We start from the raw sequence: 144,179 nt of genomic DNA on the forward strand, positions 1-144,179 counted from the left end.
TTGACCATGGGACGATCTAGACATCCAGTGGTAGGGTATGAACCGTGGCTAAGGGCCATAGGCCAACCAAGATCCATACCATTCCACAAAACCTGAACAACACATGCTGTCAAATGAAGGAGTCGAAGGGGGGTGCAGGGCTGTTCTTGCATTTTAATTGAAAACCGATTCACCGTGGACCAAGCCACCAAAAGGGTGACTTAGTCACGTCTTAGACATGCTAGGGAAGTGATCTAACCATGGCTATAGGCCCTTAGGGCAGCCAAGATCAGATCCTTTCCTATGACAGCAGAAACTGAAATTTCGAAGCACAAAATGGCAGTGGAGGAAAGCTGCTGTCATTTCGGGTTTCATCATGCATGGGGCTGGTTTGAATGGACCAACATGGTCCTAATGCATCCTATTACGTGTCTAGATGTAGCCTGGTGAGCCTGGAGTCGAGCCAACCACCTGAATGCACAAAAACAAGCAAAACCGTGAACTGCACAAGGAAGGACCGAAATCTGCATGCACTTTTGTTTTTGAAATTTCATGGTGTGTTTCGGTTTTTGCAATAAATGATGATCATGTGATGTTAAATAAATGATAATAGGACTTGATTGAGGTTTGAAAGAAATAAATACATGCCTTGGATTTTTCGTTTGAAAGAAAAACGAAAAGAATAACGATACGGCGCGGACGAGTGGAACGCTTTCTTATCTTGCTACTTGCTCGATTTTTCTCTCTTGTTCTAGGCTATGAGGGTCACGATTTTTAATCTGAAATGGCTGCTGTTTTCGGTGATGGAGGAGGGGATTAAGTGGTTAGGGGAGTGAGTGGGAGATCCACTAATAAAGGGATACCAAGTCTACCTTTCTTTTCAAATTTGAAATGTTGTTTGCTATCAAAAATTTTGGATGGATAATTTAATGGGTGTGGCCGATTTCTCTAGCTAGACTAGGTTAGGATAATGCTTGTTAATTAATTAAATGGTGCTCCCAAAAATCAAAGAATGATATCAAAGATTTTTCTTGGGGATATTAGAGGTGCATATGGACGATTTTAAGGTCTAGGTGCAAAGGGAGAATTGGTTTAATTAAATCTTGGTAGTGATTTAAAAGTTGGGGAGGATAAATCTATCTAGAATATTTAAGGGGATAAATAAAGAATGAGTTGAAATAAAAATCACAATTAAATCTTTAAAAAAAACAACATGGCCGATTTTTTTTTATAGCTAGGTGGGGTGGGATCTTGCTCCATTAATTATCATAGAAGATTTGTTGTGATATAATTATCTCCCAATAAAAATGGATAGGAAGACTATTAATTAAATGGGTTGTCAACTAAACTTTTAAATTGAATTATAGGGGCCGAAAATTATAATAAAGAGGAGGGAAAATATTTATTGAATATTGTATTTTAACTCTTTAGTGTTTTATCTACTCATTAAATATTTAAAAGAATTAAGGAATTAATTATTGAACTCTATTTACTACTTATCTCCACTTGTTTAAATAATTCCTTAAACCTTCTTTTACAATAAATTTACTTATTAATTATCTTAAATAAATTTTAGGAAATGTTTTCTTAGCATTAAATTTTTATCTCTTTACTCCAACTCCGGTCCGGCCTCACTTAATGAACTGAAAAGAATAAAATTTAAACTACTGAATAAAATACTTAGCTTCAAAGAATGCATTTAAATACTCATGCAATGAAGTCAATTTAATAAAAAAAAATTAAAATTATGCATGGCTTATACGCAGTCTAATTACGGGTTCTACAACTCTCCCCCCCTTAAAAGAAATTTCGTCCTCGAAATTAGAACTCACTGAATAACTCGGGGTACCGACTTCTCATTTCTGGCTCAGACTCCCACGTAGCTTCTTCCTCTGAATGGTTGAGCCATTTGACTTTGACTCGCTTAACCAACTTGTTCCGCAGCTTCTTCTCCTGTCTGTCTAAGATCTGCACTGGTCTCTCCTAATAAGACAGGTTCGGGGTAAGCTGCAACGGCTCAAAGTTCAGCACATGCGAAGAATTCGCCATGTACTTTCTCATCATGGAGACGTGGAACACATCGTGTACTCCGGCCAGATTCGACGAAAGAGCAACACGATAAGCTAGCTTCCCAACTCTGTCCAGGATCTCAAACGGTCCAATAAATCTCGGACTGAGCTTCCCTTTCTTCCCAAATCTCATGACACCCTTCATAGGTGCCGTGCCACCTTCACGAAAACATGGTCGCCGACTGCGCACTCTAGATCTCTCCTCCTCTGATCTGCATAACTCTTCTGTCGACTCTGAGCAGTCCTCATCTTATCGCGGATCTGGGCTACTACATCAACAGTCTGCTGAATAATCTCTGGACCCAATTCTGCTCTCTCTCCTACTTCATCCCAATGAACAGGAGATCTACACTTGCGGCCATACAGAGCTTCATACGGAGCCATACCAATAGACGACTGGAAGCTGTTGTTATACGTGAACTCCACCAATGGCAACTTCGACTCCCAACTCCCTGAGAAGTCAATCACACAAGCACGGAGAAGATCCTCTAAAATCTGAATAACTCGTTCTGACTGACCATCTGTCTGAGGATGGAAAGCTGTGCTAAACAGCAACTTCGTACCCATAGTCGAATGCAAACTCTTCCAAAAAGAGGAAGTGAATCTGGGGTCTCTGTCAGATACTATCGAAACGGGAATACCATGGAGTCGGACTATCTCCCGGATGTACAACTCCGCATACTGAATCATGGTGAAAGTCGTCTTAATAGGCAAGAAGTGCGCTGATTTGGTAAGACGATCTACAATCACCCAGATGGCATTTGATCCTCTGACTGACTTCGGCAAACCGGTCACGAAGTCCATGGTAACATTCTCCCACTTCCACTCGGGAATGGGAAGAGGCTTGAGCAACCCTGCTGGTCTCTGATGCTCTGCTTTCACTAACTGACAAGTCAGACACTCAGATACAAAACGTCTGATGTCTTTCTTCATCCCTGGCCACAAATACAATAGCTGCAGATCCTTGTACATCTTCGTACTCCCAGGGTGAATGGAGTACGGCGACATATGGGCCTCTGATAAGATGTCTGCTCGGATAGAATCACTGCTAGGAACCCATATCCTGTCTCGGTATCTCACAATACCGTCGCTGACTGTATACAAGACACTGCCCTTGGCTTCATCCCTCTTCTTCCACTGTGCCAATTGCTCATCTGCAGACTGACCATTGAGAATACGGTCAAGAAGAGAGGACTGAATGGTCAAGGTAGATAGACGGGGAACTCTACCTTGATGATATGACTCTAGATTAAACCTCTGCATCTCAAGCTGAAGAGGTCTCTGAATCGTCAAATGAGCCATTACTGCGACTTTTCTGCTCAATGCATCTGTAACTACATTAGCTTTACCCGGGTGGTCGCTAATGTCACAGTCGTAATCCTTCACAAGCTCCAACCAACGCCTCTGACGCATGTTCAGCTCCTTCTGCGTAAAGAAATACTTGAGGCTCTTATGGTCGGTAAAGATCTGGCACTTCTCTCCATACAGATAATGCCTCCAAATCTTCAAGGCAAAAACTACTGCGGCCAACTCTAGATCGTGGGTGGGGTAGTTCTTCTCGTGGATTTTCAACTGTCGAGAAGCATACGCTATCACTTTCCCATGCTGCATCAATACTGCGCCTAAACCGAGCTTCGAAGCATCGGTATAAAGGACAAACTCACCGGGCCCTGACGGCATGGCCAACACTGGTGCTGAGATAAGAGCTTGCTTCAAGGTATCGAAGCTCTTCTGACACTCCTCGCTCCACACGAATTTAGCATTCTTCTTGGTCAAAGATGTGAGTGTAACGTCAATAGAGGAGAATCCCTTAATGAACTTCCTGTAATATCCTGCTAACCCAAGAAAACTGTGGACCTCTGATGCATTCTGCGGCACAACCCAATCTCTGACTGCGGCAACTTTCGCTGGGTCTACCTCAATACCACTGCTAGAAACAATGTGGCCTAAGAACGCCATCTTCTCTAACCAGAATTCGCACTTACTGAACTTTGCGAATAATTTGTGCTTCTGCAAGGTCTGTAAAACTGTGGTCAAATGCCTGCTGTGCTCCTCTTGACTCTTGGAGTAGACGAGAATTTCGTCTATGAACACTATCACAAACTGGTCAAGATACGGCTGAAATACGCGATTCAAGAGATCCATGAAGATCGCTGGCGCATTCGTCAGACCGAACGGCATCACAAGGAACTCGTAGTGACCATACCGAGTCCTGAAAGCAGTCTTGGAAACATCAGCATCTCTCACCCTTAACTGGTGATAACCGGAGCGCAGATCAATCTTGGAGAAAATCGAAGCTCCCTGTAACTGGTCAAACAGATCCTCAATCCTCGGAAGTGGGTATTTGTTCTTCACTGTAACCCTGTTCAACTCCCGGTAGTCAATGCATAGTCTCAAAGTGCCATCCTTCTTCTTAACAAACAAGACTGGCGCGCCCCAAGGTGAAAAACTAGGGCGAATGAACTCCTTGTCAAGAAGTTCCTGAATCTGCTTCTTAAGCTCTGCCATCTCTGTCGGTGCAAGTCGGTACGGTGCTTTTGAGATCGGAGCCGTACCTGGCATAAGCTCAATGGAAAATTCCACCTCTCTCTCGGGTGGCATACCAGAGACGTCTTCAGGAAAAACGTCTAAGAAATCTCTGACAATCGGAACATTTGAGGCTGACTGGCTGGGTGCCTCGGGGACAGATAAAAAGGTTGCTAGAAATGCCCGACACCCTCTATGCATGAGCTTCCTAGCCTGAACATAAGGAATAATACGCGGTAGAGGAAAGTACTTGTCTGGTTCAAATAAGAACTGCTCCATTCCTGGCGGTCGAACAAGAACAGATCTCCGCTGTAAGTCTATCAACACTCTGTTCCGCAATAGCCAGTCCATCCCTAGGATGATGTCAAATTCTGGCATCGGTACCACGATAAGATCCGCATACAGAAGATTTCCATGCAGCTCAAGGTCTATATCTCTGATCACATTAGTAGCTGCCATCTCCTCGCCTGACGGCAACACTACTGAAAAGGCTGTGTCTAGCCCAATGGTCTTGATCTTAAGAAAGTTCGCAAAGACCTCCGAAATAAACGAGTGAGTGGCCCCTGAATCTATCAAGGCCTGGGTAGCGGAACCAGATATAAAAATTCTTCCTGAAAGATCGGAACTCTAAGTGGAATCCAATAGCTACAAAAATTAAACTTATAGACATGCAAAGATCAAAGTTCTTCTAGCTTAAATTCCCAAAATAATATTGAGTAGAGCATGCAATCCTATATCAGTTTCTAAGTTCAAGATCTTAATTCTGGTTCCCAAAACACGGAAATTCAAATAATAACTTAAAGCTTAAAGGTACCTGTCAACAACATAGTCACCGGGTTTGTTTCTGCGGCATGGAGAGCAAAAACTCTGCCTTGGGTAGGCAGATTCCTCTGAGGGCACTGCAGCAACATGTGGTCAGGACTGCCACACTTAAAACACTTTCCAGAACCAGACATACATTCTCCAGGATGGCGGCGTGAGCACCTGGGACAGACTGGGTGCTCAAAGGTCCTCGGGGCTGGGCGTCCCCGCTGCTGCTGCTGCTGTTGCTGGCCTCTGTTTCTGGGCTGCCCATGAAAAGGCCTCTTGTTTTGCTGTTGATGCTGATGAGGAGGAGGGCGGTGTGGTACCTGGGCTGGGCGCTTGCCTTGGCGATCCCTCTCGATATCCCGCAGATCCTGCTCTGCGGCTAGGGCTTTGGAGACCGCGACCTCGTAAGTAGTAGGGTCAGACACCCTAACATCACGGCGCAAGATCGGCCGTAGACCCACCAGGAAGTGCATCATCTTAGCTCTGGCATCATTTGCTATCAGGGGCACAAAGTGACAGCCCCTCTCGAACTTACGGATGAACTCCGTAACCGTCATATCACCCTGTCTCAAGCTCATGAACTCGGTAGTCAACCTGGTGCGCACTTCCTCAGCAAAATATTTGGAGTAGAAAACCTCCGTGAAGCGTGTCCAAGTCAGTGTAGCCAAGTTCAGGGCTACTGCTGCTCCTTCCCACCATAAGCGGGCATCTCCACTGAATAAGTAGGTGGCACATCGGACTCTATCTGCATCTCCAAGCTCCATGAACTCGAAGATAACCTCGAGGGATTTGATCCATCCCTCGGCAATCATGGGGTCAGACGTCCCAGAAAACTCCTTCGGACGCATCTTCATAAACCTCTCATAGACAGCCTCGGGCCCTGTCGGCCTGGCTGCGGCTGCAGCATTGTTCCCTGCAAACTGTGCAAAGAACCTAGTCATCCCAGCTAGCATCTGGGCATTCATGTCAGGTGGAGGTGGAGGAGGTGGAGGTCCGAATCCCCCCTGTCCTTGATCCTCACCGTCTTCATGACGGCGCTCATCATTACCTCTCGGGCGTCCAACCTGGCGTCTAGGAGGCATACTGTTCCATACATAACCCATACGTAACTAACATGCATAATTCCATAATTTATTCTAAATAAATACTGAAATACTGAAAAGATTTGATCGTAAAACATTTCATGGAAACATGCTGGCAAAGTAATTCATGCTTTAAATAAAATGCTGAAATGTAAAACTTACAGACCGAAGACGTGGCTTCGTGAGCTTCTCGTGGTCAGTAGTAGTGCAACCCTTTACAAGATCATAGGCTCTGATACCAACTGTGAAGGCCTATGAATCCTTGCTTGAAAATTTGCGGAAAAATTAAAAATTTTCTTTTTAAATAATCAAAATGCCTCATTCATAAATAAACCGATAAACAAAGTTTTATATTCAAAATGGCAGCGGAAGAAAATATTTGTATGCGAAATAACAATTTAAGAATATCCCACAACTGATAAAAATTGTTTGAGAAATAAAATAATAAATGCTGAACTGAGGTCCTCGGGTGCCACTACTGCTGACCCAAGCTGGCTCACTGGTCCCCGCCCTCGGCCCTGACCTCATCAGTACCTACAACAATCAAGTCTAGTGAGCCTAAAGACTCAGCATGCATATATCGTAGGTAACGAGTAAATACTAGTAAAATTTTGCATGGGATAAAATATCATGTCATGGGGCATACTGAAAATAACCTGTACTGAGCAATTATAATACGTGCATGACTGAATTAAAATCGTAGTAAAAATGTTGCTCCTTGGAGCCCTGTACTGAAATAACTGGTAATAATTTTCTGTTGAGATTATGGTCTACGCATGTGGCCCCTGCACTGAACTGAACTGATCGGTAACTGGCTACCGGGGGAGTATCAAACTGAACTGAACTGACCGGTCACTGGCGACCGGGTGGTACCAAACTGAACTGATCGGTCACTGGCGACCGAGTAAATAGTGCTCCCAAAATAGTGAATTGACCACAAGCAATATCGCATAAATCTCAAAATAAGTATTTTCTATTTTCATGCACGTAATATAATTAAATTGCATAATGAAATATCCTGTATTATTTTACCAACTGGATTGGATCGTTCCCAGGCTCGCTGCAACCTAAATATGCCATGAAAAATATGCAATAGCTTCTACTTGACCAACTATGCAATTTAAGTTAAAAAAAATGCGACAATGACGCTCGACGACTTCGTATTTAATCATGACTCCGAGCCAACCCGAACCAACACTGAACCAACGTATAGTCATGATTAAAATACACTTAAAATTATGAATTTATGCTCCTAAAATGGTGAGGGCCGAAATCTAGGTGAATGGAGGCCAAAACATGAAACGCTCTTTCGAGAGTCAATTTGGCACATCGCACCGTAAATTCTCGTACGACCTCAAAAATGATCCGAATCACGAACGGCCAAAAACGTGGCCTTCCTAACTCGATGAGGCACTGTCCAGTCCAAGGCCATAGGCTAAAAGCCAACCAAGAACTCAAACGAGCCTCCGAACCGACACAGCAAGTTGCTGTCAAATTCCAGCAGCAGCAACTTCGCTTGCATCGCGTCGTTTGCGAGACTTTTGGCCATTGGGGCTTGAACCACCGACCAGAGCCTCTCCACAACATCCCAAGGAATGATTTGAACCATGGCTAAGGGCCCTAGGCCAGCCACCATTCGAATTATTCCAGCAACATCAGAAAAGTTCCACCCGATAGCACCCTTGCGCGCGTGAGGGGTGTTTTGCTTTGTTCGTTGTCTCGTGTCGTTCCAGTGGCCATTTCATTGACCATGGCACGACCTAGACATCTTGGGGTATGGTATGAACCGTGGCTAAGGGCCATAGGCCAACCAAGATCCATCCCATACCATCAAAAACCGAGGGACACATGCAGAATTAAAAAGGGGCGAAGGGGCTGTTCTTGCTTTGTGTTTAAAAACCGATGCACCATGGACCAAGCCACCAAAAGGGCGACTTAGTCACGTCTTAGACATGCTAGGGAAGTGATCTAACCATGGCTATAGGCCCTTAGGGCAGCCAAGATCAGATCTTTTCCTATGACAGCAGAAACTGAAATTTCGAAGCACACAATGGCAGTGGAGGAAAGCTGCTGTCATTTCGGGTTTCATCATGCATGGGGCTGGTTTGAATGGACCAACATGGTCCTAATGCATCCTATTACGTGTCTAGATGTAGCCTGGTGAGCCTGGAGTCGAGCCAACCACCTGAATGCACAAAAACAAGCAAAACCGTGAACTGCACAAGGAAGGACCGAAATCTGCATGCACTTTTGTTTTTGAAATTTCATGGTGTGTTTCGGTTTTTGCAATAAATGATGATCATGTGATGTTAAATAAATGATAATAGGACTTGATTGAGGTTTGAAAGAAATAAATACATGCCTTGGATTTTTCGTTTGAAAGAAAAACGAAAAGAAGAACGATACGGCGCGGACGAGTGGAACGCTTTCTTATCTTGCTACTTGCTCGATTTTTCTCTCTTGTTCTAGGCTATGAGGGTCACGATTTTTAATCTGAAATGGCTGCTGTTTTCGGTGATGGAGGAGGGGATTAAGTGGTTAGGGGAGTGAGTGGGAGATCCACTAATAAAGGGATACCAAGTCTACCTTTCTTTTCAAATTTGAAATGTTGTTTGCTATCAAAAATTTTGGATGGATAATTTAATGGGTGTGGCCGATTTCTCTAGCTAGACTAGGTTAGGATAATGCTTGTTAATTAATTAAATGGTGCTCCCAAAAATCAAAGAATGATATCAAAGATTTTTCTTGGGGATATTAGAGGTGCATATGGACGATTTTAAGGTCTAGGTGCAAAGGGAGAATTGGTTTAATTAAATCTTGGTAGTGATTTAAAAGTTGGGGAGGATAAATCTATCTAGAATATTTAAGGGGATAAATAAAGAATGAGTTGAAATAAAAATCACAATTAAATCTTTAAAAAAAAACAACATGGCCGTTTTTTATCTAGCTAGGTGGGGTGGGATCTTGCTCCATTAATTATCATAGAAGATTTGTTGTGATATAATTATCTCCCAATAAAAATGGATAGGAAAACTTTTAATTAAATGGGTTGTCAACTAAACTTTTAAATTAAATTATAGGGGCCGAAAATTATAATAAAAGAGGAGGGAAAATATTTATTGAATATTGTATTTTAACTCTTTAGTGTTTTATCTACTCATTAAATATTTAAAAGAATTAAGGAATTAATTATTGAACTCTATTTACTACTTATCTCCACTTATTTAAATAATTCCTTAAACCTTCTTTTACAATAAATTTACTTATTAATTATCTTAAATAAATTTTAGGAAATGTTTTCTTAGCATTAAATTTTTATCTCTTTACTCCAACTCCGGTCCGGCCTCACTTAATGAACTGAAAAGAATAAAATTTAAACTACTGAATAAAATACTTAGCTTCAAAGAATGCATTTAAATACTCATGCAATGAAGTCAATTTAATAAAAAAAAATAGAATTATGCATGGCTTATACGCAGTCTAATTACGGGTTCTACAATTAAAATGTTATTTAATTAAATTAACACTTGAATTAATTTAATTATTTGGACTCTACTAGGTCCACTAGTGTTTAATTAATACAAGTGTTGAATTAATTAAATACTAGTGGACCTAGTAGAGTCAAAATAATTAAATTAATTCAAGTGTTAAATTAATTAAATAACATTGGGCCTTGTAGAGCCCAATTAGAAATAATTATTAAACTAGTGGGCTTGAGTAAAATCAAGTAAAGTTTAATTGGGCTCAAATATGTTTAAGACATTTAAATAAAAGTCCATGGGTCTTGTAATTGTTACAAGCCCAAGTAGAAAGCATGCAAGGGAGGTGAAGAGTTGGGACAACTTTTTGAGTAAAAGGACTGCATGCCTTTGCAACTTTTAACACAACTTTTTCATACACCAAGAAAAATCATCCTTCTCTCCTCCTCCAAGGCTTGGCCAAAATTCTCCTACTTTTCTCTCAAAAATTTTGTTCTTCAAATTGTTGATGAAACACACACTTCTCAAAGAAAAATCCTCTTATTTTTCTAGTGCAAAATAAGAGGGGTTCTAGCTTGCAAGTGGTGGGCTTAATATTTGAGCAAGGTGTGCTCAAAGGCAAGCTTGAAGATTTGTCATCCTTTCAAGAGCCAAGTTGTTTACAACTTGGTTGGAGCCATAACATCAATCTTTAAGATTGATAGGTAAAATTTCCTTTAAACACCCTATGTATGACATATTGTGTTTTGTATTTGCTAAACATCTTAGTAGAGGTGTTCGATTTTCTTCTTGAAAATAAATTTTTGAACTTCCGTTGCGCATTTGAACACCTAAAATCGATCACCTTTCAAGTGGTATCAGAGCTAAGGATACTATTTTGTGTAGCATTTACATAATATTATATTGAGTTCAATTTCTAACCGTATGAGATGGATTTTTTCAACAAAATCGAGGCCGGTTTTTGGGGAAATTTCGGGCAGCATGTTGCTTTCCATTTCGGGCAGCTCGGGCTGCCCGAGGGGCTGCCCATTTCGGGCAGCGCCCCCTTAAAAAAAAAAAAATTTGTTGGCCGGAATCTGACGACGGCGATGACGACTAGGGTTTCCAAAAGTGTTTTGGATTATCAAAGTATCATGGGCCTTGATGTTGTTGGGCCATTAGATGGCTAACATATTTGTGAATTTTAAATGAGCCAAAATGTTTTTGGTGAAAAATGTGTTTTTTGGCCCTTAAGTTTATAATTACAAAAGTTGCAAATATTTTCTAATGAAATAAATAATTGAAGTTGGACTTTAATTATTTATAGTAAATTGTGATTTACAAGAAATTCGGTTATAAATAAATTAATTAGAAAGTAGACAAAGGTGTTTGTATACTTTGTTAATTTAGTTTATAATCGTGGCAGTTAGTGATTGGATCAAGATATATAATATTGGATCAATTAATTATTGTGATAATTAATTGATGGTGTATGATATGTGATATTATGCATGAAGGATGATCAAAAGCCTAAGCCCAATTTGCTAGGTGTATGCTAGGATATTTTGTATTGAATGATTGTAATAATTATCAAATTTAAAGTGGGCTTGCTTTATGGCCCGTTCCCACCCTTATGAGATGTATCCCTATTTGCCATGGATATTTATTTGTAAATATTAGTATAGTGGAAGATCGAGATTGGAAGATGGTGGCCTTGATGATTATGAAGATCGAAGACATGTAAATATTGGAAGCTAATGTAATAGTTGCATTTGCATCTCATGCATTTCCCTAGGATTGGACCTAGGCCCGTGTTTAGCTCACACGGGCCATTAGTATTGGGGCGATTAATCATCCTTGTTTTTTGTTTATAATATATGCATGATATGTTATAAATAATGAGTATGTGCGTTATTATTATGATAATAACAAAGTTGCATGAATCCGGCAAACATACGATCAAACATGGCGAGCTTTTAAAATAAAATTAATGATGAGACCTTTCAAAATTAAAAACCCTCATTTTGAATAAGATTCAAAATTAATATCAAGCCCGAAAAGGAGAATTATAAATTTGTTTATAATTTCCTTGTCTTCCATCGACAATGGGTGCATGATGAACGCTACCCGTNAATTATGATTGGCTGATATTATTCGGGATTATAATTCGCTAATTGGACCTTACGTACCTACTGAGGAAAGGAGTTTCCCGTTTTCACTAGAGGGTAGTGAAAATGTCAAAACAGTGGGAACAAAAATTTATAAAGTAAAAGTCCATACTTTATATCTTACTAAATATTTTAAAATAGTCATTAACATTTATCTATTTTACTTTTCAGTACAAATTTTTGACAATGTCTTCGATTCGCAATCCGCTATCTGCAATACTCGAAAAGCACGTATTAACCGGACCTAATTACCTCACTTGGCTAAGAAACTTGAAAATCGTCTTAAACTCGGAAAGGATTGCATATACACTGACTGAGTCGCCCCCCTGTTGAGGCTATGACTGGCTGCACTCCTGAGGAATTGCAGACCTACAAAGATTGGTGTGACCATGACTTGAAGGCCAAGTGTTATATGCAGGCTTCTATGAACGATGAGCTGCAGAGACGTTTTGAGGATGCAAAGAATGCTGCTGACATTCATTTGCATCTCAAGGAGCTCTTTGGAGAGCAAACACGTCCTCTCAGGCATGCTACCGTCAAGGAGCTGATCAGTTTGCGCATGCGAGATAGGGCCTCGGTCCATGAGCATGGCCTAAAGATGCTTGGGCTCGTGGACAAGCTCGTTGGCATGGATTTGATGTTGCCTTCGGAGATGACCACCGACGTGTTGCTCTTATCGCTGCCTAGCTCATTTGATCTTTTTGTGGTGAATTACAATATGAATAAGATGGAGCCGACCCTTGAGGAGTTGGTGAACATGCTTGTGACCTTTGAGTCCACCATCAAGAAAGAGAAGTCGGTTCTTTATGTGGGCTCTTCATCTGGTACGAAGACTGGTCCACCTGGGAAGGGAAAGAAGCGTTCTTTCCTACGTCCCAAGAAGAACGTGCCCTTGAAGAGGTAGACTCCGAGTCTCGCTGTGGTAGCCACACCAGTGAAGGCTGACAAGACTGTTGACATCTGTCATCACTGCAAGAAGCCCGGACATTGGAGGCGTAACTGCAGGGAATATCTTGCCCAGAAGAGTTCTAGAAATGGTATGTTCTATATTGAAGTAAACATTTCAATTAACTCTACTTCTTGGGTATTGGATACCGGCTGTGGCTCACATCTCTATAATGATTTGCAAGTGATGGGAAGAAGTAGGAGGCTTAGGGAAGGTGAGACCTTCTTGAGATGGGCAATGGAGCAAGAATTGCTGCCAAGGCCATAGGAGATGTTTGTTTGCTTTTGAACAATGATTTTAAGTTTATTTTGAGAGATGTTTTTTTTGTACCAGATTTGGTGAAAAACATTATTTCCATTTCTATGCTAGATAAAGATGAATATTCTTGTTTATTTTGCAAAGGTGTTTGCAACATTTACAAGAATGAATGTTTAATTGGTACTGGAGAACTTGAAAACGATCTCTACACCTTAAAATTGAAAGATATTCCACTAAATAATGTCCAAGCAATAACAACAACAAGCAAGAGAAAACAAGATACTCTAAATTCGGCACAATTATGGCATGCTCGATCAGGACATATTTCTCTAAGAAGGATGAACAAGTTAGTGGGAGTGGGCATGTTTGATATGTCTGATATTAATGCTCACACGACTTGTGAATCATGTCTGAAAGGAAAGATGACCAAAATTCCCTTTAAGGGCCATGTGGAGCGAGACAAAGGGTTATTGGATTTGATCCATACCGATGTGTGCGGTCCGCTTAGCATCACCACTAAGCATGGACATTCCTACTTCATCACCTTTACCGATGACTTTTCGAGGTATGGGTATGTGTATTTGATGAAATACAAGTCTGAAGCATTTGAAAAGTTCAAAGAATTCAGAAGTGAAGTAGAGAAGCAGTTGGGACGAAGCATCAAGTTACTTCGATCGGATCGAGGTGGTGAGTACTTGAGTGCCGAGTTCCAAGAGTATCTAAGAGAGAATGGGATTCTCTCGCAGTGGACTCCGCCCGCTACACCGCAGTTGAATGGTGTTTCGGAGCGTCGTAACCGGACTTTGATGGACATGGTTCGGTCTATGATGGGGTTCACGGAGTTGCCGCCATCCTTTTGGGGATATGCGCTTGAGACTGCGGCACTGTTGTTGAACAATGTCCATTCAAAGGCAGTTGATAAGACTCCAAATGAGATATGGATGGGTAAACCTCTCAAATATTCTTATCTTAGAATATGGGGGTGCCCTGCTTATGTGAAGCAGGTAGTGGGAGATAAATTGGATAGTAGATCTATTTTATGTTACTTTGTGGGATATCCAAAGAATTATGTTGGATATTATTTCTATCATCCCCAAGAAACAAAGGTGTTTGTGTCTAGGAATGCAACCTTTTTGGAAAAGGAATTTCTATTGGATAGAAAGGGGGAGATGATAGAACTCAAAGAGGTTCGAGAGACACCCACAATTGTAGAACCCACACCCGAAGAGCCAAGAGAGGAGATACAAGCTTCTAAAAGATCCGAGAGAGTCTCGAGACCACCTATGAGGTATGGTCTGTTTCTTGAAGAGGGCCATGATTAGCCTATCCATGGATGTGATCCAAGGACCTTCAAGGAATTATCTGATGCCGATTCATCCAAGTGGCTTGAGGCTATGGAATCTGAGATGAATTCCATGCATTCGAACCAAGTGTGGAATCTCGTGGATCCACCTGAGGGAATTGTTCTCATAGGGTGTAAATGGATTTACAAGAGGAAACTTGGGGCGGATGAGAAGGTATTGACCTTCAAAGCGCGATTGGTGGCAAAAAGATATACTCAAAGACAAGGAGTTGACTTTGAAGAAACCTTTTCTCCAGTTGCAATGTTCAAGTCGATAAGGATATTGCTAGTCATAGCTGCATGGTATGACTATGAGATATGGCAGATGGATGTCAAGACAGCCTTTCTTAATGGAGATATTAAGGAAGAGATTTACATGTCTCAACCTGAAGGGTTTAAATCTATCGGAAGTGAGTATATGGTATGCAAACTTCAAAGATCTATTTATGGTCTAAAGCAGGCATCTAGGAGTTGGAACCTCAGATTCGATAGTACAATCAAAGAGTTTGGTTTTACTAAGAATCCTGAGAAACCCTGTGTGTATAAGAAGGTCAGTGGGACTGCTGTGACATTCCTGGTGCTTTATGTTGATGACATTCTACTCATTGGGAATGATGTAGGAATGTTGCAATCAACTAAAATATGGTTAGCAAGTAAGTTCTCGATGCAGGACTTGGGTGAAGCATCTTTTGTATTGGGAATACAGATCTATAGAGATAGATAAAAAAGATTGCTTGGTCTCACCCAGTCCACATACATTGATACCATCGTGAAGCGGTTCTCGATGGATGAGTCCAAGAGAGGACATCTACCAATGTGTCATGGCGTGTCCCTATCCAAGTCTATGTCTCCCAAGACTAATGCAGAGATAGCGGCGATGACAAGCATTCCTTATGCATCTGCGATTGGTAGCATCATGTATGAGATGACATCTACACGTCCTGACGTGGCTTTTGCACTAAGTGTAGTGAGTAGATATCAATCGAACCATGGTCTTCCACACTGGAAAGCTGTGAAAGACATCCTCAAGTATTTGAGAAGGACCAATAAGTTTTTCTTGGTCTATGGGGCTGGAAAACTTAAATTGGAAGGCTATATCGACTCTAGCTTCCAAAGCGATATCGATGACTCGAAGTCAACCTCTGGGTTCGTATTCATGCTCAATGGTGTTGCTGTCTCTTGGAAGAGTTCCAAGCAAGACAGTACTACGGATTCCACCACAGAGGTCGAATACATTGCTGCATATGATGCAGCAAAGGAGGCTGTTTGGATAAGAATTTTCGTCCAAGAGTTGGGCGTCATTCTTAATGGAGTTGCTCCTGTCCCGGTGTTTTGTGACAACACGGGAGACATAGCTCAAGCAAAGGAGCCAAGGTCTCATCAGAAATCCAAACACGTATTGAGAAAGTACCACATCCTCCGAAAGATTGTGCAAAGAGGAGAAGTGTCGATCGACAAAGTCGGCTCCACAGATAATATTGCTGATCCGCTAACTAAGCCTTTACCTGGACCATTATTTGCGAAGCATCGCGAATCGATGGGTTTGAAGCATATGGGTAGTTGGCTCTAGTGCAAGTGGGAGATTGTTAGAGTAGGTACCCGTCGAGCCAAGTGTTGGCCGAGGGTTCATATTGAAACTCTATGTATAAACAATCTTTATTTTAATAATATTTGAAAATATTGTTTTGGGATTTCTTTATCTGTATACTCATGCTAGTTGCATAGATAAAGTCCTTGAATATACAAATAGTAGAAAGAATATGAGATGCTCATATGATGAGTATCCTGAAACTCATATTTGGAATGCTGTATATTCTAAACAGTTCCTAATCGATTCAGCAGCCGCTAAGAAGGATATATGCCGCTCTAGTTTGAGACTAGTATATGCTATGTGAGTACCATGTTTCATTGGTAGGGGACATTGTGATGTCCGAGCATGCAGATAGGTGCTCCTGGTAGAGTGCACTGAACAACACTCCATAAAGGACTTTCCAAGTGGTTCTCACTTATCGAGTGGAAACGTCCTAGTTTATGGTTGTACACCATTAGTCCTTATGACCCGGGACAACATTGAGACTCTATGTGCTAGCATTACACTTTGACTTGTTTACCGACTCTCATGGAGTCATCAAGTGGCAAGGTTGGGTATTTTGGCGAAACATATAGGATTCGATGCATTGTAGTCGGGGATTCACCACTTGCCTTCGGGTATGGATATCCTATGTGTATGTAGTATGAAATCTCTGTTCAGAGTATGGTGGTAATTATGAAAGGGGTTTCTTAGATTACACTATCGATGCAACTACAACATGACACATAGTATCGATTCATTGACAACTCTCGATATACCAATGGTTGTCGAATCGGTCGGGATATATGAGTTGAAGGGACCGTACTATACTCTAACCATAATAGAATGGTTCTTGCAGGCACTATCATTTGATATCTAGGGAATCATGTAAACGATGCTGCTAGGCGTTTAACATGATTGGTTGGGTACTATCAGACTTGAGTTCTGACGTTCTTATTATCAAGGAGTTGATAATTAAGAATGGAGCAATTGCGGTATGCTCGTATAAGGACATGTTTAGTCTTAATCACATGGAGATGTGAACCCACGGCTAGTTGTATCAGTGAACCATTGAGGACCACACAAGTACTAGCTTTCTAGATCCCGTTGAGAAGTCAAATAGTTCAATGTGTTGAACGGCATATAAATGAGTTTATAAGCGTAAGGAAAAATAGAAGTATGACTTCTATGAGAGAATGTAACTTTTAATTTATGAATGTGTTCCTAAAATTAAAAGTTGGCCAAATAAATAATGTATTTGAAAATTGTGATTTTCATAAACACTATTATGGACTAAATTAAATTAATTCAAGTGTTGAATTAATTAAACACTAGTGGACCTAGTAGAGTCCAAATAAATAAATTAATTCAATTGTTGAATTAATTAAATAACATTGGGCCTTGTAGAGCCCAATTAGAAATAATTATTAAACTAGTGGGCTTGAGTAAAATCAAGTAAAGTTTAATTGGGCTCAAATATGTTTGAGACATTTAAATAAAAGTCCATGGACCTTGTAATTGTTACAAGCCCAAGTAGAAAGAATGCAAGGAAGGTGAAGAGTTGGGGCAACTTTTTGAGTAAAAGGCATGCATGCCTTTGCAACTTTTAACACAACTTTTTCATACACCAAGAAAAATCATCCTTCTCTCCTCTTCCAAGGCTTGGCCGAAATTCTCCTACTTTTCTCTCAAAAAATTTTGTTCTTCAAATTGTTGAGGAAACACACACTTCTCAAAGAAAAATCCTCTTATTTTTCTAGTGCAAAATAAGAGGGGTTCTAGCTTGCAAGTGGTGGGCTTAATATTTGAGCAAGGTGTGCTCAAAGGGAAGCTTGAAGATTTGTCATCCTTTCAAGAGCCAAGTTGTTTACAACTTGGTTGGAGCTATAACATCAATCTTTAAGATCGATAGGTAAAATTTCCTTTAAACACCCTATGTATGACATATTGTGTTTTGTATTTGCTAAACATCTTAGTAGAGGTGTTCGATTTTCTTCTTGAAAATAAATTTTTGAACTTCTGTTGCGCATTTGAACACCTAAAATCGATCCCCTTTCAAAGCTAACAATATGAAATGCAAGAGAATGCTTGAAAGAGAAAAGATTTTCATGTACTTGAAATGAGGAAATGAACCCCACTATTTATAAGTTTCAAAATGCACACCAAGAGTCATGCAAGATTAATTAACTCAATTAATCTTCCCATTAACTCAAGAATATGAAGAGCCAAAACTCTTCAACGTAACTAGCTCAAGAATGTGGAAAGTCAAAAGACACTCCACAATAATGAGCCATAACCAACTCAAGAATGTGGAGAGCCAAAAGGCACTTCCACATTCATGAGATATAATTTTTATTCAAATTTCCAACAATCCCCCACATGAATGAAAATGATACAAATCTTGGTGACAAAGTTTTACAATTGAATCCTGTGTGTTACCTTTTGAACCTTCCCTTATGAAATATATTTGCTTTACTAGCTGACCAGTAGACATGTTGTCCTTGAACTGTTCTGCCGCTTATGTAAATTAAGATATACTTCACACAAGACTCTCCCTGATACTATTCAGTTCTCATGATCGTGTTCCTTTTGGCCATGAACACACGCCTGATTCTGCGAGAGGGTCTAGAATTGAACCCTGCAATTCCTTCGAAGCGGCCCCACTTCTCTCTCACATAGGTGATTCTATATTTCTTCTCATCAGAATCATTAAAAGCCGTAAGCTTATCCTCAACATTCACTGTTTTATAATAGGAATGGACTAGGGATAACCCCCATAGTGATTCTCCAAATTAGTGCGATTAGGTTGTCCCATTGAACCTAGTTCTTGGGATCTCCAGTCAGCGTAGGTTGGGTTTTCCTTCGCACCAATTTATTCTATAAGCTTGAACCCCGTTCCCTTTGACGATTTCGCAACTAACTCTCTGTTTAACCCCTTGGTCAACGGATCCGCTATATTATCTTTGACTTTACATAGTCAACAGAGATAACTCCAGTTGAGAGTAGTTATCAATGGTATTATGTCTACGGCGTATATGCCTAGACTTACTATTATACATATTATTTTATGCCCTTCCAATCGCAGATTGGCTATCACAATGTATACATATAGCCGACACTGGTTTTTCCCATCTTGGAACATCTTCTAAGAAGTGACGCAGCCATTCAGCCTCTTCAGCACACTTGTCAATGGCTATAAACTCAGATTCCATCGTGGATCTGGCTATTACAGTTTGTTTAGAATATCTTCACGCAATTGCTGCACCTCCTAAAGTGAATACAAATCCACTTGTAGATTTTGAGTCTTTCATATCAGATATCTAATTTGCATCGCTGTATCATTCAATAACAGCAGGATATTATGTATAGTGCAACCCATGATCACGAGTGTACGTTAAGTATCTTAGCAATCTGATAATTGCTTTCCAGTGTTCAACTCCTGGATTACTCGTGAATGTACTCAATTTGCTTACTGCATAGGCTATGTCTGGTCTTGTACAACTCATTAAGTACATCAGACTTCCAATGATTCGAGAGTATTCTAATTGACATACTTTCACCTCGATTTTTTGATAGATGCTGACTGGTATCTATCGGGGTTCTAGCCAATACAGAGTCATCATTATTGAATTTCTCAAGTATTTTGTCAACATATTGTGAATGACTTAGGACTAGCCCTTCTGATGTTCTATGGATTTTAATTCCAAGGATTACATCGGTTAAGCCCAAATCTTTCATGTCAAATTTTGAGTTCAATAACTTCTTGGTGGATTTGATCATCTTATCAATACTACCAATGATAAGTATGTCATCTACGTAAAGACATAAAATGGCATATCCATTTTCAGTGTTTTTTATGTATACACATTTGTCACATTCAGTGAATTTAAATCCACTTTCCATCATGGCTTTATCAAATTTTTCGTGCAATTGCTTTGGTGCTTTTTTTAAGCCATATAGAGACTTCACCAGTTTACAAATCTTATTTTCTTGTCCAGTAGCAGAAAATCCTCAGGTTGTTCCATGTAAATTTCCTCTTCTAAATCTCCATTTAGAAAAGCTGTCTTTACGTCCATTTGGTGTACTTCAAGATTCCGCACGGCGGCAATCGCAAGTATCACACGAATAGAGGTTATTCTCGGTACAGGAGAATATGTGTCAAAGTAATCAAGCCCTTCACGTTGATGGTAACATTTGATTACCAATCTGGATGTATACTTATCTATGGTTCCATCTGATTTCATTTTCCTTTTGAAAACCCATTTACAGCCTAGTGGTTTGCTTCCCGGAGGAAGATTTACTAACTCCCACGTATGGTTTTGTAAAATGGATTTCATTTCAGAATTGATAGCGTCTTTCCATAGAGGTCCCTCAGATGAACTCATTGCTTTCTTGAAGCTTTGAGGTTCACTTTCCATCATGAAAGTGATGAAATCCGGACCAAATGATTTCTCAGTCCTCGCTCTCTTGCTACGTCTAGGTTCAATATCTTGATCGAGCTTTTGTTCTTTATCAATTGTCTCATATAATCTTTTGGATGAACCTGGCTCTTCCTTAGATTTGTATGGAAACATGTGTTCAAAGAATGAAGCATTTCTTGATTCCATTATCGTATTCTTGTGAATATCAGGTATTTGAGATTCATGTACAAGAAAACGATATGCGCTACTGTTTCGAGCATATCCAATGAAAATGCAATCAACAGTTTTGGGTCATATCTTTACTTTCTTTGGAGTGGGTACTGCTACTTTGGCAAGGCACTCCCACACTCGCCAGTATTGGTAGGAAGGACTTCTACTTTTCCATAACTCATATGGACTTTTATCTTGCTTCTTTCTGGGCACCTTATTTAAAAGGTAATTTGCTGTTAGAACAGCTTCCTCCAACATGTTCTGTGGTAAACCAGAACTTAATAACAACGCATTCATTATTTCTTTTAAGGTACGATTCTTTCTCTCTGCAATACCATTTTGCTGAGGATAATAAGGTGCAGTTCTTTCGTGTTTGATACCGTGTTGAGCACAAAACTCAGCAAATGGTGATTCATATTCACCTCCACAATCACTTCTTAGCACCTTAATTTTCTTGCTAAGTTGATTTTCAACTTCACTCTTATATTGGACAAATTTGTCAATAGCTTCATCCTTACTTTTGAGGAGATACACGTAACAAAATTTTGTGCTATCATCAACAAAAGTAATGAAGTATTTTTTTCCACCACGAGTTTGTACACCTTTTAAATCACATATATCACTGTGAATTAGATCAAGTGGTTCACTATTTTTTTCAATAGTTCGAAAAGATTATCTCGTTAGTTTTGCCTCAACACAAGTTTCACATTTGAGTTGTTTATCAATTTGGAATGCAGGAATGCTTTTCATGTTAATTAATCTACGAATTGTATCATAATTAACGTGTCCAAGTCTACTATGCCATAAACAAGAAGACTCAAGCAAGTAAGCAAAAGTATTAACTTTATTCGTTACGGGCTTAATAACCATTACATTTAGTTTGAACAAACCATTACAAACATAACATTTGCCAACAAACATTCCACTATTTGACAAAGCCACCTTATCTGACTCGAACACAATGCGGAAACCATACTTATTAAGAAGCGACCCGGACACCAAGTTCTTGCGGATGTCAGGTACATACACCACATTGTTCAACGTCAGTTCTTTTCCAGATGTCATCTTTAGGACAACTTTTCCTTGACCCTTGATTTCAGAAGTGGCGGAATTTCTCATGAATAGCTTTTCCCCATTCATAGATTCATCAAGAGTAGCAAACATCTCCTTGTCGGAGCAAATATGGCGAGTGGCACCAATGTCGATCCACCACTCCCTTGGGTTAGAACCCACCAGGTTAACCTCTGATATTACAGCACAGAGATTCATGTTCGAAACCTCCTGAGCAATGTTCTCTACCACATTCGCCTCTCGGTTTCTCTTCGGCTTCTTACACTCAGAGGCCTTGTGAACCATACCATCACAGTTGTAGCATTTCCCAGAAAACTTTTTCTTCGAAATGCCTCCTTTGAGTCCCAGGTTCAACTTTTTGGAGAAGGAAAAGGTTCTTTTTTTCGAGCTTTGACCATGCTCGACAACATTTGCTTTAGCAGCAGTAGGAGAAAACAATCGTCTTTCCGAACTCTGGTTGTCTTCCTCGATGCGAAGTCGAACAATGAGCTCTTCAACATTCATCTCCTTGCGCTTGTGCTTCAAATAATTTTTGAAGTCCTTCCAAGATGGTGGTAGCTTCTCAACAATAGCAGCCACTTGGAATGATTCGCTCAAAGTCATCCCCTCACCGTGAATCTCGTGAAGAATCACTTGGAGTTCTTGAACTTGGCTGATAACCGGCTTTGAATCCACCATTTTAAAGTCCAGAAAGCGGCCAACAAGAAATTTCTTGGCCCCGGCATCGTCGGTTTTGTACTTTCTGTCAAGGGATTCCCACAGCTCTTTAGCCGTTTTCTTTTCGCAAAACACGTTGTAGAGCGAATCGGCCAATCCGTTTAGTACATAGTTTCGGCATAAGAAATCAGAATGATTCCATGCCTCCACCGCACTAACAGATTCAACATCTCCCTCACCCTCTGTGAGTTTAGGAGCATCCTCAGACAAGAATCTGGCCAGGTTCAGCATCGTCAAGTAGAACAGCATCTTCTGCTGCCACCTTTTGAAGTCCACACTAGTGAACTTTTCAGGCTTTTCACCGTGACTGGCTGGGACAGCAACCGCAGCAGCACGTGGGGTAACATGAGGGACAACTTGAGCCACAGTAGGGACAACATAACCAGTTTCCCTTTGCACGCTGGTTTCAATAGCCATGTCTGAAACAAACCACGTAATGAGTAATCTGTTTTAAGTTTGTTAGAAAAATTGCTAACAATAATAGCGTAGAAACGAACTTGCAGAGATAAAGCAATAACCGAAACAAGTGTGGTGTTTACAGTATGACTATCGAGTAAAAAAAATCAAAACCAAACCGAGGCCTGTAGCATGTACAGTTTCCTTAAAACAGATTCGTCCTCTCCTGTATGTGCTTCGAGGATCGTTTTGGACGTCTGTTTCCCAGGATACAACGGAACAACCAGCAGTGACTTAGCACGAGACACTACTACGGCGAACTGAAAACGTACCTTTACTTTATCACCGAGATTTAATGGAGTCCAAATGAAAAGCTAACAATATGAAATGCCAGAGAATGCTTGAAAGAGAAAAGATTTTCATGTACTTGAAATGAAGAAATGAACCCCACTATTTATAAGCTCCAAAATGCACATCAAGAGTCATGCAAGATTAATTAACTCAATTAATCTTCCCATTAACTTAAGAATATGAAGAGCCAAAACTATTCAACTAACTCAAGAATGCGGAAAGTCAAAAGACACTCCACAATAATGAGCCATAACCAACTCAAGAATGTGGAGAGCCAAAAGGCACTCCCACATTCATGAGATATAATTTTTATTCAAATTTCCAACAATTCTCTGTCAACTTTGATTTGTGATGATATATAGTTTCTCTAAAAATCTACTCGCTAATAGATTTGCGAAACTAAGTTAATAGCACGTACACTGCTTATTTAGAGTAGAGCCAACAGCAGCCGGCCGTTAGCCATAATTTGGATATCACTAGCTTAAATAGCATCACAATTTCTCACGCGAGCAGCTAATGATTTAGTAAGTTTTGTGAAAGTTGTAATATTTGCGCTCGAATTGATGGATTTAATTTGAAATGAGATATTTGATTTAATTTGTGGAATGATTTGAGAAAAATATATCAAATGACCTAAGATTTGAGATTAGCCATAATTATTAATATTGAAAATATATAATTTGATATGCAGTAGATTTCAAATTTAGTCAATTTTGTTCATCAAAGAAAGTCAAAAAATTTGAAATAAATAGAGTTGAAATTCATCTCAAATCTATCGATTCAAACACAACTTTCTGGAATTCTGACCTAATTTTTTTCTCCGCTTTTTTTCATTCTTCTTTTTATGATGACAAAACTTCTAAGCAAAAACCTTATAACAACGAACAAATATGTGCTTTAAAGTGTACATAATATCGTATTTTATTTTATATGTTACATTTGAAGTGTTTATCTCCTATGATGTGAAATTTTAGCCTTTAGATAATCAACATCTGATGTCAACTTCCAATATTGAAATATAAAAGACCTACATAATCCAGTGATATCGAGATATAGAAGGAATTATGCCTAGATCAATCCCCAACGCTTTTGTTTAATTATTTTATTCCAAAAATAACTCTCTCACATAAAATTGATATATAGGTTCCCTTATACGTATGATATCAGAGTTGATGAGTACCAGATAATACCAGATAGACAAAGTGCAACGCATGGGAGAGATGCCTCTTGATATAGGACAAATTGTTACATGAACACAATTTATAAATCGATGTGTTGTCATATCGAGAAGGTCACATTTCCACAGAATCAGATGATTATAATGCCCATGTTCCAAATATATATTGTTGTAGGAATGATTTTTCTAGGTTTATATAACTATACAATGATTTTTTGGGTAGTAATTCGGATGATTTATATCACAAAGAGGGAACAAATATAAATAGTTGCTGGAGATATTCATCATATAAAGCGTGCTGTTTGTTCGCCCATAACGCTGAGTCGCACATAACCCAATTCCTCATCTTGAAAGGCCTAAAGAAAAGCCTGAAACGTGAAAAAAAAATATTTAGAGAGAGTAGGTTTATCCTGCCCATCACTAGGAGGGCAACCATGGGTGTCCGCTCACGTGGCAGGTGAGTTAGAAGTCCTGTTAGATTTTTTTCGATACTCGAGAAAATGTTCACGTGAACATCTTAAAAATATTTGAGGCAACTATAGAATTTATTTTATTTATATATCCATGTATGCTACATAGATAAAATCCTTAAATATACTATGGTACCATGAGATCTATCTTGCAACGTAAATCATGAAATTCATTAAGACGTGTGCTGTATATTCTAAATTTGTTCATAGTCAATTCAGTCACATAAAATAAGTATAAAGGACGTTCGAGCTCGTGAATAACATCTACGATGTTAATGCCACGTTTCGTTGGTATAGACATAGAGATGTCCAAGCATACAGATGTGTGATCATATGATGATTGTAGTGAACAAACCTTCATCGGACTTTCCAAATGGTTACCACTTATCGAGTAGATTAAGTATGCGGTTATGGTTTTACTTTGTTAATCATTTGACCTGGGACAACATGAATGTTCTACATACTAGCACTGAACTTTGATCCGTTTATCAACTCCACAAAGGTCATCATGTGACAAGATTGAGTGTAGTTTCGACATACATAGGAGTCGATGCATTGTAGTTAGGGATTCACCTCTCACTTACGGGTGGTGTGGATATCTTATATGATTTTATGAGTTAATAGTACAAGAAATCTCTGGTGAGAGTATGAGTTGTGCTTTAAGGAAAATGTTTTCTTAGTTGCACATATGATGTTACTATGATTACTCAAAGATGCATCACATTGTTATCGAATTCATTTGCAACTCTCGAAACATCAATGGTTGTAGATTCAATCGTGATATATTTGTTGAAGAGGTCGTACTCTACGCTAACCATAACCTACTGGTTCTTGCAGGCACTATCAGTGACACCTAGGGGATTATGAGGTGATGCTACTAGATACTCTTATCGTGATATGATGAGTGCAATCAGACTTAAGTTCTGACATTCTTGATCAAAGGGGTTGATGAAAAAATGAAGCTAATTAAGTTAAGCTCGAATAACGACAAATTTCTTGAGTCATATAAAATTGTGAACCCATGACTAGCTGTATCCTTGAACAATTGAGGATTATACAAGTATTGAACTTTGTGTTATTGTTCAGATATTCAAATTCAAGGTGTTGAATTTGATGATTAAGTTTGACGGGATCAAACATATTACTTATAAAGAATATATAAGTGTATTCTATATTTTGAAGTTGTTTAAGTTGACATAACTGTTAATTAAGTGAGGATAGTACAACTGGCTAAATTAGTGAAGGAGTTCCAAAATAGACAGTTGAAAAATTTTCATTTTTCATTAGAACAAGTTTTTTACTCCCGTCACATCAACGACGTCTGATCATCGATTAGAAATATAATGAATCCACAATCCTAAAATTTTTAATTAGTAAATATGAAAAATCTAAGAAAAGGTTTATCAGTAGTCAAATTTTTCAAGAAATATTCTAGAAAGTTCTAGAATTAATCAATTAAATAATGATTATTTAATTATTTAATTATATCATGTGTTGTCAAAAATTGAAAATATAATATAAGAATTTTGACAGTGGTAAATCACCTAGAGGATTTTAGAATAGTTGAGAAACTATATATATATATATATATATGAATTTTTGACAGGTGGTAAATCACCTGGTCAACACCATTGCACGTCTGCTTCTGCACCGCCGAACGCCATCGTGCGTTGTCGGAATGTTGCCGCCTTTCGACGGTTCGTCTCAACTTGAAATTTCGTATTGATATGTATTACGATATAAACAAGAGACACTTATTTTAATCTTGGACTTGATACGGAGGATTGAAGAACATATTAAATTCAATAGATCGTTCATATGTGATTTACAAAAAAGAGTATCTCCGCTAATCTCAGAATAATTTGGTGTCTAGCATTTAGAACGCAAAGATAAATAATCATAAACATCTTATGTATGGAATTGAATCATACGACACCTAATCAAGTTTTGATTGCCAAAACTGAAAGTTATTTGAAAAAATTTAAACTTCCATTGTATATTGGCTGCAAGAAAATAGTACTCTAACAGTAGTATCAAAGCATAAATTCTCCTTCATATCTTTCGTTGTTGTTTATTATTTGAATAATATTGTGCTATCAGATACTAACCATTTAAGAAATTCTAGAAATCGCAAGCCATCAAAATCAGATTTTAAACAAAAGGGAAAAATTTAAACTCGCAACTACACGCGAAGGAAAATATTTTTCAGTTCGCGCCTGCCAAGAATAGTTGTTTGCCCGGCTTCCTGCGGGCCGTAGCTACAAATCTAAGCAACGAGGTATGCCTAGAATTATTTTAAATAAATTATCGTTTTATCATATTTCGGGCACGGCAAAGCAGTGTACTGCCTTTCTCAATTCAAGGGCTTCCTGCTGGCGACTTCTCAAGAAGTTCGGGTACCGGGCGGCGCACAGGCAGGGTGCCGGAGATTGTCTCAGGTTGCCCTAGCCACGGGCTTGAATGTTTTGGTCCCAAGTGCAGTTTTACGATTTTTTTAAAAATTATGCGCTAAATTGATATTGTATGAAAATTTGACTAATTTATTATTGACTAATTTCAATAATAAATATGTATCGGAATTATGTACCGAACAAATTATAAATTTCATGAGTAATTGATATCAGACCCATATATGTTCTCTCCTCTAATGTGTGAGGCCATGAATAAGGAATTAGAAATGTTCATAATATATATTGATGTCATAAGTTCACAAAGTTTCAGTTCTTCGAAAATACAGATTTCAGAAATACATAAATGCTGGCCGATTTTAAAACATATATCTCGAGTTAAAATAAAAAGTCCACTTACTTGGTTGTTCTTGAATAAGAAAAACATGTAAAATGATTGAATCGAAAATGATTAGAACATTACTTGAATTTGAACAACATTTGCACATAACTTCGTCTTGAAAACCTTGAAAATTGGAAGGAAAGTTTCCCTTTCTTGTTTTTGCTATGGCTAAAAAATTTGGAGTCTTTTGTGATTGATAATGTGTTATTTTCTTTAAACTCAAAACATTATTTATAGCCTCCAAAGAAGTAAGCCGAAAGGTCCTAATTATGGCCCTCTTTAATCGTCATAATTCTCTTTTATTTAGATGTTACAACTATTAGCATTTCAGCTTAATGAAATCCCTTCCTTTCCTTTTTATTTTTGAGTTCATGGCTTGTTAATGACATATAATGTGTGATAATATCTGGTGTAATGTCCCTTAATTTCATTGTATATTGTTAATAATTTTCAGATCTTCCCATTTGTGGTTTGGGCTTTATTGACTATTATGTTAAAAAAAATTATTTTAATAATATTTTTCGGTTTTATCCAATTTAAACTTTACGTTATATGTATGCATATGCAAGTTGTATAGATAATGTTATTGAATATACTTTAGTATCATCAGGTCTATCTTGCAACATAGATCATGAAATTCATTGATATGTGTACTATATATTCCAAATTCGTTCAAAGTCGAATCAACAATATAAAATAAAGATAAAAGTCGTTCGAGCTCGTTACTAGCACTGTACTTTGATAAATTTACCGACAATATGGGGGTCAACAGGTGGAAATGTTTGGTTTGTAGTCGAGGATTCACCTCATCTATGGGTTTGAATATCCTATTTGATCTAATTAATTAATAATGCAAGGAATCTCTGGCCAGAATATGAGTTGTGCTTCAATAAATTTTTTTTCTTAATTGCACACACGATGCCACTATGATTACTCAAAGATATATTACATCGTTATCAAATTTATTTGCAACTCTCAATACAACAATGATGCTAGTAGACGCTTTTACCATGTTCTGATGTGTGTAATCATACTTGAGTTCTGACGTTCTTGATCAAGAGGTTAATTAAAAGAATAAGCCTAATTAGGGTAAGCTTTAATAAAGACAAATGTTGTCCTGAATCACATGAAGCTGTAAACTCATGACTAGCTGTGTCTCTAAACTATTGAGGGCCACACAAGTATTGAATTTGTGCTCTAATTGAGATGATCAAATTCAAGGAATTGATTTTGATGATTTTAAAGGTTTATTAATGTGATTAAAAATGATTTAAATTTTCTAAAAATGTTAGAGTTTAAACTAATTTACAAGACGAACTCAATTTTATCCGGGAAGTCGGTTTTGGGCAAATAAAGGACTTTTAAAATATCAAAAGCATTATTTTTGAAAACTAAATTTTAAAAACTTTTATTTTTCAATTAAATAACGGTTATTGGGCTCAATTTAACTAAATTGAGTAGACCCAATTGTCCCTGCACTTGAAGGTTCAAAACCTAAGCCCATTAATCTATAAAAATACAAACCTAGGGTTCTTTGAAGCTTGAACCAGCCAAAAACTTCACACAACACACCTTCATATTTTCAAAAAATTCAAGGAGGAAAAAGCTAGAGTTCTTCGTCGTCGTTCGTCTTTTTTCGTGCCTATCACCGACGATCGATTATTCGAGCATTCTAAAACGCAAAGGCACGTTTTCTAAACTCTATGACACAACATTCAAATCATAATATGCATGTTTAAATTGTTTATGCATGAAAAATATTTACGCTCGATGGGTTACGAATTTACGCTTATATGCAAAGTTTGATTGGTTTTACATGTATTTGAAAAACGTTATGAATCCTAAGGACACGCTGCCATTAGGACATGTTCCAGGGATTGAAAAGAGCCGTTAAGGCGATAAAAATAGGGCTGGAACGTTGCACGATCAAAGGAGAAGCGACTAGGGTTGTCTAACAAGCAGCACTTGATGGCTCGGCTTGGGGAGAGCTCGTGCGATACATGGCTCGGCCAGGCTGGGCTGGGGCATGGTGAGGGTCATGGTGAGGGGTCAGGTAGAGTCCTAGGATGGTCCAGCGAGGGTTAGGAAGGGCTGGGCTCGGCGGTGGCTTGCGCAAAGAGTCCCACGCTAAGTAGGACTCTTGTGCACACAAGATGAGAGGCCCGCGACTCTTGTTCTGTTGCAGGGCTCGTGAAGTTGGTTTGAGGGCTTGGGCTGGTCTGGGACGAGGCTGATCATGGTCCAGGGTCAGTGAGGGGCATTGCTGGTCGATGGTTAAGGGGTTGGTTGATTCCTAATCTAACCAGGAGTCCTAGTGAACTTAGGAGACTTGCGCACCAATCGGGCTTAGGGGAAAGAGGCTTTTCGATCGGGCCAGGGTTTGTTCCATGGGCTGGGCTCAGTCAGTAGGGTTCCTAGATTAGTTGACTCGGGTTTCGCTCGAGGTGGCTCAGGCGTGGCTCGAGTAAATTGTGAGATGGCTTGGTGTTTTCAAATAAGGGTCATATTTCGAAAATTAAGGGGGAACGTTCGAACCATTGGTCCACGGGGGTGGCTCATGATTTGAAAATGTAGTTTAGGTAATAAAAATGTTATGTTTAAAATTTGGGATCAAAATATTCAAGTTTGAATTTAATCGGGATTAAAACGCTTAACGAACAAGTAATTAAATAATTAAATCGAAAGTTTCGAATTTAAACGAAATAAAAATATTAAAAATTAAATTTAGGCTTAAATAATTATTTGGGATGGTTTAGAGTTAATTAAAGTAAGAAAAAGTAAAAATCGAGAAATTTTACGTCTAGGATCAAAACGGTTATTTTACACTTGTGTAGTACGAAAATGCTTGGCAGCGTCCCGAAGGATCATAACGCATGATAAATGAGATAAAATGATGAATTTGACGAAAATATGATATTTTATTATTTATAGTAAAGCGGTGCAATTTTTACTGTTAAAATGCTATTTTTGGAAAGTCATGATATTGTATGCTTTAAAAAGAAAAGGAAAAATATTTTGAGGGATGTGAATTGACTGTGACAAAGGATAGAGGATAAGTGAAGGATCCGTTTTAAGAAAGAACGATGAACTTACAATTTTATGGGAATGTCGTGCGGGAAAAGGCCCTAGAGGGAGCCTGACGTTCGTAGTTCCATGACGGTGCCTAGTGCCCGTCCCCATGCATATGTAGAGCTGAAGACTGATCATTTGAACAGAGAAAAAAAGACTAATCACTTTTAAGGATCAAATTTCACATAAAAGGATAAATGATACAATGCTTTACGATTTTACGATTTTATGATATATAATTCATTTATGCTTAAAAGTTATTTTGAATAAAAGTATGATTTTAGTGCATGTGCTTGTATATGTATTATTTGATACTCATGTTTAGAACGTGCTGAGTCATTAGACTCACTAGGTTTGAATGCTGTAGGTGGTGATATTGAGGGAGGCGCTGACGCTTGAGTGGATCAAGTGCAGCAGTACACTCTCGAGAGACTTTATTTTCCACATTAGCTTGATAGTTAAAAAATTTGAAGATTTTTGCTAAGAATTTATTAGAGATTTTATGCTTTATTTTATTTTGAAGTTCATTTTGATCATATTAAATGTAGAAGTTGAATTTTTATAATTGATGATTTTAGGGATTTTGTGCACTTGAGAGTTTAATTGTTAAAATTATTTTGGTTCATGGAAATGTTAAGTTACTTTAAATTGTTGGTTTTCGAATTTATGGGGAAAAAAATTTAGTAGAATTTCAAAACAAAAAGTGAGGGTCGTTTCAAAATCACGTCTATGCAAGTTAAAAAATGTGCACATATATATACACACCCATAGGGAGAATCTTTTACTCCCTTTTATTTGTCATGTGCCAAAAAAGTCTCTTGATAGATAGACTGATTTCGACGCCTTTGGTCTCAGATTTTAATTGATTGTCAAATACTAATTTGTTTTCTTAGAGAAAATAAAAGAAACCAGAACTGTTTGGCGTCCTAAATAACAATGACAAGAACGTAATGATCTCAGTTAGAGAAATACCTAATATTTAGGGACATTAGGCTGGGAGCTGATGTATATACTTTTTAAAGGCTCGAAACCAAATTCGTCTTAAATTCATAAATCAAGATATCTTTTTAACATATTATTATAAGAAAAAGGGACCAAAATTATAATTATCTCGTACATACACGCGTACAAGGAAAAAATAAAACAATTTGCTAAAAATATTAAATTAAATATTGTGACTCGTGAGCTGAAATTAATGTTATAATCCCAATTATTTGTGATCAAAACAGTTTTGATATATCGAGTAGGTCTCTTGTGAGACGTTCTCATGAATCTTTATATGTAAGACATGTCAATCCTATCGATATTCACAATAAAAAATAATACTATTAGCATAAAAAGTAATAATTTTTTCATGGATGACTCAAATAAGAGATTCGACCCACGAAATTGATCCGTGAGACCGTCTCACAGGAGTTTTTGTGTTCATATATCTTTAGTTAGTTTTTAGCAATAAATTAATAGCGAGAAGTAAAAATATTTAAAATTTATAAGTTAACTTTCCCCCCTTTTTCTGTTAGTTTTCGAAGGTAAACTAATGTTGGGACAGTCGGGAGCATTAATTTTTTTTCAAAAAAAAAAAAAACAAACAAACAAACAAACGGTTTGATCGATGTTATTTTTCAAAATTTTCCCCAAAAAGCATATAAATTTCATAATTCAGGATAATTTTCTGGGGAGAACAAATTAAGGAGGAGGAAAATGGCCTTGGCCTCAAACAATATTTTTTTAAACCGATAATTTTGAGGTAGTATCGAGTTTATATGACAGAAAACGACTTAACAAAATTTCAACATTAAAAAAATAAATCTGGAAACAATATGGAAATAGCAGAAGATTCCTTTATACGCGGCGGGTGGTGGATGGCTTTTGAATGAAAACAATTTTTGATGTCTGAAATCTGAACTAAATACCCACTATTGATGGACTAAATACACCCTTTCAACTTTCTCCTTTTCCAATTCAAACCATTTTCTTCTATTGTTGAATGTTAAGTGTCGTTTAATTATTGGTTAAATATTATAATTTTTTTGATATATGTAAATAAAACTGACTTAATACAAATATTTTAGATTTGGAAAAAAATTACAAAATGTCTACATACAAAAATTCTCGTAAGACCGTCAAATGGGTTAAATTTATGATATGGATTTCCGATCCGACTCGACCCATGAAAAATATTACCTTTATGTTAAAATTATTATATTTCATTACAAATATATCAATTTTTGTTAGTTACATATGTTATTGGAAATATTGTGCAAAATATGGTAATTTATGAAATATATTACTTTTTATGTCTAACATATTATTTTTCACTACAAAAGTATCATTTCATAAGTTATTTATAAATAAATATTGGGTAATATAAGCTGATTTGAGTGAAAAATATTATTTTTTATGTCAAAAACATTACTTTTCACTGTAGGTATATGTAGATCGAATATCTTATTTATAATAGGGGCTTTTTAGATATGAAAATTTGTAGAATGAGTTTATGGTATTTTTGAATAGGGGAAAAAACATAGTAGCGTGACGATGGAGTGTACAGTCTAATCTAATTAATAAAAGGAGTTGTCAAGATTGAATGCTAGTTTCTTATTTTTTTATATTATTTGTTTATTATTTATATACAACATATATATAGTTTCCCGAAATTGACCACTCAAACAAATCGTGAATAATACTCATGATGAGCACTCACTGCAATGCATGGCTTCAAATTTCCAACTCAAAATGCAAGAGATTATTCACGTTCTTCTGGGTAGGGCAAACCCGATCGAAAACAAGTAATCGCGGTCGTCACGCCGATACGGAGATTGAAACAAGATCATCTGCTCTACTTTGTGCACCATTTCATGTTACACAAATACATATTCTAATTATACACTCGCTAAAAATCGAAGAATAATGGAAAAATATGCCAACATCATACATTTGTGTAGCATAAAATATTATTAAAAAAAAAGTTGGAGGAAAAGATTTTCATTATGCCAGTATTTTTTTACCAATGTACAAAATGTCAAGAATCTGGGAAATATTTAGTTGCACTTTCTCTTTTGGTGTGCCAGTAGTGGACAAGTTTATTCGAGGAATATACCATTCTATTCATGGCATGAGTAGTGAATATGGCTCATCTTTAACTTGTTAGTGCTAATTAGCAATCATTCTAACATTGACTCAATTTTATTTTTTATTTTAGGTTGAATGGTTTTGTCAAATTAAGTCAACTTAAATATGGCTAAGGAAGAACATCAATTTGTCTCCACTATCAAAACTTGTGATCATACACATTCATAGCCATAGCACATAGAATTTGAATGTTCTTTATATTAGGATAATAATGATTTTTTTTTTTTTTTGAAGATATTGATTGTGACGATGATGTTATCAAGCACATTATATGTTAATAGGTGTTGGCCTAATCCTCCAACACATGTTACCTAATAAAAAAAAAGATGTAAAAATAATTAATTTGAAAATAACAAAAATTATCATTTTTAAATAAATATTTCAACTTAGTAAGCATGTATCACGTGCAAAAAAAAAAAATAGTATTTATCAGGATTTTTTTATAACTCGGATTATACATTCACATCATTTGGATTATCTCATATAATATGTATCAAATTGCATGCGTAATATAGTCTAATTAAAATATATAATTATTCGATTAATTAAACTTGCTCATGAGCTCGTGATTCAATGAATTAGTAAAGATAAGCGAGCTTGAGTCGAGAACAACCATAGCTTGATCGATCTGGTTCGATCATGTGGATGGTGATCTGACTCGATCTGCTTACACCCCCGGCTAAGATAGACCATATCCAATGGACATAAATGATGGTAGATCCATTTAGTAATGTGGGACATGAATTCGGTTTGTTTAATTTTGAAAAAAGTGTATATATATATATATATATATAAATATATATAGAAAGTATGTATAAGAATTGAATTGCTTTTATATCTGAATGGAGAAGACACGATTGTTTCTTGTCACTTTCAGTTGCACAAAAATTGAACTAGTAAATTCAATCAACTAGTGGGCAGATTCTAGTCCTTCACGTTGACTGAAAACAAAAATGTACTATATTGTTTTTTTAGAGCTGTTCGAGTAAGTGAAATAGGTGAGCGTAGATAAATATTCAAGGGTTCGATTCCCCATACTAACACTTTTTCGAACGAACATATCATATTGGTTTGTCGAGTGTAGTTTACCTTTCTAACGCAGTATGCATGTTATTGTGTTAGCTCAGAAGTTTACTGATAGACATCGAAAAGTAGCGGTAACGTGTTCTTGCCTCATTTAAAAAAGAGTATATGCACTTTTGGAGATAAAGATTGATACCCCCGATTCGGAGACAGGCTCGGCCCAGTCTCGGTAGCCCACAAGGCCGAACGATCAAGAGCCCATGTGAGGTCTCCTACCGAGTGTTCTAGGTGGTCATCCGGGAGGTCACTTCAGCCGACCTCCACGTGAAAACACTTCGGCCGACCTCCCACTAGGGTCCGAGCCGACCTCCCGCGACGACTTTTTGCATCGATCAGAAGTGTAGTGGCCGACCTCCCGATCCGAGGTCCCATGGACGGCCGAGCTCATACTTGCGAGATCCCTTACTTAGACACTAGCAGACAGGCCACGAGAATCAAGCCCAGAAAGATAAAGCCCATTAAGATTTACCAAATCTGGCAAGATTTAAGCCAAATCTATAAGATATAATCAAATCTTTCGCAAGATTCTGAAGATCTAAATCTACCAAAACAGGATTTTATTGTTCTCCTATAAATACCAGGTTTCGTTCATTATTTATTCATTCAGATATTCACATTCTCTTAGCACACACATTACTCTCTCAATTTTCTATTCTCTGACTTGAGCGTCGGAGGGGCTACGCCGGAACAACCTTCCGGCCCCCTTCTAACGTTCTTGTTTGTGGTTCCAGATTTCGAGAGTCTGATTCGAGCTCCCAAGTGAAGATCCGACCTTCCAGCCTTCGTTCCAAGGTTTGATCTGAGCTCTCTAAGCAAAGATCCGACCTCCCAGTTACTATCATCGATTTTAACAACATCAATTGGCGCCGTCTGTGGGAACATACTGAGAAGACGTAGACATGTGGGGATGAAGAGGTTTAAGAACAGGCCCTAGGGGTGGGCGAGGAGGTCATGGAGGGGGTCAAGGGAGAGGAGTGGCTGATCTTACCCTAGACCAATTGGCCCAGCTGATTAACAGATCCGTGGATGAGGCCCTCCATCGGAATCGGTCCCCATCACCTCCACCGCAACAACCACCTCCTCCTCCTCCTCCTCCTCCTCCTGTGCATCTAGAAGCCATATGGGAAGAAAGCAGAAGGCTTGGCAGGCAAGTGGGAGGCCGACCTCCTATGCTGGACAGGGAGAGCCCGCTCTCTCCAGAAATACTGAATGAGGACCTCTCGCCCAACTTTCGTCAGCTAACAGTTAGAGATTACGACGGAAGTACCGACCCCGAAGAACACTTGGGGAGGTTCAATAACGCTGCCTTGCTCCACAGATACTCAGACGGGGTGAAATGCCGAGTCTTCCTTACCACCCTGGTGGGACCGGCTCAGAGGTGGTTCGTTCTACTGCCGCCGAATTTAGTATTGTCTTCATGAACCAATATGCCACCAGCAAAAGATATTTGAAGACCTCCCTGGGCTTGTTCAATGTGAAACAAAGTGATGCGGACTCATTGAGGGATTTCATCAAACGGTTTAATGACGCAGCCTTGGAGGTCCCAGTCGCAGCCACCGAAACCCTGGTAAATGCCTTCACACAAGGCCTTCGTGGGGGACAGTTCTTTAATTCTATGGTAAAAAGCCCCCCCACAGCTATGATGAGCTCCTTAGCCGAGCTGAGAAATATGTGAACTTTGAGGATGCACAGAGACAAAGACGTACGGACGGCAAGCCGGGAGACAGAGACAAGGGAAAGGAAAAAGTTGAGTTGAGCAGGAAGAGGCCTGCGGAGAGATCAGATGAACGAGGCCGAGTTCCGGGACCTTTCCCGTATGCCCCATTGGCTATGAGTTTGGAAAGAGCCATGGCAATCTGTGAAGAGAGGAGGAAGTTAGAACGTCCAAAACAAGCCGAAAAAGAACCACGTTTACCTCCCTCGGATAAGTTCTGTGGATTCCATCAAGAATACGATCACATTACCAATGACTGCCAGAGACTGGGAGAAGAGGTGCAGAGGATCATGCAGAGGGACCCTCACAGAAGAACCTATTAGCCCGACCAGAAGGAAAGTACCGAGATGACAGGAGAGGTCGAGGACCTCCCTGGGTAAATCAAAGACCACCCAGAGAGGACCGACCCAACCAGGGTGGCCGAGCAGGCCCTCAGCAGCAACAGGGACCTCAAGTCGAACAAATAGCCAATGATCCGACCCGAGGTATAATACACAAGATATCTGGTGGTGCAACCGACAGTGATTCAAGAAGGGCTCGAAAAGCCCACGGTAGGAGGTTGGAGAGCCTGGGAGTAGACCTAGCTCCCAAGTCCGATCTCACCATCAGCTTCGGGCCGGAGGACCTGAAAGGTATTGTGGCACCCCACAACGATTCCTTGCTAGTAACTCTCACCGTCGCCAATTATGATGTGGCGAGAATCTTTGTGGACACCGGAAGCGCAGTGAATATTCTTTTCAAAAAGACCCTTGATCAAATGAAAGTGGAAGGGTTCGAGTACGACCCCATCTCTACGCCTTTATTTGGCTTCACGGGACACGCTGTCCAAACCATTGGACAAATTATGCTCCCCTTATCTTTGGGGACGAGATTGCGCCGTGTTACCAAAATGACATGCTTTACTGTGGTGGACGCCCCTTCCTCTTACAACGGTATATTGGGCCGACTTCCGAGCTGTGAGTTCTACTTATCATCAGAAGTTAAAATATCCTTCGGGGAGCCATGTGGGAGTTGTATGTGGAGATCAGAAGTCCTCACGCCGCTGTTATGTGGATGAGGTAAAGGTTGAATTTAAGAGGTCCCGAACTGAGGTGGGGATGATTGAAACTCAAAAAAGAATGATCCCCAGAAATGAGGCTCAACTCATATCAGAGGAAGAACCAGAGATGGTGGAAATAGGAGCCCAGCAGCACGTTAGGGTGGCGGCCAACCTGGATCCCGAAACAAAGAATGAGTTGTTAGCTTGTTTAAAGGCTAATCCCGACGTGTTCGCCTGGTCTCCTCAAGAGCTTCAGGGGGTCAGCCCGAAAATATGGAACACCGTCTTAATATACTTCCTGAAGCTCGACCAGTTAAACAGAAGAAGAGGCACTTTGGCCCCGAAAAAGACAAGATAATAATGGAACAGGTGGACGAGCTTCTTAGAGCAGGGCACATAAGGGAGGTCTTTTTCCCGACATGGTTGTCAAATGTTGTCCTGGTCCCTAAGAGCTCTGGAAAATGGAGGATGTGTGTCGATTTCAGAGATCTTAACAAAGCTTGCCCAAAAGATTGTTACCCTTTACCGAGGATCGACCAACTGGTCGATTCCACCGCAGGTCACCCATACTTATGTCTAATGGATGCTTATCAGGGATACCATCAGATACCACTAGCGGAGGAAGACCAGGATAAAGTAAGCTTCATCACCTCCGAAGGGACATTCTGTTATGTGGTAATGCCTTTCGGGTTAAAAAAACGCAGGAGCCACTTATCAGAGGCTCATGGTCAAGGTTTTTTCAGCTCAGGTTGGAAGAAATGCGGAGGTCTATGTGGATGATATTCTAATAAAATCCAAGAGTTCCACCGACCTCATAAAAGACCTCTGTGAGACCGTTGCCACCCTGAGAACTTATGGGCTGAAGTTGAACCCCCAGAAGTGCACCTTTGGGGTCAGGAGCAGAAAGTTTCTGTGATATATGGTAATAGAAAGAGGAATCGAAGCCAACCCCGAGAAAGTAAAGGCCATTCAATCTATGTCACCTCCCGGGAATCTCCGGGAGGTCCAGAAGCTTGCCGGGAGAATCGCAGCTTTGTCGAGATTCATTTCAAGAGCAACACATCGAAGTCTGCCTTTCTTCCGTGTTCTCAGGAAAGCTAAGAAGTTTGAGTGGGATGAAGAATGTGTGAAGGACTTCGATGATTTAAAGAAGTACTTGGCTGAGCTCCCCATATTAGCCAAACCAGCTCCAGGAGAACAATTGTATGTTTATCTCTTTGCCACTGAAACGGCTGTGAGCTCAGTTTTAATCAGACAGAGAGGCACCGAACAGAGCCCCGTGTATTACATCGCTCACGCACTCAAAGGAGCGGAGCTCAGATATACAGTGGTAGAAAAACTTGCTCTAGCTCTGATTACCACAGCTCGAAGACTAAGGCCATACTTCCTATCTCACCCCATTATGGTCCTCACTAACAGCCCTCTCGGGAAGATAATGACTCATGCTGACATCTCGGGAAGGCTGGTGAAATGGACCACGGAACTTGGAGAGTATGACATTCAATATGGACCAAGGACCGCAATAAAAGAACAGGTCTTGGCCGATTTTCTCGCTGAAACTATGCATGTCGAGATAGAAGATCTTTGGAAAGTATATGTGGATGGTTCGTCCACCAATGAAGGCAGTGGAGTCGGTGTGTTGTTGATCTCTCCGAAAGAGAATGAACTAAAGTTGGCTGTGAGACTAGACTTCAGGGCATCCAACAATGAGGCAGAGTATGAGGCGGTTTTAGCGGGTCTAAGGGCGGCACGGCAGGTCGGGGCCGCTCGGGTTCACATTTTTTCTGATTCTCAGTTGGTGGCCCATCAAATGAATGGGTCTTATGATATCAAGAATGAAAGACTGATGGAGTATGTAAAAGCAGTGGAGGCGGCCAAAGAACTCTTTACGGAACTTGTGTTTAAGCAAATCCCTAGGGAGGAGAATGAGGGGGCCGACTCCCTTGCCAAAATGGCAAGCTCACTTAACAATTGGAAATCAAGAGACGTGGTAATCCAAGTAGAGCTAAGCCCTTCTCTGTACTATCCATCCCCCGAAGCCGAAGAAAATGACAGGCGCTCTGATTTATTGGATTATATGAAAAATGGGATGCTCCCTGAAGATCCAAAAAAGGCATACAGGATGAAGCGAAGGAACTTTCGGTTTATAGTTGTCAATGGAGATCTATACAAGAGGTCACTCTCACAACCTCTTCTCAAGTGCTTGGGTCCCAAGCAATCTAGCTACGTGCTAAGGGAGATTCATGAAGGCTGTTGTGGGAATCACTTGGGATCTTACTTTCTGGCACGGAAAGCACTTCTGGCCGGTTATTTCTGGTCCACTATGCTAAAAGACGCTCTAGCCATCGTGGTCTCGTGCAACAGTTGCCAACGTCATGCAAAACTCCAACATCAGCCAGCCGCATTAATGAAGAGTATTGTGGCAGCCTGCCCGTTTGACCAATGGGGGATCGACATTGTGGGACCTTTTCCCTCAGCCCCAGCTCAGAAGAAGTTCTTGCTTGTTGCTATTGATTACTTTTCAAAATGGGTCGAGGCTGAGGCTTTAGCCAAGATAACTGAAAATGAGGTACTCAAATTTCTCTGGAAAAACATTGTCTGCAGGTTCGGGGTTCCGAGGAAGCTGATATCTGATAATGGAAGACAATTTCAAGGAAGCCGGATCCAAGCCTGGTGCAAAGAGATGAAGATTCAACAACACTTCACCTCTGTGGCTTATCCTCAATGTAATGGACAAGTGGAGGTCACCAATAGGTCCCTAGTGCAAAGCCTTAAAACCTGACTTGGCAACGCGAAAGGTAATTGGGTGGAGGAGCTCCCCAGTGTGCTTTGGTCATACCGAACTACTCCTAAGATAGGCACGGGGGAGACGCCCTTCAGCCTGGTTTATGGAAATGAGGCAGTGCTTCCGGCGGAGATCGGTGAAGAGACATCCCGAGTGATCTTCTACAACGAACAAAACAATGAGAGGCGAGCAGCGGACTTGGATTTCCTAAAAGAAAAGAGGGAAGCTGCGGCCATAATAATGGAAGCTTACAAAAGACGCATATCCCAATCCTACAATAAGAAAGTGATTCAGAGGAGCTTCCAGGTCGGAGACCTAGTTTGGAAGAAGATTCAAGAAGAAAAGGTCGGAAAGCTAGATCCAAGATGGGAAGGACCGTTCAAAGTGGTGGAGAAGCTCAGCTCGGGTGCTTATTACTTAGAAGACTGGACAAGGAAGAAATTGAAGAGGCCATGTAATGCTTATCACCTCCGCAAATATTATGCTTAGTGTTAGGACTTTAGTTTTTCTCATTGTCATTTACTTTTGTTACAAGGACATCAGGTTTTAATGCTTTATTTTGACATTAATAAAATTATGCATTTTGGTTAGAGATTATTATTGTTGCAGATAAGAGTTTTAACTCTAAGCCAGTTCAGGAGCCCAGAGCTCACCTCATCTAGGTCACGCCAAATTTATAAGGGTTTTCACCCTAAGCCAGTTCAGGAGCCCAGAGCTCACCTCATCTTGGTCACGCCAAGTTTACAAGAGTTTTCACCCTAAGCCAGTTCAGGAGCCCAGAGCTCACCTCATCTTTGTCACGCCAAGTTTACAAGGGTTTTCACCCTAAGCCAGTTCAGGAGCCTAGAGCTCACCTCATCTTGGTCACACCAAGTTTATAAGGATTTTCACCCTAACTCAGTTCAGGAGCCCAGAGCTCACCTCATTTTTATTACGCCAAATTTACAAGGGTTGTCACTTGATCTCAGGTCAGGAGCAAAACTCAGCTCGCACTGATCACGCTGAACAATATGGAGCCGAGCCCCGAGCCGATCTCCCTGAGAATGACCTCCTCGGGTTATCTATCATGTGCTGGGCCGAGCTTCGACCTCTCTCGGAGATGTTACCGAATTATTATTTTGCTAAAGTGCTCAGCCGAGCTCACCTGGCCGAGCCGATCTCTCACCGTGACCTCACCGCGTCATTATTTTTTGTGTTGGGCCGAGCTCCAAGAGCCCAACCTACGATCCCTCAGCGCGACCTCTTTTGGAATTATATTACCAAATTATTACATTAAGTGTTGGGCCGAGCTCAATCGGAGGAGCCGACCTCTTTTGAAATTATATTACCAAATTATTACGTTAAGTGTTGGGCCGAGCTCAATCGGAGGAGCCGACTTCTTTTGGAATTATATTACCAAATTATTACGTTGTGCTGGGCCGAGCTCAATCGGAGGAGCCGACCTCTCTTGGAGTTATATTACCAAATTTTTTTCAAGTGACGGGCCGAGATCACCAAGCCGGGCTGACCCCTCACATCTTGATCCTACTGAGTTATTGTCAAGTGTTGGGCCGAGCTCCAAAAACCCAGCCGACCGATCTCCACGTTGCTTTATGTGATTATTTTATTAAGTGTTGGGCCGGGCTCCCAAAGCTTAGCCGACCTCTCTCAGCTTGACCTTATTTGGTTATCATTTTATTAAATGTTAGACTGAGCTCCAAGAGCCCAGCCGACCTCATCAGGCCATAGTTCCATTCGCGTTTTGCTGACCCAAAAAAAAAAAAAATAATAATATAAGGAAGCTCTCATTAATATGGATCAGTACAGGATAAAAAAAAATTGAATAAAAATACAAATGAGCTGGGGTGGGAGGCCTAACTAATCAAGCTTCGGGAGAGAGGTTATCCACAACCTTTTGAGCATCAAGAAAATCGGCCGAGGCCCCCTCTGGAGGGTAACCGGCCTCCTTGAAAATCGGCCGAGGCGCCGTCAAAACCCACGTTGATATAGCCAAGGGCCCTCTCAGCAACAGTAAGGGAAAACTCTTCTGACTTCAAGAAGACCTCCTTGAACACCTCGGAGCCCTTTTCCAGGTCAACTTGAGCAGCCCTGGCCACCTCCTGAGAAGATCTGGCCTCCTCATAAGACGCCTCAAACCGGACCTCAGCCAACCGCAGTTCATTCTTTAATTTCAAGGCCTTAGCTGCAAAATCCTGGCGCATGTCATCCTCCCTCCTCTTCGAGTTGGCCTTTTCCTTCTCAAAGGCCTCCGTCAGGTCAGCCAATTTCTTACCCAACTCAGCGTTGCTGACCTCAAAAGCCCTGGAATCCTTCGAGGATGGCTTCCGAAAATTGGTGGCCCTGAAAGCCACCTCAGCGTTCAGGAGGGCAGCCTGTACAGAAAATTCAGTCAGGATCAGGGGAGGTATCAGGAAATCACTTGAGGAACATTACCTCGGCGCTGGCAGTCGTGGACCGAGAAATGAGCTCGGACCAGTTGAGATCCTGGAGGAAGCCAGCATCAGCCTCAGAGACAACATCCCGCAGCACGGCCCCTGCTAGAGGAGTGGGCCCTGTCTCTGTTATCCAGAGGTCATCTCGGTACATATCGTAGAGGTTAGACCTGCAGCGGAGGACCCTTGAACGAGGGTCCGGCTTGAACTGACGCAGGGGCACAACATCGATGGGGGGAAGTCCTAACTCCACACTACTGCCGGACTGACCTAGGGGACCAGGGGTGCTAGGAGCTCGGCGCTTTGGGGAAGATGCGCTCCCAGGGGCCTGCAGTGCCTCAGTCATCGCCACCACAGTGACCTCTTCAGCACTGACCTCGATGGCCACAGCTTTGCCTTTGCTCGCAGCATCCGAGCTGGCCTTCTGCTGCTGCTTCCGGGATGCAACGTTTTGTATCAACGCATTCATGACTCTGTTAGCTGAGACAAGAAAAAGAGAGAGCCGTGTTAAAAAAAAAAAACAGAGAAGAGGGGGCCCGAGCCGAGTTCCATACCCTCATGACCCAGGGAGGAGACTTTGGCTAAGCTGAGCCCATAGTAGCACAAGAGGTCCTCGGCTAGAAGGGTTGGGGTATGGAAACGCCGACCCTGGATAGCCCCGAAAGGCTCAAGAAAAGTAGCACTTTTGCGGAAGCCCGGAGGTGGACAAGGGAGCTCGGGGAGAGCAGCCCTCCATTGGGAGCAGATGTCCCACGGGTCCGAGGGTCGGACAAAAAAGAAATGATGTTTCCAAAATTTATTGGAGCTAGGGGACCCCTCGAAGAATTGACAGTTTGGTCAAGCTGATAAGTAGAAGGGACCCTCTTCTACCTCTTGGGGAGGTAAAAATGGGAGAAGGTCAGGGGATCCACTGCGTAACCTAAAGCCTTGAAAAGAACAACAAAATTACACAAAGTGCGAAAGACATTTGGGGTAAACTGGCCGAGGTGAATTTGGTAAAATTAGCTGAGCTGTTGGAAGAAAGAGGGGATCGGGAATCAAAGTCCACCCTCTATCTTGTCTTGGTAAAAGGTATAGTAACCGGGAGGGGGATTCTTAGCTCTCTCCTCAGAATGGGGAAAGATAAACTCATAATCAGCTGGGGCGTGGGAGAGAGCTCGGAGCCGAACCTCGTCTGAGACATCCAACCACGAAGGGTGGAGCTCGTACCAAGGATCAGGCGCCCCAATTAGTTCCTCAGGATGAGTGAAACCGAGCTGGTTCAGAACTGCGCCGTCATCACCAGCTTCAAGGCGGGAGCTGATCCCCAAGTCCTCGGGATGCTCACTTGACCCTGAGATTTCCGCTAGGGGATCATACTGATCCACCTCTTGGAAGACCTCCTTGGAGGTCGGCGAAGAAGAACGATATGGAGAAGTCATGATTAAAAAACTTACGGAAGATCGGGAGAATGAGTAGGAAATTGGGAGAAAGGGAATTCTGGGGGTCGGAGCCGAGGTGAAGAGATGGAAAATTAAAAAAATGATTGAAGGGGGGGCCGGTATTTATAGAGAGACCAGGAGAAGATCGTACCGTTGATTTCAAATGGGTTGAACGACCAAGATCACCTCGAAATACGTGCAACTAGCCGTTGGACTGACAGGTGACAGCGACGTTTCATGATTAGGGCGGGAACCAACAAGGTCAGAAGCATCAAGCCTCAGCCCAGCAGAGGTAATGACTTGGCAAATAATATGGCTATGGACTTCACGTCTCGGCTCAGTTCAAACAGAGCTTTATCAGTTTCGCGCAGCAGGAAACTATGCTTGGCAGGTCAGCTTGCCCGGGAGCTTCGTCTTCCAGTCAAGAACAACGAAAAACTCAACTCAGCTAAAAGCTCACTTCTCAGGTCCGAGGCATTTGTCATCTTAAGCTCAGCACAGTTAACAATCTCTAAGCTATCTGAGATATGGAAGCTCGGTCGGAAGCTTCGCCCATTAGGTCAGAACATATTAGCACCTTGTAACCTCAGATCAATATCGATAGAAGCACCTAAAAGGCCATGGGCCACCAAGAGTTCGGACAACTACGAGCTTCGGGTCTGCAACTTCAGCTCGACTTGAAGGGGGGGACACGTGATACCCCCGATTCGGAGACACGCTCGGCCCAGTCTCGGTAGCCCACAAGGCCCAACGATCAAGAGCCCATGTGAGGTCTCCTACCGCGTGTTCTAGGTGGTCATCCGGGAGGTTACTTCAGCCGACCTCCACGTGAAAACACTTCGGCCGACCTCCCACTAGGGTCCGAGCCAACCTCCCCGTCGACCTCCCGCCACGACTTTTTGCATCGATCAGAAGTGTAGTGGCCGACCTCCCGATCCGAGGTCCCATGGACGGCCGAGCCCATACTTGTGAGATCCCTTACTTAGACACTAGCAGACAGGCCACGAGAATCAAGCCCAGAAAGATAAAGCCCATTAAGATTTACTAAATCTGGCAGGATTTAAGCCAAATCTATAAGATATAATCAAATCTTTCGCAAGATTCTGAAGATCTAAATCTACCAAAACAGGGTTTTATTGTTCTCCTATAAATACCAGGTTTCGTTCATTATTTATTCATTCAGATATTTACATTCTCTTAGCACACACATTACTCTCTCATATTTCTATTCTCTGACTTGAGCGTCGGAGGGGCTACACCGGAACAACCTTCCGGCCCCTTTCTAACGTTCTTGTTTGTGGTTCCAGATTTCGAGAGTCTGATCCGAGCTCCCAAGTGAAGATCCGACCTCCCAGCCTTCGTTCCAAGGTTTGATCCGAGCTCTCTAAGCAAAGATCCGACCTCCCAGTTACCATCACCGATTTTAGCAACATCAAAGATTTTAAAATTGATCGTGTAATAAAGTTGGCGTGTATAGCTTTTTGTTATCAATAATTTGGTTTGTTTTCCACATTTAATGAGATTCTTGCCGAAGTTCTCGATTCTTCAGTAGGAAAATTAGCAATGTCTGGCGCTTGATTATGTCAAAAATAAAAAAAAATGCTACTTGAATGAGGAAGATTTAGGCGACCGCTAGATAGTAGAGTACTCATGGCTGTGTAATGTTCGTTCGTACGTGCCCAAAAAATAAATGTAGTGGATCGTCACTTGCATCACAAAAAAAAGTGTTGGAGGAATCGAAGGGGTATCCGACGTAAATCTTTCGACACTCAAATCACAGTCTACCCGAAAAAGCATGCGAACTTAATGTTAGAGTAGATACCCTGCAAGCCAACTGTTGGCTAGGGATTTTATTGACTCAGTTGTGATAAACAATTCTTATTTTAATATAATTCATTATTTCATGGTTTGTTATTTCTTTATCTGTATACTCATGTGAAAAACATAGATAAAATTGTTTGAGCTCTAGACTAAGCATCTGTGATGTTGTGTACCGCGTTTTTTGGTAACGGCATAGAGATGTCCAAACATGCAGATGGGTAGTCATATGATGATTATACCGAACAACCCTCCCTCGGACTTTCCAAGTGATTATCATTCATCGAGAAGATAAGTCCGTGGTTATGATTGTACACCATTAATCCTTACGACCCGGGACAACACTGAGCCTCTATATGCTAAGGCTGTGCTTTGACTCGTTTACCGGCTCCAGGAGAGTCACCAGGTGGCGAGGTTGGGTACAGTTGCGACACATATAGGAGCCAGTGCATTGTAGTCGAGGATTCACCGCTCACCTACGGGTGTGGATATCATGTGTGATATGATGAAATAATAGTGCATGGAATCTCTGGCTAGAGTATGAGATGTACGTTAGAGAAGGAGTTCTCCAATGGTACATGCGCCGCCACTATTTATATGTATCACATAGTTATCGAATTATTATGCAACCCTCGATGAACCAATGGTTGCAGATTCGATCGGGATATATGAGATGAAAGGACCGTACTGTACGCTAATCATAATCGACTGGTTCTTGCAGGCGCTATCAGTGATACATAGGGAATCATGGGACGATGCTACTAGACGCTCTTACCATGGTTCGATAGGTTTAATCAGAAATATGATTTCTGACATTCTGATGATCAATTGTTGATGCATAGAATGGGGCAAGTTAGGGTAAGCTCGAATAAAGAATTATGTCCTAAATCACAAAGAGTTGTGAACCCATGGCTAGCTATATCCCTGAACCATTGAGGGTCACACAAGCAGTATATCGTTTGTTCCTTTGAGAGAATAAGTTCAAGATGTTGAATCAAGGAGTTGAATTTATGATAAATAAATTTTGGGAAAATGAATTCAAGGAGTTGAATTTATAAAATTTGAAAATTTAATTTATTAAACTCAAAAGTTGAGTTTAGTAAATATTAAATTTTTGGAGGTGATAAATTCAAAGAGTTGAATTTATAATTTAAATAATAAATTCAAATATTGAATTTATAATCGATTTAATTTATTAAGCTCAAAAGTCGAGTTTATTAAATATTAAATTAAAATTGGTAGGAAAAATGTTTAATGGGCTTGTAGGAGTACAAGTCCAACATACTAAATAACTTAATGGACTTTGATTAATTAATTAAACTAGTTAGACTAGCCCAATTAATTAATCAAACCTATTAGTGTTAATTATGATTATTAAGTCATGACTTAATTATAAATAGGAATAAACAAGCCATAACCTAGCCTCCACTTGATACCAATTTTCGAAAATTCCTCCATATTTCCTCTCAATAATTTCGGCCATACCAAGGGTATTTTGGTTTGAGCCGTCTCTCTATATTTGATCTCCTACGCAAAACTTCTTCTAATTTTTCTAGTGCAAATTAGAAGAAGAACAAATCATCTAGTCGTTGAACTGATTAGAAGAATAAAGAAAGGAGTTTTTGAAGATCTTTCGTAGGGATTCATCAAGAGCTAGATCCGTCAATACCAGATTAGTTGGAGCCAAGTGATTTAATCACCAAAAGTATAAAATTCTAACGTCCTATGAATGTTTATTCATAAAATCATACAAGTGCTCAAACAAATATATTTTGATTGTCAAAATAAAATAAAATTTTTAAAACTTCCGCTGCGTTTGGACACAAGAAAACCGAGATCCAACACTTAAAAGAGAGTTTTAGTAGTAAAAGTGAGAGCATGCATACATTTCAAATGTGAGAAAATGAGCTATATTTATAGTTTTCGAAAGGGTCTTCTGGGTTTGGGACTATGTGGGCCTAGATTTAATTTTTGTGTGCTTAGTAACGAACCTTAATAGTAGTCCATTATAAAATACATGAATAGAAAATTGGGTTCTGTATTTAAATCGGTCGGAGTGTTGTGGGTTTAATTCAGTGTTATCAGGAGAGATCCACAAGTTGTGGCCCATTCTTCTCACCAAATATATATTTATGTATAACATGCTACTTCCAATTTTGTGTAGTTTAAATTTAAATATGAAACATCGTTAATCATATTAGAATTTAAACATAATTAAATAAATCGAATTTGTTAAACCTCTTAAATGTGTGCTCAAGCTCGAGCTTTGAGTTTAGAGTAAAGAAGCTTCACAAGCTTAAAATACCGTATTTAGGCCCAAGTGAACTAATTCTTATGTTTTACTTTTACACTTTGTAAATGCTTGGTTTTCATCCACTAATTTGAATTTTTTTTTTTTTTGGTTTTGACTCTTTTTTTCATTCAAAACCAATTGATCTATCAAATATTGCTTATTTTGAACCGATTCTACCTTATATATGTGAAGACCCAAAATCTTGCAATGGGAAGACTTGTATATGTCATAGGAAATTTGAGCTCATTTTGGCACAACATTTTCGAGTTCCATTCAATCATAATCTTGAAAATTTGAATAATCATTTCCCCTCAATATTGACCATTTATCACCATTTTAATGACTGATTTAAACCACAATAAATCAGTCATCAAACTATCTATATTAAGAGCAAAATAATGATAATTAAGAGGAGGTTAATGACCATAAATAAGTGTTTTTAATATGAGGTTAATGGTCATGAATAGATGTCAATAAGAGGAGGTTAATGACTATGAATAATGACATTTAAGGTAAGAAAAATGACAATAAATGGAGAGACCATTCACCTTACCTTTGGAGACCTATAAATAGAGGTTTTGGTTTAGTGTAAAACCACACCAAAAATTCTCCAAAATCACTCATAAGTCTCGACCACTTCAAGCAAAGAGGAGAAGCGGCATTTGGTCATTGTAGTGCTGTCCAAGTGCTGCCTTTTTTCGACCCAAGTTTTACCCAAGTATCAGTTATGTTCGAATCGTACATTTGAACCAATGTAAGTGGGCTTTTGCTATATATAATTCTTCGTAAGTGAGTTTTTGTACATATAAATTTTAGCATATTTGTTCTTTGTAAGTGTGCTTATATATGTGTATATTCGACAAAGTTTTGCACACTTATTTTGTTCGGTAACTGAGCTTTTGCTATATATAATTCTTCGTAAGTTCGTTTTTACTATACTTTTATGTACACTTGCACTTCATAAGTTTACTATTTGATATATATTGACATACTTGTTCTTCATAAACATGTCCACGTTTGCACAAAAATAAATTATGTGTGTTTCTTGAAATTCGATCGGCATATGTTATTCCTTCGATTTACTAAATGATATTTAAAAGCATGTTTGAAAAAAATATTTTTGAAGGCACTGTTGTGATTTGAATTTGAAATGGTTAAGAAATTCCGAAATTTGATTTGATTTGATTTGGCATTGATGCGGTGGGATATAATAATCGATATTATGGCATCGCCCTCCTTAGAGAATGTAACTTAGGGAACTGATCAGTTAGCCATATATATATATGGGCGTCTTTTTGTATTTTTTCTTGTTTTTGTTTAGATTTATTTTGATGGGTGTAATATGAGTTTATTCTCGTTGCAAAAGGTATGCAGAAGAATATTGATGTCAGATAAACAATATTCGAAAGAGCACTTTTGGCCCAAAAAAAACCAAAATAAAAAAATCCATGTTACAAGATTAAACCAAACATTGACAAGTTACAAGACTAAGATAAAAAACAGGCCAAGTTACAGGACCAAAATTGCATTTTTCCCTAACTAACATTATAGTAGATCTCTTGTGAGACGGTCTCACGGATTTTTATCCGTGAGACAGGTTAACCATGCCCATATTTATAATAATAAGTAATATTTTTGACATAAAATGTAATAATTTTCATTGGTGATCCACATAGGAGACCATATCACAAAATTGACTTGTGAGACTGTCTCACAAAAGGGTTTTTGTAGAGGCTTCTAAACTCGTCTTTGAAAATTTACGGCAAAAATTGAAAAATTTTATTTTTCATTAATTAAAATGCCTCTTTCATAAATAAACTGATAAAAATAAAGTTTGATGTTCAAAATAGCAGCGGAAGTAAATGTTTGTTTGCAAAATAATAATTTAAAATAATCCAACAACGAGAAAAATGTTTGAGCCTAAAAATAGTAAATGCTAAAAACATGAGGTCCTCGGGTTCCACTACTGCCGACCCAAGCTAGCTCACTGGTCCCCGCCCTCGGTTCCGACATCATCAGTACCTACAACAATCAAGTCTAGTGAGTCTAAAGACTCAGCATGTATATATCGTAAATAACGAGTAATAATAATAAAACCGCATGCAAAGTGAAAATATCATGTCATGAGTAAATGTAATACGTGCATAACTGAACTGAAAATCGCATCATGAATAATTAATATTACGCGCATAACTGAACTGAACTGAACTGAATGTAGTAAGTGAAATGTTTGCTCCGTAGAGCCCTGTCATAAAATAATGTGTAATAATTTTCTGTTGAGATTATGTTATACGCTAGTGGCCCCCTGAACTGCACTGAACTGAACTGAACTGACCGGTAACTGACGACCAGGTGAAATAATGTACATCTGATCAGACTAATGCCACAGTATACTGGGTGCGACCGGTAAGTAGCCACCGGGATGAACTGAACTGAACCGGTAAGTGACCACCGGGTTAAGTAATAATAACAGCGAAGTGGGCCCAAGCAATATCACATAAATCTCAAAAATGAAAAATATGCAAATGATGTCATGAAAAATATGCAAATGATTTACTTGACCAAACTTTGTAATTGAATCCAAAAACGAGACAATTACGCCCACTGACCTAGTATTTAATCATGACTCCGAGCCAACCCGAAACGACATCGAACCAACGTTTAGTCATGATTAAAATACTCTTAAAAAATGATGAAATAATGCTCCTAAATTTACAGTACTCGAAATTTAGTGAATGGAGGCCAAAAACGTGAAACGCTATTTCGAGAGTCACTTTGGTACATTGTACCGTAATTTCTCGTACGACCTCTAAAATGATCCGAATCATGAACAGCCAAAAACATGACCTTCCTAACTTGATGAGGCACTGTCCCGTCCAAGGCCATAGGCTAAAAGCCAACCAAGAACCTGGAACTCGCCTCTGAACCGCTGCACGCTTGCTGTCAAAAATTACAGCAGCTGTGCCTTTGATTTCTTGTGTCGTTTTCAGGACTAACATCCATTGGGGCTTGAACCACAGACCAGAACCTGTTACCAACATCCTAAGGAAAGGTTGGAACCATGGCTAAGGGCCCAAGGCCAGCCACAATGCGAACCACACCCGAAACCAACCGAAAAGTCCACCCGAGAGGCACCCTTGCGTGCGTGGGTATAATGCTTCCTTTGCTGTCCCGTGTCGTTCCAGTGGCCATTTGATTGACCATGGCACGATCTAGACATCAAGAGGTATGGTATGAACCGTGGCTTGTTGCGTATTTTCACTACCGCAAGTGTACGGTGTCAAGTTTTAGTACTGGTTTAAGTACAAATATCGATCCAACGAGGAGTAATTATTTAAAACTGTATATCAAGTACCATAATTGACATAGCTCAACTTTATTTAGAAAATCAAGGAGTGAGTTTAAAATCAATTCAGAGAAAACAATGAATTATGAAGATCTTATGCACACAGTCGAGTTTCAGCGAGTAAAGCAGTCTAGAGATATGATTTCGTCGAGTCTCCCCTATGCTAAATTAAAATTGACTAACAATTAATCAAATTGTATCATGTTTACTAACCAAGAACTCGCAATTTTCCTATTCCCTTTTTTTAAGTGATAAATATAAATGTATTACATTTTACTGATTTTACTATGTCTATTCAAAATCACGTAACACGTAATAAATGCAACCTAGGTTCTTTTCATGGATTCACCAAAATTATACGTCTTTTGCACGTTATAAATATCTGACGATGCAATTCCCCCTGTCCTAATCTCAATCCCCTCTGTCGAGTGTTAGATATCAATTATTTAATCAATCGAATTATGGCCAGTAATTAAAAAGCTTTAAGAACAAGAAATCACAAATAAAAACGATGAATTAATTAACTGAAAATTCAAAACGTCAACAACATAGGTTCGACATCGACTACGTCAATCTCTAGAAGTTAAAATTAATTCATACTCGAATTTAAATCAATACAAAACTTGTTTATGAGCATTAAAAGCATAAAAGTAAAGAACCGAATTAGAAACGTGTTGACGAAAGATGAAAGCGTCTCCGTGTCTGGACTTAGCGTCTTCGATCTCCTTTCTTTGCGTTCCGTCCTCCGTTGGATCCCACTTGTTCGCTCTTTTTTCTCTGTTATGTCGGCTATGTGTTAAAATTTCCGAATGCCCTCTAAACCCACGCTGAAACCTATTTAATTCTGAGAAATCGCGCCGCGCGCATATGCTCGACCAAGACTCGCGCATATGCGCGGGTCCTTCTGTTGTGTTGGGCAGACCTGCTCTCTTGCGCGCACATGCGCGCCCTTGCTCCGCGCATATGCGCGGAGTCTTCTGTTTTGAACGTCAGGAATTTCTTCTCTCGCGCATATGCGCGCCTCGTCCGGCGCATATGCGCGGTGTTCTCTTGCCTTTTCTTGCATATTGCGCGCATATGCGAGCCTCCAACTCGCGCATATGCGCGGGTCTTATTGCTTCCAAAGGTGGGCTCTTGCACAAAATCTTCCTCTCAGCGCCATTTTTTTCGTTCTTTTTCATGCCCATGTGTCGTCTTACCTAGATTCATGCGATCACACCAAAACTAACAAAAACGCATAATTCTGCCCAAGAAAACTAACAATCTAACTGAATTATAAGGATAATTTAAGTGCACAAAATGCACTTATCAAATCCCCCAAAACTTAAAGTTTTGCTAGTCCCGAGCAAAATAAAATAAAACATTAACTAGACTAGACTCAACACATCCTAAAGAAATTAACTGAATGAACAAGAATGTTGGAATAAAAGGATAACCACTAGCCTCAGAGTTTGCAGTCCCCATCATATTTAATCAAACACATGCCACATCACTCACAGCTCACGTGCGTGTGTGTTTTGCTATTCTCGTTTACCCTAACCAAATGCTAAGATAAATTCATAATCTTTTTTATCTCATAAAATTCTGGACTCCTCGACACACATGCAATTAACAAAACCATTGAGGCACACATTCACCTTCACAAATCAACAGGACTTATAGGGTAATTTTTGGCTCACCAAAATAGCAATATGAGGACAATAATTAACTAAACACAGTCCATCATCATGAGATGCGCACATGTACACAATCGAATTCTATGTCTCTTGACGGCATTTTTCAAGTGTCCATAGGCTTAACTTTGGTAACTCTTCTCCACTAGTATATTGGGTACATGTGACTCGGTTAATAGGTCTTTTAAGCTTGTAACGTTAGGCTACGGCTAATGGCTACAAATGAAGATAGAGAATCAATAGTGAGAGAAACAAATCAATTTATTTCTTTAACGCCTATCTCCCATTTCTCATGTTTCACCTCCCCTTGGATTATCACAACATCTTTACCATTGTTTCTTCATTTTCATATCAACACGTCATACTGCTTTATTCTTTATTCACTTGTTCCTTCCTTTTCTTTTTTTTTTCACAAGATTTTCTTATACACGCATCAGGGATAAAAACTTTCGTAGTGATAACAAGATTCGTTTTCTCTCAATTTTCGGTAGGTACTAGTGTATATGCTCAAAATTTGGTAGTTGACGTGGGGGTTCAGAAATGATACGAATGGGGGCTCTTATGTGCCTTGGCACACTCCATTCGATTTTTTTTTATTAAGCTCAAACATGGGAAGCTAGAGTCTATCACGATGTTATGGGTAGGCTTGAAAGGCTCAAACGTTCCAAAAATCGCCTAAATCATCCCTAAGTCGCACACTACCCGTATCTTGCCTCGAAGCGTGCCAAACCAAGTTCTAGACTACTTTCAATTTACCAACCAACAAACACAGATAGATCATGTTTTCGGGTGTTCCAACAAAACAAATCACACATCTCGTTCTCATTTAGGCTCAAAGGGCTAACAATTGACAAATTATTCAAGGAAAAAAAAAACAAGCCCAAAATAATTCAAAGACTGCCTGGATCATTTTTGTGTTAGTGAACACGTAACTCAACACCAAGTAATCACATGTAGGTTTTGGAGTCCATTCATACATTCAAAATCACAAAATCACATGAACACTCTCTTGACATCGGATGTATCAACAATCATAGCAATCGTGAATGAGTGTGCAAACGGTTAAGTAAAAATAGAATGCATTTAGATTCGTAATCAGGGGACAACATGTGTTTCAGGTCACTCTCGTCATTGTTTGGTTATTACCTTGATTCCACGACTCTAAAACAATGTAACAACTAAAAATGGACATAAAGACTAAATTTTTTTTTTTATTTTTATTTTTTGAAATCAACATTAACCACCGCTAAAACATCAAAATTAAAACATCTAAATATCAAACCAAATTACCCCCCAAGCGTAAAGTATGCATTGTCCTCAATGTATAAACAAGAAAGAGTGTGACAATCATACCTCCCACGACGAGCGTCAGTGCTCGCCGTCACCATCGTCATCATCTTCATCCATGTCCTAGGGTGGGGCCTGGTAAGGAGCTCCAGGGTACTGTGGTGGCCATGCTGGTCGCTGGGGAAACATGGGATCCTCGAGACCGATAGGTGGAAACCGCTGAGCAAGCACGGCAGTGAAGTCCATCATGTATCCCATAAAATGGTCGGTGCGGAACTGAAGTGAATCCAGCACCTGGCGCTGCTCAACTAGTGACCTCCGTTGCTGCTGCATCTCGTTTTCTAGCTGTCAAAATCTGTCTCCCCTGCGCTCTCTGCCTGCTGCCGGTGGTGGTGGTGGTGGAAGCTGTGGTTGTGGGGGTTCCTCCTCAGCTGGATACTCGTGGTGAACATAAGAGGTCGCTCCAAAGAAGGCAACTATGGGCGCCTTCGGCTTAAGAACCTGCTCGTCAGATGACCATGTCACACCGGCCTGTCGGCAGAGCACGGTAACAATGTGAGGGCATGGAAGCGCGACTGTGGCTAACCCTGTGCCGGCTCTCATAATCAAACCAAAAATGATTTTCCCCAAGTCAACAGATTTGCCCATCAAAATAGCAAAGACAAGTGCAACTTTGTCTTTGGTTACGTCATGGTAGTGCGAGGATGGGAGAATCCTGGCCAACACAAAGGATGTCCAAGCGCTTGCATTAGGGTCCATGTCTGATTTTTTCAAAGAAATAGGACCGGTCGAGCTCATTTTCCAGGCGGCGCTTTCGGAGCAGACGTTCTGAATGACCTCTGTATAATCAACACCATCTTCGAGAAATGCATTGTATTCGTCTTGGTCAAGGCTAGGCATCTGATAGATCATGTTTATCGTTTGAGAGTCAAAAGATACAAGTTTAACTCTTACCAATACTTTTGACTCGTCGTGGCGTATCCGCATATTAGCATAGAACTCCCGCACAACTGATATCACAGCATCTAGAGGAGGATGGGCAAATTCAACCCATTGCCTTCGTTCCAGTTCATTCACAATCACACCACGTGGAATCGATAAATTAAATCCCCTCTCCGGGATGATGGACCGAGTCATAGAGGTCTCATAAATTTTCTGGGCTTCCTCATTCCAAAATCGGTGCGAATAAAAACTTGCGGAGGAAGAGGCACCCTTCTTCGATTTCTTTTTCGGCGCCATATCAATCAAATACTCAAAGAGCACACCCAACAATAAATTCAACAATTGAAACTCACAGATCACAGATAAGCACACCAACGTGCGTAGCAGATATAATCTCACCCACCAACTACTCCGGTTAGCAATACAATATACAACCCAAGCACAAAATTACCCAGAGCAAAGAGAAATACCCGATGCACAATATCGAAAAATTCCCCAAGTTGCTTGAACCAATTTCGAATAATTCTGAAAATTTTAACGAAATCTGGGGAAAGTCCTTACTTGAGTTAGAAGATGACCGGAACTAGGAGTGTGGTTGGAGCTGCGGTCGACGGCTTGTAGAGAGGAGCGGTGGCCATCGGTTTGTAGAGAGGAGTGGCGGCGGTCTGTGGTTTTCGGTTGGGAGGAGGCTGTGTGATTTTCAGAATGAGGGTTCGCCTCTTTTTTTTTTTTTAAAATCTGGTCGCGCGCATATGCGCATCATAAGCCGGCGCATATGCGCGCAAGTCTCTGCCCAAATTTGTTGCCAATGCATGTTGCGCGCATATGTGCGCCCGAAATGGCGCATGTGCGCCAAGTCCTTTGCCCAAATCTGTTGCCAATGCATGTTGCGCGCATATGCGCGCCCGAAGTGGCGCATGTGCGCCAAGTCCTCTGCCCATCCGAGTGGGGCTGCTTGTCATCTCGCGCATGTGCGCGCATCGAGAGGCGCATATGCACGGAACGTTCTGTCCATCAGTTTTTTGAAATTTTTTTTTATTAATATAATCACCAGCAAACATAAAAACTAAAATTAAAACTTGAACAGAGAAATTTGAAATTAATAACTAAGAAATTAAAATAAGATAATAAAAACAACACGAATGCTAAAAAAATAAATAAATGTGGGTTGCCTCCCACACAGCGCTTGGTTTAACGTCATCAGCCTGAATTTCTCTTGTCTACTTTGGTTCTCCCAGGAGAAGGTTTTCCATGTGCCTCACTTCATTGCCAAAATAATGCTTGACCCTCTGACCATTTACTTTAAATGTTTGACCATTGTTGCACTTCAGTTCAATAGCACCATAGGGATACACTGTTTCCACTGTGAATGGTCCAGACCATCGTGATTTTAACTTACCAGGAAACAACCTCAGTCGAGAATTTAACAATAACACCTGTTGTCCTGGTTCGAAGTCTCGTCGAAGAATCTGCTTGTCGTGCCATCTCTTGGTTTTCTCCTTGTATATCTTTGCATTCTCGTATGCATCATTCCTGAATTCCTCCATCTCATTCAACTGCAACAGTAGTTGCTCACCAGATGCTCCCATATCAAAATTAAGCTTTTTCACAGCACAAAAAGCTCTGTGCTCTAGTTCCAAAGGTAGATGGCAAGCTTTCCCAAAGACCAACCTGTACGGTGACATCCCGATAGGTGTCTTGTATGCAGTCCTGTACGCCCACAGAGCATCATCTAGCTTAATCGCCCAATCCTTCCGGTTTGTCTTCACTGTTTTTTTCTAAAATATGCTTGATCTCTCGGTTGGATATTTCTGCTTGCCCATTAGATTGCGGGTGGTATGCCAGTGTCACCCTGTGCTTCACATCATACTTAGCCAACAGTGAGGTAAAAATTTTGTTACAGAAATGCGTACCTTCATCACTGATTATGGCTCTAGGTGTTCCAAATCTTGTGAAGATGTTTCTGTGGACAAACTTAACAACTACTCGAGCATCATTAGTACTGGTGGCGATCGCTTCCACCCATTTGGACACATAATCAACAGCAAGTAAAATGTAAGATTGACCAAACGAGGATGGGAATGGACCCATAAAGTCAATACCCCAGACATCAAAAAGTTCCACCTCCAAAATGTTTGTTAGTGGTAACTCGTGACTTCTCGAAATATTGCCAACTCTTTGGCATTTATCAAATGACTTGACTAAAGTATAACTGTCTTTAAATAGATTAGGCCAATATAAACCTGACTGTAATACCTTAGATGCCGTTCTAGATGCTCCAAAATGTCCACCGTAGGGTGAGGAATGACACTGTTCAAGAATCGCACCTGCTTCTTCCTCTGCTACGCATCATCGAATTATCTGATCAGCGCATCTCTTGAACAAGAAAGGATCATCCCACAGATAAAACTTTGTATCATGAAGAAATTTCTTCTTTTGGTGATAGGTTAAATCTGATGGTAATTCACCTGCAGCAAGAAAATTAGCTATATCTGCACACCAGGGATGTGTAACAGTTACCTTGAAGAGTTGTTCGTCTGGGAACGACTCGTTGATCACTCCACATTCAGTTCTTTGTTCCAGCTCCAGACGTGACAAGTGATCTGCTACCTGACTTTCACAACCTTTCTTGTCTTTGACCTCAAAGTCAAATTCTTGAAGTAGGAGTATCCATCGTATCAACCTGGGCTTTGCATCCTTTTTGGCAAACAAGTAACGAAGAGCTGCATGCTCAGTAAAAACAGTTACCTTGGTGCCAATGAGATATGTTCTGAACTTATCGAATGCAAACACCACGGCTAGCATCTCTTTCTCAGTAGTTGTGTAATCCTGTTGGGCTGCATTAAGTGTACGACTTGCATAGTAGATGGCCTTGAACATCTTATCTCGTCTTTGTCCCAATGCTGCTCCCACAGCATAGTCACTGGCATCACACATGAGCTCAAATGGCTCCTTCCAGTCAGGCACTATCATGATGGGTGCAGAAACCAGTGCTGTCTATATCCTGTTAAAAGCCTGCAAACAATCATCGTCAAAAATAAATGTAGAATCTTTCTCTAACAAATTACATAAAGGTCTAGTAATTTTAGAGAAATCTTTAATATAACGACGATAGAACCCGGCATGTCTCAAGAAACTTCTGATCCCTTTCACATTCTTCAGCGGTGGGAGATTTTCAATTGCCACAACTTTGGCTCTGTCCACTTCTATTCCTCTAGCCGAAATCTTATGCCCAAGTACAATACCTTCTTGGACCATGAAGTGACATTTTTCCCAATTCAGCACTAAATTCTTCTCCCGACATCTCTGCAAAACAAGCGTCAAATTCTGCAAACAATGATCAAATGATGAACCGAAGACAGATATATCATCCATGAAAACCTCCATTATTTCCTCGACCATGTCAGAGAATATGGCCATCATACACCTCTGAAAAGTGGCAGGTGCGTTGCAAAGACCAAATGGCATGCTCCTGAAGGCAAATGTACCGTAGGGACAAGTGAAGGTAGTCTTCTCTTGATCCTCCGGTGCTATGACAATTTGATTATAACCTGAATAACCATCTAGAAAGCAATAATAATGATAACCACCTACTCTATCAAGCATCTGGTCAGTAAAGGGAAGAGGGAAGTGATCTTTCCTAGTCGCATCATTCAATTTCCTGTAGTCTATACACACTCGCCAACCAGTCACTGGGCGAGTTGAAATCAATTCGTTATTCTCATTTCTCACCACAGTTATACCCCCCTGCTTAGGCACTACTTGTACTGGTGAAACCCAAGAACAGTCAGATATAGCATAAATAACACCAGCATTTAACAATTTTAATACCTCAGCTCTCACAACCTCCTTCATAGCTGGATTAAGCCTCCTCTGATGATCAACATAGGGGGAATAGGAATCCTGCATCAAGATTTTATGCATACAAACGGTAGGGCTAATCCCCTTTATATCAGAAATTGTTCATCCCAAAGCAGATTTAAATTCTCGCAACACCCTCAACAACCTATATTTTTCATCAATAGTAAGAGCAGAAGATATAATTACAGGATAAGATGAACTCTCATCTAGGAATGCATAGCACAAGTGACTCGGTAAATCCTTCAACTCAGGGGACGCTTTTGGTACCTCTTTATTTGCATCTTCACGTAACTCTTCATGTTGAGCATCAATCTTTACTTTAGGCAATGTATTGAAAGCAATTAACTCCTCTCGCACATCCGAGTCCACTTCATCCACTGTAGAAGCTGATTCCAACAAGCATCTCTCTAAAGAGTCTTTCGTCATCCTACTTGCACCAACATGGGATACACATGAATCAATTATATCAATACTATTACAAGTACTTACCTCATTTGGTCCTTTGATGGTGTTGTAGATGTTGAACATGACTTCCTCTCCACCTACTCTCAATGTGAGCTCGCCCTTGTTCACATCAATTAAAGCTTTTCCGGTGGCCAAGAATGGCCTTCCAAAGATAAGGGGTGTCTCCTGGTCTTCTTCCATGTCTAAAATGACAAAATCAGCAGGAAACATGAACTTGTCTACCTTTACCAGCACATCCTCCACTATTCCTCGTGGATATTAAAGTGATCTGTCCGCCAGCTGCAGAGTAATAGTGCTAGGTTTCACCTCACCAATCTCCAAGGTCCTATAAATAGAAAAAGGCATTAAATTAATACTGGCACCTAAATCACATAAAGCTCTATTTACTCTAGAACCACCAATAACACAAGGAATAGTAAAACTCCCTGGATCTTTGAGTTTTTGCGGTAGTTTCCTTTGGAGTATGGCACTGCACTCTTTGGTTAGCTTCACGGTTTCAAATTCTTGAAGTTTCCTCTTCTTGGACATCACATCCTTAATGAACTTAGCATAATTGGGCATTTGCTCCAATGCATCGGCAAATGGGATGTTGATGTGTATTTTCTTGAAGATTTCCAAGAACTTCGCAAACTGATCATCCAACCCATTCTTCTTAAACCTCTGTGGATATGGGAGATTCACCTTTGGCAAAGGTTGCTGTTCACGCACTTTCTTGGGTTCCTCTACTTTCTCTTCTCTAACACTTACACCCTTTCCATCATCTTCCTCAACAAGAGTCTCTACACTCTCTTCAGCCGAGTCTGGGATTCCAATTTTCTTGCCACTCCTCAATGTGACAGCTTTGCATTGCTCCCTAGGATTCACTTCCGTATTGCTGGGAAACTGTCCTCTGTTCTGATCTTTCAAAGCATTGGCCAATTGCCCAATCTGTGTTTCCAAAGATTTCATCGTGGTACCCATATTGCCCATGTGTGTCTCCATGTTATCCAGAGACTTGGTTCTAGCCATTCTTTTCCTAGACTCAGTCACAAACGTCCCAACCAGATCCTCAAAAGATGGCTTTCATTCACCCTGTTGTGTGTTGAACCTCGGCGGAGGGTTCAATACGTTCTTGTTGTTTGCATAGGAGAAATTCTCGTGATTCCTCAAACCTGGATGATATGTATTAGTGGGAGGATTACCTCGATAACCTCCATAGCCACTATTGTTATTGATGTACTGAGCTTCCTCCACAACTGGCTCTTCCTCAGCAGTCACCAATGCTGCATCAGACGTAGATTGGCCTGGCTTGTTCATCGCTGCAATCTGTGCTGTTCGTGCCGAAACCTGTGCAGTAAGTGATGTGATCGGGTCTATGGCATACAATCCAGCAGGTTTCCTTGATCCAGATCTCTCACTTGGCCACTGATGACTGTTAATGGTCATCTGTTCAAGCAGTTCATAAGCCTCATCAAGTGTCTTAGAAAAAATAGTACCTCTGGCGGCTGCATCTACGTTCCCTCTAGTTGGCCCATCCAACCCATTGTAAAATAACTCGATTTGTACCCAATCTGCATATCCATGATTCGGACACTTCCTCAGCAATTCCTTGTATCGCTCCCAAGCTTCATATAACACTTCGAGTTCCCTCTGCCTGAAATTGGTGATCTCTATTTTCAGCTGAGCGGACTTGGCAGGAGGAAAATACTTTGACAAGAATTTCATAACCAAATATGCCCATGTAGTAATACTCCCCAAAGGTAGAGATTGAGCAAACTCCTTGCCTGATCCCTGAGAGAAAACGGAAACAAGCACAATCGAATAATTTCATCAGAAACATAGTTAATTTTTACCGTGTCCGTGATCTCTAGAAAAGTTCTGAGGTGAAGATAGGGATCTACAGTGGCTGCTCCTCCAAATGGGTTCTGTTGAACCATGTTAATGAGTGCGGGCTTTAGCTCGAAGTTGTTAGCAGCAATGGTTCCGCGAGCTATTCCAGAGTAGTGAGCATTAATGACAGGGCGGAAATGTTCTCGGATTGGCACCAGTCTTGGGAGTTCATTTTGATTTTCTCTGTTTTCAGCCATTGCTTTAATTTCCTCTCTCCTTGCCTTCCTTAATCGCCTGGCAGTTCTTTCGATTTCCGGATCAAAAATCAGCAAGTCGGGATTTTGATATTTTCGCATGCACTGCAAAACAGAGAAGATTATAAATTAACAAGATAAATAAATAAAATAAAATCTAAATTAAAGTCAAGACTAATTAGTAACGATATTAATATGAAATTAAATAGTTTACTCCCCGGCAACGGCGCCAAAATCTTGTTGCGTATTTTCACTACCGCAAGTGTACGGTGTCAAGTTTTAGTACTGGTTTAATTACAAATATCGATCCCACAAGGAGTAATTATTTAAAACTGTATATCAAGTATCATAATTGACATAGCTCAACTTTATTTAGAAAATCAAGGAGTGAGTTTAAAATCAATTCAGAGAAAACAATGAATTATGAAAATCTTATGCACACAGTCCAGTTTCAGCGAGTAAAGCAGTCTAGGGATATGATTTCGTCGAGTCTCCCCTATGCTAAATTAAAATTGACTAACAATTAATCAAATTGTATCATGTTTACTAACCAAGAACTCGCAATTTTCCTATTCCCTTTTTCAAGTGATAAATAGAAATGTATTACCTATTACTGATTTTACTATGTCTATTCAAAATCATGTAACACGTAATAAATGCAACCTAGGTTCTTTTCATTGATTCACCAAAATTATACATCTTTTGCTCGTTATAAATATCTGACGATGCAATCACCTCTGTCCTAATCTCAATCCCCTCTGTCGAGTGTTAGATATCAATTATTTACTCAATCGAATTATGGCCAGTCATTCAAAAGCATTAAGAACAAGAAATCACAAATAAACACGATGAATTAATTAACTGAAAATTCAAAACGTCAACAACATAGGTTCGACATCGACTACGTCAATCTCTAGAAGTTAAAATTAATTCATACTCGAATTCAAATCAATACAAAACCTGTTTATGATCATTAAAAGCATAAAAGTAAAGAACTGAATTAGAAACGTGTTGACAAAAGATGAAAGCGCGTCTCTATGTCTGGACTTAGCGTCTTCGATCTCCTTTCTTTGCGTTCCGTCCTCCGTTGGATCCCACTTGTTCGCTCTTTTTTCTCTGTTATGTCGGCTATGTGTTAAAATTTCCGAATGCCCTCTAAACCCATGCCGAAACCTATTTAATTCTGAGAAATTGCGCCTCGCGCATATGCGCGACCAAAACTCGCGCATATGCGCGGGTCCTTCTGTTGTGTTGGTCAGACCTGCTCTCTTCCGCGAACATGCGCGCCCTTGCTCCGCGCATATGCGCGAAGTCTTCTGTTTTTGAACCTCATGAATTTTTCTCTCGCGCATATGCGCGGTGTTCTCTGGCCTTTTCTTGCATATTGCGCGCATATGCGAGCCTCCAACTCGCGCATATGCACGGGTCTTACTGCCTCCAAAGGTGTGCTCTTGCTCAAAATCTTCCTCTCAGCGCCATTTTTTTCGTTCCTTTTCATGCCCATGCGTCGTCTTACCTAGATTCCTGCGATCACACCAAAACTAACAAAAACGCATAATTCTGCCCAAGAAAACTAACAATCTAACTGAATTATAAGGATAATTTAAGTGCACATAATGCACTTATCAGCTATGGGCCCGGGGCCAACCAAGATTCACACCACACCACAAAAATCGAACTACACTTGCTATAAAATGAAGGGCCGATGGAGAGGGGCTTTTCTTGTTTCTTTTGATTTAAAAACCGATTCCACCATGGACCAAGCCTCAAAAGGGCGACTTGGTCACGTCTGAGACATGATAGGGAAGTGTTCCAACAATGGCCATAGGCCCCTAGGGCAGCCAAGATCAAGAACTTTCTCCCTTGACAGCAACCATAAAAATCGAGACTCAATGGGACACATTTAGGGTGTTGCTGTCACATGCGAGTTTCTAGCGTGTGTGGGATTGAACGAATGGACAAACATGGTCCTAACATGTCCTAGTACATGTTTAGATTCAGCCTTGGGAGCCTAGGGTCGAGCCAACACCTGAAACATCCGAAACAAGCCAAACCCGTGAGGTGCACAAGTGAAGAGCCGAAATTCTGCACACTTTTTTTTTCGAAAATTCTTGACATTGTTTCGGTTTTCATGATTCATGCATACATGATGGTTTGTAAAAATTGTAAATACGACTTGATTGAGGAGCAAGGGATGGTATATGCATGCCTGGATATTTTGTTTTTGAAAGGAAAAACAAACGAGCAACGACGCGGCTCGGAGGAGACGGAGTATTCTTCTTTTGTTTCTTGTTTTCTACTCGATTTCCTCCCTAGCACCTCAAGTTTTTTTTTTCTCTCAATATGCTCTGAATTTCGGTGATGATGGTGGGGAGGGAGTCTAGGGAGATAAATGGGAGGTTGCAAGATAAATGGAAGGGAATCAATCTTGCTATCTTTGAATTTGAGAGATAAGGAAATAATATGATATCAAAAAAATTTTTTGAAGGATAATTGAGGGTGCACTTGGTCGATTTTTGGATCTAGTAACAAGGGAGAAAATAGCTTAAATAAATTATTTGGTAGAGATTTAAAAGTGGGGAGAATATCTACCTTGAAAAGATTAAGGGAAAGATAATTAAGAAATAAATTGTCCAACTAAAAATAATCTTTCAAAACTAAAGGAGGGCCGATTTTGAGCTTGCAAAATAAGGGAGAATATTGCTTAATTGTTTAATTATTGAGGATTAAAGTTGAGGGATTTATCTCCCAAAAATTGGATAAGGAAAGGACCAATGAAAGATTAAAAAAAAAAAGAGAGTTGACAAATTAATTAAATCTCATAGGGGTGACAGAAATTTTAAATAAAAATGGAGGGAAAATATTTCTTAAATCTTGTATTTTAATTCTTTAGAGTTTGATTTACCCATTAAATATTTTAGTGAATAAATAAATTAATTAAGGAATACCATTATCTTGCATGCATGGATAATTCTTTAAATTAAATTACTACCATGTTAAGTTACAATTTCTTAAATAAAATAAGCCTAGATTAACTTGTCTCAATTGGTCACATATTTTATTTTAGGCTTTTAATTAAATTATTGAACCTAAAAGAATTTATTTACTACTTATCTCTAATTAATTAATTAATTCCCTAAACTTTCTTTTACAATAAATTAATTTATTATTTATCTTAAATAAATTCTAAGAATGTTTTCCAAATATTAAAATTTATCTCTTTATTCCAACTCCAGTCTGGCCTCTCTTATTTAACTGAAAAGGTAGTAATTAAACTACTGCATGAACTAAATAAATAAATTTAAAGAAAAGAATTTAAATACTCATGCAATAAAATCATTTTAATTTAAATACTAGGAATTATGCATGGCTTATACGTAGTCTAATTTACGGGTTCTACAGTTTTTTTTAAAATAACAATTATACTTAAAAATGATATGAGAGATTGGGTTAGAGTCTCACTTATGTGGGTTATTTAGATAGATCCCACTGTATTAAAAGAATGATATGAGTGATAATAACATGAAATATATGGTTATGGTATTATAAATTATACCATGACACAATCTATTTTTTATTAGAGTAGATGCCCTGTAAGCCAAACGATTGGCTAGGCATACTTAATAGACCGGTTCGAACCGAAACCGACCCGGAATCGGTATGTTAAGCTTGGAACTGGATCTGATAAGGATAAACCGAACCCGAAACCGTGTACAATTCATTGTTTGGTAGGTTGAACTGGTCCAGCATGTTGCAGCCGTTGGGCCAAGGGCTGCAGATTTCAGTAGATGTTGAAAGGCTACTGAAATCTGCATGTTTTAATTTTTTCAGCCGTTGGCCCAAAGGCTGCAGATTTTAGCAGATGTTGAACGGCTACTGAAATCTGCATGTTTTAATTTGGCAATTTGGCCCCCAATTTTGGGAGCATTATTGTAAATATATATTTTTTTACCACCAAAAATCACCTATAAATACATGTTATTTTTTATATTTCACATATCAATTTTCTCTCAACTTTACATTTCTCTACAATCAATATCTTTCTTTGCTATAATTTCTCCAAATATATTCAATAATTTTGTTATAATTTTATCTATAATCAATATTTTTTTATTGTTATTATTTACTATTTCGCAATTTAGTCATATAAATAATTCGAATTTCAATGACATTATCTTCAAACCGTGGTGGTGGTGGAGGCGAATACGCTTCTGACTTTGGTGAACATTTTGGCTACATCCCCGGCTTTGATGAAGTCGAACCTGACCACGAGGATGAAGAAGCCATGGAACTCCCCAACAAAGATGTAGGGACGCCATCGTCACATAATGTCAACGAGCACGATTACAGCCCGTTCAAAGCGAAGCAAAGTTTGGGATCACTTCGATATTGAACAACAAGGTACGAATAACTCTTTTGTCGTATGTAAAATTTGCAAAATGAGATATTCTTACAAAACGGATAGTGGTTCTGGTGGTACCGACACTTTGAAAAAACTTTTAGTTAAAGTACATAAACTTAACCCTGATACGCTACAACCATTCGGTATAGAATCAACACAACAACAAATTAGTCCTTCAAGTGGTAAAGCTTTCACAATTACAAAAGAAATTTCTCAAAAAACCATCGTAAAGTTTGTTACCAAATGTTGTCAACCTCTTATCATAGCTGAACAAGAAGGTTTTGTTGAATTTACTAGTACTATTCAACTTGGTTTTTACAATATTTCTAGGCACACACTTAAAAAATATTGTTTTGATATTTATAAAGAATATAAAGAAACATTAAAATCGCATCTTTCAAATATTTCTTGTAGAGTTAGTTTGAAAACTGATATTTGGACTAATTTAAAATATGAATCTTATCTTGTTGTTACATGTCATTGGATTGACGAAACTTGGATTATGCAAAAAAGAATTTTAGCGCTAGATTATTTAGTATTGTCACACAACGCTTACACTATAGCAAGATATGTTTTAAATGTTGTTAAGATTTATGACATACAAAATAAAATAATGTCGATCAAGTTAGATAATGCGAGTGCCAATACTCTTGAAATTAAATATCTTAAAGATTCACTAAAACCAATTTTAGATAGTAATTTGCTTCATGTTAGATGCGCATGTCATATTATCAATTTATGTGTTAAATGTGCATGTGATGAGCATATGTCTACTGTAATAGAAAAATTCAAATTATGTGAGAAATTATTACGTGTAAGAAGATATAGACGTGACTGAAAAACACTAGTCAAATCAAACGGAATTAAATTTAAAAAATTTCCTCTTCCTGTTGAAACTAGATGAAATTCTTTATATCACTTGCTTCATACTTTATTACGTTTTCAAGATTTAGTTACTCCATATTACAATAATATTGCGGTAAAATATTTAATGTTAACTGACGATGATTGAAATATTTTGAGTAAATGTGTTTCTTTGTTAGAAATTTTTAAAGAAGCAATCGAGAAATTTTCTGGCATTAACTACCATACTTCAACCATGTTTCTACCTTTGCTTTTCAATATGTTCTATAAATTTATTGAATATCGTGATAATTCTGTTATGCGTGATTTTGTTTCAAATATGAAAAACAAAATTTTAAAATATTGTGAAAATATCCTAATTGTGCATGGTTTACCAATATTACTTGATCCTACTCAAAATAAGGAGGATTAGACGTGTTTTTTTGAATATTATGCTAAATTTCTTCGGAAAAATGTTGACGATCAAAAGAAATCAATCATGCATTTCTTCAAGAATTGTTTGATTTGTATGCTAGTGAACAATGTGATGAACCGAGTGTGCAGCCGAAGGAGATGCCGACATATAAAAACAAAAGTGGAGCACTGAACTTCTTTCAAAATTTGAAACGACAAAAGTTCAATGAAAAATCGGTGACAACAACTAGTTACAATGAAATTCAAATTTATCTAAGCCAATATATTGAGACTACAGATAATTTCGATGTTCTTGATTGGTGGAAAGCAAATTCTAAACTTTATCCAGTGTTAGCTGCAATTGCAAGCGATGTCCTACCCATTCAAAGTTTAAGTGTTGCTTCCGAATCAGTATTTTCAGTATGTGGAAGGATCATTGGTGAACAAAGAACAAATTTAAAGCCAGAAACACTTTCCATGCTAACATGCCTACAAGATTGGTTTGCAGCCGAAAAAAAGAATAGGACTGCTTGAGCAATCGATGAAGTTCAAAGCTCAAGTTCCGATGAAGATCCGGAATATTCAAAATATATTTTAATAAATCGTGATGAATTTTAGATTTTCAATTGTAAAATCAATCTTTCAATTATTTTATTTTTATGATTATTAAGTTATGTTTCAACTCAAAATACTAAATAAAAAAATGTTCATTAATAAAAGTAATTATATATTAAAAATAATAATATTCGGACAAGGAACTCGGAACCGGTCCAAACCGAACCGGAACCGGTCTAAAATTCATCGAACCGGTCCAAGATTGGATTGGTTCCAAGATTTATCTAAGAACCGGAACCGAAACCCTAGAACCGATAAGCACCCCTACGATTGACTAAATAATTTATTGATTCAGTTGTAATTGATTGTATTTATTTTAATATAATTTACATTTCATGGTTTCGTTTTACTTTATCTGTATACTTATGCAATCGACATAGATAAAGATCTTGATTATACTTTAATACAAATGAATCGTAATTTGATCTTGAAACTCATTTGTAAACACTGTATATTTTAAATTCATTCTTATTCGATTCAGCAGCCTAAAAACAGGGATAAATGCCACTTGAGCTTGAGACTAGCATCTGTGATATTGTGTACCGTGTTTCATGGTAAGGGCATAGAGATGTCCAATCATGCAGATCGGTAATCATATGATGATTGTACCAAACAACCCTCCATTGGACTTTCCAAGTGGTTATCATTTATCGAGAAGAAAAGTTTGTGGTTATGATTGCACATCATTAGTCCTTACGACTCGGGACAACACTGAAACTCTACATACTAGGATTGTGCTTCGACTCAATTACCAACTCCGCGAGGGTCACAAGGTGGTGATGTTGGGTGCAATTGTGACATGTGTACGAGCCAGTTCATTGTAGTCGAGAATTCATCGCTCACCTATGTGTGTGGATATTCTCTGTAATCTAACGAAATAGTAGTGCATGAAATCTCGAGTCAAAGTGTAAGATGTATTTTAGGGACAAGGGTTCTCTAGTTGTGCATGCGATGACACTATAAATATATCATGAATGTATCACATAGCTATCGAATCCAATATGCACCCGGTTAAAAATGTTATTTCTATTTCTATGCTTGATATGGATGATTATTCTTATGTTTTTGCTAAAGGTATTTACAATATTTACAAGAATGAATGTTTGATAGAAACCGACGAATTAATGAACAATCTCTATAACTTAAAATAAAAGATATTCCATTGAACAATATCCAAACACGTATGAAAACAACAAACAAAAGAAAATTAGATGATCCAAATCCCGCACAAATATGGCGCTCTAGACTAGGTCATATTTCCGAAAGAATGATGCACAAACTAGTAGAAGAATGCATGTTTGACTTTTCAGACATAAATTTTCTACCTACTTGTGAATCCTGTCTGAAAAGAAAAATAACCAAGACTACTTTTAATGGATATGTGGAACGTGCACATGATCTACTGGATCTGATCCACACAGACGTTTGTAGCCCGCTAAGTGTTAGCACAAAATATGAGCAATCCTACTTCATTACGTTTACTGATGATTTTTCGAGATATGTGTATGTCTTTTCATTTGAAAAGTTCAAATAATTCAGATCAGAAGTAGAAAAATAAATAAAAAAGAGTATAAAGACACTTCGATCTGATCAAGTTGCAGAATACTTTAGTACTGAATTCTTTGATTATCTGAAAGAGAATGAAATTCTCTTACAGTAGACTCCACCAGCAACACCATAATTGAATGGTGTTTCTGAACGTCATAATCGAACTTTGATGGACATGGTTTGATCTATGATGAGATTCACTGAATTGCCTACATCGTTTTGCTTATTTGCGCTTGAAACTATGGCATTTTTGTTGAATAATGTCCATACAAAAATATTTGATAAAACACCATATGAGATATGGATGTAAAAAATTCCTAAATATTCTTACTTGAAAATTTCTTACTTGAGAATTTGGAGATATCCTGCTTACGTAAAGTAGAAAGTTAGAGAAAAACTCGATAGTCAATCCATTTTGTGCTACTTTGTAGGATATCCAAAGAATTCTGTTGGATATTATTTCTATCATCCCAAGGAAGAAAAAATATTTGTTTCAAGAAATGTCACATTTCTAGATAAGGAATTTCTATTAGAAAGAAAAGGTGAGATAATAGAATTTGAAAAAATTCAAGATACTCCCTCAATAGTAAAAAGTTGAACCTAATCTCCAATAGTCAGTAGTCGAAGTACACGCACTTAGAAGGTCTGATAGGATTATTAGACCACCTGCTAGATAGATGTTTCTTCATGAACAAAGTCATTATGAGCCTTGTGATGGATGTGATCCAATGAACTTCAAAAAAGCGATATCTAATACCGATTCATCCAAATGGCTTGAAGCCATGCAGTCTGGAATGGACTCTATGTATTCAAACCAAGTCTGAACATTAGTGGATCCTGTGAGGGCCCGTTATCCTAATAACGATTTATTAACTTGCAATCATGATTAATCAGTAAACAGCGGAAAAGTGAGTTAAAATTTTGCGTGTGGGCCTATAAAAATTTCGGCATGACCTTCTCATAAATAGGACATACCAGAAAATCAAATACTCAAAATACACAATATATGCCCTCAATAAACACAACAGCATAAACATGTGCCAGCCAGACACAACCATAACATATACAAACCCAAAATATCATAGAGCCGACAAGCTCGATAATAACATAATACAATCCTCCAAATATATACATACAATATCTGGGAGACAGCAACACCACGCAGTACCTAAATACAACCGAGCTCACTATCAAGGAGCTCTGGTACTTCCTGAGGCTTCCTCTCGAGCACCTGAGGTCGAACCACCTGTACCACCTGTCATGTCCACACACAAAAGACACGACAGCCCCCTTTCGGGGGTCAGAAACCCCAGTACGAGACATCAAAAAACCACGATATATGACATAGAAATGCAATGATGCCATGCATGAATGCAATGCATGTATAGGTGCAAGATATCAGGATATCAGGAATCAAATGATCGATATCAACAATCATACATATATGCTCGAGCTGGTCCACGACTCAGCGGACCGTGCCTGGGATATGGCCCAGCCTCGAAGCCAGCAACTACCTAAGCCGGACCGAATCAAGGTAGCCAAACATCTCCAGAACACCATATCATATCATATATATAACGGATCTCAACCGAAATATAACTGGATCTCAATAACAGATAGGCTCAATATGATATGTTCAGTGGTATTGATGTGTCTAACTAAAATAAAATGTGTGTGAACAAAAGAAATATTTTATTTTATTTTGCACATCAATTACCAACTGATAATATGCGAGTCAGCATATAATATCACATAAATCAACAAATAGCACATAAATCATACACAGGATCATCAGATGCCTCTGTCAGACATCGTGGAAATAACTGATCTCTACGTACCTCAACTAATTTACCGGTAACTTAAATCCTCAAGAAAGTCCTGGAAATGCCAACTCAGACAATTCACCTGAATATTAATTTAAATGGTCTTATTATCATATAAAATTCCACAACCATTTAAATTCAACTATTTAGACATTTTAAATTCCTAAAATTCCAATATTCGATTAAAATGCCTAAAATCAATCATTTCTATTTTATCGTCGCAAAATATTCTTTTTAGCTTTGAAGGACGCTAAACCAATATTTAAGCGACTGCGATAAATTTTAGGTTCACCAGATTATACCTCCAACTCGTACAATTCCGGAACCTACAATAATAACCCAATAATTAATTAGTAATGATACAATATTTGAGTCGAAATTAAATTAAATTCACATAGACAACAATTAGCACCGATACAGCTTGTACGTCCACTAACAGTGACTAAACTCGAGCCTAAACCAAGGTTAACCGGCAACAGGTGGCAAACTCGCCGGAGAAGATGACCGGAAATCACGCACACAATCAGAGCCGACGTGTCGTTCTCGAAAATTTGCAAAAGTGGTATCAAAAGAAAGCTTATGAGATAAGGAACAAAACTCTTCAATCAATTTTTACTTTTGAGAGGCGGAAGACGGCGATTTCCGCGGTGAAACCGGCGGCGTTTTCCGAAGGGTTTGTTGAAAAATGTCGAGAAACGCTTCAATATGGGTACCAAAACGTAGCTCTCGTCGAGAGCTTTCCAACCATATATTTATTTGAATTTTTCGGCGAACGGTGCGGCCACAATCGACGATCAAAGAGGCGGCGGTGGAATGAAGCTTTTTACAGAAAGTTACGGGAAAAGTGTAGGGATTCGTGCATGTTTATGGTGTAGTGTGTGAGAGAGAGTGTATTATAATATATATATATATATATATATATGTGTGTGTGTGTGTTTTTTTATCTTTTATCTTTTCGGGGTTCGAAATTTGACCCGATCTATTTTATTTCAACTCTCGTGTGCTATAAAATTTAAATACGTATTTTAATATCGTCTATGAACCGATATTTTCTAATACATATTTCAACACACGATTTAATTATTTGACTTAATTATTTTAAATTCCTCAATTTAAAATAATTATTCTTAATTATCGCCAAATAACATATAATTAAATCGGGTCATTACATTTCTCCCCCTCTAACAAAAGATTTCGTCCTCGAAATCGAAACACACAACACATCTTATATACAAACTAGTCACACAACTACCACTGATAGTACATAGGAAAGTCAGAGTACATGAAATAATTTGTGACAGTTTCAAACAAGTGAGGCCATTCTTGTTTGATTAAATAAACATCATGTTTATCCAGTTGGTTTGAATGTAAATGAACTGATTTTTCTGTTAATGTGTTGCCTAAACTGCTTGAATGTTAAAAGATGCTAAAACTTCATTAAAACACGTAAATAATTATATTTTGAAGGGGGAGTTTTTAATTCAATTTTTGGGAAGGAATTTTCTTTAAATTTATCCCTCGAACTGAAAAATGTTTTAAACTCGTTTTTAATTTGTTTGTAATTCAGTTCTTGAGGGCGGAGCTTTCTTATCCCTCGAACTGAAAAATTCCTTTTAATTGTTTTAAATTTTTTTGATTCTCACAAAGGGGGAGAATCAGTTATATTTTAAAAAAATTTAATTTTTTTTAAAATTCACTTTAATTGCTCAAGTTTTGTAATCATCAAAAAGGGGGAGATTATTGGAACATTTCATGTTCAAAATCTTGATTTTGATGTTAACAAAACTTGTTATTTTGTTTTTAATGATTTACCTAAGTGCGCAGAAATTCGAACTGATCAGGATTCGAACTGATCAGTTATCAAGCCAAAACTGAAGCTATCGAGACGCAAACTAAAAGCACCAACTGATTGCCCAAACTGAATCAGTTACAACTGATATATCAAATAACAGTTCAACTGTTTGTCCAGCTGACAGGCAGTTCAGCAGAAGACCTTCAGAAGCCCGGCCAGCTAATGAAGAGCTCAACTGATGAAGAGCTCAGCTGACCAGTTCAACTGAAGTAGCGAAATCAGTTCACCTGATGAGCCAACTGATTTCACCAAACCAGTTCAAGATCAGTTCAACTGACCAGTTTAGAACATAAGTTAGGAATCAATCAGTTTGCAGAACACGACAAGCTTATTCAATAGAATCCAGCTGTGCACATTATGGAAAAATCTTGTCCAGTCAAAGGATAATAATGGACGTTACAGCAGAGCTTAAAGCCAAAATGTTTCAGAATGACTATCGGAAAGTACAGTCACATTTCGAGGAACGGATTCAAATTGCAACTAACATATTTGATGAGTCTTGGTGTACGGTCATACATTGCCACTATAAATACAAGATCTAGACCATCAACAAAATAATCAAATAGTGTGGAAATACACACGTGTGCGTAAAAATAAGAGAGAAGAAGAAGGGCACGCTCAACTCATATCTGCTTACAAAAAAAGTCAGCCCAGATTTGAGAGAACACCTTAAAGTGTTAACAGCTCAGTTTAGGAGCATTTTCCTCTCAATGTGTGAAAATACTTTCGTGTTTTATTCATATCAGTTCTCACACACACGTACACACAATCACTCATATATACAGATAGTTAAGCTTATTGAATAGCTGAGTGAGTCTTGCACAAAGACATTAAACTTGTGTATGTAGTTTTTAACACATAGATGTTAAACAAGTGTTGGCTGGAAGATGCTGTCTTCAATTTAGACTAGGAGTTCAGTTAGGCAGTAGGGTAAGTCCTAAGCTGAGTGGGTTTGTACAAGATGTTGTATAAATCAAAGTCTTCTATTGTATCCTATCCAAGGTGGTAGAAGGGGTGACGTAGGAGTAGTTGAAACTGATTTGATAAATTCAAGCAGTTATCAGTTCAGTTCTCACCATAACTGAACTGATATATGCAAGAACTGATTCCCCTTATTTCAGTTAATCAGTTTACACAAGTTAGATTTCTTTCAAATTAGTCAGCTTTCTTAACGAATGATTACTTCGAGTATTATCCACTTGGTTTAACACCAACTCGATTTAATTCATCGGTGTTTATATTCTTAGAACATGAGCTATTGAAGGTCATGGAGAATATTGTGTTTGAAGCACCTTCGCAGGTGCCCGAACCGATCCTTCAGTAATTATCTATTTGTTATCCCAAAAGTTAGCGTAATTTCCCTATCCTGGAAATGTTAGTCCTTAACTTATTGTAATCAAGATAACTTAAGATTCTACATATCCCAATTTAAGTGTTTAGCATTCCTAAAATCCAAACTTAATATTCACGAAGTAAATCCTTGACCCAAAAATTATATTTCCTATATTGGAACTCAAAAATTTATACATGAGGCTTCAGTTCCATCTATTACCATAAATCTCATAGTCCACAGAACCTAGCATTCATAAAATCATTATTATTTGCCTAATAAAACTTACGACATAATCCAATGCATATTTCCAATTGGTCCTAAAATAAATGTCTCCTAGTAACAACTATACTCTTAATCACCACTTAAAACTTAGATTCCTAATTTCATAATCTCAAAAGAAATAACTATTTCATGACACTACAAGTTTTTTCTTAATAACTTTAAACATTTTCCCAAATGAATTCATCCTTATAAGTTTTAGTGACAAAGTTCAAAGACATATTCAAATCTTATAAATCATAGCAATTGCAGTGTCAAGCAAAAAAAAAATTCTTTTTTTTTTGCTACCAAAAATTGAAATTTTTTCTTTTAACTTACTTCCCACATTTCGCAGTTATCTCGTATAGACCGCAAATAATATTTTTCTCAAATCCTATAAACGGAAGCTTACAAAATTATACGAACTCTGATATTCTTAGTTTGTATTCCTCTATAATCCACTATGATACCCAAAAATTATTAATTTGGCGAATCTTACTTTTTCATCGAAATCGCTAATACAAATATTCCTCGTTCCACTCAGGACATCCTCATACTTACATACCTGTCTAATTTCCTTAATCACAATTCCTTATGTAGCCCTTAATTGGTAATTTACTTGCTGACTACATTCAAATGGACCCTTTTTATCCTTCAGAAAATTGCAACCTAAATCCCAGAGTTCTCGGATTATTCCATTAAACCTAAATTATCGCATTTCAGTCCCCTCAAACTATTGAATTTAATGCAAAATGGCTCCCATAGCTTTCAAAAATTGCTAAAATGACCACATAATTCTCCTAAAATTTGCAATCAAGATCCAAATATTCTCGAATTCTCTTATGTAGCCCCCAAATTTTTGCATTTTAGCCCTCCAAGTTTTTGGATTCCCAAAACTAAGCCCCTATATTTCCGAATTGTAGCAAAATCACCCTAAGTATTTCCGAAAACTTGCAATTAAGTCCCTCAAATTATTATAATTCAGTCCCTAAGTTCATGATTCCCAAAAATTCAACCCACAACATCAATTTCGAAATTCTCTTCCTACCCAATGTAGAATTTGAAACAAGCAATCCTAACTCACCAAGTTCAATTTGCCTCAACTTAATCTCAGGTAGTGCCAAATTCGAGAGACAACAACCAAATTCTACTCACGTCTTAGAAGCATAACTGTACACACCGTCCAAACCACGTAACCCACATGCATTTAAAAATTTAAAATTAGACCTCAACCTCCAAATTTCTATAGCATAAAAGCATTAAAATAAAATAAAATTTGACATCAATTCTCCTAATTTGTGTATCATAAAAGCATTTAAAATTTCAGCATATAAAATTTTAAAGTAGTAAAAACTCACAGGCTTGAGGCATGACTTCTCGAGCTTCTCGAAGTGGCAGTAACACATCCATTTCGGGATCCTTGGCTCTGATACCAATTGAAACGTCCACTACTTTTAAACTTTAAAATCTTACTATTTTTTTTCTTCATTATAAAATTCGAAACCTTTAATTAAAAACCACACAAATTTTCAAAAATCGTAAACGCACAAAAATTCCATAAATCGTCAACCACCAAAATCATACGTAAACATTTAAAAATAATCCAAAATTGAACTTCAAAATAAAGCATAAATCTCTAAAAAGAAAATCTTCAAAATCTTTTCGTAAAACTTTTAAATGCTAAATTAGTGCAGAAAATAAATGTCAATCGGGAGTGTACTGCCGGACCCGATCCACTCAAGCATCAGCGCCTCCCTCAAAATCATCATCGCGTGCAACCATCCAAACCTAGTGAGTCTAATAACTCAGTACGTTCTAACCATACGTAACAAATAATACATATACATGCACATGCAGCTTTAAAATAAATATTTTCAATAAAATAAGCTGGAGTAAAATCTTGTAATCATATATCATTAAATCATAAAGCTTTCCATCATCATATATCATTTTGGGTGAAATTTGATCCTTGAAAGTGACTAGCTGTATCCTCTGATCGACTGATCAGTCTTAGCTCACCATTGCGCATGGGGACGGGCACTAGGCACCAACGTAAAATAGAAATACGATTGTTGGGTTCCCTGTGGGGCCTTCTCCCTCACGATATTCCCAAAAATCATATATCATATCCTTTATGTCACAGTCAATTCACATCCTTCAAAATACTTTCCTTTTCTTTTTAATCATAAAATATCGTGTTCTTTCCACATTCGAAAATAATATTTTAACAGTAAAAATTGCACAGCTTTATCATAAATCATAAAATCCCATATTTTCATAATAAACGTTTTAAAATATCATTTAGCATGCATTATGATTCTTCGGGGCACTGCCAAGCCTTTCGTACTATCCGGGACGCAAAATGACCATTTTACCCGAGGACTCCAAAATTTGCGATTTTGACTTTTTCTTATCTTTATTGACTCGAGCATATCCCATAGTATCATATAAGCTTAAATTTGAGTTCTAATATTTTTCTTAGACTTAAACTCGAGCCTTTCGATTTTATGATTTAATGACTAAACCTTGAAGCGTTTTTAACCCGAATAAATTCAAAACTTAATATTTTCTTCCCAAATTTTAAACATAAAATTTTCATCCCTAAACTTAATATGACACCTTAAAATACACCCATAAATATTTCTTAGACGTAAAATTAAGCTCCTCAACTAATTTCCCAATTCGTTTTAAAACTTAACCATACGTGCCAGTTTTAAACCGCATCGACTCAAAACTTAACAAAACTTTACCAAACTTGAACCATAGCCTATTAACACCTAGCCATACCTTATACAACCCAATTCAAGCCATTTAAGACCTTCGAAAAAGCCTAGACAACCGCTGGAATTTTCTTCCCATATTTCGAAAACCCTAACCTCATCCAACCATAAATTCCTTCGACCCTAGACCCTAACCGAGTGGACCAGACCCTGACCAACCATCCTAGGACCTAGACCGAACCATTAACAAGCTGCTGGACCAGCCTCTACAGCCCATGAACTTGCCACCATAAACTCGTGCCAAACCCGTGCTCTACAAGGCTAGCGCGACTAAGCTTTAAACCTACAGCCTTCCTCCTTGCACCAGCATTCCCTCGACCCATCTAGGACTATGACTAGACCCTCTTAGGACCCGTGGACACGTCCCAACAGCAGCCCGCAGCCGTGCCCTTCTAGGAACCCAAACCATGCCCTAGCTTGTTTTGAAACCCGAATTTTCGTTCAGCCTATCTCCCCACTTGTCCAGCCTTGATCCATGCCTCTATGGACCCTTAAACGGACCGAGAAACATCCCATCTAATAGCCCTACTTTGGCAGCCCCTTTGTGCATCAATAACATGAATTTAAAAGCACGAAAACTCAAGTTTTATCATGTATATGCCATAAAAACGAAAATAAAAGGAGGGTTTCATATTTTTTATGCAAACATGATTAAACACACATAATATGATTTGAATGGTGCAAAAAAAAAGTTTAGAAACGTGTATTCGCGTTTAAAACGCTCGAAATACGAATACCGAAGCGATGCAAGTCGGTGACGAACGGAGGACGATTTCTATTTTTTTTTCTACCCTTTTTTCTTGTCAAAACCCACCTTGGGATGCAAGGGAGTCGAATGATCGTTGTTGGAAGGAAAACGAGGAAGAAAGTCGAAGAACGATAGAGAGAAAAATTCGAAATTCCCTTGGCTTGCAAAAGAAAATAGCCGTTGTTCCTTCCTCCATACAATTCGACCGTATTCCTTGTTGTGAATTGTATGTGTGTTTCGGGGTGTGTGTGTGTGTGTGTGTTTAGGTTTAGGTTTAATTAAAAAAACAAAAAGGCTTTTAAGTATTTAATTAATGAGCTTAATTAATCTTAGTTTTTAAATAATTAATTAGGCACATTAAGATTAAAAAAATCATTAGACCTCAAATTAAAAGATTTAAAAATACCTAATTCCAAAAATATATTATAAAATACGTAAAATCCCTTGCTCCCACTAATAATTTAAATTTGATCCTAAAAATGCAATAATTTTTAAAATATTTAAAATAAATATTTTCTTAACTGAAATAAAAATTTAGATTTTAAATCTTTAACATCTTAATCGTCTCCTGTATTCCATCCCTGACCTACCATCGATAGTCGTCTGAAAATCTTTAAATTATGAAACCAAGCAAAAATTACACTATTAATCATTTATTCACTCAAAATATATCATGTTTGCATCCAAAATCATTTAATTAAAATATTTTAGCAATTTAATAATTTTCACGTATGCGGTCTACGTGGAATGATTTTCGGGCGTTACATAAATGCTTGAAATATATTTATTTAATATATGTTTATATTATTAATAAAATATCGCGGCTAGCGAACTATCTAAAAATATAATTTGGGATCGAGTTCGGATAAAATAAGTTCGAACATGTTCATATTTTGTCAAAACATGAATCAAATATTTTTTGTGTCGGTAATAGTTCTCAAATTCGATAAATTTGAAATCAAATTTTTTTAACATACGCACTCAAAAAACTCGCAAATATGCTCAGTTACACCCTAAGTTTGCCCCAGCACACTCACTTATTGTTTTCTTAAATCCTATTTGAAATTTAGTTTGATATTGCAATCCAAGATGATGTTTGTGATTAAAAAAAACAAGATGCTCTTCGAATTAGTTTTGAAGTTTCCAAATTTTTTTGTTGAAAATTTATACTTGACAAATCAATTTAAGCCTCCCTCCATAAAATTTAAAAATAAATTATGGGTATTAAAAAAAATCTTATTTTTTGATATTTAGATTTTCTTTTAATTTTCAATTTTATCTGTTTTCTAAAAATGGGCTTCCCAGTTGAGTCCTCAGCTTTTTCGATTTTCAACTGGACTGGTTATTTTGATATCCACGAGGTTGGAATGAGCGGACTTAATTAGAGGAAAATATGGGAAAAAATCGAGAATGGTTAAAAATAAAAATTTACGGTAAAAAGTAAAAATCTCAAACTCTCAAAATTTACCAAACAACACACTTTATAAATTTTTCTCTCTACTCAATTGTGTTTTCTTCACACATTCAGTGACCTATATAGAATTTCTTTGGAAATAATCCAAAAATAAATACATCATTAAATACATCATCACACACTAATTTTAAATATTTACAACTCTTATTTTCAACATTCAACTTTCCTTTTTTCAACATTCAACTTTCCTTTTTTCAACATTCAAATATTACAACTCATATTTTTCAACACTCCCCCTTGTGATGATGATCATGATATAATGATTGTCTTCATTTCGTGTTTTATGCTGCCTCGTTAAAAACTTTACTAGGAAAAACCCATTGGGATAAAAACCACAGTATGGGAAAAAGAGTGCAGTCACGTAAACGTCTCCTCATGTTAACACGAACGATTCTTCACAAATTTCGTAGATTGCACATCCCAATGTTATATATATTCTTTCTGAATATTGTCGTAGGAAGTGCCTTTATGAAGATATCTGATGAGTTTTTACTTGATTGAATGTAACGAATATCAATATCTTTATTCTTCTCAAGCTCTTGTGTGAATGCGAATAACTTAGGGGGAATATGTTTAGTTCTGTCGCTTTTTATATTTCCTTCTTTCATTTGAGTAACACATGCATCATTATCTTCATATAGTGTCACGGGCTTCTTGTCAAATGATAATCCGCATGAGGTTTGGATATGTTCGGTCATTGATTTTAGCCACATACATTCACGGCTTGCTTCATGAAGTGCAATAATATCAGCGTGATTTGATTAAGTTGTTACAAGTGTTTATTTCTGTGAACGCAAAGAAATTGCAGTGCCTTCACGAGTAAATACATATCCGGTTTGGGAACATGCCTTATGTGGATCAGATAAATACCCAACATCAGCATAGCCAATTATGCTTTGATTGGTATCTTTTGATGCAAAAGTCCCAAGTCTGTCGATCCTCGTAGATAACGGAATATATGTTTAATTCTGTTCCAGTGTCTTTTTGTTGGATATGAGCTAAATCTTGCCAATAAATTTACAGAAAAAGATATATCAGGTCTTGTACAATTTGCAAGATACATAAGGACACCGATAGCACTTAAATATGGTACTTCTGGATCAAGAATAACTTCATCATCTTCACATGGACGGAATGGATCATTTTCTATGTTTAATGATCTAACAACCATTGGAGTACCTAAAGGATTTGATTTATCCATATTAAAACGTTTAAGGACATTTTCTGTATAATTTGACTGGTGAACAAATATTCCACATTCTCTGTACTCAATTTGCAAACCCAGACAATACTTAGTTTTTCCAAGATCTTTCATTTCAAATTCTTATTTCAAGTACGACACAACTTCTTGAATTTCCTTATTCGTTCGAATGATGTTTGAATCATCAACATATACAGCAATAACTACACATCCAGATGTTTTCTTAATGAAAACGTAAGGGCATATTGAATTGTTTACATATCCTTTTTTCATTAAGTATTCACTTAGCCGATTATACCACATTCGGCCGGATTGCTTTTGTAAAGCCCGAATTCAGTACGCGTATAACACATGCATTTATTTAATTATTAAATCATTTAATTAATTTTAAATGAGTTTTAGCCATGCATGATTTATAAAAATGCATTAGTTTAAAATATTTATGTTTATGTGATGCACATTAAAAAATGTTTTTCGAGTTTCATGTTTCAGGCGATTATTCGAGGCGGGATGGAGGAAAAGACCCGGTGACGATTTTTGGCAATTTAAAATGCGGTATTTTATTTTAAGTTAAGGATGGGGCATTTTTAAATAATTTATTATATTGTTAGTATTTTAAAGCCAAATTTAATTATTAGGTGAATTTTAGGATTTAAAACTTTTAAAATTGGTGTGTGATTATGTTAATTGAAGAGTTTGATTAAATTAGTGTGTGTTAACCTTTAATTAGTATTTTAAATAATTAATTTAGCTAGACTTTATCCTAATTATCATACACACACGTTTTCTACACTCACACACACTTACACACTTTTACACACATTAAATAATGCCTAAACTCACACACTCACTACACATTCAGATTTTTTTTATTCAATTTGAGAAAGAAAACCTAGGTTCCTAAGAACCCTAGCAGCCGCCCCACTTCTCCATTGCAATTCCAGCAACTGTTGCTGGTTTCCTTCAAAGAAAAATCGAGCCAAGTCGTCCCGGATCAACCCTCGCGCCATCTCCGCTTCGGTATCGCCGTTTCGGTAAAGTTTATCATCAAAGGCACGTATAACCTCTCTTTTGTTGCGTCGATCATGTCATATTATGCGTTGCGTTAATTTATGCCTAAAATTCATGTGTGATGTTCATAGTTCGAGCGGATAATTGATTGGATCGATTTTGAAGGAAAATTTTTAGATCTAAATCACGTTTTTACTGTTCTGGTTAAAACTGCGAATTTTCAGTCGAGATTTTGAGAAAACTTTCAACACAAAAAAAAGTAGAACTTTTTGATGCCTTTGATTTGATATAAAATTCGAGATTTTTGGATAAAAATCGAGTGAGTTATGGCGTTTTTCGTGGGACTGCTCAAACTGCGTTTTCAGAAATTTATGATATTGATGTGTTCTTAAAGTTTTGTGTTGCAGGCTTCGTTGGAGATCGACAGGTGATTGTTGCTGCATATAGATATATTGGTAATGATGTTTGGAGTATTTTTGAGGTTACGTTTCATGTCTTAGGAACTTGAACTAGTGGGAAGTCGTAGGAAATCGATTTGATGTCAATCGCCGTATTTTGTGTTGCATTGGGTAGTAGAGTGGACGTCGTGTTTTGAGGCGTTTGTACGAGTTTTGGTGCAATGTTATGGTGTCCTAAGAAAAGTCTTAAGTTGTTGAATCACATCCTTTAAGTGTCAAATTGGGTGAATAGACATTGCATAAGTTTTCTCGCAGGTACAGAAAAATCGAGGACACACGGACCTGCACACGGGCCCTGACACGGGGTCCGTGCCTTTATTTCTTTTTGGTGTCGAACTTGCGTAGGTACACGGACCTCTACATGGAGGCAGGCACGGAGTCCGTGCCTTCACCTTTCCTTCGCACACAGGTCACCGACCCTACACGGACCCGGGGCCGGGGTCCGTGTACTCACGCTTTTGAGAAGAATATGATGGTTGCTTTGGGGTTTGATGTCTTAGTTTAGTGCAAGGGTTGTCAAGGCTGTGTCATGGGAAATTGTAGATATCCTAAGGAATGATTGAGCTTGAGAGTAAGTAGGATTTCTACGTCTAAGTTATGCAAGTTAAGTATGCAATTTCATGTTAGCATGTTGCAACAACGGCCCCAGTCGAAGTCCAACGAATCCCTCAACGCCAAGTAAGTATGATGACGTGCAAAAGAAAACATTTTAAAGTTTTAAGGTATGCTAATTGCTTTGTGACCAAATGTATGAATGGGTTTGGAAGTCGGTGAACGTGGCCGAGGACCTCTCCGCCCCGTTAAACTTATGAACGGGTTCAGATCGGGATTGGAAAGCGTTAAAATTATGAACAGGGACCAATCCACCCGTTAAACTTATGAACGGGGATCTTATGTATGCGGCAGTAGATACGTCCCTGTCAGCCCAGTACTGGGGTGTGTCTGATCAGGCCTTATTATGCTATGGGTCACTTACTTTGAAACATGCCTCTACGCTAAATTATGCTTTATACGCTCAAGTTTATGTTACGAGAATGTTTAAGAAAAGCTCATGTGATGGCACGTCTAAGTTAAGCTCACGATGTTCAAGTTTCAAGCATGTTAAATTCAAGTTTCAGTATGTATGTTCTATTTTTAAAGTTGCATGCCGTTTTATTAAGTAGTACTCGCTATTTCCAGTTATACGTGTTGAGTCTTTAGACTCACTAGACTTGATCGATGCAGGTGAGTATGTTGATGAGGAGACAGGAAATGGCGACCAAGGGGCAGGCTTGGACTGAGCGGGAGGCTAACCCGAGGACCGCAATGTTTAAGTTTTATGCAAAAGTTAAATTACTCTGATTTCATATTTTGATGGAAGTACTTTGAGCAAACCTTTTGTGAGCAAATTTTATTGTAGTTATTTTGAACAACCCTGTCTTATGGGGGACTTGGTTGAGATATTTAATGGCAAACTTTGAAGGTTATTTTATGTTTAAGAAAATTTTAATTTTTCCGCAAATTTTGAATGGTAAAAGTACGGTAGGTCACAGCTTTAACCCATATAATGATCTTTGTAATTTCACAGAATAAAATTCTCTTGGTTTTGAACTTTGTGCTTCAGGCATCTTAAATCCTTCAAAGATTTTCATATATATATATTACTATCGAATGATCCGTATAAGTAAGCTGTGACAACATCCATAAGACGCATTTCTAAATTTTCAGATACCACCAAAATAATCAAATACCGAAACATAATTGCATCTATAACAAGAGAATACGTTTCTGCATAATCAATTCCAGGCCTTTGAGAAAAACCTTGTGCAACAACTCGAGCTTTATATCTTACTATTTCATTTTTCTCATTTCGCTTTCGAATAAAAACTCATTTGTATTCAACAGGTTTTACACCTTCAGGTGTAAGGACTTTTGGTCCAAGAACGTTACGTTTATTTAGCGAATCCAATTCAACCTAGATGGCGTATTTCCATTTTATCCAGTCCTGTCGATTTTTACATTCACCAAATGATTTTGGTTGATCTTCATTGTCATTAATTGAAATGTTTACTCATTTAAAAGTGCGGAAATATTTTTTTTGAAAAGCTCACATTTTCAAAATAACATTTAAACGTTTTGCATGCATGCGATCTACAGAAAATATAACATTTAAAAATGATCTTAAATATTTGACAGTAAAATCGTGAAGTTTAAAATAACCATAAACAAATAAAAATCTTTAAGTCATCAACGTGTAAAAATGTTTATCTCCTTTCAATCTCATAAATCATAATGTGAAAAAACGTTTGGTCCTCGGGTCGTGTCACCCCACCAGGTCTTCCTACTCAGAGTTCGGCACCTGCAGTCTCTTCATCAATAATCTCACTTGCATCACACATGCCTAGTGAGTCTAAAGACTCAACACACCTGCACCGTTAATAACAAGTACATATACATGACACACAGCAGTAAAAAATATCATACTCAACATATCTTTCATGAACTTTAAAAACATAATGTAATCGTGTCATATATAATCGTGACGTGTCAAAACAGTTCATTGTTAATCATCGTTCATCATTCATCATTCATCGTTCATCATTCATCATTCATCATTCATCATTTATCATTTATCATTTCTTTAGGTGAATTCTGTTAATTAGAGGTGACTATCGTACATCATTCATCATTTACGATGGATCTATCATACATAGAACCGCGGTACCCGGCGGCTGTCGGACACCAGTGACAAGATCACCCATCCACTGTGCCTAGGCCTCATCATCAGCAATTACATATACGTCTTAAGCATTTAGATATACTTCGATAGCCACAACTAATTCTCATTATTCAAAACATAATCATTTATATCACTTATAAAAACCGTGCACCAATGCTATTTTTCTTCAAAATTCAAGCATGCAACGTATATTTTCATAAAATCTTAAAAATCATGATCGTGATGCATAAACATTTAAAATATCACAAATTTGTGCTCAGGGCGCTGCCAGGACTAAAATCTCACCCCGGGTATAAAATGACCATTTTGCCCCTGGAAACCTAAAAATTATCGTTTCACCCCTGGTCCTCTAAAATTGACCCGAAGCTTACCAAACTCCTTAAAATGTCCCAAAATTTTTTTAAAAGTACTCCTAGATGTAAACTCGAGCCAAAATCAGAACTTAACCGATTCGTTTTAAAACTTGGACAAGGGTCCCGGTTTTAACCCGAATCGGCTCGAAGCTAAATCAAATGTTTCCCAATTTTTTTTCTATTTCTTACAAACACTTAAAGCCCTAAAACCCAAAAATTCCAGCCCCTAAACTCACGGCTGAATTCCAGAAATTAACAAATTTTTTTTTTCTTTTCGGCCCTTCTTTATTGCACTCCAACTCTAATACTCCGTTTCCAAACTTGCGTCCTAGCCTTCTCCCATGTAACCAGCCCTTAACCACTCACATCTAGACTACCCTATGCATCCCCTGGACCCAAAGAACTCACGTTACACTCCCATGCTAAGAGCACAGGTCACCCGATCAACTTTTCCCTCACACGCTCAACCACGGCTTACTCCACTACTCCTCACTCAACCGGCTTCCAGACTTATTCCAGCAATGATCGGGCCTTCCTAGGCCGTGGCTCAGACCCACCAATGTCTGGTCCATGGCTTGGATCGGCCCTTGAACGCTGGTTCGAGCCCATCCCCCGATCTCTTTCCCCACGAGCCAAAACTCAAGGAATACGCTCCACACTCGCCCGACTCACCACAACCTCGATCTAGTCTGCAAACTCTCCCTTACTCGGTGATAACAGCCTCTCCACATTACCTGACAGCAGCCCCCTTGCAATGATTTAAAAAAAGAACGTGAGTGGGATGAGAAAACATGCACGAATTTGAACAAACTTGAGACATCTTCACGCTACTGGATTGGATCGAGAGATATCATACACAAATGCATACACAACAGTAATATTGAACATGAATGATGCCAAAACAGAGATACGAGGCGTGCCTGATGTTTTCGTGAACCAAAAGATGAGATAAAAACCACGGCCGAAGGGAACTTATTGATTGAAGGAGGAAATGGTGCCACCGAAGGTTTGCAGCAGCAAGATTACGAGAATAATTATGAATGGTGGGGGTGGGCGGCTGAAAAGTGATTAGGTTTAATGGGGAGCTTAGGGAATAATTAGGAGTTAATTATATAGATAATAATGTAGCTAATGGGCCCTTATTTTTATTTAAGAGTTTAAAAAAAGATAAATAAGCTCAATAAGTCCAAAAGTGGGCCCAGTAAATCTAAACGCACTCCCGAAAAATATTTCGTGTTGGAAAGATTTTTGAAAATATTAGCCGAACCCTTAAAAAGTCCTCTGATTCAATAAAATTCAAGTACCGTTAAAAATAAAAATCTTGCGCGTAAAATTCTCAATAAAATCCCATTTTTGAAAAATACCCTTAAAAACACCATAACTTAATTTATAAAAATAAGTCGTGTAAATAAAATAATTTTCCTGAAAATTATCCGATCTCTGATCCTCGTTCGAGCGTGAAATGCACCTAGAACCCTAACGCATGAACTTTTTAAAATTTCGTGAATTAAATCCTATCATGCAATAAAAATGCATAAAATGCATAAAAATAATTAAACACAAATTAATAAAATAAACATGCATTTTATGCTTTAAAAGAATTAAATAAAATACTAAAGAAATTTAATAATTTGCATGCACGTGGTTCACGTGGAACTTCAAATTTTCGGGACGTTACATTTATGATGTCAAATGCCACATTGTAAGAAAATATCTCATCAATTTCTTTTATATCTTTTTGGTTCGATATTTTTCCAGTATTAATATAATTGATAGAGATTTCACGATTCTCGTTTGTGGTTCTGACGGAACATTTTCATCATCATGTATTTCTGCTGGAATATCATTCTCTATTTTGTGATCATCGTGTTTCTCTATGCTTTTTTTTTCGAAGATTTTTATCCTTGGAACCGATTGGCCTTCAGTGCTTCAAGCGTTTAATGACATCATGAGTGTCTTCAATTTGTTTATTTGAAATTTCAATTCGAGCAGGGGCATTTGCAGCATGTATATATGATTTAGTTACCGCTTTTGTGTGTGCAAATGCATCTGGTATCTGATTTGCTATTCTTTGCAAGTGCACAATTTGCTGTACTTCTTTTTCACATTTTTAGTTCTTGGATCCAGATATAACAATGATGATGTATAACATGTAATTTCTTTTTCGATATTTTTCTTTTCTACCCCTAACATTGAAAAGATTTCCTCATTAAAATGACAATCAGCAAAACGTGCTGTAAACACGTCGCCTGTCTGATGCTCAAGATATCAAATGATTGATGGGCTATCATAACCGATATAAATTTCGATCTTTCTTTGTGGTCCCATTTTTGTTTGTTGAGGTGGTGCAATAAGCACATATACCATACATCCAAAAATTCTCAGATGAGAAATGTCTGGTTCTTTACCAAATGCAAGCTGCAATGGGAAGTATTTATGATATGCACTTGGTCTGATGCGAATTAATGCATCAGCATGTAAAATTGCATGTTTCCGTATAGAAACAGAGAGTTTTATTTTCATAATGATTGATCTAGCAATCAGTTGTAGACTTTTAATCAATGATTCAGATAATACATTTTGTGTATGCACATGAGCAACATGATGCTCAACAGTGATTCCCATTGACATACAATAATCATTGAAAGTCTGAGAAGTAAATTCATCATCATTATCAAGTCTAATTTTTTTGATTGTATGATCGAGAAATTGATTCCACTATTTTATTATTTGGGCAAGTAATCTTGCAAATGTCACATTCCGAGTTGATAATAAATATACATGTAACCATCTGCTGGAGGCATCGATCAATAACATAAAATATCTAAATGGTCCACATGGTGTATGAATTGGCCCAAAAATATCACCCTGAATACGTTCGAGAAACATAGGTGATTCATTTTGGATTTTAGCTGGTGATGGTATTATAATAAGTTTTCCAAGAGAACATTCTTTGCATTGAAACTTATTATTTTGAAAGATCTTCTTATCTTTCAACGGATGACCATATGTATTTTCTATAATTCTTCGCATCATTGTTGAACCAGGATGTCCTAATCGATCATGTCAATTGATCAGTATTGAAGAATTATCGATTACTATGTTTGATTCAATTGGACTTATATATGTATAATGCAATCCAGTAGAGAGCATTGGTAGTTTTACAACTACATTTTTTTTCCTGATTTATATGTGGTAGACACATATATTTCTCATTTGCTTCATTTATTGTCTGATTATCATATCCATGAGAATATATGTCATTAAAACTCAACAAATTTCTTTTCGATTTTGGTGAATACAAAGCATCATTTATCAAAAAATTTGTACCATTAGGTAACAAAAAATGTGCTTTACGACAACCTTTTATCAAGTTTACAGGACCTGATATTGTATTCACCATTATTTTTGTTGGTTTTAGTTCCAAGAAATATCTTTTATCTTGGAGAATAGTGTGAGTTGTATCACTATCAGGTATGCAAACTTTCATGGGATTAGTTCCTTGTTTAACTTTGTTCATAGCAGTTTTCATATTTGAACTTAAAAAAAAAATGCAATGAAAAAAATTACTGATAATACATATGTAATTTATTGAAAAATATAATGCATATCATAATTATACGATAAAACATTATCATATGAGTACATGAAAAATAAATTATTTTACATTTACATTCCACCAATATATTGTTCATTTTCAGAGAAGTCGTTGAGAAAATCTGTACCATCAATATTTTTCATTTCTATTCGACCAGCATATGGATCATTTCCAGATAAATCGTTCATAAAATCTGCAGCATCAAAATGAGTTGAATCACTCATATGGCCACTGTGTTCAGTGAAGTTGATCTCTTTTTCTTTCCACTGTATCGATTCTTTATAGAGCTTGCAAAGGTGCTCGAGGGCTCGACAAATACGAGACCAATGTACAGGAGTGCCGCATCTAAAACAAGAACTTTCAAATCGTTTTGAGTGATTTTCATTAGCACTCATATTTCCATGATGCCTTTCCAGTGGGTGGTTCGTGACGTCTTTTTGAGATGAGTTATAGAAGTAACTATCTCTATTATTTTCAAAACCACGACCGCGACCATTTCCACGTCCACGTCCACGTCCACGACCACGACCTCGACCTCGACCAAAACCTTGTATTTGAATTTGATTTTGGTTTCCAGGTTTAAATTCATTTTTACTTACATCATTTACTTCTGGAAATGCTGTTGATCCAGTGGGTCGGGACTGATGATTTTTCATTAACAGCTCGTTGTTCTTTTCCGCCACAAGAAGACGGGCGATAAGTTCAAAATATCTCGCAAATCCACGCACTCTATATTGTTGTTGTAGAGTTATATTTGATGTGTGAAATGTGAAAAATGTTTTTTCAAGCATTTCCGATTCCGTAACCTCATGTCCACAAAATTTTAATTGCGAGATTATTCGATACATCGTCGAATTGTAATCACTTACTTTCTTAAAATATTGGAATCTCAATATATTCCATTCATCACAGGCGGTCGGAAGTATAACTTCTCTTATATGTTCAAATATTTCTTTTAATCCTTTCCACAGAGCCACGTGATCTTTTTCAATGAGATATTCAAATTTCAAACATTCATCAAGATGTAGATGCAGAAATATTATAGCTTTTTGCTTTTTCATGTGATGAAGATATACCATTTTCTTTAATAGTCTCGCTTAGACCCATTGACTCAAGATGCATTTCTACATCGAGAGTCCATGTCATATAATTTTTTTCCGTAATGTCGAGTGCAACAGATTCGAGTTTTGTCAAATTTGACATGGTGGTATTATAAAAATAACAATGCATGTTATTAGTTAAGTTATAAATTTAGTAAAATGGCAATACAAAGTAACGGATAAATTATAAGTACAAGCATGCTTAAAAATAAATAAAAACGCGAGGCGGATATTCTCCAATAAATACAAGACTAATGAGTATAATAACCAAAATAATTATACAAAATAACCTTGAAAGAGCCATCTTCTTCTTCTTCGAAAATTTTGATGAAGAAAATTTTTTAGGGAGAAAGAATAAGTTTAGAGTGATTGAATGTGTTTGTGAAGTCATATTTATAAGGTAAAAACTAGCCGTTTTATGACCGTTACAAAATAAATAAAATTAATATATGTGTATGTAAATTTTAAGATAATAATATGGTGTATATAATGTTAATCATGTTTAAATAATTATGTATATCACATCACAATATTATAATGAGGTGTCAGGGACTCCTTTATATAATACTGTGACATTATACAAATATATATATATATATATAATTATTATACAACACAATAAAAATATATAAATAGTAAAATAATCACATTACGTTATGATACTGAGGTGTCATAAACTCTTTTTATATAATAACATGATATTATTCAAGTATATATATATATACAATAATTAAACAGTAACACAATAAAATTATATAAGCAGTGTAATCACATCACGTTATTATAATGAGGTGTCATAGACTCATTTTATATAATAACATGTTATTATACATTAAATATATACACAATAAAAATAAATAAACAATAAATAAATATTCTTACTTTTGAATATGATTACCTTGTTCTTGTGTTTTGGAGCTTGAAAAAATATGGATAACCGAACCTTCGAGTATCGTGCTGATAACATGTTAAAGTAAAAATTTATTGTAAGAAGTAAAAATCTCAGACTCTCGAAATTTATCAAACTACACACTTTATAAATTTTTCTCTCTACTCAATTGTGTTTTCTTCACACATTGAGAGACCTATTTATAGAATTTCTTTGGAAATAATCCAAAAATAAATACATCATTACATATATCATCACACACTAATTTTAAATATTTACAACTCTTATTTTCAACATTCAACTTTCTTCAACATTCAAATATTAAAACTCATATTTTTCAACAAGAATGTATATTTTGTATTTTTTAAGAAAAATAATTAGCTAAAGTTTTTTAATTAACTAAGTTTAGTTAAGTGACAAATCTTTTTATTTGATGTGTTATTACTACTACATTTCAAAATCAATTTTATAATTTATTTTAAATTTATTAAAATAATAAAATATATCTAACATATCGGTTAATTAATAATTTTATGCACTTGGATATATATGGAGTATAAATCTATACTCAAAGTTGAATGGTATAAATCCATCAATTTTAAAATAAAAAAATCTATATTACAATACTTATTTAAATTATTGATAATTCACAAAAATAATAATATATTAAAATCACAAAAACTCCTGTAAAATTATCTCACAAGTCAATTTTATGAAACAGATGTCCTAATCAACCCGACCCCATCCATAAAAAATAAATACTTGTTATTATTAGAATATCACTTTTGACTTAGTTAAATTATCAAAATTTCAAATATGATTTCCCATAATAATTTTTATAATAATTACATACAAAAATAACGAAAGTAAATTTACTAAAAAAATATTATAATTAATAATTTTAAGCACAAAAAAATTAACTTTTTGATTTCGATTCGATTCGATTCGATTCAGGTTTTTCGATATTTAACTATCCAATTTAAAATTACTATCCAGAGTGGGATATAAAGAGATGAGAAAAATGGCCTTTCCAAATTCGGCACATTTTTCTTCACTCAAAAGCCTAGGGTTTTAGTAGATGTTACCATAATATAATATTTTCAAAAATTTAAGGCTTAAAATTGATGCCTCTTCAAATCCTCTGTGGTAATTGTTCTTCCCTCTATCTTCCCAGGATGCTACGATATATTGGAATTTTCTTGCAATTTTGTGTCTGTTTGTGGTAAAATGGTCGAAGGCGGTTGTTACATTCATATATTTGTCAATCTTAGTGTTAAGTTTCAATTTTTTTCTTTGTTGGATTTTAATATGCTTAGATTTTGTTCCTATATTAATTTCATATCTTAATTTGAGTGTTCTTGTTTGTGTAAATAGAGAGAAATGGTGGGTCGGGCTAATTTTTGGGTGTCAGTGAGAAAAGTGTTTATCAATCCATTTAATTGTGTATAAATGTTTTAAATTTCTTGTTTTCATCTGCAAAATTTGGTGCAGTTTCATCAATTAACGGATAGCTGTTCTTTTTTACTTTTACCTATTTTTTATGCTGGGATGGGGTTTATGGATATAAATTTTCCCAATTATTTACATATGAGTTTTATTTCTTTTTAAATTCACGAGGATATGGTTTTCCCCAAATATGTTAGGTTGTGTTTAAATTAAATCATTTCAAGTTCATCATCATACTCAATTCATTTCCTTGGATACGAGTCATTTGAATCCTAAATTCTTCCACTTTTATTTTAAACTTGTATATCTGTCATTTAATGGATGCCAACCTTCCAAATTGAAATCTTTATATCAGTCTTATTCATGAAAGTGCAAATCTAATAATAATCCATGCACAACCTTTTAGAAAATTGAATGTCTTGGGTGATTATTTTTGGGAAGATTTGATTATTACTTCTTTTGTGTTGGGCTGAGGTTGCTATCTCGACCCTTACCTAATATTTTGCAGTGGGTGTTGTTTTATCAAGTATGAAAATAAATGCTATGTTTTTCTAGGTTCATCAATTTCCCTTTTGCTTTCATTTGGCTGCTTTTTTCTTCTGGAACTTCTGGACAAAATTCTAACACTCTCGTTGTGCAACATATTTTCTTTTAATGTAAACATTCCCCTCTTCGAAGTATTATCTTGATGATGGTACCTTTAGGTATTTTTGTTGCACTTTAATCAGCCATCATCGAGGTGTTCGGTGAAAATTTTAAGATGCCATGCACGACCATTCATCTCTATTTTTACTTTGAAAAAAAATAACAGAGATAATCGGTCCATTTGTCATTTTATCCCTCCTTTTCTGGGAAGTTATACTCGTTGATAGTTTGATTCTAATTGCAGTTTTGGATTTTTTCTAGGACTGTGATGTGATTCTGACTCACTAAAACTACATAGCCAACCAATTGGTGAAAATGTAAAACCATGTAGTTCTTGCTTCCTTGTTTCTTGTAGTGGTTTTACGTGGATCAACCATTCTGTTGTCATCGAGTGCCTATAGGATTTGTTACGAATAAACGTAGACATGCAATGTTTTTTGGGCTTGAGATGTGATTAGCATTTGCCAAAACATTTAAAAAGTATTTGCAACCCCTTTGTCCACGTACCTCTGCGAAATAGTTCATTTACATTTTGTACTCACGTCGCTTGAAGCCTCGATCGACTGATGAAGAAGGTGTAGAGGTTTCAAATCTTTGTTCTTGCCTAGTTTGGGACTTAGATGTGGTTAGCCCATGCCGTTGTACTGTATATGGATTACGTTCAATTTCTTTTATGTCATCTAGGATTCCATGAGTTATGTTTTGGTTTTATGCAGACACAAGTACAACTTTTTTTCCATTTTGCGGGAAATTATATGAACCATGGGGGATGCTGAAAACAATTTCCAACCTCCTAAAAAGAGGGCTGCAGGGTTACAACTGTCTCGAGAGAATCCTGCTCTTGACGATTATGAAGGAACTTGTCAAAACGAGGAAGGAACATTTAAAAAAGCAAGTGATGAGGTATTGGCTACTAGAAGGATAGTGAAAGTGTGTCGCTATCAAACATCTTCAACTCCATCAGCCCCAGACCCAACTTGGGCTGCTGCTTCTAACCCATTCGCTGCAATCCGTTTGGTTCCTTCTGCTTCCTCTGCTACACCAGTGGAGGTAGAGTGTATCATCACGAGTGAGGAAGCTGAGGAAATCGTCAAGACTGATAGCAACAATGCAAATGAGTCTGATGAGCCGAAGGTTGAATCTATTCTAGAGTGTAATATCACTAGTGAGCAAGCCGAGGAAATTGTCAAGACTGATAGTAACAATGCAAATGAGTCTGATCAGCCAAAGGTTGAATCTAATCTAGAGGAGGGGAAAACTGGTGTCAATGTTGCTGACAACTCCCATCAATCTGAGGTGGCAAAAAGCGAAAATTCTGGGGTTGGAGCGAAAAGCACTGCTGAAAATCATGATACTGAGAATGAAGTCAAGAAGGATACAAAAGGTGAAAGAAATGACGAGGAAAAAGCCAATGGGGATGATACTGTTCAAAAGAATTCCGAAACTGCCTCTTTTAGCTCATTTCAAAATCTTTCAAGTAGCCAAAATGCTTTCTCCGGATTAGCTGGAACAGGGTTTGCTAGTACGGCATTCTCATTTGGATCAATTCCTAAAGATGGTTCTCTATTGGATTCTACCACTGGTTCCATTTTTGGGTTGAAGAATGATCACTCTTCATTTGGTTTTGGTGTTTCTGATAATGGAAACTCCTCTTTGTTTGGAACTTTTGGCTCCTATGCCGTGGACAAAAGTGAGAAGAGCAAATCTTCTTCCATGCCAGAGGTTCCTGTCGAGACAGGAGAAGAGAATGAGGAAACTGTTTTCACTGCTTATTCTGTGCTGTTTGAGTTTGTTGCTGGAGTGTGGAAGGAGCGGGGAAAGGGTGACCTAAAGGTCAATGTTCCAACGACAGGAACTGGTAAATCCCGGCTTGTTATGAGGGCTCGGGGAAACTACCGATTAATTTTGAATGCTAATCTTTTTCCAGACTTGAAGCTAACAGGTATGGAGAAGAAAGGCATCACTTTTGCTTGTGTGAATAGTGCTGGTGAAGGGAAAGATGGTCTTTCTACAATTGCCCTGAAGTTCAAGGATGCTTCCATAGTTGAAGATTTTCGAACGGCCGTCACATTTCATAAAGATAGCACAAATGTTTCCGTGAAGACCCCAGAAAATTCTCCCTAAACATCGGGTAACTAATACGTGCTTATTCTGGTCAATGCCTTCGCCTGAATCTCTTCTTGCTGTAGAGGGAAGCGTTAAAAACAGAGTTCTGGGTTTTGAGTCATATTATTGTGTAACTCCCCCTCCTTACCACTCTCCACCCCACCTACTGCCATACATTTGTGAGCCCATCTCCATTTTGTTGTCTCTTGTAAACCTTAACCATATGATATTTTCTTATTTCCTATGGGCGAAAGCCGAAATGTGTCGTGTTTTTGAGTCTGAGTCCTGCTACATAATCTTGGAGACATGAATCTTTAATACACAAATCTTTAGTTCCATAAACCTTGTTTATGGAGTGTGGCACACAAGATCCTCTTGCTTTCTTGGATATGCGATGAATGAGTTTGTGAGAACATGTTCGTTCGTATTGTTCAGACTGGTTTTGGCATTAATCTTGCTCATGTTTATACGACGAGATCCACCCGTGGCGTCCATTCATATTTTATTTCCTAATTTTATTCTTTTTTAAAAAAGTAGTTTTTCACTGGGATTTTATTTTAATTACTACTTAAAAGTAGAAAAAATTATGTACAGTTAAAAACATACGACTATGAAGCTTTTCTTTTTAATTTTTGAATTGTCGTTCCAAATAAAAAACAATGTGTTTTTCTCTATAAAAGAAATATTTGTATATGATTTTAGGAATTAAATNCAAGTGTTAGGATTAGATTTTCAGATATAACGCACCACGTCTCTCTTATTTGACTATACATACATTCGGAAATTTAAACACGCTTCTTATTGCAATTCTTGGAGCACAAAGCCACAGATTCTTCTAACCTAGGATCATCTGTACTGCAATCAAATAGTTTTCTGAGAAATTCGAAAATCGTATAAACTTTATTCAACATAACAAAAAATCGAATTTCTTCCTGAAATCCAAATTATTCTCAAATTCATTCCCTATATAGTAAGACATAAAAGCTTATAAATCATCAAAACTTTTCATAATCTAAAAATAAAAACTTAAAAAATGTATGAGATAAGGGAAAACTACACCTTTTTATCTTGTATTTTTGTCTATTTGCAATTTTGGTATTTTATTTTGTAAAATTTAAGCTTTGTTAAGATATTTTTGTTTTTTTGGCAATTTTAATATTTTTTGTTGATGTGGCACCTATGATGTGTTGTTGTAATGCTGATTTTTGTAGTGTCAAATAAACAAAGTCAATGAAAAAAGAGACTAAAATTTGCTAACATCTTAAAATATATGTCTAAAATTGAAATTTGATAATATAGAAGATTAAAATAACAAAAAAGCATAATACCAAAATTCCAATTTTCCCTCAATTAAATCAAGAAAGGTCTAAATCATTGAGTTTCGGGTTTGGATAAGTACTGCCAAATTGAAACTCTTAGTTCCTATTAACTTATCAGTATTTCAAACTGATTATCTTGCACAGAAAAGTAACTCAACTAATCTTAAAAGATCGAATACAACAATGTAATGTGCTAGTGTTTTTGGTCAAATAATAATAGCCTGACTGCTATGAATATGACTTTGAGATGTGAACTTTTTTCTGTGTAAATATCGCAACTGATCTTAGATGAGTAACTGAATTTTTCAATTGTTCTTTCTTTCGAAAATTCTCAATCACCTCTTCTTACTGAACTCCTCAACAATTTATAGGCTTTACTTCCAACGGTAACATTGAATGCATTAGTTAATACATATCCGTTGATTCGTCCTTTCTGAGTGTGTCAACATTCTTCTGACAATAGTACGAAGTTGCAGTCTGCTGTGCGGCGCTTCTTCTGTTAGTTGCAGTTTTCTTAGTATAACTTGTCGGTTTAAAGTTGTCTTAACTGATGACGTGTCGAATTGATCTGAAGTTAGACTATTCGACTGTTCAGTTGGACTGATTTTAAACGTCCTGGTCAGTTCTAACTGATAGTTCAGTATACTTTACTGATTCAGTAAACTTTGTTAAGTTTGATTGCATCCGATCATTTTTCTCATTCATTTTCAGTTCGGATGACTTCAATTTTTCATCTTATATGATCAGTTATATGTGATTCCAGTTTAGCTTGATCAGTTCTGCAAGTATCAATTCTTTATTTGTCAAACTCTGAAATCTTTATGTATTTCCCCCTTCTAGTTGTTTGACAAAACTTAGATTTCATGAAATGATAGTAGATAAAATAATGTTCAATAGAAATGTACAGATTCGTACATAATAAGAATAAAGATCGAATGAACTGCTAAACTATCGAACTGATCGGATTGTACATCATTTCTTAGCTTTCTTATCAGTTGGTACTTTATTAGTTGGATTTTCAGTTTGTTTCCTTGAAGATTCACCTTGTCCTTGACTTTGTTCCTCTTCTTTTTTTTGTCAACACTCTCCAAGTGAGAGAGAAGACAGAGTTCTGAACTAACTTCAGATACTGCATGAAGCATTTGTTCTTGCATTATGTCCATTCTCTTGGACAAACTTGTATGCACAAAGTCAATTCGGTTTATGAGCATATCCTAGGTTTGGAATAAAGCTGGAACCGTGACTCTATCCTTTTTCAGTTGGTCAACGGCAAGAAACAAGGCAGTTATGTCTTTGGTGACCTGCTTTAGGTCCTTCATTGTGTGATCTTTGATGGAATCAAATGATCTTAGAGTATGCATCAGTTGAGTTGATTTGATTTCCGAGATTGTAGACATCAAATTGTGCAAATTGGACTAAATGCCTTCAATCATAATATCAGTTGGAATTGGCATGTCAGTGGAGCTTGTTTCAATTACAGTCGGTGTTTTTCCTTTGCTCTTCCTGCCAAAAGTCACAATTGCTAGGTCTTCAGTTCTAGTAGCACTTGGATTGTCCAATTCAGTAGCAACTTCTTCAACTACATCCTTTCGTTGATCAGAGACTGAGAGATGGGGCAGAGAAGCAGTTGAACTGGACGGCGCATCAGTGGGTTTCTTCATGTCCAGTAATTTCTTCTGAGATGCTTCAGATATATAAAAAGTTAGAAATTACCATTGAAGGAACTGACCCGGTTAAAATTTATGGTCCTTGAACTGAATTGGCATTTTCTTTAGAAATTATTTTTCCAGTTTGTAACTGAACCGCTTCATATTTTTGTTCAGTCCGAAAGACCGACTGAATTTCTTCTTCAATTGTTTTTGCCATAGCCTCGAAGGCTATTTGTTCTGAGGAGTTGGATTCTGCACCCTGCTCCTCTGGTTGAACATGTTCTAACTCCAGCTGAATATCAGTAGTAATTGATCTGACCACTTCATCAATGTTGTCTAGTGATAGATCAGCATCGGTATAAAAATTCCGTTCAGCTGATGCAGGTGCAGAAGATGTGATTAGTTGGATAACCTCAGGAACAGATTCAGTCATTTGCTCAGAACCTTGTTCAGCAACTTTCTCCTTGATTTGTTCAGACTGAGCTTCTGTTGGCTGAACCTGCTCAGCTGACTGAAAACTACTGGTCTCAACTGGTATACACAACTATTGATCCGTCTCCCAGTGTTTTATCTTCATTTGAATAGAGATAAGATCTGAATCCAGTTGCTGAAAAACTGCTATGTCGTCATATGCAGTTGGACCAGTTGGATCGTAGTTCAGTTCAAGTTCGGCATTCACTTCAGCTAGCCTCTTTATCCTCATTAAATCAAAGAAATTTTTATGTTCAAGGCCTGTGCGATTGTTATTACTTTGACAGTCTTCAGAACCATAGTCTCCAAACAAATATATTTGTCGAGAACTGATTTCTTATTCAGGCGCTTTGCGAAGACTACAGTCCTAAACTCAATCCATTTATCAAAATTTTTCAACTTCTGTTCAGCTACCTCGTTAATGTCAGTCCAAATGAGATTGATGTGAGTTTGAACAGAGTTTGTTGGCTGGGCTCTTCTATCAACTTGCCCTTGCCTTTGGGATCAGTTAGAGCATGAGAAATATTCAGCCCTGAAGCAGTTGCATCCACTTTTTCACGAATTACGATGCCCTTGGGTCGCGCGATTGGAAGGACCGTAGGATGAATGACTGTAGTGGGAGGTGCGCGGAGACCAACTAGCTTTAAAATTGCACCAGATTCGGTGATGATCTTCGGCGGATGATCAGCTGATTTCTTATTAATTTGAGGTTCTTCAACTGATCTGGGAACATGGAATGATTGGAGTGGGATGGCAGGAATAGGTACCTCAGCTGCAGAAGTTGTCATTTCAAACTTTGGAACTACTTCTGGAGCAGTAGCTGGTTTGGTCTTCTAAGACCTTGGTTTCTTCAAAATTTGCGGAGAAGGGATTTTCTCCAAATCACTGTCATGGACAACCAGTTTCCTTTTGGTTGTCAGTTGACGAGCCACAGCTTTGGCTTTTGCAGTCTTTGCTGACTTCGGAGCAGCTACAATTCCGATTTCCTTTTGATTGTCAAAACTTTGGCTTGGGAGATGTTCAGTTTTGTTCTGGTGATTTGAACATTCTTGGCGCTGAAAACCTTAAATTTTGAAATCGCCTATGCTGAATCAATAATAATACCTGAGTCTTCCAGCAAATAACTCAGTTGTAGAGCGAATTCATTTGACTGCTTTGAATATCGAACCATGTTTTTCTAAATGTTGAAGATGATTGCTGACCAATTCATCCGGGAGCCTTTCATGATGATAGTCATCACTTGAAATTTCTCCAGAATAAGGGCAGTAAAGTTGCCTTGGCCAGAACGCCCTTGGCAACTATATCAGCCAACAACTGGATTTCTGTCTTCAATCCTTTCTTTGGGTCAGAAACATTGATCTTCTTCCCATAAGCAGATAGCACGGTCTGCATTTCATCAATATCAGCTGTGGCAACTTCAGATAATTGGGATAGACCCTTAGTTGGTAATTGAAAAAGATTGATATGTTGAGACATGTTTTGACACGTATGCTTTATTATGTTTACGTTTACGCTTTAAAGATCATGAAATGTATTTTTATTACAGTACTTTTCACTGTTGCATGTTATGTATATGTACTTGTTATCATCGGTTCAATTGTGTTGAATCTTTAGACTCGCTAAGTGTGAATGATGTAGGTGAGCAGTTGAAGTTGAGGAGATTGAAGGCACTGAAGACTGAGTAGGAGGAGTTGGTGGTGTACTAGATAACCCGAGGACCTTGTGTTTTTCCGCATAATATGGCTATGAGACATGAGTTTAAGCAATATATATCAAATGTGTTTTGCATATCTTTATACGACGATTATTTTGACAGTCATTGAGTTCTTCTAAAACTGTAGACTAGGAGATTGATTTCATTTTAAGATTTAATTGGCTGGAGATATTTTATTTTAGTGGTTGGGCGACTTTTTAAAATGCGTGATTGACTGCTTTTATTTCATGCATGTGTTTTGAGTATTTTTCGATCATAGCTTTCAAAAAAAAATTCAGTAGTATTTTAGCGACACGTTTCAACTTGAGTTGTTAGTGTAATTCAGAGTGATCCTTGAATATCTGATATATTTTGTTAAGACTGTGCTAAGTTAGTAGCTTGATATTGAAAGATTGAGTGTGCTTGAAGTTCTTGAAAATATGCAAAAAAAAATTATAAGTTCGTTTTTGATCGGTTCAATTGTTTGGTGGTTTAGTATTTCAGTTCTCTTCTTCTCTTTGAAATCTTAATATATGTATTAGAAGGTTCCAACGGTAAAATTTTCTTTCAGTGATCATATGTGTTATTACTCAACAAAATAGACATGTCGCCTTCAATCACCTATCTTTAAATTATGTTTTAGTGTTCCTTGTACTTTTGCAACTTTAAGCTCTTTGATTTTCATAATGCTGATACCATGTTCGAAATAGGTAGATTTCTATCAATCGGAAGTTGGTAGGATACTATGTAATCATTCTAAATAGAGCAGATGTTGAACGGCTTGAGCTGCAATATCCTTTTTAAAATTACTAAATTTTTTTACCCGTGGAAGTGCGGTTGGACTTTAAACGGTTTGAACACGTGTATTGTCGGTCAGTTTGATAGTTAATTTCTTGCAGCTAGAGTTCATAAATTATGCGACTTGACTTTCTTGCCAAAACAAGTTGAATTTCTAATGTTATTGTCTATACGTCCTGAAATGATACAACGGTCTGAAAACCTTAAAATAAAATTAAAGTGCGTCTGGATCTGAAATAGCTTGATGCTGTTATTTTTTCAATACTCAAGCCTTAGGTTAACATAAATATTCTTATAAATTTTGTTGAAGAATTTTATTAAACACTTTGTATGCAACATTTTGATATTTTATCAAACACATAAAATGATCCAAAAATTCATATCAAAACAGTAGCAATAAGTAATGCAATAAAATAAAGAGACACAAATTTGTTAAAGAAAATTAGAAGTCCAAATTTTTGTACGTCTCCCATTCTTATGTTGCTGGAAAGATTTCACAAGAATACATTGGTTTTAAAACAACTTGTACAAATCCCATTCAATTTAGGACTTATCATTTGCCTTAAATGAAATTCTTATCACACTCTCGACTCTGATTAGTACGACAAGATTCACAACCAAGTACAAAATATAACACATTTTTAATGTCTTTGTACAAAGGCTGTCATGTAATTATTCAAAGAGAACACATCTATTCTTGTGTGAGTGAGCTCCATTCAAATGATTTTTTCTTCTATTCTTGTATATGGGAGAGTGTTCAACAAACTCATTTTGGTGTGGAGGATTATCTTTCAAAGCCCATCTATTTGTGTTGTTCCTCACACACTTTTCTTGTTAGGTTGAACTCTCTTTAAATATCTTTATAATTTGTCCAAGTCCTCCAAACCTTTTAGATGTGATCTTCTCTACTTGATTTGATCTTCAAAGTATTATATTTATGACCTCCAAGAATTATATAAACATTAAATACAAGAATATAGTCGTTTGGAAAATTTTTGGACAATTTCTGATACTTCAATAGTCATACATGGGTTACTAATAGCTTTTTGAGATAGAGTTGACTTTTTTGCTCTTTGAGCAGCTGGTTGGTGTCTGGTCCAACTGGATGGTCTTCAGTCAGGCTAGATGGTGTCTGGTCCGACTGGATCCGGTTCGGCTGGATTTCTAGCGACTCAATTGTCTTATTTATAATTATTGATTCATCGATATTTAGGCAAAGTATGAACACAATATTTTTAGCCATTTTTTTGGCTTTTTATAGAAATAAGAATTACTCAATTTCAAATTTTATTAAAGTAACCTGCTTGAAATACGAGATTGTATACAAGCCGAAACTATTTTCTTCATCCTATGCAGAACTAGCAAATTCAATATGATTTATATGCTCTTTAAACTCTGATTCAGATTTTTACTTGTGAAGATGATTTTTATAGCATTGTCTTAGTTTTGTAATGCATACTGATATATTCAATTTCGATAAATAAGTTGAAAGAAACCACAAAAATACCAAAATTGGTCATGTTGACCATGTTGCTGCTACAATCATCCAACTCGATTTTGCACCCACCAGTTTGACTAGATAACATGTGAATTCTTTGAGCCGGACAGAAATATGACTTTTACCTTTTTGAGTTTTTCATGCAACGTTTTGGTGACTGGTAATTTGGGTAATTGAACTATGAGATATGTTCAAAACAATCAGCTGCGTCAGAAACTAAGATGTGCTAGAATTATAATTCAACTTAGCACTTCCAATTTGATATCTACCTACTACACACTTTTGTAAATATATTAGAACATAATAATAATTTTTCCTATTATCAAAATCAAGATTGTTTGTGTTTTCGGACACAACAAAATCTTTCCCTCAAACCTAAAGTTCTTTCATCTAAGCTAGGAATGTAAACGAATCGAGCCGTTTCGTGAGCTTTTCGAGCAGTCTAACTTATCGCGCGAGTTCTCGAAAAATATTTGTTTTGTATTTGAATTTGAACTCAGACACGTTTGAACTTTTTTTCGAAGCGAACTCGAGCTCAAATTATATTGTTCGATATTTCACGAGTATTTATATTTTATTAATATTATATGATATATATTGAATAAATAGATTTTGAGCCTTCGATTATTTATTTTCGAGCAATAATTCGAATAGCTCGCTAACATATTCGAATTTTTCATGTCGAACTTGAACCTGAGCCCTGATTCAAACCAAACTCAAACCAAAAACGTTCAATTTTTTGAGCTTCGAATATATACAAATTTTGAGCTAAATTTGAAACTTAACTTTTTTATCATATTCGGCTCGATTCAATTCCTCTTTCTCAACATGATATTTATATAAAAAAAAAAAAAAGACAAAAACTTGTGTGAAATCGTCTCACGGGTCGTATTTTGTGAGACGGATCTCTTATTTGGATCATCCATGAAAAAATATTAATTTTTATGCTAAGAGTATTATTCTTTATTGTGAATATCGGTAGGATTGATCTGTCTCACAGATAAAGATTCGTGAGATCGTCTCATAAGAGACCTACTCAAAAAAAAAAAAAACTAGCTTCGAATCATAAGCATTTTTATGATCAAATAGAAAATTCTAATTAGAAACATAATATTTCGACATATTAAAAAGGAAATTTGAATGAGTCAAATAAATTTTATTTAGTCAAAACAAACTATTCTAGGCGCCAATCGTAAACAAATTATCCGAGATATGTGTTAGATTTGTAAACAAATCAAATTGATATCCATCAATAAATCGCATTACACAACATTATTATAAAAATCTTTGTGTAAATGGAATCTTCCACCCAAAACTGCTTGAATCTGTGTACCTTAACTAAAATGTCCGTAAAATCTTTTTAACATTTTTTTTTTTGAAATTTTGGTAATTAAATTAAATAAATTGGAATTATTGTCATTAAGTGCATAGAATATTTAACCTTTTTCACACTCACGTTCCAACTGGCAATACAAATTCGAAAAAAAACGTTTAGTAATCCTCGAGTATCATGTAATCATCACTCTCGAATAATCCAATCAGTAAATGAAGAAAAATTAAAGGCTCGTTTACGTACAATTCGAAACTATAAATTAGTCATTTTCTCACAAACTTCAACACGCAATTTTCGAGAAAATGAAGTGTCTAACAATGGGATTCACAATGGCCATGATTATATTGCTTATGGTTTTAACAAATGCAGAAAAGATTGAAGATCCTATCCGCCCGCGAATGGAATGCCTTCGCCAGTGTTGTATGAAATGTCGTCCCGGTTCAAATAATAAACCATGTCGTAACTCATGTTATAAACACTGTTTTGGTGACTGCGAAACCGGACAGCGTGAACCGCCTTTGCGGCGGTGAGGGCGGAGCCTGATAAGTGGTGGAAGGGCACGATATTTTATGAAAAATAATAATTTCGATGAGTTTTCATAGATCGATGCATTCACGTCGAATTCGATCTACGTTATGCATGCATGTTGTGTTCAGTTTCAAAATAATGAATATTCCTCTTACCAATATGATCTGTTCTATCCGATTATAGTTTAAGAAGAACATTAGGATTGGAACATTTTCTAGATAATTAATTGCACAAACTTGGTTAAAGAAAGAGAACAAAATATTGCAATTTTATGGTTAAATAATATCTTATATATTACATATTTAAATTGATTCTCATATAATTTTTTTAAAAAAAAAAATCAGCTAAAAATGTTGTTTTCCCCTTTTTCGTAGGAGCTGTGTTATTTTTCCTTTTAATATAGCTTAAAACCTACGTCTCTCCTTTTTGAAAATAAAATATTCCTAATATTTTACAATAATATAATTATTAAATTATTAAAATGAGTAATTAGTCGTATCGCAAATTTTTCTTAATATATAAAATTAAGCTAGCAAATTTTGATCGCTTTAATTTCTATCCTATTATGTTTTTAAATCATACGTACTTGTGCCTGCTAGCTAGCATATTAAATATTACACCAAGGTTATATATGTACGACTTTGGAATTTATTTTTCATTTAACATTCTTGACTAATTTATTTGCAAAATACCTAAATATTGAAAAAAAACTTATTTAGACTAAAAATTATTTAATTTTACATTCAGTCCAAATACGATGAATAACTAATAGTCCCCTTTATTCTGAAATGTTTCGTTAAAATACTTATTATGTGTTATAGCATAAAACATAATTTATATCAATATTTTATCAATCGACATGGTTTTATACCATCATTAAATCTTCTATAAATCAATATTCGATAAATAAAAAAATTTCTTAATTATATTTTTTCGAAGTCTCGATGACTTTGGCAAGTTTTCTAAAGAAATAATTTTGATAAATTAATACGATAGCTTTCTGATGATTCTTATAGACATGATATATGGTTTCGTTGATATCATAAGTTAGTAAGACATCTAATAAAACATGATTATTATAGAGCACTTGTTGTCATGCCCCGAGACTTGCACGTCGACATCGACATTGTTTAGCAATCACACAATTGCAAAACAACAAAAATCGTAGTACAATATAAAGAAAAATATTTCTATTTCATAAATAACTCACCTTTATTGCAAAAATTCCAAGAACGAAATAGAATTATAGAAACTTTAGACAACTTAATTATAATAACTTTGAAATAACGTAACCAAAATAAGTTCTTAAATTTGTGAACATCTTCTTCACCAACCCAAAAATATAGTTTGCTCATCTTCTTCTAACTGATCCTCATTCTTATCTGGCAGGGAGAATAAGGTGTGAGTGTTTGAAAAAACACTCAGCAAGTAAGGAACGATCGATGCACAATTTATATACTTGTACATAATTTTAGAATATCAGGAATGTCAAGAAAATGCATATCATAACAAATCACAAACGTAAAGCACTGGTAATTTATCATATTGTTATTGGCTTATTAATCAGTCCTATTTCTTAATCCTCTAGATGGTGAGGCAACTACTTTATACCCACTGTGTAGGGTCCACATAATATTTTTTACCCACTGTGCAGATAATGGTTTTATAACCACAATATAGGAGTTATATAATGATTTCATACCCACCGTGTACGGATCATACATTTTTCAAGAACTTTTTTCCATATCAAACTTGAATCATATCAGTATTTGGAATTATTTCTTAATAAAATATAGAACAAAAGAAATATGTACGATCAGATCTTTCAAAACACATATATATTTTAAGGCAAAAACTTGTGTGAGACGATCTCACAGGTCGTATTTTGAAAGACAGATCTCTTATTTGGATCATCCATGAAAAAATATTATTTTTTATGCTAAGAGTATTACTTTTTATTATGAATATCGGCTGGGTCGACCCGTCTCACAGATAAAGATTTGTGAGACCGTCTCACAAGAGACCTACTTTACTTTCAAAATATTAAGTGTGGAAAACTTTATATAGATCAACACACTAACTTTTTCCGATTCTTGTTGTCTACTCCCAATGTGAAATTAACACATTTTTTTTCAATATCTATGACTAGTTGCCCACTCAATATCACAAAATATATATTATGCAAATATCAACAAAATCTTATTATGTGTAACTTTTGGTTATGAAATCAAAATGAATGGGAATTATTACTAAGGACATCTCCAATGTAGCACCATCATTTTGGTACTACAAATGGGCGTCAATGGTGGCGCTATTTTGGCGTAAAAAATAGCGCCCCTCATTGTTGCACCAAATGGTGTATTTTTTTAAATGTTATTATTTATTTTTAAATATTATTTAAATAATAGCATAATTTTTTTTTATTTTAATAATTATATATCTAAACTAGGGGTGGTATACCGTATCGTACCGAAAATCCTATACCGTATATCGTATCGAAAATTACGGTATAAGAAAATTCATACCGATACCGTAACGAAAATTTCGGTATACCGATTTTCCGTGTACCGAAAATTTCAGTACATATAACTAACATACCGATTATACCGAAATTACATGGTATACCGAGATTTCGGTACGGTATCGGTATATACCGTTTTATATCGAAAAAACCCTTACATTTTAAAATTTTTATAAATTTATTGTTTTAATATATTATATATTTTAAAATTTTTTTATATTTTTTCGGTATTTCGGTATCCTGCCGTAGGTGCCTCTACATGAGCTTCGGGTAACCAAATATGAACTGGTACCATAGGCTATACCGAATTTTTCAAATTGCATACCGTTACCTTACCGAAAAATTCGATATTGTTACCGTACTGTACCGAAATCTTCGGTATACCGAAAATTCGTTAAATTCGGCATTTTTTCGGTTGTACTAAAATATAATTCATGGTTGAAGATGGCCTAAGTGCATAATGAAATTTATTACATTAACTCCAAAAATCAACTAACTAATAAATATCCCAAAAAAATCTTACTAGTATTTTTCTAACAAGCAATGATAATACATTATTATATCACTCTACTTTCTACTTTTTCCCAACAACATCCCTCAAACTTTTCATTTGACATTTCCGTCACTCATCTGTAATTTATTATTTTTTTTCGAAAATTTTTTCTATATTAACTCATTTGTCAAGGTAACGAAATTCTCATGTGCTTTACATGTACATCAGGGAGCTCAATTTAAAATCATAGGGTTAATACATTATTATATCATTTTAGTTTCCATATTTTTTGTAATTATGTCCGTCGGAACTTTTCACGTGTCATTTACGCCTCTCCCTTGAAGTTTGTCCTAAAAGTATACATGCCATCAAGTACTCATATGTCAAGGCGTAACAAAATTCGTGCTCTGCATGTGCGTCAGGGAGCCCCAATTTATAACATTGTTCTCCCCATTCTTACATAAACAAGTCATAATCCCCAAATTCTGAGCGTCCCCTCCATCCCAATTTCTCTCAAAGTTGACGATTTTGCTATATATGATATCGGTTGGCGAGAACAAGGAGACACCACATAAGCCTCGTTCAACCACCTCAAAAGTAAAATCTTGAATATATAACGTAACTCATATGAGACTGTTTCACCAGTCAATTTTGTGAGACGTATCTTCGATTCGACCCGTGAAAAAGTACTATACCAGCAGTGAAAACTAATACTTTTTTGAAATATATAAATATATTTTTTCATGCTTCGGGTCGGAGATCCATACATCATAAAATTGACAATATGTGAGACAGTCTGATAAGAGTTTTTTAATTATTTTTTATGTTAAAAATATTAATTTTCAATACAATTATATATGGACCATATTGACTCATTTCACGGATATAAATCCATTTGACAGTCTCATAGAAGACCTACACTAAATATATATAATTTATGTTTTATTAATCAACATGGTTCTATACATAGACAACAATGTATTAAAATACAAATGCTTTAAGATAAAATATAATTTTCTAATTATGAAAACAAGATTTTCCTGGATACCAAAAAGGAAATGTATGAACCAAATATATTTGATTTAATCAGAATAAATTGTTCTAGGACCAATCGTGAATAAGTTATTCACTTATTCTATGTATGAACCAAATATATTTGATTTAATCAGAATAAATTGTTCTAGGACCAATCGTGAATAAGTTATTCTATACACTATTACTAAAATGCAAATAAATCAAAATGATATCCATTAATAAATTTTTACCACAATATGACTAGCTAGTTGCCCTTCAAGATCACAAAAAATTCTTTATACGAACAGAATTTTCCACCAAAATTGTTTGAATAGGTGCAATTTAATCAAATATCCACAAAATCCGACCATATATATGTAATTAACTTTTGTTAATGAAATCAAAATAAATAGGAATTATTATCACATATTTAACGTCCTTTTTCACACTCACGTTCAAACTTCCAATAAAAATTTGGAAAATGTTTCCATATGTCAATCCAGAAATTTATTACATAATCCCCAAAAATCAACTAAATATCTCCCAAAAATCTTAACTATTCATGTATTACCTACATTAGAAACAATCCAATTGATAATTAATAAATAAGGAAAAATCCAATGCCCGTAATTAATCAATATTCCCACACATAAATTGATCATTTTCTAACAAAATTCAACACAAAAATTCAAGAAAATGAAGGGTTCGAAGTCTGTATTCACAATGGCCATGGTTATACTACTGCTTATGTTTCTAACAAGTGCGGATGCACGGTGGTATGAAGAGCCTATCGGCCCGATCATGCAATGCGTTCGTCAGTGCTACAGCAGATGTCCTGGTTCAAATGACGATCCATGCCATATGGCGTGCTATCGAAGCTGTTTTGGACTTCCGCCACCTTTGCAGCGGTGATGGGAAGATTTGGATGAATTTTTGAAGGTTGCGTTGTGATTAAAATAATATTTTCGATTGATAAATCAATATACTCATGTTGATCTGATCTTCTGTTATACACTAGTGTTTTTTGTGGATGTAATATAAATGTATATATTTTGGCAAAAACTTGTGTGAGACGGTCTCACAGGTCATATTTTGTGAGACGGATATCTTATTTGGATGATCCATGAAAAAGTATTACTTTTTATGCTAATATTATTACTTTTATTGTAAATATCGGTAAGGTTGACCCGTCCCACATATAAAGATTCGTGAGACCGTCTCACAATAGACATACTCTATATTTTTGTTGTGTTTACAATCTTAAACTAAATTGAATTTTTTTTAACAAAAAATATATATATGAAAAGAAATAAAATAAAATAATAAATGATTGGAATAATTTTAAATAATAATTATTTTTTCTCCTTTATTGCGGATTTCACTTTAGGTATAACAAAAAGATTTCATCATCATTAATAAAATTTATAACTCTATAAGAGTCTCTCACTTAATAGATAATAATAGATTATTCGAGTTTCTATTCTATCTTATAATGGAAGTGTGACTGATAATAATAATTTTTATTGTAATGTTAGATGTACATTTAAATTGACACACGATGATGACATTTTCTGTTTTTAAATGTAATCGAGAATAAAAAAAAAAGTAATCTACTTGAATTTAGATGTACTTTTGTAATTTATCATGCAAAATATAATCCAACATTTTCCTAACTTCTAATATAAAAAATAGATTTAGGCTATGTGATTATTAAATAATCATCACTTATCTCATGTTTGGTTCATTTTTAATTTAACATGGAGGTCCTTAATTATGATTGAAAGCCCTCATTATTTATGTTATTTGTGTGATTAAATATCCCTCCTCAAAAGTGTGATAATGTATAATTTTTGAATAGTGATAATGATAAGATTGTATATTAACCATAATACCCTTGACTTGTTTTCTTCAATATAATATGAAAATTAAAATTAGTGAAAATTTAATAATTAATATAATATTTAAATTTTTATTATATTTTTTAAAAATAAATTTCATATATTTTTATTATTTTCAATCATTTTAAAGAAAATAAATTGTAATGCAAATCTATCTTAAATTAAATTTTNTTTAATTATTAAAGTAAATGCATATTTACAAATTTAATTTTAATAAATATATTTAAATTAATTTTAATAAATGTAAATTATAATTATAAATATTTAATTATTTATCTAATTATTTTAAGAATATATATTTAACTAACACTTGGGGTATTTTGGTCATTGAAATAAAATTTACAAAATTAATCAATCATTTTAAAATCATACCAAACACCATGTTATTTATCCCACCATATTATTAATCTATATCTCTCATTTCTTAATCACTCTAATTACTAATACTTTAATTATCCTATCTTACACATCAAACATAGTCTTACAATATTATTTCTCATCGGAAACAGAACTCTATGATTGAAACACGTTTTTTTTGGTAATTATACAAACTTATTTAACGAGAGGATAAGCTATTTCAATTATTCTATAATTATATATCATATTGCTCAATCTGTCTCATTTATTTAAATTAGTTCTTTATTACATTTTGTCGAATATCTAGATATACAGAATATTTCAAAACTTCACGTGTAATTCATGCAAGGCACCTTATATTACTTGGCGTCCTGGTACATACGTGTTGGTATATAATATAAGATATAAGTATTGTGTGTTTGTTTATGTGTAACATATTTTTTATTTTCAAAAAATTTTTTTGTTTATGATTTTTTTTCATGAAATCGAGTTCTTTGTTTGGTTAACAAGAAACGTCTTGAAAAATTAATTGCAATGTAAAGTGCGTAGTGAAATAATACAAGTATTTTATGAATGTTTGGAGATAAAATTTCTGTGTCAATCATTCTTCCACTTAGGTAGGTTTCCACTGAAAGACTTTGATTTTACAACGTTTCGTAAATATCCACTTCAGCTAAGACTTTTCATTGCCTAAGCCGAAATTCTTAGCTACCACTTTACAAATCTGGATGTTAAAGAACTTTCGATTCACCATAAAACAGTAAAATATCCCAACGGTCAATCTTCACGACTTGAGTATAGCACAAAATGATTCCTAATGATCTGTTATAAATTGATAAGAGTGTGTTACGCGAGCAACTTGAGATTGAAAAGTTGAGTGTACTCAAATTCTTAAAAAAATATGCAGCTCTAAGAGAAATTTGTTGATTCAATAGTTTCAGTGGTCTTCTGCTCTTTGAAATTTTCATGTGTGTGTGTGTGTGTGTGTGTGTATATTTGAAAAGCTCTAACGATCGGATTTTTTTATAATGATCATCTGTACTATCATTCGACATAACGTACATGTCACTTTCAGTTGTTCAACGTATCACTAAATGTCAATTTAATGTTTCATGTGTTTTTGCGACTTTAAGCTCTTGTTTTCATAAAGCTGACACACCATGTCCGGAATAGATAACTTTCTATCATTCGAGAGTTAGTAGGATATTGTGGAAGCTGGTGGGCATGTGAGGCCTGGGGCCGAAGAGGGCGGTGGGTGATCGCCAGTGCCATGAGGTTGCACGGACAATGAGCGGCCCCTGGCAGGTTTCTAGGCGAAGGAAACATGAACGAACCGATCTCGCACCGGAATGAGAGGGATTCCAAAACTGTTCAGGTATGGGACTGTGCAGTTGAGGAAGGCTTAAAAGATTTTATTGGTACTACTCATATCAAGAAGGTGCTTTTTCTTTTCGGTAGCTCAACACATAAGAGCTCTAAAGTTAAGCGTACTTGACTTGGGGTAATTTTCGAATGAGTGAGCTCCTAGGAAGTTTCCTAAGGTGCGTGTGAGTGAGGACATAAACACGCTGAAAAGACTCGTCTTGGTACAGTGAGGACAGTCATCGAATCTGGGGCGTTACAGTTGGTATCAGAGTCGACCTCTCCTAGTACGGTGTGTTTCGGGGACTAACCAAGCGGAAGCTGGTGGGCATGTGAGGCACCGGGCCGAAGAGGGCGAGTGGTGATTGCCGGTGCCATGAGGTTGCACGGACAATGAGCGGCTCCTAGCAGGCTTCTTGGCGAAGGAAGCATGAATGAACCGATCTCGTACCGGAATGAGAGAGATTCCAAAACTATTCAGTTATGGGACTGTGCAGTTAAGGAGGGCTTAAATGATTTGATTGGTACTACTCATATCAAGAAGATGCATCTTTTTTTCGTTAGCTCATCACATATAAACTCCAAAGTTAAGCATGCTTGACTTGAGGTAATTTTGGGATGGGTGACCTCTTGGGAGTTTCCTAGGGTGCGTGTGAGTGAGGATATAAGTACGGTGAAAAGACTCGTCTTGGTACAGTGTGGACAGTCGTCGAATCTGGGACGTTACATTATGGTTGAGAATTTATGAATTTTTATTCTTTTAAGATTTTTAAATATTAGTTTATTTATGTTGGATGGTTTTTAAGTTAGAAAAAAAATATTTATAAAAAAAAACCTTCCTAGTAATTATTTTAATTTAAAAGTAAGGGACATTTAAAAAATAATGCCTTAAAATGTTGGTTAGATGTTGTAGAACTCGACTAGAAGCACACGATCTTGGAAACTACTTGCTTGAGGATGCCAAACTTTGACGATTCGAATGAGGCTCGATTTCAATTTTATTGTTGCTAAACTCTTTAGGAAACTTCTTGGCTTGACTATAATTTATTATTTGGACAGATTAACACCTTAATACAATGCTACTTGTTGCCCAAAATTTAAGGGCACAACAACTTTCTCGAATGAAGGGGTCGAAATTTTGGTGAGTTTGTGGAGGCTTTTTGAAGTATGAATTGTGTAGGCCATGTGTGGTATTTATAGGATAAAAATGGCATATCAAGGGCCATATATGGCCGAAAAATTGGAGCCCAAACAACCTCCATGATGGTCAATGTACTCAACCACTTCAAAGGTCACTTGGTTTATTAAGGGCCATCTTTTACACCATAAAGATGTCCAATTCCTAGCTCATCACTTGGCTACATTTTTTTTTGTCATTTTAAGACAATAGGGATGAGCTTATTTGAACTAGATATTAAGATCCATGAGCTGGGGTTTGCACCCTAGAGTTGTCTCACTATGATTGTCGTGAGTTTGTACCACATCAGGCTCTAATAAGCTGAATTGAGTACCTTTGAGCTGGGAAATCGAGCTTTAACACTTAGATTTTTTGTTGATAAGCTTTGAACTAATAGTTTTGAGTTTTTTTTTTTTTTTTACATGTTTTGCGCTTTAAAATTCCAAGTCCTCGCATTTAACTTTAGGCTATTGGTCCAATTTCCAAACTTTAACAACTTATTTGACCAAAACCCTAAATTGGACAAGTTAATAGAATAAAAAATAATTTTCCCTATGTTTTACATTAAAATTCACTATGTATGCAATGCATCAAGTGCTATAAATAGAATAATCAGATATTTTTTGTTTGAATTATTTTGATTACCAAGTTATATCCCTATAATTCGTTCTCATGAACAATTTTATTCAACGAGTGGACGGATTACGATGAGTACTTTTGCTCCAGTTAGAGAGATTTAATGACGCAACCCCATCTTATTTCGAGTTTTCATTTGCCTGGTTTTTGTGATCACGCCTTGAATCTAGTCTCCACAAGCACGATTGTATAAAAAAACGTCTATATCAATTATTTTGTATTCGTCATTGATTTACAGATATGATAACTCGAGTTGTTAAATATTCTATTACAACCATTTATAAACCAATTCAAATATATTTTTCTAATCAAAATGAGGTAGGGTATCACAATCCCCTCATTTCAGAAAAATAATATAACATTCACGGCTTGATCTCTCAATCCACTAGTATTGAGAATCTAGAGGTGGTCCATATGTTCAAAAAAAGGCTCCATGACTGTAGGTAGCACTTCGCACAACATAAATAAGAGTTTGTTCTCATACATGTTGTACCTTATCCTGCATATTATTACTTATCTCTAATCCTATTGTAGGTACCTTATCCTGCATATTATTACTTATCTCTAATCCTATTGTAGGTGATTGTCTCTAATACAAATTCTATCACGCTCGAGGCCCATGACCATGCAAATGCGTCTCACAATAAGCTAGTGTAGCAACTATTTCGTATTTATTCCGGTTCACATTGAGGATTTTATTTCAATGCTACTATGGTAAACAGAATCTAACTTCTTTCAATAGAACTATTTTACGAGATAATTTTATTCACGGCCTATGCAATAATTTTGCTTATAAAATCAAAGCTTGTAAGTGTCAATTAAATAATTATCGAAGGACATCAATTTTAAAAATCAGCGGGCGGCCGCTACCAGTATTTGCCCACGGCTCGATTACCCGTAGCAAATATAAACGCATCCCATGTTTTACAACTTACATTCCATTCTAAGCTTCCTTCGGTCACATTTGCTACCTCCTCCGCCGCCATATCACCAGCTATCTTCTGTTGGAATCAACCTATTTCCATGGAGAGTCCACGTAGAAAAGGATGAACCCCAGGTGAGCCGTAAAGTTAGATTCGTGATGATTTCAATGCAATCTTCTGATTTTCGTTGCTTCATCTGTTGGGTTTCTGGATATTTGATTTTTTTTTTGATTATTTTGCGGTCTAACTCTGTTTACCCCATTATCAGCAATTCTGGAGCTTGAAATTGAACGACCCTTGTTCGATTTGAGCTTGATATAGAAGAGTTGTAGAGCTACTCAATGATTCGGGAAACGTTTGAACGGATATTATTTGAGCAAAATTAAAAACGATCGGTTTTGGGATTTTTCCTTTCAGCTGAACGATAGAAATGTGTGCTAATCGAAGCTTATGATAGAAGGAATTGCTCGTATTTAGTCCACATAAAACTTCCCAAGAAACGAATCGTTGCATCTGAATTATATTTTGTTATGTCGGTGACCATAATCTTAACTTATTGAGAACGATAGCAGCACAAATCGCTGAAAGAAATAAACTTTAGATCTGTTCGATACATAACAGAGTCAATCTTGTATAAATTTATTGAAAATTAACAAGAGTGACGAAAATTGAAAATCTTGATATTTAGGAACATGGGTTAAAAAATCTACGATTTTGAGATTTTGAGAGCGATAGAGTTTGGTTGAATTTGTGATAGCTCGCTAGCTGTCAATGAAAAATTTGTGCTAGTGTTTCTAGCAAATAATGGGGAATGGATTTTCGGTAAAATATGTTGACCTTGAATGTAAACGATGATCAAGTGGCTGAATTTGTTCCTCTTTGTTGTTTTTGGCAATCTTTTTATTTCAACATCGTGTATGGTTCTTATGAAATGTTAATGTTTCATCATCTTCATTTTTCCTCCCCGAATAAGTCATTATCCTGAATATAGGGACATGGGTTGAAGAGTCTAAGATTTTGTAAACTTAATTGTGGCGTCATGTGGTAAAAGTTGTGATAGCTAACAATGTGACAAGGACCCGGGCTAAAAAATGTCGACTTCGAATCTGAACAATGTTTGAAAGCCATTTGATTTGATCTTTTGAATTGTTTGGCAATCTTCTTTATAATCATCCATGGTTCGCCAAAGGTTTTTATGTTTCATTGTCTCCTCCCAGAATAAATCATTATCTTGATGTATTAACCCTTTTTTGCTGGGACAGCAGGTAAGTGGGAATGTGGGGTTAGTCCAAGCAGATATTTCCCAGTGGACAATTTTTATATATTGAGAATGTCTATGCTCTCAAAGCTACGCTGTATCACGGTAGATGTTACTGGGACGCTAATGGCTTACAAGGGAGAACTTGGTGATTACTACTGTATGGCAGCTAAATCAATTGGACTTCCATGCCCTGACTATAAACGAGTACATGAGGGCTTTAAACTTGCTTATACAGAGATGGCAAGGAAGCATCCGTGTTTTGGATTTTCTGAAAAGATGCCCAATATTGTTTGGTGGAAGACATGTGTGCGTAATTCTTTTGTCCAGGTAAAATTTCATGCGCTTAATAGAATTATAAGTTGACTCGAGATTTAACAACTTCTGTTTCTAGCACTTTATGCTCATCCGCCTCTATGTAACTTAATCCATTATTCTAATAAAAATTGTTTCCTATAAAAAAAAAAGTTCTGTTTCTAGCACTTTATTGTGTTTCCTGGCAGGCTGGATATGAATATGATGAAGAGACATTCGAGAAGATTTTCAGGCGGATATATTCAACCTTTGGTTCTTCTGCGCCTTATGCAATCTTCCCAGATTCACAGCCTTTCCTAAGATGGGTTCGAGGGAAGGGTATAACTGTTGGAATTGTTAGCAATGCAGAGTATCGGTATCAGGATGTTATACTACCTGCGTTGGGTTTACATCAGGTAAAGATGCAGGAATAATATCATTTGAATTTTGTCCGAAAGGCTTCATGGAATATAAAATATCTCTTTTGCTTTCTATGTTTAATTCGTTATACCTTTGATTTCAGGGATCCGAGTGGGACTTTGGCGTGTTCTCGGGTCTCGAAGGTTTTGAGAAACCAGATCCAAGAATGTATCAGATAGCACTGGAGAGGGCTGGAAATATAGCTCCCGAAAAAGCTCTTCACGTTGGAGACAGTATGCGCAAGGACTGTTTGCCTGCGAAGAGCGTAGGAATGCACGCCCTATTGCTAGATCGGTTTAAGATACCGGATGCAGAAATTTGGAGGAAATCTGGTGCTGTAGTTCTACCTGACTTGGTGGCGGTGCAAAAATGGCTTTCTGAGGAACAGGTTTGTAAGTGATATGGTAGAAACTCAGACCTATCCCTCTGTTTTTAACTTAAGGGGTCGACCACAAGCCCCCAACTCTCTTTGGTGGCCATTGTTTTTGTTGGTTTGACAGACACCAAATGGTCCGATTGATGAAGCAAATATATGCATATAAGGAAACACAATTGAGATCGTGATGTTCCAAGTTCTACTTCCATACAGCAAATTGTTAGCATTGTGATGTAATAATGTACTTCTTTTCAGTGAAAATTTAGATTTATAATTGAAATTAAATTGGTAATTGCTTCGCTTGTTACATGTCCCATGTTCGGGTTTTCCCACCTAGAAGACTGATTTTATGGGTCGGTTTCCCTATTGGACATATGGCCTAATATCGATGCTCTCGTTCAAGAGTTGACTAGTTGAAGAGATGACCATTATCGATTGAATTAAGGTGGGTGTCGACTTCTCTAGAGGTGCTGATGTTAGATGTCGTTACGTGTAAGCTCAAGAACGCAAGCCAAACAAGAAAAGATTAGCCTTTTAAGTGGCAGAGCTGTTGCTGTGCGTGCAATATGTCCCCAGAGAGTTCAATTGTCATGATATCTTCCATTTTCTCATTGATTGAAAATCTAATACCTTCTTGTATATGTTGTACTTTATATTCTCACTTGATTAATCAGATGTAAGAAATGTACCTTTTCTAGAAAAATACTCGGTTCTCCACATAAAAATCCACTACATGAACACCGCCCATTTGTGATAAAAATTGCTTACAATGAATAACACGAGGATTGAAGTCGTGATTACCATCTTGATCGTGCTCGTTGCATCAGCTTACGCAAGCTGTTGCACGGATTGCTTGTAGCAATAATGTCTTGATGACAAATCCATTTGCATCATTGTGTGTCCGGGTCTCTGTTCGAGACAGGTCGTCTTGCTGCCCTAACGCTGCCACTTTCTACCACCAGATTCTTCGCCGGAGATAAATATGTTACAAATCATCCTGTAGATAATTCAAGTGAAAAGTAATAGGGAAAAGTTTTTTGTTTATGCTTATTCGAAGAATGCAAGTAGAACTATATGTTGTGTCTTGGAGTTTTAAAATTTTAGTGTTGACGTTCAAAACATTACTTGGGTGTCGTATGATTTAAATCATTCATATGATGTTTAGATCTGATTTACTTTTGTTTAAATAAAATCGGCTCTAATTATTTCGGATTTAAGCTGATATACGGGTTTAAGCTGATATAGATCTTCTTGTAAATTTATACAAACAAATCTTCCTCCTTCGATCGTCAAATCAAGCTCACGATCATAAACTTTGTTACTCGTATAGATCGTACTAGAGATCTATGTGAAGTTTGTGTCGAGATTGGATAGCCGGAACTTAAGAAATTTGGCAGTGTTGCGGCGTCGGCGCGGTAGAAGTGTGTAGGCCGAAGTTTTGTTCTCCAAAATATTGGGTGGCCGAAATTTCTCGTGAGGAGAGAGATGAGAGAAAAGGCCAAAATTTTATTTGCAAAAATTATGTTATTTCATATAACCGTTGATGAAATATTTATAAGTTTTAATTCGTAATCTAATCAAGAATCCTACTTGAATCAGGATATAGTAATTTCATTATTCAAACGTTCTGTATCATGTATTTTTTTTACTTTTGAAAATATTATGCATAAGTAAATTATTTTCAAAATTTTCAAACGTTCTTAATTATGTATTTTTATACTTTTGAAAATATTATGCATAATTAAATCATTTTCAAATTTTGATAATACGATATATATACACACACATATATATATTATACTATAAATTAAATAACTTTTATTTAATTACTCAATTAATTATTTAATACAATGTGATGCATCTTTGAGTAATAATAATGACATGAAATGTACAACTGAGGAAACATCTTTCCAAAATGCACATGTCTTACTCTGGATAAAGATTTCTTGCACTATTAACTCATTAGATCATATATGATTTTTTCACCGGTAGGCGAGCGCTAAATCCTCGACTACAATGCACTGACTCCAACATATTTTTAAACTATACCCAACTTTGCCACCTTATAACCCTTAATATAGTCGATAAATGGATCAAAGTGCATGCTAGTACGTAGACTACGTCATCTCGGATGTTAGTCTCAAGATCAAACGATCTTTATACTTATTTTAGGAGGTTGAATCGACCAGAAACCTTTTTAGAATATACGGTACGCAGCTTAATTATTTTCATGATCTTACGTTGAGAAACAGACCTCATAGTATTTATTATATATTTAATGTAAACTCTAGAAATTCAAGCGACGTAACCTAACTGCATGCGAATCTAGGGTATTATTAAAAATGCTTAATTAAATGTTTAAATACATTTAATGCATAGTTATGACATGATTTTCATGATTATATGGCATGGTTTACTTGATTGCATAAAATAGAGCTTTTAGCAGCATTCGATGCTCGAACGAGAAACAGAGATCGGGGACAGTTAAGGAAAATATTTTTATTTAAATAATTATTTTTATTTATTAATATACGATGTATTTATTATGAATTTTTGAAAAAGAGTATTTTTAGGATATTTTTTTACACGTCGAGTCATATTTTAAACCGATGGTCGATTTTAAGCAAATTGAAGGACTTTCTGACGGCGCGGGTAATATTTTTGAAAACATATCAAAACGAATTATTTTACGCTTATGTTAATGGCTTAATGGACCTATTTTAGTAGGATGGTTGGGCCTAGACCTTTGTACATTTGTTCGACAAACTTGGCCCATTATTTTAATTGAATTTCATCAATTTTTTTCACCCTAACCCTATCCCCCTCACTCTTCTCACGTCCAGCAGCAGCTCACGCACACACACTCATGGTTGGCAGCAGATTTTGATCGGTTTTTCAAGGTAAACGTGAAAGGATAATCGTACCGTCCCTCCGGTGTTCATTCTACATATCGTTCTTGAGATTTTTCTAGCGTTTAGACGCAAAGACACGCTCTATACTTTCGTTTTCTCATCTTTTTCACCATATTATGTATTTTGAATTCATTTTACATGATGAATGATAAATCTAATGATTTGGATCGGCTTTACACATTTTTTTCATGGAATATCAATTTTATTTGCATGGTGTATCACGTTTTTGATATGTATTGCAAGGGGCTGCCAGGATCGAGTGTCCGAGGACTCAAATCACGTCTGGTTGGTGGTGTTAAGTGCTAGATTCAGATCTAGAATAGTTTGGTAGAGGGCCGATCTTGATCTTCATGTGTTGGGCTTTGTATGGTTCGTCTGAGTGCTAGGAGAGGGGCAGCTGTGTTTGTCGAGCTAGGCCAGGGTGCAGACCCTGGTGGGTGTGAGTTGCGATCCAGGACGACTCAAGCGCGGCTGGTCACAACCCTAGTCCAGATCGTGAATCCTAGGTCCGAGAATGGGGCGGCGATTTTGAGTGCGTTGGGTGGATCGCGCGTTTGCTTTCATGGGACTGCAAGCCGTGGTTAGTTCCACCCAGGAGGGTCTGATCTTTGTCTTAGGCTAGTTGGTAGGGTCTGGTTCGGGCTAGTTTTGGGCAAGGATCGAAAAATAGCAAGGTGTTCGAGTTAGGGTCCTGGCCATGAATTTCAGAATTTTCCAGCAGGCTTTCAAGGGGTAATTCAAGGGTCTTGAACGGCCTGGTTTTGGTTGTTTTAGGCCTGGTTAGGCGTCATTAAGTTATGGTTAAATTTTGAGAAAGTTTGGTTGAGTTTTGAGTTGATTCTGATCAAAATCGGAACTTCCGTGCAAGTTTTAAAACTAATTATATAATTTAATGCATGGTCTCGAGTTTACATCTAAAAAATGATTAAAAGTATGTTTTAAGGTGTTTTGATAATTTTGGATTGATCCAGGTCGAAATTTTAAGGTACAGGGGTAAAATAGTCAAATTAGGATTTTAGGGGCTAAATCGTAATTTTGCACCCGAGTTAGGATAGCAGTCCTGGCAGTGCCCTGACAACTGAAAATGCATGTTTAAAATGTTTATTTTATATGAATATGAAATTTTTATGAAAAATGATGAAAATACGTTGGATTCTTGGTTTAAAAAATTATATGTATATGCATGAATTTTTATAAGTGATGAATATGATGACATGATTTGAAAAAAATGAATTGATTGTGACTAATATGAACATGAACACGAACACAAACACGAACACGAAACATTTAAGGCCAAGGATTAGTTGACGAGTGAGAGTGTCGCTGATGTCCTCGCCGTCTGGTACCATGGTTATACGTTGATGGATCCATCGACCAAAAGCTGAAACGAAAGTCACAACTAATGATTTGAATTCAATAAAAGAAAAATGAATATGTATACGATGACATGATATGTTATGAATATGTTCATGAAAGTTATTTTGTTTATAGTACTTTTCAATGTTACATGATATGTATATGTATTTTGTTATTATGGTTCAGGTGTGTTGAGTCTTTAGACTCACTAGGTGTGTTTGATGCAGGTGAGAGTGATTTTGAAGAGACTGGAAGTTCTGAGGATTGAGTGGACTGAGCTGGTGGCGCACGAGAAACCCGAGGACCTTGCGATTATTCCGCATAGTATGATTTATGAGATATGAGTTTAAATAAGTATTTTCAAATGTTTATGATTATGACACATTGTTGGTTTGACAGGTTTTAATATGCTTGATGTTTTATTTTTAAACGGTAGACGTTTACGTGGTTACTTTTTTTCTAGATTTTAATTGCAGTTGTTGGAGTCAGTAGCTGGATTTATTTTTAATGCATGGTTTGAATTTTGTGTATATATATTTCGGCCGGGACTTGGTGAATTTTTTTTTTAAAAAATTCAGTAGTGGTTTAGTAGTGGACGTTACAGTTCGTATCAGAACAAGGTTTCTTGTAGAGGGTTGTGCTACCGCCGGCTTCAGAAGCTCAGTCATCAAGCTTCAAGTGTGTAAGATTACATGCTTTAAACGTTTTAAATATTTTTAATGCTATCATCTGCATGTTTATGTGATTTACGTGTTTCAGTACATGTTGATATGATTATATGTGTTGACGTTAAAAGATTTAAAAGCTAGATTGAATTGCATGTTGGTTACATTTAGAATTTGGACTGTATTCATATATGCCTCCCAGACGAGCTCCTAGCACTGACAGGCAGGATGGTAATCCTGGATATGACAGAGGCTTTCCACCACCACCACCAGGAGATCCCGCTACCCGAGTTTTGGAGGGCATAGCTCGACTGATGGAGAAAGCCCAGCAGATTCCTAGGCCCCAGCATGACATTTACGAGAAGTTCAGGAGGCTGAATTCGAAGGAATTCAGCAGCACTGCCGATCTTTTTGTGGCTGAGGGTTGGATGAGATCGCTGGAGTTACACTTTTGATATCTTGACATGTGAGATGCTGAAAGGGTTAGATGTGCTACCTACATTCTGCGGGATGATGCGTCTTTGTGGTGGGAGAGAGTAGCTCACGGGGTCAATCTAGCTACTCTCACGTGGGATCAGTTCAAAGACCTTTCTATGGCAAGTATTTCCCTGTAGACGTCGGGGCGTCTGACTAGAGAGTTAATAAGTCTCTAACAAGGAGACTCGTCTGTTGCAAAGTTCATTCGAAAGTTAGACAAGGGCTGTCACTTTGTGCCCATTATTGCTAGGGATGATGCAGATAAGCTGAGGAACATCATGGATGTTATGCTGATGAGGCCGACGAGTTATTACGCTACCACTGCTTGTGCCTTTCAGGCAGAGCAGGTCTTGAGAGACATAGAGGTGGAGATGCAGAGGAAGAGGCACCAGGCTCAGCAGAGTTCACAGCCCCACAAGAGAGAGTTTACAAGGCTTCCAAGAAATCAGGTGCAGCAGAAGCACCAGGGTCAGTTTAAGAAGCCGGGGCAGTAGAAGCCCCCCGCCCGGAGAGGCAGCCATGCAATCAGTGGAACCTTTTTCATTACTGTAAACGCATGTGGGGGATGTTTAAGTGCTTCATCTATAAAGAAGAGGGTCACAAGGCTGCTGGCTACCCAAGGAAAAATGGATCCACTACCGGCAGGGCTTATGTGATGCATGTCGAGGAAGTAGAAGCGGAGCCAGACACGACATTGATCACTGGTAACCTAATTGCTTAACATTTTTACATTGCTTGATTTGCATGAAATGTCAAATTGATCAATATAGTTGTTTTGGGAATCAAGAACTTAGAAGAAATTTAGGTTTCATGATCTAAATAGGTGGATTAAAGGATGACAACGAATTTTCGAAAATTTAGACTTGATATGTCAACTTTATTTTGTAAAAGAGTTGAATTGAAGTAAGTAAAAAATTATTGAGGGCATGGATTTGCACAAGCCGAAAACTTGAAGGACTAGAATTCAATAACCGAGAATGCAGTGACTATGTTGCAATATCCGAAAAGTTCTTGGCCTTCAGGACAAAAAATGAAATTTTCAAGGGCTTGTTTGGTATTGTTCGAAATTTTTGGTGTGAGAATTACAAAGCTATGTGGGTCAATTTGCGTAATTTGGAAGTTTTAAGCATTTATCGGAGTAATTTTCGAGACTTATGAGTCATTACTATTAGAAATTCTTGAATTTATTAGTCTTGAATGGTTTTGATGGTATTTCTGTCGCAGAAATGATATTTATTTCAGGTGTAGCTACCTATGCACTGCTAGATTCATGAGCTACACATTCATTTATATCTGAGGCGTTTGTAAAGCGACTGAGAATTATACCAAAGGACTTGAATTTGGGCTTTAGAGTATTGATTCATTTTGGTGATCAGATATTTTCCTCGAAGATAGTGAAGAGTTTGGAGCTTCGGTTACAGAAGAAAGTGGTGTAGGCGGATTTGATTGTGCTACCGATGCTCGAGTTTGAAATCATTATGGGCATGGACTGGCTAACTTCGAATGGAGCTTCGATAGATTTCCGATAGAGTTCAGTGTCTATTCGACCACCCAGTGGGAAGTCTTTTGTTTTTGAGGCAGCAAAGAACAAGCAGATGCCGCACATTATCTCCTGTATCTTTGCAACGAAACTTTTGAAAAGAGGCTGCCAAGCATTTCTGGCGAGCATTGTGCCAGTACTTGAGGCAGTCGGTCAAAGACTAGAGGATGTTGAAGTCGTCAGAGATTTTCTTAGTGTCATTCTTGAGGACTCTGGTATTCCACCAGACCGACAGGTGGATTTCTCTATCGAGTTGATGCCGGGTGCAATGTCGATTTTGAAGGCACCTTACCGTCTAACACCCGCAGAGATGAAGGAGTTGAAATATCAGATTAAGGATCTGCTGGAAAAGAGTTTTTTTCTCCCGAGTTTCTCACATGGGGCGCACCGGTACTGTTAGTGAAGAAGAAGGATGACAGTATGCGACTCTACATCGATTATAGAGAGCTGAACAGAGTCACCGTCGAGAATAAGTATCCCCTGCCTAGAATCAAGGAATTATTTGATCAGCTACAGGGAGCTTTATTGTTTTCGAAGATAGATCTTCGTTCAGGTTATCATCAGCTGAAGGAGAGAGAGGTAAATGTTCACTAGACGGCTTTCAGGACTCGATATGGGCACTACGAGTTTATGGTGATGCCTTTCGGGTTGACTAATGCGCCGACAATCTTCAGGGATCTCATGAATCATGTATTTCAGCCGTCTTTAGATCAGTTCGTCATAGTCTTCAAAGATGATATTCTGATCTATTTGAGGAGTAGAGACGAGCACAATTCGCACTTGAGAACCGCACTACAGACATTGAAAGATAGACAGTTATATGCCAAGTTTAGCAAGTGCAAGTTCTGGCTTGACAGAGTGGTGTTCTTAGGCCACATTATCTCTAGGGATGGAGTCGAGGTTGATCCCAGCAAGGTTGAGGCAGTAAGAGATCGGCCAGTGCCCAAGAGTTTGACATAGATCCACAGTTTCTTGGGTCTAGCTGGGTACTACCAGAAGTTTATTCTGGGCTTTTATTCTATTGCGGTACCCATGACCGCCTTGACAAAGAAGAAAACCAAATTCATTTGGGGATTAAAGTGTCAGGGGAGTCTTGAGAAGCTGAAGCAAGCATTCCTTTTAGCGCCAGTTCTAACGATGCCATCAGCGCAAGGAGAGTATGTGCTATACACGGATGCATCGAAGTTTGGTTTGGGGATAGTTCTGATGCAGCATGACAGAGTGGTAGCTTATGCGTCTAGACAGCTGAAGGTTCATGTGAAGAATTATACGAACAATGACCTCGAGCTAGCAGCAGTAGTACTAGCTCTGAAGATTTGGAGACACTATCAGTATGGGGAGAAGTGCAAGATTTTCACCAATCACAAAAGTTTGAAGTACTTATTCACCAAGAAGGAACTGAATATGAGGCAACTGAGAAGGTTAGAGCTGGTGAAAGACTATGACTGCGACATCAGCTACTACTCGGGAAAGGCTAATGTGGTCGCAGATGTGTTGAGTAGGAAGAATGCAATGATAGCTCAGTCGTCCGTACAGAGGCCATTGCAAGTAAAGATTCAGAGATTCGAGCTTTCAATGTATGCTAGGGGCGATGCTCGTAATCTTTCTACCCTTAAAGTTCAGACGACACTGAGAGACAAGATTCAAGCAGGTCAGTCTTCTGATGAGCAGTTGCAGAAATGGAGACTGAGGGATGAGTCCAAGGGCCTGAGATTGTATTCTGCCAAGGATGGCATAGTCCGATATCGTGACCGACTATGGATTCATAGTGGTGATTTACTTAGAAAAGACATTATAAAAGAAGCACACAACACCACGTGTTCCATTAACCCAGGGAGTACAAAGATGTATAAGGATTTGCAAACCTTGTATTGGTGGCCAGGCATGAAGCGAGATATTTTGCGCTTTGTATCCGAGTGCTTGACATGTCAGCAGGTTAACGCAGAGCATCAAAGACTTGCAGAAAAGCTTAGACTGCTCCCTATTCCCGAGAGGAAATGGGAGAACATAACGATGGATTTTGTGACAGGACTACCAAGGACAGTTGGAGGATTTAATGTCATCTAGGTGATAGTCGATCGGCTTACTAAATTAGCACATTTCCTACTTACTAAAAAGACTTTCACTATGACTCAGTACACAGAGCTGTACATCAGAGAGATAGTCAGATTGTTTGGGATTCCTGTATCTATCGTGTCGGACAGAGACCCGAGGTTTACATATGCTTTCTGGAAGAGTCTGCATCATGCATTGAGTACCAAGCTGCTATTCAGTGCAACTTTTCATCCTCAGACCGACGGTCAGTCTTAGAGAATGATTCAAATCTTAAAAGATCTACTCAGGGATTGCGTGATCGACTTCCAGGGCAGCTGGGAGCCGAAGCTACCACTTGTGGAGTTCACATACAACAACAGTTATGAAGCATCCACAGGTATGGCTCCTTACGAAGAACTTTACTAGAGAAAGTGTAGATCATTGATCTACTGGGATGAGGTAAGTGAACGAGTAAAGTTGGATCCAGAATTTTCAGACAGACTGCAAAGCTAGTAGTCAAGATTCGGGATAGGATAAAGACTGCTCAGAGCTGACAGAAGAGGCAGATAAGCAGCGCAGAGATCTAGAGTTTACACTGGGCGATCACGTGTTTGTGAAAGTGGCACCTATGAAGGGTGTGATGAGATTTGGCAAGAAGGGCAAACTCAGTCCTAGATTCGTAGGACCATTTGAGATTCTCGAGAGAGTAGGGACACTAGCCTATAGAGTTGCATTGTCGTCGAATCTGGATGGAGTTCATAATGTGTTCCACATTTCGATGCTGCGAAAGTACATGTTGAATCCTTCACATGTGCTGAATTATGATCCTCTGCAGCTGACACCGAACCTAACCTTCGAGGAAAGACCTACTGAGATTTTTGACAGACAGGAAATGAGACTCCAGAACAAAGTGATTCAAACGATCAAAATAAAGTGGTTGAATCGTTCCGAGGAGAAGGCTACTTGGGAAATCGAGACGAAGATGAGGAGTCGCTACTCAGATGTTTTCGGTAAGTGTTAAATTTTGAGGACGAAATTATAGTTAATGGGGGAGGATTTGTAAGGTCTAGAAATTTAAGCGACGTAACCTAACTCCAGCGAATCTAGGGTATTATTAAAAATGATTAATTAAATATTGAAATACATTTAATGCATGGTTATGACATGATTTTCATGATTATATGGCATGGTTTACTTGATTTCATAAAATAGGGCTTTTAGCAATATTCGATGCTCGAACGAGGAATGGAGATCGGGGACAGTTAAGGATAATATTTTTATTTAAATAATTATTTTTAATTATTTAATATACTATCTATTCATTATGAATTTTCGAAAACTAGTATTTTTAGGATATTTTTCTTACACGCCGAGTCATATTTTACACCGGTAGCCGATTTCAGCAAATTGGAGGACTTTTTGAGGATGCGGGTAATATTTTTGAAAACGTATCAAAAAAAATATTTTACGCTCTTGTTAATGGGTTTAATGGACCTATTTTAGTAGGATGGTTGGGCATAAACCTTTGCACATTTGTTTATCAAACTTGGCCCATTCTTTTAATTAATTTTCATCATTACTTTCACCCTAACCCCAGGCCCCTCACCCCTCTCACGTCCAGCAGCAGCTCATGCACACACATTCATAGTTGGCAGCTGATTTTTATCGGTTTTTCAAGGTAAAAATGAAAGGATAATCGTCCCGTCCCTCTGACGTTCATTCTACGTATCGTTTTTGAGATTTTTTGAGCATTTAGACGCAAAGACACGCTCTATACCTTCGTTTCATTGTCACCATATTATGAATTTTGAATTCATTTTGCATGATAAATGATAGATATGGATCGGTTCTAAACGTTATTTTCATGGAATATCCATTTTATTTGCATGGTGTATCATGTTTTTGATATGTCTGGAAAGGGGCTGCCAGGATCAAGGGTTAGAGGACTCAAATCACGTCTGGTTGATGGTGTTAAGTGCTAGGTTCTGATCTGGAATGGTTTGCTAGAAGGTCTATCGTGATATTCATGTGTTGGGCTTAGTATGGTTCGGCCGATTGCTAGGAGAAGGGAGGCTGTGTTGGTCGAGCAAGGCCATGGTGCAGACCCTGGTGGGTCTGAGTCGCGGTCCAGGAAATCTCAAGCGCGACTGGTCACAGTCCTAGTCCAGATCGTGAATCCTAGGTCCGAGAATGGGGTCGCGATTGTTAGTGTGTTGGTTGGATCGCACGTTTGCGTGCATGGGACTGCAAGCCATGGTTAGTTCGGCACAGGAGGGTATGATCATGGTCCTAGGTTAGCTGGTTCGGGCTAGTTTTGGGTTAGGATAGAAAAATAAGCAAGGTCACTAAAAGAAATTCTGCATACAACAACGCACATACGACAACGGTTTTTGTGAAAAACCGTTGTCGTATGTTTTTAACAACGGTTTTATCCAAAATCGTTGTCTTTTGAGGGTCAAAGACAATGGTTTTTAAATCTTTGGGGGGTCAAAGACAATAGTTTTTAAAAACCGTTGTCTTTTCAGGGTCAAAGACAACGGTTTTTGGGGTCAATTATAACGGTTCTATAAAACCGTTGTCTTTGAGCGTTTTTTTAGGGTCAAGGAACCGTTGTCTATTAGCATGTTTTTTTGGATAATCGACAACGATTTTAAGAAACCGTTGTCGATTAGCTTTGTTTTCGGACAAACAACAATGGTTTTGGAAAACGTTGCAATATTTAGCGACGGTATTTCAAAAACCGTCGTTAATTTTAAATTTAGCGACGGTTTCAAAATAACCGTCGCTAATTTTAGCGACGGTTTTAACAAAACCCGTCGCATGTTTAAAATTATCGACACTTTTACAAAACCCGTCGCTAAAATTAGCGACTGTGTTCTGAAACTGTCGCTAATTTTAGCGACGGTTTATAATTTAAATCATGCGACGGTTTCAACATTACCGTCGCCAATAGCGACGGTTTAAACAACAACCGCCGCAAATTGTCTATAAATATCACATTTTCGGTCCATTTTCCTACACAACACTTCACAATACTTAAAATTTTTCTCTTTTACACCATTTTATCACTTCACAACACTTAAAATTTTTCTCTCTTACACCATTTTATCACTTCACACAATACTTAAAATTTTTTTCTCTTACACAATTTCACACAACACTTAAAATTTTTCTAACCACTTCATAACACTTCAAAAATTTTTTTCTCTTATACAATTTCACACAACACGTAAAATTTTTCTCTCTTACACGATTTTACTACTTCACAACACTTAAAAGTTTTTTCTTTTACACTATTTTAGTTTCGATTATAAGTTTTTTTTAGATTTATTAAATTATTAAAAGTTTTTTTTTTATTTTTCGAAACAAATTAGCGACGGCAATTGTGATTAATAACCGTCGCTAATATTAGCGACGGTCTTGATTGATAACTGTCGCTAATTTCAAATGAGCGACGGTTTGCTCATTTGAACTAGCGACGGTTTAATGAACTGTCGCTAATTTTGAATTAGCGACGGTTTAAGATAAAACTGTCGCTAATTTTTTTTAGCGACTGTTTTTTTGACCTATCACAACGGATAAAAACCGTTGTAGTTGAACGGACTTTCAATAACACCCTCAGTTACAATTGCCGTTTTTGGTGTAGTGGGTGTTCAAGCTAGGGTTCAAACCATGAATTACGGAATTTTCCAGCAGGCTTTCAAGGGGTATTTGAGGGTCTTGAACCGCCTGGTTTTGGTTGTTTTAGGTCTGGTTATGCGTCATTAAGTTATGGTTATAGTTTGGAAAAGTTTGTTTAGGTTTCGAGGTGATTCGGGTTAAAAACGGGACTTCCATGCAAGTTTTAAAACGAATTATAGATTTTAATGCTTGGGCTCGACTTTATGTCTAAGAAATGATGAAAAGTATGTTTTAAGATGTTTTGATAAGTTTGGATGGATCCGGGTCGAAATTTTAATGTCCAGGGGTAAAATGGTCAAATTAGGGTTTCGGGGGCAAAATCGTCATTTTGCAACTGAGTTAGGTTTGCAGTCCTGGCAGTGCTATGACAACTGAAAATTCATATTTTAAATTTTTATTTTATATGAATATGAATTTTTTATGAAAAATGATGAAAATACATTGCATGCTTGGTTTCAAGAAAATATATGTATATGCATGAATTTTTTATAAGTGATGAATATGATGACATGATTTGAAGGAGGTGAATTGATTGTGACTAATAAGAACACGAACACGAAACATGTAAGGCCAAGGCTCAGTTGACAGGTGAGAGTGTCGCTGATGTCCGCGCCACCTTGTACCATGGTTATACGTAGATGGATCCATCGATCAACAGCTGATACAAAAGTCACGACTAATGATCTGAATTCAATATAGAAAAAATGAATATGTATACGATGACATGATATGACATGATTTGTTATGAATATGTTCATGTTTGTGTTCATGAATTTGAAGATCATTAAAGTTATTTTGTTACAGTATTTTTCACTGTTACATGATATCTATATGTATTTTGTTATTAAGGTTCAAGTGTGTTTAGTCTTTAAAATCACTAGGTGTGTTTGATGTAGGTGAGCGTGATTTTGAGAAGACTGGAAGTGCTGAGGATTGAGTAGACTGAGCTGGTGGCGCACGAGAAACCCGAGGACCTTGCGATTCTTCTGCACAATATGATTTATGAGATATGAGTTTAAAACAGTATTTTCATATGTTAATGATTATGACACGTTGGTTTGACATATTATAATATGCTTGGTGTTTATTTTAAACGGTAGACGTTTAGGTGGTAACTTTTTTTTTAGATTTTAATTGCACTTGTTGGAGTCAGTAGCTTGATTTATTTTTAATGCATGGTTTGAATTTTTGTGTGTATTTATTTGGGCCGAGACTTGGTGAATTTTTTTTTTTGAAAAAATAAATGGTGGTTTAGTTGTGGAGTTACGTTTAAAAACTTTATTTATATAACTTGAATAGGTATACAGATAAAGTAATTGTTATAATTATATAAAACCGTAAAATACTATTATAATAACGATTGTTTTTACATAAGAGTCAATAAAACTCAAGCCACAAGTTTTCTTGATAAGCACCTATTCTAACAAGCTTTCAATTTCCCTATAGCCAACTACCCCTAGATTTCAAACCCATTGCTTCACGATTATTCTCAAACAATGGTCCAACAGTGTCTTCATCAGTGGATCAGCAATGCTATATACAAAGGAGACTTTTTCTACTGATATGTTTTCTTTTCTCACAATTCACTAGATTATGTGGAACTTACTCAGTATATGTTTGGAGTGCTGATGAGAACTCGGTTCCTCTGCTTGTGCAACTTCACCCATGTTTTCACAATAGACCGAGACTGGATCACTGCTTGAGGAATGACTCCCAACTCTTGAACGAAATTACTGATCAAAACACCTTCCTTTATTGCAGCTGATCTAGTTATGTATCCGTCCTTAGTTTTTGAATCTGCTGTGGTGTGTTGAATGGAACTCTTTCAAGAGACCACACTTCATTGAGCTTGAATAAAAATTCAGATGTTGATTTCAAACCATATAGATCGAATTGGAAGCTAGAATTAGTATAGCAATCCAATTTTAATTCTGTTGGAATATTATAAGTTTCAGAGTTTGACAATTAAATCCGCAAGAGAACTGAAGAACCAAACTGATCGGACATAATCAAGAGATCATAACTGAAAGAAAGTTTAAAACCGATGACATAAAGTTCAGTAAACGAATTGGTAATTAGAACTGAAGACTTCAATTAAACTGAACTGGAAGAATCTTCATCAACTAAATTATCCCAAACTGAAATGGCATAAGTTTGAACTGAAAATGTTCAGCTGAACTGATCAGCCGTTTAGCTGACTCTTGATCAGTTAGCCACGACATCAGTTGTAGTATCAGCCCACAGACTTACAGTTCGTACAAAAGCAGAACAGATGTAACAGAGCAAAACTGTCTGAACTTCGTACCACTATCAGATAAAGTCATCAACTTGAACTAAACGACGATTCAATGGATATTAGTCATTAAATGCATCCAATGTGACCATTGGAATCGAAGGCTATATATAGCTTATTCATTCAGTTGAATAGCGTTCGTGTAAACGTACTGTACAAACTTTCGACTATAATCAATAAATTGCGATTTCTTCAAGCATTTTCTCAATCTACAAATCACATACTTATTCTCTTATTTTCATTGTATTAATTCGTAGCATTCAGGCTACTTGTTAATAACGAATAAGTTATTTGTTGTAAGGAAATTGAAAAACTAAGAATTTCAGTTTGGCAGTGTATAAGTCCAACTGAAGTTGATTATTACAATATGTTGTAATAAATCAAAATCATTTAGTGAAAAACCTATCTTTGAGATGGAAGGGGTGACGTAGGAGCATTTGAAGACTTCGAACATTCATAAAATTCGTGTGTTTTAGTTTCTTATCTATTCAGTTTTTACTGTACCTTACACTCAATATTCAATCTATATTTCAGTCTATTTCCGCACCGTTATTAGTTGACTGATTTATATCGACAAATAAGATTTCAGGATCAGTCAACTAAAAGACTGATTCATACTCAGAGATTTCAAAAACCCGAATGTTTATTCAAGCCCTTTCTAAACACTCTAACTGTATTAATCGATTCTATCAAGTGGTATCAGAGCGGTTAATCTTGTCCTGAATATTCTCACAAGATCAAACTGATAATCATATCATCATTCAACAAAATTCTCATGTTCTCCTGAGAAGAGTTTGACGATTGGAAGATCAAATGTAGGATCATTTAGCTACTCAAGACAATGACATGGTATGTCGTAACTGACGGACCCATGAAGATTATGAAAGCCAACACAGCTGTTGCTCTTACTGACGGAGCACCACATCGTATAGAAAAATCACGAGATGAATGGACTTCAGATGATAAAAGAAAGGCTAACTTGGATAATGTTGTAAAGGACATCTTGTTGTAAAGGACATCTTGTACAAGACACTGGATAAAAACACATTCAGCAAAATTGAAATGTGTAAATCAGCTAAGGAAATTTTGGAGAAGCTAATTCAGTTATGTAAGAAAATTAGCATACCAAGGACAATAAACTTTCAGTTACTGTTTAGAAGTTACACAAATCAAAATGAATGTCGGAGAATCAATGAATGAATTTGATGAAAGAGTAAGTGGCATCGTGAACGAACTGAATGCACTAGGAATTGTGCACTCAAATAAAGAGATTGCATTAAAAGTAATGTATGACCTTCTCAAGGAATGAGATGTCAAAACTATGACAATTTGAGAATCGAAATATTTGAATAAAGTAGAGCTACATGACTTATTTGCAGACTTAAAAGCCTACGAGTTCGAAATGCAAATCAAAGAAGGAGAGCCAATATTTCCATCAGTTACAACTGCTTTAAGTGCACTGAAACCGGAACCAGTAGTTTCAGTTTAGAAGTCAACAGAACAACTGAGCCATGACACAATGTCATTATTTGTAAAGAAATTTGGGAAGTTTATGAGAAAGTGTAACGTCCAAAAGTCAACCCACGTAAACCATATGTATGCAAACAATTTAAATTGCTTACTTGCTTTATTTACTTGATTTTAAATGCTTACATGATGCATATTATATGATTAAGGGTCTAACAGCATGATTTTATGAAAACTATAGATTTTACCTGAATATTCGATAATAGGATGGGGAAAGAAAACCGGGGACGACCAAGATAAAATAAATATTTTTCAATAAATATTTTGCAAGGCTTATTAATATGATTAAAAATGATTAAATTTTTCTGAAAATGGTAGAGTTCAAATTATTTTACGAGACGAGTTGATTTTATCCGAGAAGTCGATTTTGAGCAAACGAGGGACTTTTAAAAGATCAAAATTATTATTTTTGAAAACTAATTTTTATAAACTACTATTTTTCAATTAAATAGATATCATTGGGCCTAATTTACCTAAGATTAGTAGGCCCAATTGATCCCAAACTTAAAGATCCAAAACCTAAGCCCATTAATATGAAAATTTTAAATCTATAAAATAGGAACCTTGGGTTCTAAGCCTCATATCAGCCGAAAATTCACACACACCACACACACATATTTTCAAAATTTTGAGGAGGAAGAAACAAGGAGTCTTCGTCGCCCGTTCGTCCTTCTTCACGCCCCATGCCAACTATCATATATTCGAGCGTTCTAAAATGCAAATGCATGTTTCTAAACTCCTTTGACGCATCATTCAAACCATATTATGCTTGTTTTGTTTATTTTTGCATGAAAAATACTTATGCACGATTCTTTTAATGATAGAACAAATATTTTCAATGTTTTGTTTGAAAAACGTTATGATTTCCAATTGTTAAGCTGCCAACATAGGATGTTTAAAGGATGGAACAAGGGCAGTTTAAGGTGGAAACGAGGGCTGGGCAGTTAACAAGGGGACTGCGCATGGGTTATCTAGAACAACCTAGGGTTTGTGTGCCTTCCATGGGTCCTAGGGCTCGGTTAAGGGAAGGCAACGCATGGGGTTTGGGTCATGGCTAGTGCATGGCTTGGTTGAGAGTCTAGGAAGATTCCGTTTGGGGCAAGACGCGGCAGCAGCAATGGAGAAGAGTCCACATGCACAAGGACTCTTCCCATGTATGCGCGCGATCGATGTATCTTCGTGAGAGGAGTGTGGCTCGGTTGGGGCTGGCTAGGCTGGTCCAGCAGGGTCTAGAGGGTGGTCCAGGGATGGCTAGGTGTGCATGGAGTCAGTGTCTTGAGTCGAGAGGAGTCCTAGCATGGCTAAGACTCCTCATCGCGCAAAGAGGAGACAACTAGGAGTCTTGCCCCTGAGCTTTGAGTGTGTTGGGGCTGGGTGTAAAGGTCTAGAAATCCTTACTTGAGAATTTGCGGAAAAATTAAAAATTTTCTTTTAAACTATATGAAATATCCAGTTCATAAAATAAACTGTTAAATAATGTATCATGTTTAAAAATAGCAGCGGAAGAAATTAATGTTGTAAAAATAACTGTAAAAATTTTATCCAACGGTAGGTAAAAAATGTTTGAGCGATAACAATAATAAATGCTGAAAAGTGAGGTCCTCGGGTCCCACTACTGCCGACTCGAGCTGGCTCACTGATCCCCGCCCTCGGTCCCAACATCATCAGTACCTACAACAATCAAGTCTAGTGAGTCTAAAGACTCAGCATGCATATATCGTAAATAACAAGTAAATAAATAATAAAGTCGCATGCAAGTGAAAATATCCTGTAATGAGGTGTAACGTAAAATATCATTTCAAAGGTAATTATAGTACGTGCATGACTGAACTGAAAATATCAGTGAAAATGTTTGCTCCTTAGAGCCCTGTAATAAAATGGCATGTCATAAATTTTCTGTTGAGATTATGGTCTACGCAAGTGGTCCCTTAACTGAGCTGATCGGTAACTGGCGACCGGACCGGTAACTGGCGACCGGATTTAAAAATGTACGTCTGATCAGACTCCTGCCACAGTATACTGGGTGAAACAACTGAACTAACCGGTAACTGACGACCGGACCGGTAACTGGCGACCTGATTTAATCATGAGAGTAGAGTGACCACAAGCAATATCGCATAAATCTCAAAATTAATATTTTTGCACGTATATAAATAAATAACATCATTAAATATGAACAATTTCTACCTTCTTACATTAAAATCATGTACTTGCGATAATTAAAAATACATATATGGCTTGATTGAAAAGTGAAAGAAGATATATACATGCCTTGGTTTGTTGTGCTCAGGGCGCTGCTAGGACTAAAATCTTAACCCGGGTGCAAAATGACCATTTTGCCCCTGGAAACCCGAAAATTATCGTTTCAACCCTGGACCTCTAAAATTGACCCGAAGCTTACCCAACTCCTTAAAATGTCCCAAAACATTTTTAAAGCATTCTTAGATGTAAACTCGAGCCAAAATCGTAATTTAATCGATTCATTTTAAAACTTGGACCGGGGTCCCGGTTTTAACCCGAATCAACTCGAAACTTAACCAAATTTTTCTCAACTTTATAAAATATCCTACAAACACTTAAAGTTCATGAAAACCATGCACCCAATCCCCTAAACCCACGGCTAAATTTTCCAGCACCTTAACAACTCTCGGCCGTCCCTTTCCTTAGACCTCATCACAACACATGTCACCCAACTCCAATAATCTTTCGGTCCTCTTTAACTCCCCCACATGGACCTAGCTTAAACTTTAAAGGACCTACCTTAATCACACGATCGGCCACATGCAGCACTACCCAAATCCCACGCTGTACACAAACTCACGCTGCACACGAAACTCACGGCCCTTGCTACCAGCCGTGAAACGATCGAAGCACAGCCCTAGACCTCTATGATCTGCACAACACTCGGCCCCTACAACGATACAACAGCGGCCCTTTGCACCAAAAACAATCAGAACGTGAGATGCCTTTCAAAAACCGTGAACATGCAACCAAAAGAATAAGATTTCGTGTCAAAACTTCAACAGAACGTACACCCATGATGGATCGAAAGATTGCTATGCACTTACACACAAATTTACATAATAATGGCATGAATGATACAAAGGAAAGAATACATGCGTGCCTTGATGCAATAAACGCAAGAAAACTCGAAGCGGGGAACGCCGAGGAAACTTTGCTGCAAGAATGAGCTATGGCCGAGAGGTTGCTGCTGATTTTCTTGAGGAAACCGAGACTAAATGAGAGGGGAGGGGTGGTGTCGGCTGATAGGAGGATTAGGTTTAGGTTAAATGAGGTTTAGGTAGATAATTAAATAGATAACAATTAGATAATGGGCCAAAGTTTACCATTTAAAAGTTTTAAAAGTCTTTTAAGCCCAACAAGCTTAAAAATAGGCCCATTAAGTCCAAACGCACTCCTGAAGAATATTTCGTGTTGAAAAGATTTTGAAAATATTAGCCGAACCATTAAAAAGTCCCCCGATTCGATAAAATTTGTGTACCGTTAAAAATAAAATCGTGCGGGTAAAAATACCCAAATAAAATCCTATTTTTGAAAAATACACTTAAAACGCATTAAATTAATTTATAAAAATAAATCATGTAATAAAATAATTTTCCTGAAAATTCTCGGGTCTCCGTTCCTCGTTCGATCGTGAAATGCATCTAGAAACCCTAATGCATGAACTTTAAAATAAATCATGAATTAAATCCTATCATGCATGAATTATGCCTAAAATGCATAAAAATAATTAAACATAAATTAATGAAATAAACATTTTTATGCTTTAAAACAATTATATAAAATGCCAAAGAAGTTTAATAACTTGCATGCATGCCAACTTTTAAATTATATTTACTAACATGCTAAATTACCACTTCTTAAATAAGTCTTTATTAACTTATCTCAATACTCCATCTCCAGTCCGACCTCACTTATTTAACTGAAAAGGTAACAATTAAACTACTGCGTAAAATAAATAAATTTAAAGAAAAGAATTTAAATACTCATGCAATAAAAATCATTTTAATTTAAGATATTAGAATTATGCATGGCTTATACGTAGTCTACGTTACGGGTTCTACACTGGGTGTGTGATAAACATAAAAATTGTAGATTAATTAAATGTTTTATAATATAAATTTATAGTTTTTGTTTTATTAAATGTTTAAATATTATATGTTTTATAATAAATTGTATAAAAAATAAGTTATTGTGTAATTATATGTTTTTACTATTTTTACATGTTCGATAAAACAATAATAACCTTGGCATTGCAAATGAGATTAAGATGATTCTTGGACCTGTAGAAAGTTGATAATAATATCTACAATATTTGTGACAATCATGAGATAAAAATCCTCTCACAATTGGGATCAAATTAAGCAACAAATAAAGTTAACAAAGGAGTGGTAATTTTACCATGCTCTAGAATTTTGACCATATCTCTTAAATTACTTGGTCAAATGGTAAAAAAAATAGCGCAATTCAAACAACTCAGATATCTACATGTTTTGTTTTATGTGAAAAAGAAAATTCGGATGGAAAGATTTTCAAAAGTGATGTGTATTAAAATATAATTTATTGGAACAGCAATGAAGACTTATGTGTAAAAAAATAATATTTTATTTGTGGTTGTCTCCCCAAATTTGGCTATAAATAGGGGTGCATTGTAATGAATTGAGATATCCCTCATTCCGTGAACAAATCTTTGAGTTCATAATATTTCTCTCTTTGTTTTTATTTTATTTCTTCATTTAAATATAATTATCATGTTAATTTCATATTCAAAGTTTTATACTTTGAATAATGAGTAGCTAACTTCCCAAGATTGAGATGAAAAGGTGAAGCTCTTGGTATGATAATAAGGTTATTAAAAGGTAATAATCTATGTTTTATAATATTTAATCATTATTTATTGTTTATGTTATATTTATTTCTTTAAGCATTTTTATATCCTACTTATAAGTGGGAGTTTTAATTTATTTTTGCTATATGTTACACTAAATTCTTGGAACCATTTAAATGTTAGTTTGATATTACCAACCATTTAAAGTGAGAACCTTGATTTAGTGTTTACAAAAATATCGTAGCATTCAAATACGGTAAGTGGGCTTGTTTTAAATCCTTAATTTTGGTTATGTATTTTCTTGTTTTCGAAAAATTCGGTCGAGTACCGTCATTCTGTCTCTACGTTTTTTTGTGAAATTTTGGTACGTTTACGTGTTGGCATTGTGAGGATTCACTGAAAATGGGTGGGAATCCCAACATATGGTCTTTCACGGTGGGATAGAACCGTTTTATGGCCTCGCCCCCTTAGAAGATTAAAAATTAGGGACTGATATCAGTAAACCATAGAAGGTGGAAGAATCACAGTACTGTCATGATATGAATATGATGATTCGTAATGAAAAGTATGATATGTTTATGTGTTATTTTCGAAAATTGTGTAAATATTTTTATGTTGTGCTCAAACGGCCCCCGCTTACTGAGTGACGACCATATCACTCACCCCTTACTCTACCCTCCTCAGATAAATCAGAAGAAGAAATAGAGAAAGAAGAATCAGACATCAGTTTTTGGACTGATAGTGGACGCATGAAGAATTTTAATTAAGAATATGTTCTTGTGAGTTTTTAATTCAAGTTGTAAATGCTTCCGCAGATTTTTATCGCTTTCAGAATCTACGTTGTAAAGACAATCATATGATTGATTATGAGTAATAAACTGGTTTTGGTTTATACTGTACTACGAGGCTTGTTGTTTAGCAATTATGTGATTGTTGAATAACGCCGGTGTCGACCAACCCCGGTCTCGGGGCGTGACACGTACTGCAGACTTTACAGGACAGTCGGCTGAATGCCAAGTTTAGTAAGTGCGAGTTCTGGCTGGACAAAGTGGCATTATTGGGCCACATTGTATCTCGAGATGGTATGGAGGTCGATCCCAGTAAAGTTGAGGCAGTCAAAGATTGGCCAGTTCCTAAGAGCGTGACATAGATCCGTAGCTTCTTGGGATTGGCTGGATATTACAAAAATTTTATCTAGGGCTTCTCTTCTATTGCAGCGCCATTAACCGCCCTTACGAAAAAGAATGTGAAGTTTGTTTGGGGGCCTGACTGCCAGGAGAGTTTTGACAGATTGAAGCAGACGTTGACCAAGGCACTAGTTCTAGCTATGCCATCAGGGCAAAGAGAGTTTGTGGTATATACAGATGCTTCGAAGCTCGGTTTGGGCGCAGTGTTGATGCAGAATAACTGAGTTATAGCTTATGCGTCCTGACAGTTGAAGGTCCATGAGCAGAATTATCTGACTCATGACCTCGAGCTAGCGGCTGTGGTATTCGTCTTGAATATTTGGATATATTATCTGTATAGAGAGAAGTGCAGGATTTTCACTGACCACAAGAACATGAAGTACTTCTTCACACAGAAAGAGCTGAACATGAGACAACAAAGGTGGCTAGAGCTAGTGAAGGATTATGACTGCGACATTAGCTACCATCCGGGTAAGGCTAATGTAGTTGTAGATGCCATGAGTAGGAAGACTGCAGTGATCAATCAGTTGTCAGTACAGAGACCGTTGCAGACAAAGATTCAGCGGTTTGAGCTTGCAGTTTATGCTAGGGGCAGCGCCCTAATCTTTCTACTGTGACAATGCAGTAGGCATTGAGAGACAGTATCCGAGTAGGGCAGACTTCTGGCAAGCAGTTAGAGAAGTGGAGACAGAGGGATGAGGCTAAGGGCCGGAGGTTGTACACAATTTTGGACGACATAGTCAAATATTGTGACCGACTGTGGGTTCCGAGCAGTGATTCCCTGAGAGCAAATATCTTGAGTGAGGCCCACATCACCCCGTACTCCATTCATCCAGGGTGTACAAAGATGTATAAGCATTTTTAGTCTCTTTATTGGTGGCCGGACATGAAGCGGGATATCCTGCGTTTTATCTTCGAGTGCTTGACGTGTCAGTAGGTCAAGGCAGAGCATCAGAGACATGCAGGGAAGCTGAGTCCACTCCCTTTTCCTGAGTGGAAGTGGGAGAATATTACAATGAACTTTGTGACGAGGCTTCCGAGGACGACTGAAGGATGTAATGCCATTTGGCTTATAGATGATAGGTTCATTAAATCAGCACACTTTCTACCGATCAGGAAGAATTTCACCATGGCTCAGTATGCAGAACTGTACATCAGAGAAATAGTCAGACTGCATGGGATTATAGTGTCCATCGTGCCCGACAGGGAACCGAGATTCACATCTGCATTCTAGAAGAGTCTGCATCAGGCATTGGGAACCAAATTGTTATTCAGTACTGCCTTTCATCCTCAGACCGACGGACGGTCAGAGAGGGTGATTCAGATTTTGAAGGACCTACTTAGAGCTTGCATAATCGACTTTCAGGGAAACTGGGAGCCGAAGTTACCTCTTGTGGAGTTCACGTACAACAACAATTATCAAGAATCTATCGGAATGGATCCATATGAGGCATTGTACGGGAGGAAGTGTAGGTATCCAGTGTATTGGGATGAGGTTGGAGAGAGAGCAGAGTTGGGGCCGGATATCATCAGTCAAACTGCAGAGTTATTGATCAAGATCCGAGATAGGATGAAGTCTTCCCAGAGGTAGAAGAGTTACGCAGATCAGCGGCGCAGAGATCTTGAGTTTGCCGTAGGGGATCCTGTGTTCGTGAAGGTCGTAGTGATGAAGGGTGTGATGAGATTTGAGAAGAAAGGCAAGCTCAGTCCTAGATACATAAGTCCGTTTGAGATCCTGGAGAGAGTTGGTACACTCACTTACAGAGTAGCATTACCGCCGACTCTGGCGAGAGTTCATAATGTGTTCCATGTCTCCATGCTGCGGAAGTACATGTCGCATCCTTCGTATATGCTAAACTATGAGCCACTTCAGCTGACACCGAATCTCTCTTTCAAGGAGAGACCCACTCAGATTGGATAGGCAGGAGAGGAGGCTCCGAAACAAGGTGATCCAGATGGTCAAAGTCAAGTGGCTAACTGATTCCGAGGATGAGGCTACTTGGGAGACGAAGACCGAGATGAGGAGTCGCTACCCGGAGTTATTCGGTATGTTTTAAATTTCGAGGATGAAATTCCATTCAAGGGGGTAGAATTGTAAGGTCTAAGATATTCCAACTGCATAACCCGACTGCATGCAATTTAGGGGTTTTATTTAAAATATGTGTTTTAATGTTTTTATGCATTTTATTGCATGAGTATGGCATGGATAGATGTTTATTTCATGTTTATTTTAAAGTTTCATGTATTAAGATTTTCAGTTGTATTTCGCGCTCGAACAGGTAACGGAGACCGATGATAATCAGGAAAATTATTTTTGTTGAATAATTAATTTTAATTATTTAATATATGGTGTATTTAAGTATGATTTTTTGAAATGGACCATGATTGGGTATTTTTACTCGCCGGGTTATATTTCTAGCCGATACTCAAATTTTAACGATTCAGAGGACTTTTTGAAGGTGCGAGCAATATTTTCAAAAACGTACCTAAACGAAATATTTTTCTAGAGTATGTTTGGGGTTGATGGATTTATTTTAGTGCTTAGTGGGCCCAAAACCCTCACTAAAACAAAAACGGCAACGTTAGGTAATTTACAACTATTTTAATCTATGGTGTTGTTGAAAGTGCGTTCAACGACAACACTCCGTTGTCGTTGCTATTATTTGCAACGGTTTACTAATTAACAACGGATTTTACCGTCGCTAATTAGCGACAGTTTATAATAAATCGTCGCTAAAATTAGAGACGGACAACATAAAAAAATGTCGCAAGTAGCGGCGGTTTAATACACCGTCGCTAAAATTAGCGACGGTTTGCCATAAAGTACGTCGCTAACTTTAGCGACGGTTTTTCATGTTGTCTGTGGCTAAGTTTTTCAGTAAAATAAAAAAAATTACTTTTAATAATTTAACAAATAAAAAAAAACTTACAATCTGATTATGCTAACAATATTCATTATCTTAACTAACACTTAAAAATTTACCAAAAATTAAAGCGAAAAATTTTACCCTAAATCGAAACTTAAATCGTCTAAGAGAGAAAAATTTTAAGTGTTGCGAAGAAGTGTGGAGAAAAATGGATCGAGAATGCGAATATTTATAGACAATTTACGACGATTTTTGGTAAAAGCGACGTTTATTTATTAAACCGTCGCTAAATTTAAAAATTGCGACGGTTTTGCTTAAAACTGTCGCTGTATACGGTTTTGTAAAACTGTCGCTAAATATAGCAACAGTTTAAAAAAACCGTTGTTGTTTGTCCAAAAAACACGCTAATCGACAAAACCAAAAACCGTTGTCGATTTTCTAATAAAAACTTTCTAAAAGACAATGGTTCATACACTACAACAAAAATGGCTTTTCGCAGCGCGCAAATTCGCTTTCCGCAGCGCACATTGCACGCTGCAAAGTTGTAAGCTGTTGAAAGTTCAAGATTATCTGCGGCGTACATGTGCGCGCTGTTAATCCTATTATCCGCGGCGTGCATATGCACGCCGTTAATAATTAGTGCAACATCTAATATTAGCGACAATTTTTAAACAGCCGTCGCTACTAAAACCGTCACTAAATTTATTGGCGACGATTTTTAAACCGTCGTTATGTTTAGCGACAGTTTCAAAACCGTTGCTAAATTTAGCGACGGTATTTCATAATCCGTCGCTAATCTTTTCGTTTAAATAAAAAAAAATAACTTTTATAATTTAATAATTTTTTTAAAAAAACTTACAATCTAATAACAATACTCATGATTTTTAATAACATTTACAAATTAAGTAAAAATTGAAACAAAA

General features: G+C 37.1%; 5 protein-coding genes and 1 non-coding gene across 7 annotated transcripts; 4 read left to right on the top strand and 2 right to left on the bottom strand.

Moving 5' to 3' along the window:
- Positions 1-5,371: 5,371 nt before the first annotated feature.
- Positions 5,372-72,718, bottom strand: LOC140958715 (uncharacterized). The gene is made up of 4 exons (XM_073416277.1): positions 72,292-72,718; positions 72,182-72,205; positions 71,895-71,961; positions 5,372-7,000 (listed from the first exon to the last, which is right to left on the bottom strand). The coding sequence occupies exon 4, from the start codon at positions 6,485-6,487 to the stop codon at positions 5,372-5,374; it is 1,116 nt and encodes a 371-aa protein (XP_073272378.1). The 5' UTR covers positions 6,488-7,000; positions 71,895-71,961; positions 72,182-72,205; positions 72,292-72,718.
- Positions 60,430-61,179, bottom strand: LOC140959342 (uncharacterized). Its single transcript, XM_073417198.1, has one exon. The coding sequence runs from the start codon at positions 61,177-61,179 to the stop codon at positions 60,430-60,432; it is 750 nt and encodes a 249-aa protein (XP_073273299.1).
- On the top strand, positions 61,727-61,833 carry LOC140960633 (small nucleolar RNA R71). The gene has a single exon (XR_012172232.1). It is a non-coding gene; the product is annotated as a small nucleolar RNA R71 (small nucleolar RNA).
- A 21,788-nt stretch (positions 72,719-94,506) lies between the features above and the next one.
- On the top strand, positions 94,507-96,291 carry LOC140959804 (nuclear pore complex protein NUP50A-like). The gene has a single exon (XM_073417818.1). The coding sequence runs from the start codon at positions 94,507-94,509 to the stop codon at positions 95,866-95,868; it is 1,362 nt and encodes a 453-aa protein (XP_073273919.1). The 3' UTR covers positions 95,869-96,291.
- Positions 96,292-115,419: 19,128 nt separating this feature from the next.
- Positions 115,420-118,160, top strand: LOC140958285 (uncharacterized). Of its 2 annotated transcripts, none has more exons than XM_073415673.1 (4): positions 115,420-115,654; positions 116,783-117,108; positions 117,282-117,488; positions 117,596-118,160. In XM_073415673.1, the coding sequence occupies exons 2-4, from the start codon at positions 116,851-116,853 to the stop codon at positions 117,890-117,892; spliced, it is 762 nt and encodes a 253-aa protein (XP_073271774.1). In that variant the 5' UTR covers positions 115,420-115,654; positions 116,783-116,850; the 3' UTR covers positions 117,893-118,160. The 2 variants fall into 2 exon arrangements, with proteins under 2 accessions (XP_073271774.1, XP_073271775.1); XM_073415674.1 differs by having other exon boundaries at positions 116,786-117,108.
- Positions 118,161-126,222: 8,062 nt separating this feature from the next.
- LOC140959343 (uncharacterized) lies at positions 126,223-126,885 on the top strand. The gene is made up of 2 exons (XM_073417199.1): positions 126,223-126,555; positions 126,754-126,885. Exons 1-2 carry the CDS (start codon positions 126,223-126,225, stop codon positions 126,883-126,885), a joined length of 465 nt encoding a protein of 154 aa, XP_073273300.1.
- The last annotated feature ends 17,294 nt before the right edge of the window (positions 126,886-144,179 follow it).

This window comes from Primulina huaijiensis, chromosome 15 (assembly GCF_012295235.1).
Source record: "Primulina huaijiensis isolate GDHJ02 chromosome 15, ASM1229523v2, whole genome shotgun sequence".
Classification (NCBI taxonomy): Eukaryota; Viridiplantae; Streptophyta; class Magnoliopsida; order Lamiales; family Gesneriaceae; genus Primulina; species Primulina huaijiensis.

What these genes read in the sequence shown, in the direction of transcription:
- LOC140958715 (XM_073416277.1), bottom strand. Translation starts at nt 6,487, where the DNA reads ATGGGTTATGTATGGAACAGTATGCCTCCTAGACGCCAGGTTGGACGC.
- LOC140959342 (XM_073417198.1), bottom strand. Translation starts at nt 61,179, where the DNA reads ATGGCTAGAACCAAGTCTCTGGATAACATGGAGACACACATGGGCAAT.
- LOC140959804 (XM_073417818.1), top strand. Translation starts at nt 94,507, where the DNA reads ATGGGGGATGCTGAAAACAATTTCCAACCTCCTAAAAAGAGGGCTGCA.
- LOC140958285 (XM_073415673.1), top strand. Translation starts at nt 116,851, where the DNA reads ATGTCTATGCTCTCAAAGCTACGCTGTATCACGGTAGATGTTACTGGG. An exon ending in TGCGTAATTCTTTTGTCCAG is followed by an intron (nt 117,109 to 117,281) that starts GTAAAATTTCAT and finishes GTTTCCTGGCAG; the next exon opens with GCTGGATATGAATATGATGA. An exon ending in CTGCGTTGGGTTTACATCAG is followed by an intron (nt 117,489 to 117,595) that starts GTAAAGATGCAG and finishes CTTTGATTTCAG; the next exon opens with GGATCCGAGTGGGACTTTGG.
- LOC140959343 (XM_073417199.1), top strand. Translation starts at nt 126,223, where the DNA reads ATGAGGCAACTGAGAAGGTTAGAGCTGGTGAAAGACTATGACTGCGAC. An exon ending in ATTCTGCCAAGGATGGCATA is followed by an intron (nt 126,556 to 126,753) that starts GTCCGATATCGT and finishes ACATGTCAGCAG; the next exon opens with GTTAACGCAGAGCATCAAAG.